Source organism: Cornus florida, unplaced genomic scaffold (genome assembly GCF_030987335.1).
Source record: "Cornus florida cultivar Cherokee Brave unplaced genomic scaffold, ASM3098733v1 CherokeeBrave_3.0.0_Hap2_Chr02, whole genome shotgun sequence".
Taxonomy (NCBI): Eukaryota; Viridiplantae; Streptophyta; class Magnoliopsida; order Cornales; family Cornaceae; genus Cornus; species Cornus florida.
The window spans coordinates 4,935,262-5,058,504 of NW_026775572.1; the positions used below are offsets into that span (position 1 = coordinate 4,935,262).

Sequence of the window (123,243 nt, forward strand, 5' to 3'; positions counted from 1 at the left end):
AAAGAAAATAGGTACCTGTAAAATTTATGCATCTTAACTTTATGAATGCCTTTGTTTTTTTTTTTTTTTCCCTTTTTATTATTATTATTATTTTTTTCCCATTGTTTTATTATTATTTTTTTCCCTTTTATATTGGGAAATGAATAATATTTGATATATAATTTAAGATACATAAAGTTATACTGGTACCATATTTTTTATTTTTAAGGAAAATAGATTGGTTTAATTTTTTTAGATGAAAGAATTAAGCATCTTAATTTAAAAATAAAAAAGAAAAGGAAAAGAAGTAATAACAAGATATCATTTATTTGAAATATATGTATTGGATCAAAATATCATTTTTGACGTCTACATTTTTAAGAAGTTGTGACATTTATAAAGTAAAAAAAAAAAAAAAAAAGTGAACAATATAAAGTTTTTTTTTGTTACTTTTTTTAATTTATTTTTATGCATAAATTGTTCATAAAGGTAGATTGGTCCAATTTATTAAATTATAAAGTTAGAAAAGTCTTCTAAACGGTCAAATGGTAACTTGGTCAATTTCTCATGTAAAGGGGTGTCTTTATCCATTTTTGAACCTTCAGGGGGTGTGCTTGTCCAAAAAACAGGTAAGTTTCATCTGATTATTCTTTTGCTAAACCGTAGGGGGTGTGGCTGTACTTTACCCTATTTTTTAATAATGTTAACTTAGATATGAATTCAAATCATCGAGTACTTCGAGATTCACTTGGGGTGGCTAAAATCACCATACTGGTGGACTCCACTTGTTGTTAGGTTGATCGAGTTATCTTTGATGCACCGCAAAAAAAAGTTATTTAAGTAAATTTTCTCACATAAGTATTGTATTTTATTTTATTTTATTTTTTTTTTCAGGCTAGCTAACTAAGTTAGTATTAAGGTGTGATATGTAATTGTTTTTTTTTTTGGTATAATACACTAACACCCCTTGAGGTTTGCCAAAAAGACATTCAGATGAAAGTTACTTGCTTTTGGGACAATGACACCCCCTTGAAAAAATTTCATCCAAACAAGGCCTTAAATCATTTGAAAAGACAAAATTACCCCTTAATATTAAATTCAAATTTATTGCAAAATACCAGAGCTGTCAAAATGACGCAACTGCCCCTGAATGTTTAACAACCCTAATCTTCTATCCATCGAACATACGTCTGCCCCTCTTTTTCTCTCTTCTAATCTTTCATTTTTTCTTTCGTCTGCCTCTGTCTTTGCTCGAAGATCTGATCCATCCCCAGTCTATAAGGCAAGCTGCGGAGACATCATCGTCTTACGTCGCCGGCTACATGAACGAAGTCCCGACCTCCTGAGGTACCTCCAAAACAACACCTCCTCACCGCTCAGTCAAGGTCCAAGGTCGTCCCGAATGTAGCCGTACCGTCCGATCAACATGATCATGCAAGCGCAACCACCGGAACTAACCGGGCTGTAGTTTCCAGCTAAGCCTTCATAGACCTCGACAAGCCCTAAAACCCTTCGATCTGTAATTCCATATATAGTAGGGATTTTTTTTACTAAATTTTGTTCTTGTTTTCTTTACAAAAAAATATGGTTTTTTTTTTTTTTTTTATGAAAAATTTGTTATTTTTGAGAAATTGTGGCAGAATGAATTTTTTTTTTTTTTTTTTTTTTTTTTTTTTTTTTTTTTTTTTTTTTTTTTTAACAAATGGGGATTATCAATTTTGTAATTTTGAGAAATTGTAGCAGAATGAAGACAAATGATTTTTTTTTTCTTTTTTTTTTTTACCAAAAATTTTGTTATTAATTCATACATGCTATAAGATTTCATGCTATAACTTCTTAGGCCTCGATCAAGGAATAAACATTTTAGTTTTCACACTTTCAATATGGTGTAGATTTTCATCGTCTAGAAGGCAAGTGATAATACCCATTGCAACACTTTCGTTCCAGGACTCAAATTGGCACAAATCATTTTCAATCCATAAAATGAATTAGTCCAATTTTTTTTTTTATTTAGAAAGTTTCCTTTTTTCTTAAAAAACAAAGGTATGGTTCAGAGATGAAAAGGGTAAGTAGTAGAACTGAAAAGAAGACGTAATTCAATATTTAATTAGTCGTAGTGAGGAATACACACAAAATGAGCGAGCTTGTTCATAAGGGGCAGTTTAGTCCAATTTATTAACTTGTAGAGTTAAAAAGGTTAACTACATGGTCAAAGGGCAATTTGGCCATTTTTACATGTCAGTTGGCTTCAAGGGATGCCTTTGTCCACTTTTTAATCTTTAAGGGGTGTCATTGTCCCAAAAAGAGATAACTTTCCTCTGAGTGTCTTTTTGGCAAATCTAAGGGGGTGTTAATGTACTTTACCCTTTTTTTTTTTTTTAATTCAGAGTTACAGTGAGGGTCACTTTTCATTTACCATGCAACTTCTAGCTAAAAAAAAAAAAAAAGAAAGGAAAAGAAATGAAAGAAAATAGGAGAAAACCTTATACTATGCTTGTTTATGAATTATGGAAAGAAAATCTTATGAAGCAATTATTTTTTCAAGAAACTATTTAAGACAATTTTATGCTTTTTTTAAAGCTAAAAAACAATTGAAATTCTCATGTTTCAGAATTTCTTTATTTTATTTCAAAATATCCAATAAATAGATTGAAATTAAAATGACAAACACAAAATAGTAATTCGATAGTCTGTTGCCACTTCACGCACCTTGAAATTCTCATTTTGGGTGAATCTTGATTAGCTTCAGATTAATGAACATAGGATTGGAAAGAGAAAAAAAAAGGCACACAACTAAGAAATTAATTAAGCTAAAACAAACTAGATCAACAGTAGTGGTTGAAGAAGCTATAGCGTTTTGAAGGCCTCTCCAAGAGCTGTATTGGTGATGCTGTAACCCCCAACGACCACCATGTTCAGCCCACTCACATACTTGGACTCATCACTTCCCAAGTACAATGCTGCCTCGGCTACGTCTTCAGCTTCCATCGTCGCCCCTTTCAAGTTTGCCCCCATAGAAATTGCCTCCTCTGTCCTTTTCTAATCCTTCATTAATATGGGTACATTCCTCATTAGTGGCGTGGCAACTATAAATGGAGAGATGCAATTAACTCTTATCCCATACTTCCCTAGCTCAACACATAAGTTCTTGGTGAGTCCAACCACCGCATACTTTGCAGCCATGTAGGCATGTGGAATTTCAGCAATGCTTACAGTACACAAGCTTGAAGTGAACAGAATGTTGTCTTTCTTGGCTGGGATCGTCACTCTTGCCGCGTGTTTGGCCCCCAAGAATGCACTATACACGTTTACATCGAACACCCTATTGAAATCTTGGCGGTCCACAGATAATATTCTTGGATCCATGTTGCCTGAGATGGCTGCATTGTTGTACATTATGTCAAGCTTACCGTGCTTAGCCACAGCCGTGTCAACAGCATTTTGGACATCAATCTCACTGCTAACATCGCAATGGACATAGGAAATGGACTGATCTTCCATGCCAATACCTTTACATACAGAGTGACCAAGCTCATCTTGGATGTCCGCGATGATCACCTTAGCGCCATGTTTGACAAACAGCCGTGTAGTACTCGCGCCAATGCCACTAGCACCACCAGTAATCACAACAACCTTACCTTCCAGCCTGCAATGTCAAAAATTCAACATATTTTCAACTTGTAGCCCATTTATCTCATTTGTGCTACATCAAATTAGAAAATTAACCAAAGTAGGTGACATTGATTTTAGCTTACCTTTTGGCAATTGGAGCAAGCAAGGAAGAGGCTTTTATCATATTGCTTACCCAATTGTTTCAGATGAATGACCCTTCTGGGAATTGTTCTACTTTTATTATGAGGCAACAACAATCACAGACATAAGATAAACAAGGGTAATAATTTCTAAAGGTTAAGCCATACAGCTAGCTGTACTTAAAATGATATTATTATGTGATTCAAAATCAAATGCTTAATTTTTAGTTTTTGTTAATTATTACACACCTACAAAGTTATATATTCTTCTGAAAAGTAATTGCTCATCTACTTATTGCCATACCTTTTGAGTTTAATATAATACCTGCTTATGAAATAAAAAATAAAAAATAATTGCTCGTCTACTCATTGCCATACCTTTTGAGTTTAACACAATACCTGCTTATGAAATAAAAAATAAAAAAATTGCTCTTCTACTCATTGCCAGACCTTTTGAGTTTAATACAATACCTGCTTAGGAAATAAAAAATAAAAAATTGCTCATCTACTCATTGCCATACCTTTAATTATTTTTTTAATGTTTTTCTATCACTATCAGGAGGAATTGACAAGAAACGCTTAAGGATCTGATTTTTGAGAAGAAAAAATAAATAAATAAATAAATAAAATTTGAAAAATGCTAAAGAAAAAAAGTAGACATATTTGTCGTATAATGTTAAAAGCAATGCCCAAATCAAGAACAATATGGTACCCCTGATAACTTATTTTTCAAATGGTGGATAATTTTCAGTATTCAATGTTACTATTTGGCTCACAAAGTGGTCTGAGATCGCTAGCTAATGAATGACTGACCTAAAACGCGGGCGTGCCAAAATCCTGATGGACTCGAATATTTCTTGCCAAACTATTCCTATCAGGTCGGGTCGCTAACCTAATATGATTCAGGCGAAAGTTGGAGAGTAGGAATGACCATCTCCTTAAGATTGCTATTACCTTTAAGAGAGGACTTTAAACATTCAAGATAGATATCAATTAGAAGCAAATTAATTGAACAATAAATATACCTGAATCTACAAACCTTTCTTCATTGAATTTGACTAATTACAATGATGAATGGATTACAAACTCTTGATTGAAATGGAAACTAAAGTATTGAATGCTGAAAGATGAACTAAGTAATAAACTGATAGTGCTAAACTGAACTTGATGAAATAAAAGCTAAGTGCTAAGTGATATGAATGCTAAAGATTTAAACTTTAGAAATGGTGCTGGACCTCTTGCTTTTGTTACTTGAGTAGGTATTTATAGAAGCCCCCACCTGGTGTTGTCCCTTTCAAACCGTTTCTCTAGAAATTAATTGGTTGTAAGTTGAAAATGACTTCTCCTAACCATCTTGCTGAGCTGGTCAGGTTGACTGACTTGAACATCTCTCTATGGGCAGATACAAATGTGTCTGACATAGTATTTTTGACTAAATGGTGCATATTCTTTCACGCTTGATGATTTTGTTCTTCAAGCCATTTTTAGCTCTATGCACCTGTCATGCTTGGCTTGATCTGTACATTGGCTTGGAATCATCTGATTGCTGACAATTCTGACTTTCTTCATCAAATGTAGGTGAGAACCTTCCATTTGTAGTTCTGAATCTCTGGACCTCTGACATGGTCAAGTTGTCTCTTTCTATTTCAAGTTTTCTTTAAGCTTCCAGACCTGATCTGTTGGGTTCTTGAAACATTAGGATTCACAGCCGGTCTTTATTTGAATTATACCAAAGATTCTTCAAGTAACTATGACACGAAGAGGTATTAGATCCATCTTAAACTGAGTTTATCCATCAATTAGGTGTACTCTCGATCATTGGTAGAGACTGTCGACCATGGTTGGTCGACATATTTTCTTAGGTCATAGTGACTGAGACTCTTGACCATGACCATAGAAAATCTTAGGTCATGACGGTTGAGAAACTTTATTCAGTCATAATGATCCATGGACCTCCGTCAGTCTAATGGTCGATGGATTTCCATCAGCCTAGTGATCGATGGACTTCCATCAGCCACACCTCCATCAATCATTAGTGACTGAGATACTCTATGGACCTTCGTCAGCCACACCTCCATCAGTCATTAGTGACCGAGAACTCCATCAACCTAGTGGTCGATGAGACCTCCGTCAGCCTAGTGGTCGATGAGATCTCCGTCAGTCATTAGTGACCGAGATACCTTGGCCATTGTTAGCCATGAGCTCAAAACCTTATCTTAGTCAAGAATTCCATTCTTCTTTAATCTCGACCTTAATTCTAACCACCATGATTAAAAATTAAACTTTCGCCCCACAATTGTGGGCTAATCCATAGTTCAGATATCAGGTTTTTCAACCACGTGGCATGAGTACTTTGGATAATATTTTTGGGTGTTAACAGTTACATAATTCCACAGGGTCACCATCATCCTCCTATGTTTTCGGATTTTTACCACCATCAGTAGCCCTTTTTGGAGGTTTCCGCAATTTGACGTGATCGTTAAAGTGACGATCCTTTTATTAGCTCACTACAAGAGATTTCTGCTATAAAATTATTTTATTTTTATTTTTATTATTTTGAAGCAAAAGGATTTGAGGAAGTCTTCTATCGACCACCATTTTCATCCATACATCATCTCTTTCTTTTCCAATTATCAGAAGTCTTCTTGTTGGGAAACGTGCTAGTTTTAAAAACTTTTCAAGGGATTTTGATTCATAGATCTTGATTTATCACATAGAGACAAGTTTTATGCAAAAATAAAATATGATGTATCATTCAATTAATAGATTGAATACTCACATCAAAGGTCTGAGTAAACCTTTAAATCTTTCCTCTAAAGTGAATGTTCTCACTTATTGTAAATCCCTTAACAAGATGCCTTCTCTTTGGATCTCCTCTTCTTGGTAATTGTTTTGTCTTTAGGAATCACTCATAAGCCTCCATGAATGACCTTGGAAAAACTAGGCTGATGGGAGCCTCTATTAGATGAGAACATTAACCCTAATTTTCTAGAGAGAGAAAATAGATTCCTTTTTCATTCTTCCAAAAATCACCCCTAAAATATACATAGACCATGTATATTTATAGGCAACATAAAGATAAAAAAAAGGAAATAATAAATCATTCTCAATCTCTAATTCACATGTCTCAAATCTAATAGGATTCTAATATCAAGTTGGCCTATGAGTGAGAATCCTTTGGACTTATTATTTTATTGGCTATAATGAATTAATAATTGACCCGGTCTATGGACCCAATTCAATTAATTCATAAATTAATTTCTACTCCAATAAAAGAAATTAATTGAACTCCAATTAAATAATAAATAACCTTTAAGTCAATGTTGCACTTTGACCACTCTATGCACAATTAGTTATCGGATAAATAAAGCCATCAATCCGACTACTTAATTAATATATTTATTTTGGTACCTTTGATTATTTCTGGCTCGATCACAATAAAACATTTGTTTGACAAAAATAATAATTTAGATAAATAAATATATGATAAATCATTTTGTCTAAAAACACACGAAGGCCTTCGAATTTACTTTGTGATCAACCATAATCAATACAAAATAAATACAAGTAGTAATGATGCAAATATTGAAAATATAACCCTCTAATTATTAATTACATAACTACCCAAATTGTCGGTCTAAGGATCTCGAAGTATCCGCCGAACAAATCAAAGTAATTATGAATTAATAAAAGAGTCTATACTTTTCTCATGTTTAAGAGTCAAATGCCATGACAGTGATAGGGAGCAATTGCATACGATGACTCTCGCAATATATCTCAACCTAACACGGATCCAGTTCAAGTCTTAATTAATTATGAGTCCATCCATAATTACCGACTTTGAACTATTTATGATTACTATTTATATATCATGTATAGATTGCCATCACATACATATATATAAATATCTTTTATAATCAAATGGACACTATCAATTCTATAGTGAATCGAAACATAATACATTGAATTCACCAATTATATAAATCATAAATATTTCAGATATGTCAGGAACATATGTCACTATAATCCATATAGGAATTTGCTATGACAGGGCATATAAATCCCAACACTTCTATCATCCTTTGCTGGACGAAAGACGTAATTATAATGCTTTGCCCAAACTCACTCAGATTCCCTTTTAGAATTGACAGGAACTTCTAATTCTTTAATGAGTAATCTCATTCAAGGGGATATTGTCAAAGTAAATTTTAATAATGTTTCTTTTGGATTAAGTGATTCGGAAAGAAAAGAAAAGATAGTGAAAATCCTGTTTGAATAACTTTTAGTGGATAATTGAGAGAGATTTGGAGGGATAGCTATCCTCTAAAAAATAAGAAAATTTGGAGGAAAATGATAGTGGGTAAATAATATTTTCATAATTCCAAAATTACTCTCTTATAACATTTGACTCTTATCTTATAATATTTTATAAAAAAAGTTATGATAGTAATTAAATTTTTATCATTTCATTTCTTTTTCTCCTTTATTTTATCCGAACAAAAATATTATCTTTTTCTTTATTTTCTTTCAAAATTTATCCAAACATAAAATAATGAATAAATGTTATTGATATTATTAATGTTATCATTTCCTTATATAAATATTAAATGATTTTTCAATTAACACTCCACTTGCAGTAGATGCATATATCAAAGTCTAGATCTCTCTCTCTCTCAATTAATCACCAGGAAAAAGAAACTAAACTACCAACAAAAACTAAAGCATCAACTTTTTTTTTTTTTTTTTTTTGCTCTAATTTCATATAATCTACTTACTTACATTAAATTAGTAGCAAGCAAGGAGTGCATAGTTTGGCAATCATGTTTCTTTTGGATTGAGTGATTTGGAAAGAAAAGAAAAGAAAATAAAAATAGTGAAAATTGTGTTTGAATAACTTTTAATGGAAAGAAAAGAAATGATTGAGAGAGATTTAGAAGGATAGTCATCCTCTCAAAAATAAGAAGATTTGGAAGAAAATGATAGTGAGTAAATACAATTTTCATTTTTAATTTGTTTTGTTTTCTTCTGTTGATATTTTAAGATCTTTTGTCTAACTTTTCCTCTGTTCTCTCTCGCACAGCCACTCTGCCCCTTCCACTTTGCTCCCTGCTCCCTTCCATGGGAGAGGGGAGGTGACCTTGCTTGCTTCCCATAGGTTAATAACATCGGCGTGTCATAATAAGTTCGCATGTGGGTGGTTTTTCACGTCGTTTTTTTGTTTTTGTATGCTAGATTTGCTCTTGTTTGGTTTGTTTCAGACTCGACATGGTGAATCTGTTGTTTTCCCTTCATGGCTGCAGTTTTGGAGCTGTTGCCTTGATGATGGCAATGACCTTTGGTCACTCCAATTTGCTGCTCTTCTCCCTTGGTGGTTTCCGTTCTAGAGTAGTGGCTCTTTCTCAATAATTCTGGAGCATGTTCTTCATTTTGTTGCATTGCTTCATGATTTGTATGTCTTTATCTGGTTTGGCTTATGCGTACTGCCTCCTGCTTGGTCTTTGTGCCTTTCAAATGATAAAAAAAAAATACTATTTTCATAATTCCAAAATTACTCTTTTATAACATTTGATTCTTATCTTATAATATTTTATGAAAAGGTTAAGATAGTAATTTAATTTTTATCCTTTCTTTTCATTTTCTCCTCTATTTTATTCAAACAAAAATAGTATCATTGATTCATTTCCTTTATTTTCTTTCATAATTTATCCAAACATAAAATAATAAATAAATATTATTGATATCATTAATGTTATCATTTTATTTCCTTTCTCTCCTGTCGAATGTAGCCTTAAGCAATATAAATATTAAATGAATTTTCAAGTAACACTCCACTTGTAGTTGCATGTATCAAAGTCTAGATCTCTCTCTCAATTAATCACCAGGAAAAAGAAACTAAACTACCAACAAAAACTAAAACATCAACCTTTTTATTTTTGCTCTAATTTCTTATTATAAAGATGAACAGGCAAAAACTCTGATGAGTAAGAACTTTGTGGAAGATACCGAGAGGATGTGAGGTTGCAGGAATTAGAGTGATTAATTTGATCTTCGAATTTGGTAAGCCTTGAAGATTCAAAAGTGAGAAGAGAGTATTTCAATTAGGATTGGTGATTTAGAAAAAATTAGTAAATTGTGTTGTAGTTTTATAGAAACACTCCTAAAAACTCATTCACGGCAAAAGACTTAATAAAAAATAATTTCCACAGCTGTGTTTTGAACCCGGAATCTTTTGGATACAAGAGTTACCATAGTGGTAAATTTGATCCGCATGAATTGCCATATTGCTACAGTGAATTCTATTCACGGCAAAGGACTTAGGCTCCGTTTGTTTGGACGTAAAATATTTTTCAAAAAATATTTTTTATTTTTTGGTGTTTGATTGTCGTAAAATATTTACAAAAAGAAATATTAAAATTTAACAAAAAAATTTATCCATAAATTTTCGGCAAGTTATTTTACACGCCTCGCTCGATGGACTCGACCTCAACCTCGACATAGATCTTTGCCAAACACTGACAAACTAAAAATAAAAAAAATATTTTACCTAAAAAAGAAAAGTATTTTTCAAAAATAATATTTTACGTAATTTCCACGGCTGTGTTTTGAACCTGAATTCTTTTGGATACAAGAGTTACCCTAGTGTTAAATTTGATCCGCATGACTTGACATATTGCTACAGTGAATTCTATTATTAAGTTGGATAAATTTAATTTTATTTAAAATGCTAGGACTATGAGGCAATTTTCAGCCCAAAAAAATGTCAAACTAATATATATATTTAGTAGTACATACTAGTAAATAATCAAGTGTTAATTTTATTTAAAATATTCAGAATGAAATGTCGTGAAAATGATATGAGAACCGTTTTGTTGGGCTTAAAATATGAAAAACGAAAAAATACCCGGAAAGATTTCAAGCCAGCACAAGAATTACCAGGTGCTACAGTGGACTTAAATTAATTTTGCTTAACTTTTCTATTTATAACCATTGGAATTCAACTTTTGGGGAGGTCCACACTGCCCATTAGTGAAATTCCAAGGGTTGAAATCATAAGGCCGATTTCTATTGGGCCAAGAGAATATGAAGCAAATTTTAGCCCCCAAAACATATAAAACACACACACACACACACACACATATATATATTGTCAAAGCAATTTAATTTCTCGTTATTTTACCTTTCTAATTAAGAGTTAACTTCATTTTGTCAACAACTAATCTTTTTCGATTCTTTCAATTTAAAAATTTAATCTTCAGTCTTCATTAAATTAGTAGCAAGCAAGAAGTGCATAGCTTGGTAACCTTCTTAATCACTTATAAAAGTTTAAAGTTGTGAATCAGAAAAATCAAACACCTTAAGGTGTGTTTGGTAGGGGAGAAAAAAAAAAGAAAGTATAGTATTAGCTAAGAGAGAAAAGAAAAAAAAGAAAAAAAGAAAAAAAAAAGGATAATAATAATTTATATTCGTGTTCGGAAAGATAGGGGAGAAAAGAAAAGAATAGATAGTTATTCTTATTTGGATAAGATAGAGGAGAGAAAAGAAAAGAAATGATAGTGACCAATTTACTGTTCTACCCTTTCATAACCACTTCACACATTATCCATTTCCAAAATCTCACATAGAATATTTTGTAATGTTTCCTTCTGTTAGTTCAATGCAATGGGTAAAAACAAAAGTAAAAAAGAAAAAAGAAAAAAATAATGGCTGAAAACAAAATTAGATATGACTCATTCAGGGAAAAAAAAATAAATAAATAGATTGGACCTCTTTTTTTTTTTTTTTTTTTAATGAAATCATTAGTTTAAATCATTATGAAAAGGAAGACAGGGTTAGACCAAGTTATATAATTAGGACATAAATGGAATAACTTTTCCGTATATTAATTTGTGAAAGGTATTTTTGGTATTACTAATTAATCACTTACTCTACCATCATTTCTCTCCCTGTCTTCTCAAATTGGGAGAGAAACCAAATGAGGGATAGGGAGGGATAGCTCTTTTCTCTCCACTTAACTTACTCAAACACACTCCCACCCTATCCTTTCTTATCTTTTCTTTCCCTATCTCTCCAAATCAACCCATCCAAACACACAAAAGTCTTCGGTTTTATGAAAGTATTTGACATTTAACACCATAAAAGTCTTTGGTCAAATGCAATTCATTACTTTACGAATTGAATCGGATCACATTAAGTCTTTCCATGAGTCAGATTGGTTTTACGGATTGATTTTTTTTAAATAGCGCAATATTATTATTTCTAATCATGGCCTCAATAGATGAATTTTTAATCAAGAATGGCTTTGTCAAACTATATAGATTTTTGTGTTCTTTATGCATCAAGTGTTTATTTTTTTGTTAATTATTTATGAAAATATTTGACATTTAACACCATCACATGTTTATTTTTCTTGTCGTATTCGACAATTGTTTCTTGAGTTATACTATGTTCGGTAAGAAGGAAAGTAGAGGGGTAGAAGGAAAATAGGAAAGAATGAACAAATTTCCTTGGTTCGGTGGGATGATATAAGAAAAGAAAGGATAATAGGAAGAATGAGTCATCCTACCTCCTTCGCAAATTTTCATCTGCCCATATTTGGGCGGAAGATAAGGGAGAAACAATTGAGCTTATTACCGAAGTTTTAAATTACTGCATCACCCTTTATAAATATTTAATAAATTCCATAAAAAAGTAAATGATGAGTTTAATGGTAAAAATAACTTAAAAATTTATCTCTTTTTTTTTTATCTTATACCAATCAAATTAAATTGTCAGTTTTTTTTCATTCTCCTATATCTAACTAAACAAAAAAAGGGAAATGCTTAATTTCTTCCTCAAGGATGTTTCAATCATCCTTTCTTCTCTCCTTTCAATTCAAATTTTTTTCCTTCCTACCGAACGGAGTATTAGTTGTTTATTCGATTAATTGATACCCAAATATTAATAGCTCATTGCATGCAATTCTCAACAATCAATTAGGCATACATGCAGTTGGGTGAATCTTGATTAGCTTCGGATTAATGAACATAAGATTGGAAAACACACAACCGAGACGGCAAAAACAAACTGAGTACTCAACATCTGCTTATATTAGAAAAATAAGATTTTGAAAGTAGAATTTGTGAAGAACTACAGCTCAACACTAGTTCAAGAAACTAGGGTTTTTAAGGCTTCTCCAAGAGCTGTATTGGTGGTGCTGTAACCCCCATCGATTATAATGTTCAGCGCACTCGTGTACTTGGACTCGTCACTTCCCAGGTACAATGCTGCCTCAGCTATATCTTCAGCTTCCAACATCGCCCCTTTTAAGTTTACCCCCATAGAAAACACCTCCTTTGCCCTTTACTTATCCTCTAATCTAGGTATTTTCCTCAGCAATGGTGTGGCCACGCAATATGGAGAGATGCAATTAACTCTGATCCCATACTTCCCTAGCTCGACGCATAAGTTCTTGGTAAGTCCAACCACGACGTGCTTTGCAGCCGTGTAGGCATGTGGAGCATCGCCATTGGTTACAGAACATGTGCTTGAAGTGAACAGAATGCTGCCTTTCTTGGCGGGATCATCACTCTTGCCGCGTGTTTGGCGCCCAAGAATGCACCATACACATTTGCATCGAATACTCTATTGAAATCTTCACGATCTAGAGATAGTATTCTTGGATCCATGTTGCCTGTGATGCCTGCATTGTTGAACATTATGTCAAGCTTACCGTGCTTGGCCACAGCCGTGTCAACAGCATTTTGGACATCAGTCTCACTGCTAAAATCACAATGGACATATGAAATGGATTGATCCATGCCAATGTCTTCACATAGAGAGTGACCAAGCTCGTTTTGGATGTCCGCGATGATGACCTTAGTGCCATGTTTAACAAACAGCCTTGCAGCACTCACGCCAATGCCACTAGCACCGCCAGTAATCACTGCAACCTTACCTTCTAGCCTGCAATGTCAAATTCAATATATTTCAACTTGTAGCCCATTTATATCATTTGTGCTACATCAAATAAAAATTAACCCAAGTGCAAGTAGGTGACATTAATGTTAGCTTACCTTTTGGCAATTAGAGTGAACAAGGAAGAGGCTTTCATCATATTACTTAGCCAATTGTTTCAGATGAATGAAAGCCCTCGTGGGAACTGATTTACATTTCATATGCTTGAGCCAAGCAAGCCTATAGCTGTATTTAAAATGGATAATTTACACAAATCTCCCATATGGTTTATCATAATTACAAGGACCTCCCCTCCTGTTTGGGAAATTACTCAGATCTCTCCTACTTTTGAAAATATCCTACACGGACCTCCCTTTCGTTACGGTCAACGCCAATCAACGATGGAAATTGATGACGTCATATACTATTTTTTCTAAAATCCCTAAAATACAATTGTCTAAAATATATTGTTTTTATATTTATCATCTGTGTCCGGCTTTTTCGGGTCAAAATCCAGGCGAGAAACGGACCTCCAGAGGTGGCTCCACCGGGTAGACAAGGTGGTTGTTGCCACGGCTTTTTTCACGGGAAGTAGTGAAATGATTGAACATAGCAGCTCATCTGGGAGATTGCTGATTACGTTGTGGTCATCACAACTTGTTTTTCCCATTATTTTTGCCTTTTCTTTTTTGATCGATCTTCATCAATATATATGCGAGATTTCCATCCTGATTTTTATTTTTTCCCTTTAAGATTACTATCGAAGGTGTGAAAACTTTCCTAGTCAAACCCTAGTTTTGATTTGTTAGGATTTGTTTCCAAAAACCTATCTTCTTTATAAAGAAACCTACCTTTTCACGCCCTAATGTTGCAGTCATACAATCTAAACGGACCAAACCCTATAGTTAAATATATTAAAAGATATATATATATATATATATATATATATATATATATATATATATATATATATAATACACCTTTATAACTAGTTCATCAATGGTGGAATTTTGCCCTCTTTGGGCAAAGTTGTTTTGCTCAGCTCTCATGGATTTCCCGGGAAATTCGGTTCCTCTTCTAGCGAAGGTCGAAAGCTGAGATCTCGTTAATTCGATCCGATCGGGAAGACCCTTGAGAACGAAAGGATTTGAATCAGAACAAAAGGCTCTGGGGACGTTAATGGCGTCAACGATGTCGGGGACCCAACGGTGGAACGTGTCCGTGACAAGGCAGTTGGGGCGGTGGCGAATGAGGAATTGCTTGAGGGGTTCTTGGAGGACGAAGGAGAACATCTCCAGTTTGCTAGATTCTGAGTCCATGGTTGCCTAGAGATAAAGTGAAGATAGAGAGAGAGAAGCGATAACTGACATTCTGTATACTGACAAGCTGATGTCATGCATACTCAATAACTAATGGGGGTATTTTGATAGGTCCGTTAGTGTATTTAACGGTCCGTCACACATAAAGGAGGTCCGTGTAGGATATTTTCAAAAGTGGGGGAGGTCTGAGTAATTTTTCAAACAGAAAGAGAGGTCCCTGTAATTATGACAAATCATATGAGAGGTTTGTGTAAATTACCCTGCAAAATGATACGAGTATTATGTGGGTTCATAAGCAAATATTTTTACTAGTAATTGATAGTCGTCAACTTCTCCCAACACCGCCAACATAGCACATGCCATAACCTACTCACAGGAGGGAATATATATATATATATATATATATATATATATATATATATCTTAAAACCCGGATGATGATGTTCAGCTTTGGCAGTGTAGAGGTCATACTTCACGCCTTTGTTTTAGGTACACAATGACCATGCAAGTCTTCGTTAATTTTTATTGAGAAGGACTAATGCAACTTGCTAGAACTGTTCATGCCATAAGTTCTTGATTAATGTATACAATCTTCAATATGACATCATTGCTTATTTATTTATTTATTTTTGCTATATTTTTGTATCACTGTGGGAGGAATTGACATGGTAAACTAAAGGATCTGAATATTGAGAAAGGAAAAAAAAAAAAAAAAAAAAAAAAGATTAGGAATTCCGTGAAAAGATACGCATATTCGTCACATAATGATCAATACAATGCCCAAATCAAGAACAATATAATATGACTTTTTTTTTTTTTGACAAAACCCTCAATTTCAACCCAATCCAGACTGTATTAGGTAACTTAGGTTTGTGATTTCTCACATCAATCTGGACTATATATAAGCCATATCACTCTGGTCCAAACAAGAATTTAGAATGTAGACAAAATGGTAATTACAATGTGAAGGCAAACTAAAGAGTGGAAGGAGTCAATTGCTGCTGAAAAATTCTCCTGGAGAGCGGAGAGAGAGCTGCTGATTTCTTTAATGAAATTTGAGAACCCATCATGGAAAGTCACGTCTCAGATATGCGGGAATACCGATGTTGATAGAGAGAAATAGTTTTTGATTTTGGATCTTGAACCAGGTCATATGCATATAGTTAAAGAGAGAGTTGAAAAAACTTACACCAAGACCGCATCAAGCAATGTGTTAACTCCATCTATATATATATATATAATAACCCATATGTTGTGAGCTGACTTTTATAATGATTGAAAATGATGTGGATGTGGACTGGTTTTGAGAAATGATGATGAGGGTCGATCATCCAATTCTTGTTGGATTTGCTATTATTTTCTTCATTTGTTGCAAATGCTGAGGTAGGTGAGATTTTGGTGCTCCATGAAAGATTTGAAGCTTCTTATCAGATGGGGATGTATATATATGTGTGTGTGTGTGTGTGTCTGTGTGTTGATTGTGAATTTGTGATTCAATGTGTAACCTCTTTACTCCTAACAAGGCACTGTGTGGTAGCCGGCTACAGTAGTAAAGGTTCTGTTGTTTTGTTTGATTTCAAAATGTAACAGCTAATTTACATGTTACCGAGTGGTAGCCGGCTACAGTTGCAAAGGTTCTGTTGTTTGTTTGACTTCAAAATGTAACAACTAATTTACATGTTACCGATAGTGTTAATGGACTTAGTGTCACGGATTTGAACCTTTCCAAGCTTTCGTGCTGCCTTAGACACTTTCAAGCCTCCTTGAAGCGCTAAGTCAGCCTACCCGAATGTGCTAGCTTAGTGAAGACTAAGGCCAGACAAATGTTTTGCTTACTTGGGTGTATAGGAAGAGGTTAGGCAAGTGAGCAAGAGAGTTTGGGAATGTATAGAACTTGTATTGCTTAAGAGGACAGATTACAACTTAGTTGCTTGGAGAGGAGCAAATGAACTCCCACCTCCTATTTATAGGCCTTTGGCCTTACAAGAACATTTTAGATGTGTACAAATGTGTGGCTTAGATTTAGTGTCTAGAATCCTCCAAAGAAATATCTACACAATTCTAGAATTATGTACAATGTACAAGACAAGTCTAGAGAATTCTAGAGAATTCTATACAACTCTAGACAAGTCCAGAAAAGGTTAGACAACTCCACACTAATCTAGAAAATTCCGAAAAGTTCCATACTTGTGTAGAGAAGTCTAGAAAGCTCTGGTCCATGCAGGCTCCATGTCATCGTCTGCTAGGCGTCTGCGTGGCGCCTGCGTGGCATAGCCCCTTAGTTGCGGGGCGTGACATTCTCCGCCACCTAAGCTCGCGACGCCCTCGTCGCGTCTTCTTGCTTGAACCGCTGGATATGCTCCACGAACTGCCAAAGTGTATCCTCGTGCTCCCAGCTCGCCTCACTATTTGGTAGGTTCTTCCACTTCACTAAATACTTTGTATATTTAGGCACGCCTCTCCTGCTCATTACACGATCCGTAAGGATACAATCAACTTCCTTGTCGAAGGATGTGACAATGGCTGTGGGTGCCCTTTGCGATATGCCCCGAGTAAGGTCTTCCGTGTCTTCATGATAAGGTTTGAGCATGCTGACATGGAAAACTGGATGTATCTTCAACTTGGGTGGAAGCTCCACCATGTAGGAGACCTTGCCCACCCTTTTGACAATGGGGAACGGGCCCTCGTACCTCCTTACTAGCCCCTTATGCACGCTCCGGAAGGATTCAAACTGTTGGGGTAGTAGCTTAGCCATCACCTGGTCTCCCACTATGTACTCCACCCGCCTTCGCTTGGTGTCGACCCACTTTTTCATCTTCTTTGTTGCCTTGTCAAGGTACGCCCTAGCCAAGTCGGACTGCTCGTGCCACCTCTTAGCAAATTTGTAGGCCGCCGGACTTTTACCATCGCAAGTCGAAGCAATGGCGTTGGGTGTCATAGGTTGCCGTCTGGTAATAACCTCAAATGGACTGTGATTGGTAGCCTCACTCCGCTGCAAGTTGTAAGAAAATTGTGCCACCCCAAGGAGTTTGGCCCAATCTTGCTGATTGGCACTTACATAGTGCTGCAAGTATAGCTCCAGGAGAGCATTGATGCGCTCCGTCTGCCCATCTGATTGGGGGTGGAAACTCGTAGAGAAGTTGAGATCCGTCCCCATCTTCTTGAAGAGCCCCGCCCAAAATCTACCCGTGAAACACGGGTCTCTATCACTAACAAGATTCTGCGGAACTCCCCAAAGCTTGACCACATGGTTAACAAATAACTCTGTTGCCCTCTCTACTGTGCAGTTTGCTGGTGCGGGTATGAAGGTGGCATACTTGCTGAACCGATCTACCACCACTATAATGCTCCCACAACCTTCTGACTTGGGCAAGCAAGTGATGAAATCCATAGAGACACTCTCCCATGGTCTTTTTGGAATAGGCAATGGCTCCAGTAGGCCTGCAGGATGCTGTTGCTCAATCTTGTCTTGTTGGCACGCAAGACAAGTCCTCACGTACGTCTCCACATCATCACGCATCTGAGGCCAATAGTAAGAATCTTCTAGGAGTGCTAGTGTGCACCGCATACCTGGGTGACCAGCCCATTTGGTGTCATGGTACTCCCGTATTAGCTCCTTTCGTAAGTTGCCCCACCTGGGCACAAATAGTCGGTCCCTTGTAATGAGAAGTAAATCATCCCTTAGCTAAAAGCGCCGAGTCTTCCCTTCAAGGCTTTTGGCTAAAGGGTCATGCTGCAACCACTTTTTGATCCGCTCCACAAGAGAGTGCTGGGGCCGACTGATAGCTGCAAGCTCAGCCTTGCAACTAAGTGCGTCTACTATAACATTGGCCTTGCCCGACTTGTATTCAAAATGATAAGTGAACTCCGCTAGAAAGTCCTGCCAACGAGCTTGCTTGGGGCTGAGCTTCTTTTGTGTCTGGAAGTAGCTGGTGGCAACATTATCCGTCTTGATTACAAATTGTGCCCCGAGTAAGTAGTGCCTCAAAGTACGTAGGCAATGGATGACTGCTGTCATCTCTTTCTCCTGCACCGTATAGCGCCGCTCGGTGTCATTAAGCTTGCGGCTCTCATAAGCTATGGGGTGTTCTTCCTGCATCAACACGCCCCCAATAGCATGGCACACGGGTGAGGCCAAACGGCATAACCAGAAACTCATAGGAGCCATACCTTGTCACACATGTAGTCTTAGGCTCATCCTCGTCCGCTATCCGCACCTGGTAGTACCCCGAGTGCAAGTCAAGCTTAGTGAAGTAGCGTGTTCCACCAAGCTGATCAAAGAGATCGACAATGAGAGGAATGGGGTACTTGTTTTTGATAGTCGCCTTATTTAGCGCCCGGTAGTCAATGCACATACGCAAGGCCCCGTTCTTCTTCCTCTAGAACAGAACCGGTGCACCATATGGGGCCTTCGAGGGTCGAATATAGCCTGCATCTAACAGCTCCTTGAGTTGCCTCCGCAACTCCTCCAACTCTGGGGGTGCCATCCGGTAGGGCACCAAAGCAGGGGGATTAGAACCTGGTTCCAGCTCAATCTTATGATCCACCTCCCTCCTAGGTGGAAACTTCTTGGGCAACTCCTTAGGCATCACGTCCATGTACTCGTCTAGCACGGCTCGTATCTCCTTAGGCACCTCTTATTGCGGGGAAGGGACTAGCTCATCATCGGGTGTCTCCATCAACGTAGCAAGATAGCTAGTCTCCCCTTTCCTGAAGCCTTTCTTGAACTGCATGACTGACAAGGCTTGGGCTTCCAACTTAGCGCCTCACTCTACTGGCACCATGCATGCTGTGTTGCCTTCCATAATACACATAGTGTTAGCAAAAGGAATGGGGAAAGCTCTCACCTTGTCTAAGAACTCCAACCCAAGGACTAGTTTGAAGTCGTCCATGGGTACCATCGATAGATCTATGTGGCCACCCCACTCGTCAATACATGTTTGGACGCCGTGTGCCATGCCATGTATAGCCTTTGCCGCCGAGTTAACTACCTTTATGGAGCCCCCCTTTTTGCTATACTTGAGGACCAACCTCTTGGCCTCGTCAAGGCTCACAAAGTTGTGGGATGTACCGTGTCCACCAAAGCACGTGTGGGTGTCCCATTGATGTTCGCCTCCATAAACATTAGCCCCTTAGCCGCCGCCTTAGGGACTTCAGTTTTAGCCTTGATGGCAATAAGGATTTGCAGTGAACCCATCTGCGCCTCCTCCTGTTGTTGCTTTTTGTAGCGGCTCGTCATGGCATTGAGGGTCTTCCGCTTTGGGCAATCTCTTACCCAATGTGGTCCATCACATATGAAGCAAGAACCCTTAGGCTTGGGCGCTCCTTACTTGTTCTCCCTTCCCTCTTTGTCACCATGGCCACCACCTGGCTTACGGGATGTGATACCCCCGGATTTCCGAATATGGGTTGGCCAGGCCCACGCCCGATTACCCGAGGATATCAAATCAATTAGCAGTTAACGAATACAGAATACAATTTAGAAAACAGGAATCAATAAATTGCCGAAAAGAAACTAGAATAATAATCCAAAAACCTCAGAATAAAATTTTACTAATAAATAATTATTCTGATACATCCAACTTCTCCATTTCTATTACAACTCGGGAATACATCTAGTGGACCCCTAAAATATTTCACTGAACTCAAAAGATTGGAAATGAAACCCAAGTCTAAAACATGAAATAAAATCCTGGTCATCGGTGGAGTGAATGACTGTATCTGCTCAGCACGATCCAGCTCTAAGTTTGGAACTAACGAATACCTGTAAAAATAAGAGTGGGTCAGGCCCACATGCAAATTCTTCTCTAACTGCAATCCAAACAGTGACCCGATACGCAGATACACCCTAGACATCTCAACAATATCTATATAGTCCGTAATAGATAAATATATATCCACACTACAGGACTCTCACTAAATTATGCTGAGGGTCTCAACCTGAATAGAAGGCAACATGCAATACGCACCTGAGTGGGCATGACTACCTAAGCCTAACAGGGTATATCTTAACTAATATAGCTAGCTACGCATCCTACTGCATATACGCACCCTAACCAACGAGTCTGAGACTCAAGCTCATCTCGTGGTACCATAAAAATATATATAAAATCCATTCATATCCATCCATAGGAAATCCAATAAGTCGTTTAGCTTATTCAGCTACACAGACTTAAATAAGAAATCCAATAAGTCGTTCAGCTTATTCAACTGCACAGACTTAAATATAAGGAGAATTATGTTTTTATAATTCGTACCCTTAATCCAAAATAGGTAGGACTGAGTTATTTTGAATTAGTCTATCCCTAGTATGCCACCGTCCCATTCCGGTGCATACAATCCACAAAATTCATATAATTGATTGAACAGATCATCAATTAAAATCCATAAGGTAGGAATTAACGTTTTGAGCTAAACCATACCTAGTATGTCATCGTCCCATACCGGTGCATACAATCCTCCATATCCATGTAAATTACAATATATAAATAATAAGCAAGTAATTTACAATCCAAAACCAAATATCCCTATCATTGCAGAATAGTTTATATAATGCTACAACAATTACAGTTCAACACCATAATCCAATTAATTGTAGAATAATATATAAGATTCCACAATTAACATCCAACCCATATAAATCACAACACATAATTAACAGTTTAGCAATTTTCAATCCAAAACCATCCCAAATAATTGCAGGAGACTATTTACAGTTTCAGCAATTTAAATCCAAGAGTTAAACCATGTATTTGCAGGAAACGGTTTAAAGGTTCAACAACTAGCATCCAAAGCATGCGTAGATCACATCCAATATATCAATGACTCTATCATGCATTAAGAATAAGTTTTATAATCATATTATAGTCCAGTAAATTGCTAAATTAATTTAAGCAATTTAATCCGTCTTCCATCCGTTAACAGCATAGAAAGTTTACTAAATTTTACACTGTTTGTCCCATTGATTTAAAAATCAACTTAAATCAATTCAAGGTCTTAATCACACCCAAAACTAACTATTTAATCCCTCTGTGAAGTCCCATTAAATTTCTGAAATTTAATCAAGCCATTCAGTTCCTTTCTTCTGTTAATAGCATACACCGTTGTATATTTTTACACTGCTTCATCCTTAATCATAGAGACCTAAACCACACAACAAAAGGTTTAATATTACTTAGAGTTAACCCCTTAAACCCTCTGTGAAGTCCCCACAACCCATTGGAACCATTCAAAAGCCCAAATAGTGCTCACACTATCAAACAGTCGTAGAAAAACAATTCAGCAAAACACTATTCAAAAGAGCCTGCTCTAAAAATTAAAGAGCAGGCTCAATAGAGCCTAGAGCCGGCTCTAAACATCTTAGAGCCGGCTCAATGAGTGTAGGAGCCGGCTCCCACATCCATGGAGCCGGCTCTCACCCCCTTTGAGAGTCTCCAACCCCGTTTCGCTCCGTTTAAGTCCGTCTTCTTCATCTCCGGCCTATTCCTATCACTCTATAGGATTTTAAAGCTGAACTTAGGAGTCTAATTAACACCCAGTAGCATCCCATTAGTTCATTACAATCATTGAAATCAATTACAGGAATTTAAATTTGAACTAAATTTGCTACTGAACCGAAACATACTTAAGGAACTAAACTGAAATTAATTTACAGCCACGGTTCCATTCCAACTCTGTTATTCCTCTAATATAAATGTTTAAAGATTTTAAATCTCATCTGGTATTAAATTTGACCTTCGTTTATTGTTGTCAAACTCAATACCATGTTAAAACAGTGACGACCTTTTTACTCTAAAAACAGAGACGATGCAACCATACATGATACAATTATTACAGATAAGTTTCACGGATAACAGATAACCAACTTAACATATAATAGTCATGCATGGTTAAATTAATGTCCAATTAATCCCTAAAAATTATCTAGGTGCACAGAACACAAGCCAAAGGGAAGGAGAAAGAGAAGAACTTGCCTGTAGTTTTGGTCTCAAAACTGTGTTGTCGTCTTCCTAATTTTCTGCAACCACTGACCATCTTCAAGCCTCCTATGGTTTTGGTTTAAGCCACCACAACTCTCATTTGGCCCTCTCTATTCTCCTCCTAAGTTTTGTTCTATTTTCTCTCGCTCAGTTCTCTCAAAACTTTCTGTATTTTCACTCTGCAGTGAATAGGATTATCAAACCCTAGGGACGTATAAGTTATATATTTATAACTAATTCCCACTCCAAAGTCCATAAAAACCCTAAACTTAAAACCCAATTAATTATGTCAGCAAGCCCATAAAAATACTAAAACCCTAAAAGATAATTCATACACTTAATCTAATTAAACAGTTACGTCCATGCAAGAAAATAATTAATAATACAATTAAAGTAACTACCGCAACCAAAAATACAATTAATTTAAATAAAATATAATTAACCAAATAAGGCAATTCAAATACAAGACTAACAGTTTAAAACAAATAAAACAATTAAACATTTAAGAAACTAGTCACATAAAAATGCAATAAAGATAATTAAAATTCCAATTTTATCCTTTTTTAAAATTACGGATATTACACGAGACCAATCCTTGTGGGGTGCAGCGCCCTTGTCTCCCCCACCTTTGCTGGCATACCGCCCCTTGTCCTTGTCTTTGTCCTTTGGCTTGGACGAGGGTTCCTTCTTGGAACTGAAATCAATAAAGGACTTCGCTTCTGCAATAGCTGTGGCAAGGTCTTGCACGTTGCGCCGCCTCAACTCCGTCTTGGCCCACAACTGCAAACCATCCATGTAGAAGAAAAGAGAGTCCTTGTCGGATAGATCTGGGATCTCAAGAGTCAAGTCAGTGAATTCTTTCACATAATCCCGAATCGACCCAACCTGTTTTAGCCGTCGGAGTCTGCCCCTGGCTTCATCCTCGGCATTCTTCGGATAGAAATGCTTCTTAATTTCTTTTGTGAAATCAGCCCAAGTATCAATAGAGACCGTACCTTTGCCCATATCGCCATACTTCTTCCTCCACCATAGCATGGCATGGTCTGTGAGGAAGTGAGTCGCCTTGCGTATCTTGATGGTCTCATCCGTCATGCCCGTAGCCTCAAAGTATTGCTCCATGCTGAAGAGGAATTTTTCCAACTCCCTCGCTACCCTGTTCCCACCATAGCACTTAGGCTTGGGAATATCAACCCGGGGTGCTACTACCCCCATAGTAGTTATGCCGGACGCCACTGCCCGTTTGCACAATGCCGAATCCGCTCGCATTTCCTCCATTTGCTTGTGGAAAGTGCCAAGCTCCTGATCAACATAGCCACGTAAGGTGGCAAACTCGCCCAACATAAGTTCTCGAAGTGCTCAGAGCTCTTGCCGAAAGTCACCACTTAGGGCATTGAGTGACCCTTTGACAGCATTCTGGACCTCAGTGTCCTCCAACTCCAGCCCATCCATGCGCTGATGAGCATCCTCAAGCTGCTCCAACACGTTGGCCATGGACCCCTCCATGTTTGCCATACGTGCCTCTAAGCCCGCCATGATGTCCTTCGACCTAGCCCTAGTCCTCATTCCGACTAGAGGAAGATTTGCTTCCCTTCCACGTAGCTCCTCCTCTTGGTTTTTAGTCACGTCTGATTGCTCTGCCATAGCTTCCTCTACACAAGGTGTGATGCCTTACGACCTTAGCTCTAATACCAACTGTCACGGACTTGAACCTTTCCAAGCTCTCGTACGGCCTTAGACACTTTCAAGCCCCCTTGAAGCGCTAAATCAGCCTACCCGAGTGTGCTAGCTTAGTGAAGACTAAGGCTAGACAAGTGTTTTGCTTACTTGGGTATGTAGGAAGAGGTTAGGCAAGTGAGCAAGAGAGTTTGAGAATGTATAGAACTTGTATTGCTTAAGAGGAGATATTACAACTTGGTTGCTTGGTGAGGAGCAAATGAACTCCCATCTCCCATTTATAGGCCTTTGGCCTTACAAGAACATTCTAGATGTGTACAAATGTGTGGCCTAGATTTAGTGTCTAGAATCCTCCAAAGAAATATCTACACAATTCTAGAATTATGTACAATGTACAAAACAAGTCTAGAGAATTCTAGAGAATTCTATACAACTCTAGACAAGTCCAGAAAAGGCTAGACAACTCCACACTAATCTAGAGAATTCCGGAAAGTTCCATACTTATGTAGAGAAGTCTAGAAAGCTCCAGTCCATGCAGGCTCCATGTCATCGTCTGCTGGACGTCTGCGTGGCGCTTGCGTGGCGTAGCCTCTTAGTTGCGGGGCGTGACATTAGGCTCATTTGTTTGCCCATACGGGCCTTCTTTTGTTCTGGCCTAAAGGCTAAAGCCCCACCTTTAACAGAACAAAAACAAAAACGTTAATGCCTGGTTCTCTAATACATATATCTCTCTCATTTTGTGGGTGAGCTACTAAACCTAATTGAAGTTGTAAAATTTAACTTCCATTCGGTATGGTTTTTTTTTTTGTAGCATGCACTATAACAAATACTATTATGACAAACGCAATAAACTCAAGTTGAACCAAGAATTACGACAAAAATTAAACACGCTACACAAAGAACACAAGGATTTATGTGTGGTTCAGTAACAGCCTACGTCCATGGTTGGGATTCGGCGAAAGTTTTCACTATGTGTAAAATCGGAGATTACAAGTTTTCAGCCCCTTACTCTATTTTTGTACAAATATCAGAGTCTCTCTTGTCCACCACTCCAAACTCTAAGTGCTCTTATATATTGGGTTACAAGAGAAAATATATTTTATTATACTCAAACAATAAAATTAGAAGTGTTGTTTTATTATTTTCAATTATACTCTGAAAATAAAATAGTCATTTTTTTAAAAAAAAATATTACCAAACATATTTTCTTTCTTTTCTTTTGAAAAATTCAACAGCAGATGTACGTTACCAAACATATTTAATTTTGACCAAAATGACTACACAACTTTTCAAAACATGTCATTTTCACTAAATGAAATCACACTCAAAAATGAAAACCACAACTTTACCAAACAACCCTAAGAAAGCTAAAACAAAGAAAGTACTCAATATTTGCATATAGTAGAGAAAAAAACTGAAGCTAGAAATTGTGAACTGCAGCACAAAACTAGATCAAGAAAATAGCTTTTTGAAGACCTTACCAAGAGCTGTATTGGTGGTGCTGTAACCCCCATCTACCACCATGTTCAGCCCACTCACATACTTGGACTCATCACTTCCTAAGTACAATGCTGCCTCGGCTATATCTTCAGCTTCCAACATCACCCCTTTTAAGTTTACCCCCATAGAAACCACCTCCTTTGCCCTTTTCTTATCCTGCATCAATTCAGGTAAATTCCCCAGCATTCCTGTGGGCACCATAAATGGAGATATGCAGTCAACTCTGATCCCATACTTCCCTAGCTCAATGCATAAGTTCTTGCTGAGTCCAACCACAGCGTGCTTTGCAGCCGTGTAGGCATGTGGAATTTCAGCACTGCTTACAGAACACAAGCTTGAAATGAACAGAATGCTGCCTTTCTTGGCTGGGATCATCACTCTTGCCGCGTGTTTGCGCCCAAGAATGCACCATAGACATTTACATCGAATACCCTGTTGAAATCTTTGCGATCCAGAGATAATATTCTTGGATCCATGTTACCTGAGATACCTGCATTGTTGTACATTATGTCAAGCTTACCGTGCTTGGCCACAGCCGTGTCAACAACATTTTGGACATCAGTCTCACAGCTAACATCACAATGGACATAGGAAATGGATTGATCCATGCCAATGTCTTTACATAGAGAGCGATCAAGCTTATTTTGGATGTCTGCGATGATGACCTTAGCACCATGTTTGACAAACAGCCTTGCAGTACTCTCGCCAATGCCACTGGCACCACCAGTAATCACTGCCACCTTACCTTCCAGCCTGCATTTTCAAATTCAATAAATTTTCATGCATGTTGTGGCCCATTTATCTCATTTAAGCTAGATCAAAGAAAATTAACCAAAGTGCAAATTGGTGACATTAATGTTAGCTTACCTTTTGGCAATTGGAGCGAGCAAGGAAGAGGCTTTCATCATATTAATTCCTTAGCCAATTGTTTCAGATGAATGAAAACCCTTATGCGAACTGATCTACATTTCACATGCTTGAGCCAAACTGCTGTATTTAAAATGATATTCTGTGCTTCATAATCAAATGTTTGTCGTAATTAATAGTCAACTTCTCCAAACACAGCCAACATAGCACATGTCTGAAACTTCTCAAAAAAAAAAAACAAAGAAAAAAAAAAAAAAAGCATCTCTTTAACCATATTCCTTGGATGATGTTGTCCAGCTTTGGCAGTGTAGAGTTCATTCTTCACGCCTTTGTTTTAGATACACCTTGCAAGTCTGTCTTTGTTAATTTTTAATTTTTTATTGAGAAGGACTGCTGCAACTTGCAAGAACTGGTCATATTATAAGTTCTTGTGTCACGCCCCGAATCCCATGACTCGGGTCGCAAACAAAGACAAAAAAAGTAAATAAATAAAAAAAATTAATTAAATGAAGAAAATCGGTATCATTCACCACATAAATAATAATAATAATAATAATTTTTAAAAAAAATAATATTTAAAGGTTGGCAAAACGGTGGGGATTAATTCTACGGGAAAAAATTAATAGTAAATGAAAACACATGGTCAACAATTTCAGCAACCTGGGGCAATACAGTGTAGATGCCATAATGCAATTGTCAATCTTTGAGTAACAAATAATCTATATGCATGGGCCACCACATGGTGATATTAATGATCCTGATATCAGTGTACACACACACACACACACACACACATATATATATATATGTTAACAAGTATTAAACAGCCACCTAATATAAGTCATTACATGCATACAAACAATCATCATGTGCTTACAAATAACGAAAGCAAGAATGGTGGTCCCAGTTAGTGGCTTATATAAATACGTGCATTGGGTGAACCACAACTCATAAATTAGATAGTGATTTCAATAAAAATGTGAACACAGGAAGATATTAATTTACAATAAAATTTCCAAATTAAATCATATTACTAGTATGTAATTAGGTTCCAATACATGCACTTATTATAGTTCATCAACATGGTTTCTAAACAATATATATGACCCAAATAAAAGTTACAGTCTCCATGGCCTCGTTACAATAAGAAATAATGTTAAAGGGTTATATGAATAAAGATAAGGGAGGAAATTTCATAAGAAATCCAAAAGATAGAGGGATGAACTCCTAAGTCATTTCCCTAATCCGAAAGAATATTACAGGCATGTCATCAATTATAATATCCAAAATACACCATGTGTCAAAATATAAGTCCAAAAGTAAGCTACACAATGGATGTCACAATTATCACAAGTAGCTTAAAAATATTGTCAAGATCCCAATCAAGCTAGGGATGAGGAACCCTTATTGGGCAATGCCTTTTCCTGAAAAATATAAGAATCAACGAGGTGAGCAACGAATTGCTCCGTAGGAATATCTTATGAATATAAACTAGATTTCTCAAAATTTTACAAACATTGCATGGCCATATAATACAAAGAACATGCTCTCTAATGTCTATTCTCAAGGGAAACTTAAATAGGATGATCCTAGTTCAGCATAAACAATATTAATTCATTCATCAAGACAAGCATAAATGATATAGTGCAATGTAAATAAATCCACAAGTTGCAATAACACATAAATGCCAATTTGAAAATAAAGGTCGAAATCAATTAATGGGATAACTCGTAACACACCCACACTCCCGGTCACATAACCATGCTATGCATCTAAATAAAAATAGTCGTTTTCGGATTACTAGTCCGCCGGAAACTAACCGATTGACCAATATAAAGTGGGGAAACTCATGTTTTACCCGCGAGCGCCAAACTCTCGCATTCTCAAAGTAACAACCCCTGAGTATCTCCCAAAATCAACACACAAGTCCACAAAATAATCCATATACCATGATATGCCCAAATTGCACTTCACATGCGCACATAAATTATACTAATCACACAATCCATGTCCTATAGTCCAAATCACTATAATGACATACTCTTTGATGCAATGTCAACAAATTGGGTATTTTAAAGTCATGTGATTTCATATTGTTATCATATCAAATTTCAAGTATGTAAAAGTTTAATATCATTATAGAAATGTACATAGTAATTGTACACACTAAAATCTAACACTTTAATAAACATCAATAATATCAAAAATGGAACAAATAATATGTTACACATGAAAATTAACATTAAAACTCAATAAAACATTATGTACATGCAATTAAATCATTTTATAAGTTCTCTAATCCAACCGCCACACACAAGTGTATGCATAACTCACACAATGGTCATAAAATTCCAAGAACTCCTAGGTTATAAGCACAATACACCTCTACCTCAAGCTAGGAGCAAACCCTAGCTACTCTAAAGGAAAAATGTGCTCCAAATCCGAAATTGATTAAGGGGTACATGGTTTTGTTCCTCTCGTAGTCCTCGTCAACTTCCCTTCTATGGCAAGCTCAAAACCTCAAAGGTTGGAGGTGAAATGGTGGAGAAATGGTTGAAGAAAAATGAAAAAGAAAAGAATGGGAGAGAGACGAGAGAGTGTCGGTGGAATGGGAGAAATGAGAGGATTTTGGCCTATATTACACTTTCTCTCTCTATACACACACACATACATATCACACATATTCTCATCCACACATATCTCATCCACTAGTCAACCTAGGCCCCACAACATAACAAAATGCAATTAAAAATATATAAATATAAAAGGGAAGGAATATATATATATATATACACACACACACTTGGTTCTCACATCTTGATTAATACAATCTGAAATATGACACCATTGTTTATTTATTTATTTTTGCTATATTTTTCTATCACTGCGGGGAGGATTTGACATGGTGAATTCAAGGATCTGAATATTGAGAAAATAATAAAAATAAATTAAAATTAGAAATTGCATGAAAAGATTTACATACTCTTCACATAATGATCAAAGCAATGCCCAAATTAATAACAATATATTACCCCTTGGTAACTTATTTTCAAATGGTGGTTTTCACTTTTCAATGTTACATAATTTCACAGGGTCACCATCATCCTATGTGTTCTGTTTTTTTTTACCTTTGGAGGTTTCCACAACTTGACATGATCATTAAAACAAGGGGATTTAACATTCAAATAATAATTAAAAAAAGATAAAGAAAGGAATTGAATCAACCAGAATGGAGCTAAAATAACAAATATTTTCAAACAACTTTTGTAGTTCTTCACATAAAGCTTAGCAAAATGGAGCTAAAATAATGAATATTTTCAACCAAATTTTGCAGTTCTTCACATAAAGCTTAGCAAAATGGATTGTATCATAAAAATGGCTACCTTCTTTGGCTCTCCATCATTTCCCTCACCCAATTTACAGGATCTCACCATGTTAGTAGCTTGGAATATGTCAATTGGCAGCCTATCAAAACAAATTTACAAAATAAATTCTGGTTCACCTCTAGATCAATTAGCTAGTAATTTATATACTACATAATATAAATTTTCAGAATTCAGAAATGAGGATTGAAAATATAGAATCAATTGCAATTCAACACACATTGAAATTAAGGCTCGTTCCATATGAGAGCAGTTACCTTTAAATCTCATACAAATTGAAGGATGACTTGAGAAATACATGCAAACATAGCCATTTCAATCGCAAACACTTGAGAAAAGTGCAGAGGAGACTAGGCCTTCAATCCCTGCATTTATTAGAAAACCATTACAAAGTTCTTAAGTCTTGAACTTCAATAAAACATGGGTTCATGAAACCATTTTTTTCAAGGCTTCTCCCAGAGCAATATTGGTTGTGCTGTAACCCCCATCGAGCACAAGGTTTATCCCGCTCACATACTTGGAGTCGTCGCCTCCCAGGTACAATACCGCCTCTGCTACATCACTTGCCTCTGATACTGCCTCTTTTAAGTTTGCAATTTGAGAAACAAACTCATCCACCCTTTGCTTATCAGTGAAGCCCATTGCATTCACTAGCATTGGGGTGGCCACTCCAAAAGGAGAAATGCAATTGACTCTTATCCCACACTTCCCTAATTCGACACATAAGTTTTTGGTTAGTCCAACCACAGCATGCTTGGCTGCTGAGTACGCATGTGGCACATCTCCATAAGTCACTGAAGCTACACTTGAAGTGAAGACAATGCTGCCTTTCTTTTCTGGAATCATCACTCTGGCAGCATGTTTGGCTCCCAAGAATGCACCAAAGACATTAACATCGAATACCCTTTTGAAGTCCTCATAGTTGGTTGCTTGGATTCTTGGATCTGTATTTCCTGTGATGCCAGCATTGCTGAACATTATATCGAGCTTGCCATGCTTTGTAACAGCAGTGTCCACGGCATTTTGGACATGAGAATCACTTGTAACATCACAATGGACATAAGAAATAGCATCTTCACAGCCAATGTCTTTGCATAAGGAGTGACCAAGGTCATCCTGGATATCTGCAATGACAACCTGAGCACCATGTTGCACAAACAGCCTCGCTGTGCTCTCCCCGATACCACTGGCACCACCAGTTATCAAAGCCACCTTGCCTTCTAGCCTGCAAAATTACATGATCATACAAACTTTTAGTTTAATTATGGCCTATTTCTCTTAGGAAATTGAACATTCGTCGCTTACCTTTTGGCAATGGGAGCTAACAAGGATGAGGCTCTCATTATTTTCAGCTTATTTTTTTAGGTGAATGAAATTCATGGTTGAAACCCACATTTAACCAGTTATCAAAAGAAATTTAAGAACAAGAAAATTATATACAAATGCTAAGCCTAACTGTTTGAGTTGACTTTGGTGACACAGAGAGACAATGCAAAATCATTTTTATATGTCGCGTGTTCAATTTTGGTGACACAGACCTTGAATTCAGATGCAATTTCCAAGTCCGTTGATTTTTTTCTGAAGGGGCTACTCTTTCTCCATGTTTCTTTCCTTTAAAGAGTTTGCACCAGAAGGTCCACAACATAGTATTGTTATATCACCAAAAATGGGTTAGACATACTCGAAGATCTCATTGTTGAAAATTTTAAAAAGGGGCGAAAAAGACATGATAATTTTAAGAAATAAGAACGATTTGACATGTACAATATGATACTGATATATGTGATGCCAAATGAAAATATTCTTTCCTAGCTAGAGCTGAAAATTAGAAACAAGAATGATTTGACATGTACAATATGATAACTGATACATGTGACGCCAAATGAAAATATACATCTTAATACCATTCGTTCAAGTTGAATTTTGGAGTAGAATAGTCATATTCGAGGCTGATTTGGACCCTCGATCTCTACTAAAGTTAATTTTTATTTTTTTACATATGCCATGTTCATCCATACATCATCTTTTATTTTTCAATTATCAGAAGTCTTCTATCATCATTTGCTCAACGAAATATGTTATTATAATGCTTTGTCCAAACTCAGCTAGATTCCTTTTCAGAATTGGCTGGAACTTCTATTTCTTTAATGAGGAATCATTTAAGGGGATAGAGACGAAATAAATTTTAATAATGTCTTAAATGTTATACATGAACCTAATAGATTCACAACCATCCTTCAATCAAGATAAACTAAAGCATTTAGGAAAAAAAACTAAAGCAATATAACTATTGAATGTTATTTTTTAATTAACACTCCACTTGTAGATACATGTATCAAAGTCTAGATCTCTCTCTCTCCATTAATCAGCAGAGTTTTTCTCTTTGATTATGTTAACCAAAGTTTAAAGAACCCTCTGCATTTGGAAAGCTTTAGAAATGAAGAAACTAACTACCCACAAAAACGAAAGCATCAACTTTTTTGCTCTAATTTCATGTAATCGAGCTACTTACATTATTTAGTAGCAAGCAAGTAGTGCATAGCTTGGCAACCTTCTTAATCACTGAAAAAAGTTGTGAATCAGAAAAACCAAACACCATATAGTTCATTTTGTCAGACCATCTCGCGAATCTTTAAAGCCAATTCACAAACCATTTTGACACTCGACTTTCTTCATTTGCCTATTGCACCTCTACGAAATGAATAGCAATAAAATTCATTTAAAAAAAAAAAATGGAAAAGCAAAAAGTAGAGTGTGTTAAAATTTAATTGCACATGCTGTCATTGATTTCTCATGAACATATATAAGTCTACAAATTAATTGCACCATCAAATGCATTCTCAACGAAGAAATGGAACCAAACTTAAAATCTCAGCCATAGAAGCCTATTCACCATTGTCATTAGTTTTGCAACTTTTGCTCTATATGAAGGGCGAAATGCAAAAATACACCCCTTAGGTTCACTTCTGTGTTTTTTTTTTGTTCCTCGAAAGGCCAGAGTGTAAGGCTCCCATTTTGTGCACATAACACCCCTATTATCCTATAGTTCATTTTGTGTATATAAATCCTTCTTGTTTTCAAAATATTGCAAACAAGGGTTTGCCGTCAGTGAACTGTTATCACAGTTAGACAGTCATGTATGTATATATGTATTCTATATATATATATACTCTTTCACTCTCTCTCTATCTATATAAATATAGAGCAGTGATAAAGAAACCAAAAGTTTTTATCGAAATAAACAATAATTTTATTACCTAACTCCTCATCATCGATCTTTTCTTTCCCAATTTTTCCTTTTTCTCTCTCTTCCTCTTTGTTTATCCTCCTCTCTGTGTCTGGTTCTTCACCAATTCTTCTTATACATCCCCTTTCTTGATATATACATATCCAAAGTATCCTAGAGGCAAGATCCAAAATTCTTTATCACCGCTCCTTTTTCAAGATCACTACTTTTCTCTATTCATAAATCTTCCAAGAATAAATCTTTCCAATTCCAGATGAAAAATACAAAGATTTTTTTTTTTTTTTTTGAGTAAGTAAATATCCACAAAAAAAAAAAAAAAACTAGGGAAGAGAAACGCTGAATCTTCTCAAAGTTTCTGTTTGATTTTTATGATACAAAATTTGAAGAGAAACAACAGTTGCAATTTTTATTTTCTTTTTCTTTTTCTTTTACTTTTTTGTTGTGTTTTGGTTTTGTGCTTCTGTATTTGCAAAACATGAAGAAATTTAATTTTTTTTTTTAATTTTATCTTCAATTTTGCGGAATCAAAAAGAGAGACAAAACCAAAATCAAAGATAAAATTGAATACAAAAGAAAAATCAAGAATTAGGGAAAGAGAGGAAAGAGAAGGGAACAGGTAAGAGTTATGTTTTAAAAAAATAATCTGACATGTTAAGTTCAAATAGTTGTTAACTTCAAATAGTTGTTTGGTTAGGTTATCTTATCATTTTCCATAAATATATAATATATATCTCCTACCTCCGGCCCACAACATTGTCTTCAACCTAACAAATAAATCCACCATAAACCGTTTCAAGCCCTTTCACCAATTCCTCAAATCCCTTCATCACAATACCTTAAAACACTTATCCACTCAACAAAAACCTATGTAGACAATGTTCGTACCATGGCGTCTAATTTTAGGGTTCAGTATTAGTGTCAACTTAGGATACAAGACAATATCATCCACAAAAAAGGCTACAAATTGACATTTTTAAAAGGCATTAAAATTACCAAGTACATGCAGCACAGTGAATCAAAGAAAAGAGAGAAACCGAAATGAACATTTGACCCATGTGAACAGAACAGATCAGAACATGAGCACCAAACTTTACCAAATACGAATGTAATTGAATTGACCCCCCAGTATTCGGTATATATACAACCGTTAAAAATGGAATTCATGAACAAAATTAAGAAAATCATACTACCTTCCAATACCTCTCCTAAACAGCGCCATCGCCTTCCAATCCGTGTTGGTTTTAGTTGGTAGACGGTAGATTCAACAGCAAGCTTTGAGTTATAGCTCTCATAAGCGGTCTTGATATGTTTAGTATAAAATGCTAGTAATTTCGAAGGTTACCAACTATGTACTAATAATATTATTTAATTTAAAAACCTATAGATGTGTGATCCAAATTGGAGTTTGATTTTTTTATATATATAAATAAACTCTAAAAAAGTAATAAAAGACGCCACCAAACAATTAATGATAACCTAAACTTTTTTCTTCTAGGATAAGAGATGAAAAAAAATGAATTCAGACTCATGTTTTTAAAAAGGTCAAGTCTATTAAAATTTAAATAAAATGTAACATGGTCTCTTACCCATAAGAAGACAAGTATTGGTTAATTCTAATGAAATGAGAACTGAATTGCCCAAACTGGCCAAACTTCACTAATCAACTCATTGATGATCCAATTAGTGGATGGATTATGATTCATAAATGCCCTGTCACTGTTCTGTAACTACTACATGCTATTCCTGAAATTCAATCATGAAGCTGATAAATATGATTCAGAGACCTCAACTTGATACCATAGTTGAGGAAATGAAGTTCCGAGCCCAACTCATTGAATATTCATTCCAGCGTTACAGAGATATTTATATATAGACACACACACACTGTGCAGAACAATCACTATTTTGAGCTATCACGCCCTCAATTCCACGACTCGGTCTCGAAGAAATAAAAATAAAAATAAATGAAAAATAATAATAATAATAGATAGTTAAATAAATAATTAATTAGTTAAATTCACTTGAGTAAATAAATAATTAATTGAAGAAAACCGGTGTCATTCACCACATAAATAATAATAATAATAGTTTCATAAAATAAATAATAGCATGATTAATTAACCATTTATATTAAACTATCCAAATGAACCCACATGTACACAACTTAAACAATAATTGTTCAATCCCACTATATAAGTCATGGCCACCATGGCCTCATTACAATTCATAAGGTGAGAAATAATGTTAAGGGATTACATGAGTAAAGATAAGAGAGGAAATTCCATAAGAACTCCAAAAGATAGATGGGTGAGTTCCAACGTCATTTCCCTCCTCCAAAAGAATATTACAAACATGTCATCAAATATAATATCCAAAATACACCATGTGTCAAAATATAAGTCCAAAAGTAAACTACACTATGGATGTCATAATTATCACAAGTAGCTCAAAAATGTTGTCAAGATCCCAATCAAGCTAGGAATGAGGAACCTCCTCTTAGGCAATGCCCTTTCTTGAAAAATATAAGAATCAATGGGGTGAGCAACGAATTGCTCCGTATGAATGTCTCATGAATATAAACTAGGTTTCTCAAAATTCTACAAACATTACATGGTCATACAATACAAGGAACATGTTTCCTAATGTCTAGTCTCAAGGGGAACCTAAATAGGATCATCCTAGTCTAGCATAAATAATATTAATTCATTCATCAAGACAAACATAAATAATATAATGTAATGTACATAAATTCACAAGTTGCAATAACACATAAATGCCAACTTGAAAATAAAAGTCGAAATCAATTAACGGGATAACTCGGAACACACCCACACTCCCGGTTACATAGCCATGCTATGTGCCTAAATAAAAATAGTCATTTTCGGATTATTAGTCCGCAGGAAACTAACCGATTGGCCAATATAAAGTGGGGAAACTCATGTTTCACCCGCGAGCGCCGAACCCTCGCATTCTCAAAGTAATAACCCCCGAGTATCTTCCAAAATCAACAAACAAGTTCACAAAATAATCCATATTCCATGATATGCCCAAATTGCACTTCACATGCGCACATAAATTATACTAATCACACAATCCATGTCCTATGGTCCAAATCACTATAATGACCTACTCTTTAATACAATGTCAACAAATTGGGTATTTTAAAGTTATTTAAATTCATGTTATCATTATATCAAATTTCAAGTGCGTAAAAGTGTAACATCATCATAGATATATACATCTTCAAAATTAACCTTCACAAAATAACAAATACATGATAATTCCATAAATAAACACAACATATAAGGCACTTTAATTACAAGAAATTGTACACATTAAGATCTAGGACTTTAATTAACATCCATAATATCAACAATGGAACAAATAACATATTACACATGAAAATTGATATAAAAACTCAATAAAATATTATGGACATGCAATTAAATCATTATATAAGCTCTCTAATTAAACCCACACACACAAGTGTATGCATAACTCACAAAATGGTCATAAAATTCCAAGAACTCCTAGGTTATAAGCACAATACACCCCTACCTCAAGCTAGGAGCAAACCCTAGCTACTCCAAAAGAAAAATGTGCTCCAAATCCAAAATTGATTAAGGGGCTTTGTTCCTCTCGTAGTCCCCGTCAACTTCCCTTCTATGCAAGCTCAAAATCTCAAAGGTTGGAGGTGAAATGGTGGAGAAATGGTTGAAGTAACATGAAAAATAAAAGAATGGGAGAGAGAAGAGAGAGTGTCGGTGGAGTGAGAGAAATGAGAGGATTTTTGATATATCTTACACTTTATCTCTCTATACACACACATATACATGTCACACACATTCTCATCCACACATATCTCACCCACTAGTCAACTTAGGCCCCACAACATACCAAAATACAATTAAAAACAAATATAAAAGGAAAATAAAAATAAAAATAAACTTGGTCATCACACGAGCAATGTACAGATCTACAGAGATCATGAGAGAATCAATTGCCCCTTTGGAGCCTTTGTAAACCCGTCCCATGGTTACCCAATTGCATTTAGGCAATGGCATGTATATACCTTTCAAAAATAAAAAGATAATAAATACCATATACATGAAAGCTCTTATGCAGTTCAAAACAACGGACTTTTCAACGAATCAAAAGTCAATTAGGAAAATTACACCTTATTACTTTATCAGATCTAACTATAGTTAATTTACCATAATTAGCTAATATCTTTATTCAATCTCTCCTTAATCTCTCTCATCGTCCTTGCCTCAATTACTACCGCTATATCCACACCATCACAGCCACCATCTTCACCACTACAGTCACAACACAACTACCATATGCATTCTCCAAAATCGGATCCACGTTACCATCTCTCTCTCTCTCTCTTCTTTTTACACTCTGATTTTTTATTTTTTGCTCTCTTTATTTTTGCTTTTTGATTCCCTAGTTTGATGGGTATGCACTCAAGTGGTACTTAAAATGTGCAACTTTAGGTTGGTTCGAGTCTCCAATGACATTATTGCCTTCTATGGTTGAGAATTAAGATATATATATGTATGTATGTATGTATGTATGTATCAATACATACAACTTTATATCTACTGCCTTTCCAATTGCATAACCAACAAAGAAACCTAAAACAGAAAGTCTTAATTCTCAACCATAGAAGGCAATAATGTCATTGGAGACTCAAACCAACCTAAAGTTGCACATTTTAAGTATCACTTGAGTGCTTACCCATCAAATTAAGGAATCAAAAGCAAAAATAAAATTTCAACCATCCAAACCATAACATATACATAGGATAGCATCCAATTTGGCTCAATGCATCATCAAATTTTTAAGTACCAAACTGAAAGACTGATTGGTTGTGCTATAACCGCCGTCCACCACAAGGTTAAGTCCGCTAACATACTTCGCCTCATCGCTGCCCAAGTACAAGGCGGCCTCCGCCACATCCTCCGCGGTCGGCACCACCCCTTTTAAGTTGGCCGAAGCGCAAACCAATCCCTCCACCATGCCCTTCTCCATCCCCATTGCATTTCTGAGCAATGGGGTAGCAACAGCACAAGGAGATATGCAATTAACCCTTATCCCATACTGTCCCAACTCCACACACAAGTTCTTGGTCAGCCCAACTATCGCGTGCTTCGACACCGTGTAGGCGTGAGGCGACTCACCGGCATTGACCGAAGCAATACTAGCAGTAAAGAGAATGACACCTTTTTGAGCCGGGATCATGACTCTAGCGGCGTGTTTGGCACCCAAGAATGCACCAAACACGTTGACGTCGAAAACCCTTTTGAAGTTCTCATTATCCGCCCCAAGAATTGTTTGATCCAAGTTGCCCGTTATACCAGCATTGTTGAACATGATGTCGAGTTTGCCATACTTGGACATTGTAGTATCAACCACATTTTTGACATCAGAGTCACTGGTGACATCACAATGTACATAGGTAACACTATGTTTGGAGCCAAGCTCTTCACAAAGTGCCTGGCCTAGACTATCCTGAACATCCGCAATGACCACCTTGGCACCATGGCGGACAAACAACCTCACAGTGCTTTCGCCAAAACCACTTGCTCCGCCGGTGATTATGACCACCTTGTCCTCTAACCTGCAATATATACATACATATGTAGGATTATTGATGCAAGTACATAGTTAGATATGGGAAATTAAGAGAGAGAATTTGGACAAGTTGAGGGGACAATGAGCATACCTTTTAGCAATAGGAGCAAGAGATTGACTACAGTTTAGAGAGTGACACTTCATATTCAAGTTGTTAATATGAAAGCAAATGAATGGGAGGACTAAAACGGCCAGTACTGATAACTACTACATGTTATGTGAAGGCATTTTATAGGTAGCAAAACATAGGAGAAATATTTACACATGTTCTAGAAGATACATTAAGAAAACCCAGCTGTACGTAGCTGTCTGCCACCAAACTCCCAAATTTAATTCTTTTGAAAAATGAAAAATGATACCGACTATATAACCGACTTGTGGGAATTAGTGATTATGATAAGTAATTAGAAAACAAATTTTGTTATTTTTAAAAACATACAAAAATTCTTTTCAGACTATATTTATTGGAGTAATTATAAAAACCAATTCATTTTTGAAGCAAAACTCAATTCTTTTTGGTGTGTGTGTGTAATTGGGTTGTCATGTTAGTTTTGTCACAGGGATGTTACATTGCAAGGTCTAAATAAAGTCTATATTACAATTATGGTAAGTTATGTAGAAATAAAAGCCAGCATGTTGCTCGCTCCAACTGCTTGCTTCACAGATTTCTTCAAATAAATACACTGGATGAAAGCAACTTGCCCATGTGTGTGGGTGTGTGATGCGAAGTGCAAGTTGTCCCTACACTGCGTGACTAATAAATTCACCATTGAATTTTGGAGTTGGACTTAACAAAACACTTTGTGTTTTCAAACCAAAACAAATGGAGGCAAGCGCCGCGTTCTCCCAGTTGTTCTTCATGCTTGTGGGAGCCAATGTACCATTAAATTTTGAAGTTGGACTTAACAAATCACTTTTGTTTTCAACCCAAGAAAAAATTGGAGGCAAGCTTCGTATTCTTCAGTGTTTGAGCCAAAAAAATTTTTTTTTTTTTTTTTTTTTCAATAATTTCTAATAATTTTATTTTAATAAAAAATTAAAATCAAAAGGAGTAAAATAATCGGAATACATTGTTTGAAAATTTGTGTGCTAACTTTGATAAATATTTGATTGCATATGGAATGGATGCCTTAGTGATACAATAATTTATATCAGATGAAAAGAATTATTTGTAGAAGTTATAGCCTTAGGTGTTATTTGATAAAATTCAAAATTAAGTATTGAAATTTCAAGTGCTGAATTTTAAGTGTTAAAATTTGAAGTGTTTGAATGTATTAATCTAAAAATTTGTTTGATATTGTATTAATTTTTAGAGCTAAATTCATTAAGATTGTTTAATAAATACAAAAGTTGAAATCTAAATGTTATATATATTAATACATTTTTGCCTCGAATGTCTTCTACATATTATATAATACATATATAAATTAATAAATTTTATTTAAAAAGTATATTAATTTAACAATGAATATTAATATCAAAACTAATCATAAAAATTTTAAAATCAAAATACAAAATAAATAACTTATGAAAATGAAATATTTATGAAAACAACCAATTAAAGCTTATAATTATCCCTATATGAAATAGAAGTGGCAAGCGAATAACTACTCAATTAAAGCTTAAAATTATCCATATATAAAGAATCAGTTGCAGTAGATCGAGTCACAAACTAAGGGGGTTTGCGGGCCATGCCTTCCATCAATCATTGGGCCCATTTTTTAAAAACTGAATTTGATCCACCCTCTACGAAAGTCTCTGGCTCATTTAAATGGGGCACATGTGCCCTGCCCTGCCCATTCTGGTAAAAATTAACTCTCACACACGCACTACACGTTTTTATTCCTTCACAAAGATGCTTAGACTCTGATCTGCTCATATGTAAACAGTAAACTCCCTTACAGTTCAGCATTGTGAATTTACAAATACGCCCTTAAATTTGTGACATTCATCCAACGAGGTATGAAGGTTGGTCAATCAATAAAAAGGACAGAAGACCACATCCCTTAAAATTACTCGTCATTTCATCCGTTTTCTCCCTACTGCAATGAAAATCTCTCGCATATACACCACAAATTAAATTTATTTATTTATTTTTATTTTTATTAGCAAGAAACATAAACACGACTTTCAGAGACATGAATAGTTACAGTTAGAGGCACAAAATATCAATATTATCCTAAATCAAAATCATTAATATGTACTCACAATTTTATCATACAATTTCTTTTGGCTACTTATATTAGAGCTCCAACAAAGCGCTATACTCTTCTTGTCTTTTAAAATAAAATTACAAAAAAAAAATCCTCAAACTCATAATACAAAGCTTACATTCTAAATACCATAATCATTCTTTCCTATTATGGTTTGGAGTTCTTCCTCAATTTTAATTCCTTATTTACTCTCACTTAAGTTTCTTAATTTCTCACTCACATTTTTTGTGTACTACAAATCACTGACCCATACGGATGAATTTTACCATATACCAAGTTTATCACATTACATAAATAAATAAAATAAAATAAAATAAAATAAAATTTCGTACCGTCACAAACGCAACACTACTACTAACTTCGAAGTTTGATTGATTCTGTATATTACTTTTATTTTATTTTTATTTATTATTATTTTTGGTCATGAAAGAAGTATGAGAAGAGATAGGGAAGTTGGAAACCAATGCAACGCCAAACCAGTACATGGGAAGACGGGGAACGAGAGACCAATTCGTGAATCAGGACAAAAAGGGCAGAGCACACCCCAAACCAACCACCAGTTAAATGGGATACGAGAAATTGTCATACAAAAAATATGACAATGTGTTATAAGAGCATTTTGCATATCAAAGTTATATTTTAAGAGGAGTTACAGTATCAAAATGTTATATTTTAACAATTCTGTTTTAATGGTACATTTCATTCAAAATGTTATTTTTTGATACGATAACCATTCTTTTTCAACTACTATTCCCAACTATTATTGTCAAATCCCCGTATTACAACAAAACACAATAAATTTCGATTCAGTTAAACAATTATCAACAGACACCAAATTTTGAAGAAGCTGATGTAATCTTTCTAGATTAAAAACAGAGTGATAAACAATAAGAGTTATAATTTATAAGCAATAAACAATATTGAGAAAAATTCAAACACATGCAAAGCTAAACGGAAAATAGATTAGCTATTGTAGATCTCAATGTGTGTCTGTGAAAGAGAGAGAGAGAGAGAGAGAGACGCACTTGGAACCGCTAAACTTGGAGCCGATGCACTTGGAACTAGTGATGTGAGCGGCAAGGAAAGGGAGAGAGAATGACAACGAAAGGGAGAGAGAGAATGTAACGAAATGGAGAGAGATGAGATAGGATTGAGCGGAAATGGCACCATTATAGAAATAAAGAACTTGGCAAAAAAAAATTGACAGACACTATATTTGATAATACATTTGAGAATCTCAAAACAATGAGAGCCCATTGGAGAGTCTAATTTTTATTCGACTCCTATATTTTGAGTTTGAGAACCCATTTGAAAGGACATCAGAGATGCTACGAGGCATCTACTTTATGGCAATCCTATTTATGGATTAAAGATTAAACACCTTCTCTTATCAAAAAAACATTGTTAAATAATTTTCAAGCCCGCACCCTTGAGGGCTGATTAAAGCCGGGAGCACACTGATGGGAATACCAAGTAGTCCCACCCCGTATCTCATCTTCCATTACTGTGCTACCCTGTTCTGTTACGACTTCGCTCATTCTATGCTTCCAGCAGCTTTTCCAAGTAAATCGTTTTTTCAAGTCAATAAGAGTTCTTCGAGCTCCCTTCCTTGTTCGTCAATGAATTGCTACGGAATAGACTGTCTTGCCCCTCTGGTCGAAGATGGAGGTAAAGGGGTACAGTAAGTGGTCACCCAATTTTGGGGCATGGAATAAAAAAATAAAAAAGTTGATAAAGAAGAACAAAGGAAGAACATTCATAATTAATTTATTCTCAAATTGTGCTCTAGTTGCATGTGCTACCATTGTGGTCCTTTTTCTCAATCCGTCAATTATTGTGAAATCCAACGTAATAATTTGGGGGAGTAAAGAAAATATCATTAATGTTGTATCAAGTACCAGTAAATTCACAAATAATACCTCAATAGGGGCATAATATAGCCTGATTGAGAAGTGAAGGATGTGAGAATAAAGATAAAAATTACAATTCATCAGGACTCCCCTAACATTAATAAAGTAGGGTAATAATGGCAATTAAAAATGTAAGAATTAATGACTTTAGGTATTGGGATTTTTTTGTAATTTTATTTATAAAAAAAAAAAAAAAAAAAAAAAGCACTAGAGAATATTGGTAGAGCGCCAATAGCAGCCTTTCTTTTTTTCCATTTTATTGAAATTATTTTACAGTATAAATGCTTATGAGTTATGGTTTGTCCATTATTCATTGAATTTTGTAGGCAGTGTAAAAGTATTTGTTATTTGCCAAAAAAAATTTTTTTTTTTTTTTTTCTTTTTGGGTAAGTTAATGTATTCAATAAAAAGGAGAGAAATTGTACACAAATGGGTTAGAAGGCGGATCCAGAAATTGCCAATAGTTAATAAATGTATTTTTGAACTGGTCTAAAATTGATAATAGTTCTATCAATAGAATTTTGTTTGGGGTGGGTTCAAGCCCACCAAAGCCCATCCTTGAAACTGCCCTCCTAGAGCCCAAACCAAATAAACAGACAAAAACATTTGAATATATCTCCTTTGAAGGGCACCCAATTCCAATTCCAAGCCGTTTATCTCCTTTGAATATGAATATACTTATCAGCTACACGTACTCTTTCAAGGAAACATTTGAATTCACTTTGAGGATCCAACCTCGTAATCAACTTTTCCGATCAATCATATGATTCTTCGGATAAATATTTTTATTTATATTTTTAACTGTATTACAGCGAAAAGTAACCATGTGAATATATATGTGACTATATATCCTTATTCCTTCAAGCATACACTAATAATACAATAAGTTATACAACATAGCAACATACAAAAAATGGAGATTTTAATTTAGAACCTTATCTCAGCATTAATAGCCCAACAAGCTTCAAAAACCATCCTCCATCTTACAGCTCTAAAAATTTGAAGAGGCCTTATAGTCCCCACAGACACACACAAACATTTTAGATTCGTGAAATTCAGATGTCTAAAAATTTAGACTTATGCCAATAAACCATGGGATGGATCAAGCATCTGGTGGATACTGAAACATGTTAAATGACGAATTATAAATGCTAAAACCTCCATCGATGAAGAGGTTGTGACCACTCACATATTTAGCCTCATCACTTGCTAGATAAAGGGCTGCATTAGCCACATCTTCTGCCTTCAGATGCACGCCCTTGAGGTTGGCAAGCGCACTCATTGCATTCTCAAGATCCTCATCACCAAGGCCGACAAATTTGGTAGCCAAAGGCGTTGCAAGCGCGTAGGGTGATAAGCAATTAACCCTAATCCCAAATTGTCCCAGCTCAATTGCCAAGTTCTTTGTAAGGCCTAGTATTGCGTGTTTTGAGCAACAATAAGCGTGTGACGCTGCACCACCAACATTTGAGCTTATGCTAGAAGTTGAAATTATGGTGCCACTTCTGGCCGGTACCATAACCCGAGCTGCATGTTTCATGCCCAGGAAAACACCGGTGACATTGACACTAAGCACGCGCTCGAAGTCCTCCTTCGTGTTGTCTATGACACGGGCCTTGTTCGGGTCTGATATTCCGGCATTGTTGAACATGATGTCCAGTTTTCCATAGGTATCAACTGCTGCGTCTACAGCATTTTTGATATCCTCCTCATTAGTAACATCACAGTGGATGTAGGTACAATTTGATGGGCCTAGGGCCTCGCGGACCGAGTGGCCCAGTTCGTCTTGGATATCGGCTATCACAACTTTGGCTCCATGCTCTGTGAACACTTTTGCCGTGCATTTGCCAATGCCGCTGGCTCCTCCGGTAATCAGTGCCACCTTGCCCTCTAGCCTATACATATTAACATGGAGAGACAAGGGTGTTAGATTGATAATTCAAAATTTTATACTTTAAGGCCCCGTATGTTTCGAAGTAAACTATTCTTTTTAGAAAATATATATTTTGTTTTAGGAAAAATATATAGCTATTTGGCAAAGGTCTATATCGAGGTTGAGATGGAGTCCATCGAGCGGGACATGTAAAATAACTTGCCAAAAATTGACGAATAAGTTATTTTTATTAAATTTTAATATTTTTTTTCTTCGTAAATATTTTACGACAACCAAACACCAGAAAATAAAAAATAATTTTTTGAAAAATATTTTACGTCCAAACAAACGGAAACATAATTATGTGTGCTTTTGATAAAACTGTGAAAATTAAGTATTGAAAATTTTAAAAATTAAATTTTAAGTATTAAAGTTTTTAAGTGATAATTAAATATAAATAAAAAAATTCAGTGTTCAACATTCAATAATAAGTAATAATGTCTCTATTACTTAAAATTTTAACTCATTTTAATTAATATATTCAAACATAACTCTGAATTGAGTAATCCATAAAGATAATTAAGTCCTATTAAATTTCAACGGGATAAAGAAATTCTACTTTTAAAATTTATTTCCGATAAAGGTCTATAAAAATTAAAATACCTCTTTTAGCCTTCTTCATTCATCACTGTAACTCATACATTTTCCTTGCATTGATAAACACTCCGTGGTGTTTTAATTGTTTACAAGGCATAGGAAAGCTGCTTCATCAAATTTAGGACCCTTTTATGAAATTGTCGAGCTCAAACTAGTACCGGTGGTAAACGACATGCAAAACCATCCAAATTTCAAAAAATTCATCTATTTTGGTCCACTACATTTATCTATTTTGCTTCAATTAAAGTAGGATTTCTCAATTTTTCCTTGGTTAGTTATGTGATTCAGATGCTAAATTGGTAATTATTATTTTCATTCTTAGATGCAACAAAAAAATCAGTTGAATCAATATTACAACACATTCAATTTTTTAGATTTATGTTCACAAATACTAATCGCCCTTTTGCATAATTTTTTGTTTGTTTGTTTGTTTTTATTGAAATCATGCTATTATTATGTTTGCAAGACAACCTTCATATATACATACATTTTTTTTCTTCGTTTTCTTTTTGTGTGTGTGGCTGATTCTAGGGGTGTCCAAATTTGTTTATGTTAGAAAGATTAAAGGATAATAATATGAAAGAGGATTCTAGCTTTTCTGTGCTTTAGTTTTTGTTTTATGATATTAGCAGGAGAAAATATATATATATATATATATATATATTGAATCTGAGGGTAAAAGTAAATAAAAAAAAAAATTCATTACTACTTTAGTAAAAATTTTATAAGACTTGTTTGTCTTCAAATTGTAAAAATAGAACTAAGTTATAATTTATTCAATTTTAAGATGGTGGACTTAAGGATAAGCCGTCCAATATTAAACAAGTCCAACAAGTAAGACCAGTAGCAAAAAGATCCAACAGGCCTGTGAGGCTCCTACTTTCCGAAGAAAGATTAAGGGTTCGAACCTCAGTGGAGACAGTGTGTGTGAGTCCCAATTAGAAAGAAAAAATAATAATAATAATAAATAAATTTGCTAATTGCAATCCTTACAAGAACCGAATTAGCCACCGCTGAGTCTTCCGCGGACTGACTGAACTATTGAAAATTTATATATATAAATAATAAAAATTATTTTATGATCTTATACATTACGTTTTTATAAAATAATATTGCAATGTAATTATTGATACTTGATAGATTGGGTTATACTTTCCAATTTTGTGGTCTAATTGAGAGTATAGTTTTATAACGTTGGATTGTGATTTTCCAACTTATTTGGTATGGTTTAATTTTAACCATTAATATCTAAATTTTCATGATAGGAAGGGAGGCTTAGGTATGCTTGTTTATAGAGAAGTCGTCCTCATGTTAGTGTTATATATAAGGGTTTTAAAAACCTTATTCAGACTTATCGTATCGACAACTCTCAGAATGAGATAAAACACTCTAATTTTTCAGATCTCTTAAAGGGTACTAAGGAATTCTAAAAGGATCTAAAGTTTAATCTTTTAATCAAGTATGATATCAAAAATTTCTCTTTAATTCATAATTAATTTTGATATCTACATATTATTTATTTGATTAAAACTTAATAACTGGTATCCGAGCCAAGATAGGGTCTGTAAAAATCAAAAATTGTAAAGATTAATTTATGATCTACTATGGAAATATTTGAAATCCCACTGATTGCCTAAATTTTTTTTTTTCTTTACTCTGTCTTTGTGTCCTAAGATGTAAGGCTGAAAATTGTGTGTGTTTGTACTTGATTTATATATATATATATATATATATATATATATATATATAAGCATATAAGGTTTTGTTTAAAAATGATATCATATAATCAGCACGCCGAACGAGAAAGAAAAGAAAAAAGGATTTAAGCATGACACAGTTTGTTATGTAATTGAAATCAGTATTAATTCTTCTTCATAAATGGGATTTGATTGAATATTTAATTAATTTTTAAATTATTTCATGGGAGGTAATAATTTTATGTATTGTATATTAATTGTTCACTGACCAGTTGATAGTAATCTCATCAGCATGGTGACGAAATTGCATAATCCCATGTGTGGTATAAATATAATTTTATTGGTACATGATAAGAATAATGTCACAAGTAATATAGGTTTGTGTATTCGCGTGTATATATATATATGGCTAATACACTCTGTTCGGAATAAAAAATTTCATTTCATATTTTATATTTTGAATTCACTGTCAATGTAAGTTCAAAGGGATGGAATGATATCATATCCTTTGAGAGATGTAAGGTTCAAAAGTTGTAATAATAATTATTGAATATTTGGGAGACTGTATATAAAATTGAGATGATTTGGTTTTGATATCATATTCTTGGGTTCATTATTTATGCCTCACTTGTGGAACCATTGAATAAATTATTTTTTAAGTTTATTTGATGTACATGGATGGTTATAAATAGTTATTTATTTATTTTTCAGTTAAATTTAATCCATGTTGATATGTTGTTCAAGAATTTGATTTGTATATGATTCTTGAATGAAATATTCTATTATGCATTAATATGAGAAATTGATCTTGAATTACGTGTATCAAAATGGAATGATTTGATTGTCCGGTGTATATTTTGTATGAATAAACTATTTGATGCAATATATACATGCACGAGTGACCTTTTTGGTTTAATGTAAAGTTACGCAGCAGTCGAGCCGTGTTCTATGTCCAATAATTTTATTGAGTAATTCATAATACTTGTTCAATTTTAAATTAAAAAACTTATAGGGGATTGCGTGCTATAAGTAAGTATTATTGATTTGATTAATTTAAAGATTCAAGTTTAATTGTTTAATTTTAGGTTGAAAAACTTATGGGACTTGTGTGTCATAAGTAAACAGTATTAACCTAATTGATTTAAAGATTCAATTACTTTAAATTGTTTATCGGATATATAATATATATGCATCAAGTTTTTTGTTATTTTATTTTAATTAAAGTATATAAAGAATTGAGATTTTAAATCTTGATTGATGTACATGTTATTATTATATTGTTCATTGTAATTTCTTAAGATGTATGAGGAGGCTTTATTTTATTTGTATTAAAGCCATTTATATTACAGTGAAATTAATCAAGTGTTCCATAATATTTGGGTTTAGTTTATGTGCATTATAAAGAAATTGTTGAACTTAATAAATGGAACTTTTGCAATTTAGGTTCTACCTTGGGGTTTAGGAAGACTGGTAATGTGACCGTTTCAAAGGTGGTAGCCAAAGTGGGTGATGCCTGCCAAAAGGTGACACGCTCACGGAGGTTATTATTTTTGGAATTTTAAAATATTAGTCTTATTGAGGTCTCACAGACTCACAGTGCACTTACCTACATGAGGGCATTAGTTCTGCCAAAAGGTGATCAATGTCTTAGTGTGGGATAAGTGAGTAGAATATTTGAGAGTACTTGAATAATATCTAAATAACCCTCTTGCCAAAAAATAGTGAAAGTGTTTAATAATAATTCAAATATAATCAAATAGGTCTATGTGCGATTTTATCACAGGTTTGGGGTAAAGTAAAATTTAAATTTCTGCCAAAAGGTGATTTTTTTATGGCATTTTATCTGTTCCCGCAGGGTGGACGATTTTTTCACACATAGTAAAACACCCTGAGAAATTCGGTTTAAAACTCCAAGCACGAATTAAAGTAATACTCCCTAAAACTGTAATATATTATTTTATATGTTGTTTATGTGGCGTTAATCAATATAATATTTATTCAGGTTACAGACGTTTCCGCAATTTAAAGATAGCTCATAGGGATTGAATCATTGAATGGTTAAAATTATATTACCTATAAGACAGTGTTTTGATATTATATTGGGTTTCTTGGATCTGTTTTTGTTTTTTTTTTTTCCTAAAGTGTGTTGCAATCCATAGTATCATTTTTATAAAACTTAAAGTGCATGGATCAAGTGGGAGATTGTTGGAAATTTTTATATATAAAATAATAAAAATTATTTTATGATCCTATACACTACATTTTCTAAAATAGGATTGCAATGTGATTATTGATACTTGATATATCGGGTTGTACTTTCTAATTTGGTGGTCTAATTGGGAGTATAGTTTTATAATGTTGGATTGTGGTTTTTCAACTTATTTGGTATGATTTAATTCTAACCATTAATATCTAAATTTCCATGATAGGAAGGGAGACTTAGGTATGTTTGTTTGTAAAGAAGTCCTCTCCCATATTGTTGTTATATAAGGGTTTTAAAACCCTTATTCAGACCTATCGTATCGACAACTCTCAAAAGGGGGTAAATCGCTCTAATTTTTTAGATATCTTAAAGGGCATTAAGGAATTCTCAAAGGTATTTAAAATTTAATTTTCTAATCAGGTATGATATCAAAAACCTCTCTTTAATTCATAATTAATTTTGATAGAGAAATGATACATCTGCCGACTTATTCGTCCGAGTTATCCTCCGAATCCTAGGTAGCCAGGCCAAGTCAGCAACAAAAAAACTCTGTTCTCTTTCTCTCTCTTTCATTCCCTCCCCACGATTCCCCTCTGTTTCTACCATCGCTGGCTTTCTCCACCGGTACAGGGAGATAGAGCATGAGAAAGAGATCAAATTCTAATCATCATCCAACCAAGAATTTCATCTCTGAGTTGCTTGGAGGCACCGCCGGAAAACTTCGCCGCATCAAATAACCGTTCCCGATGACAACATCGCACAACAAATCCGACCCAATTTTGCCTGATCCGAAGCTTTACAAACCAAGACCACAACGTCGATCCCAAGTGATCTCCTTTTCCTTTGTCATCGACTTCACGGGCCAAGCCGTCGCCAGATCGGAGCTCCATCTAGAAGAAGTTGATGGAGACTGATGATGGCCCGATCGAGTTCCTCCACCTTCTGCTCACTGCCATCGCCACCGCCGGGCTATTCGCTGCCGTCGCCTGGCCGAACCAGCCCGTCGCCCACCCGAGCCCATCCTCACCACCGTCCAAGCTGTCCATCTGAGCCGCCATAAGCTCGCCACTCCACGGCCGAGCCACCCCTCCTCGAGCGTGGCGGCTTACCCCCAAAAACTGAACCACTCGCCGGCGATCAACCCCAAACTGGTTTTTCCGGCGAAGAGCTCTCACCGATCTCACGCACTCTTCGACTTGGTTCTTCCGAGTTTGAGACCGTCACAGCCAGACCATCTCCACCTCAGCGTGCATAAGCTGCAGTTGCCAAAGCTGGATCTGTCTCGCCGGCCACCGAACCATTCCGCCTAGCTTGAGAGGGGAATTGTGGAGAGAGAAAGAGCTGTGATTTTTTTGTATCGCCGGCGAAGCATCCCGCCTGGCTTGAGATGAGAGCTTGAGAGGGGAATCGTGGAGAGAGAAAGGGCTGTGATTTTTTTTGTTTGACGTGGCCTGGCCACCTAGGATTCGGAGGATAAATCGGAGGATTAGGTTGGCAAATGTATCATTTTTCATTTTGATATCTACATGTTATTTATTTGATTAAAACCCAACATGAGCCACCCTGTTATACAATATGACGGGTTGGGTATTTACGACATTTATTTGCCTGTTATTGTGTGTGCTTAATGTGCAACATGTTGTGAGTTGTGACTTAATTCTATTTAACATCAACATTAAAACAAACTAAATCCAAAAAAAAACAAAAAACACTTAAAGTTGATTTCATATTTCTTTGACCCAAAGGAAAAACCTTAAAGCATTAGATAGAAAAATAAATAAATAAATAAAAATAAAAATTACTCAATATATGTGTGTGCCTGTGTCTATCCTATAATCGTGTTGAAACAAAAAGAAGCACCATATATATATATATACCCAGCTAGGATTCTCTTACATATAATAACACATAATTACTTAAATAAATAAATAAAAAACAATCGGAGAAAGACAAGTGATTTCTAAGTATCATATAACACATATTTAATTAAATAAAGCGAAATTAATCAGAGAAAGAGAAGTGATTTCTAAGTATCATTAGAGGCTTAAATTGGTAAGTTCTACTAACCTCCTTGCGACTCCAGAGAGAACTGAAGTGCCTGCCATTTGCTCAGAGAGAGAGAGAGAGAGGGGTAGGATTGGGATGCAGAGCCCGTGACCACACAGACTTCATCGGCCAAGACTGTCTATTTATTTAAACCTCAGTGGGGACAATAATCAATTTTAAATATATCGACCTCCTACATTCTTGTTCCCCTCATTGGACTGTTACCGTTGGATTGCCTTTATCATATTATAAAATATAATCAATTTTAAACATCAATACGTTTTTAAACTTACTAGTGAATTATTTTATTTTTTGTTTTTCAGAAAGAAACAAAACAAACTTATACCACCAAGAGTAAAAGGCAGAAAGGCATCAATTTTTTTAGATCCGTGGATTCCTATTTAATAAACTGATTTTCATCTAGCAATTTTGTTTAGTAGAAGGTAAATTTAAGTACCCTCTCATTTCAAGGCCTTCCATGAGCAAATAATCAATTTATAAAAGTGAAAGGCCAAGAACAATTCCTTTTTGATCAAAAAACCAATAACCATATATAAGGTGCAAGTTTAACTAGTTTTGTTAATTAGGCATCTATATATATATATATATATATATATATATACATATATTTGTATGGTCTAACTTATTAAGGACTTGTTTTGTTACGTTTTCTGATAATAATTATTTGTTTTCAAATAAATAAAAATTAAAATATTATACAAAAGCTTGTTTGATTGACTGTTTCTAAAAATTATTTTTTAAAAATTCAATTAAAAAAATACTTATTTTCAAGATAACTAACATTTTTTCTAAAAATAATCTTCAATTTTTTATAATTTTTGTGAACTTTATTTTTTAAGTGACAAATTAAACAATTTCTAAAATGATCAAATAATTTTTATTTTTATTTTTGATGAGTTGTGTATTTTGATTTAATTGGTAAGTGACCAACGCATGTGCAAGTCAAATTCCCTTTCAAAAAGTTGTTTCTAGACAAGTTCTATGAAAAATGATAAACACAATACAACATATAACAAACTCTTCTGAAATTGAATTGCATAACACAATTCTTGATAGGATAAAGTACCCAAAAAAAAATCATTATATACCGAACGTGTAAATACTTTAATACATTTTTCAAATTGATCAAATAATAATAATTTGTCAAATTGAAGAATAAAACACCTAAAAATGTCTTTAAGACAAAATAAAAATAAAAATAAAAACAAATAAATTGTGTAAAACACCCTATACGGTTACATATAACACCATATAATATCAGTTGTGTAAATGTGCATCTAAGTCCAACACATTTGAAAATTTGGTACAATTGACCACTTCCTGGCTTAACAATCTGAAATGTTAAATGCCCAAAATGCCCTTTTCTTGTTCCCAAAGTGTCCTTCCCCTCATTATATACAAACATAAAATGGTGAGGTGGGCCGCAAATGGTGGTGTAAGGAGGAAGAAGAGGGTAGGTGTGTCGAGGAGGAAGGTCCATGTATTTTTTTTCATAACAAGGTTATTTTAGTTATTTAAATAGTTCCGTTAATGGCAGCGGGACGGAATTGACCTATTTGAACCAAATCATTAATGGAGGTAGTGTTTATACACCAACAGGAATATCATGCGCACTATATATGTGCCCGGTGAAAAAATCAACCCAGTACAAATATTCGCTCCATTTGATCTGGTCCATATATGCCTCCCTATTTTGAACCAAATTATTTTATTTTTTCCTACATTTTTTATATAGGAGTTTTTATTTTTTCACTTTATCCTTCTTGAATATTGAGAATAGTAAAACATAAAAAAATAATAATAATAAAAATAAAGTCAAAAAAATATGTTTAATTTTTTACAACTCTTTTTTGTCGGTAATTACTAATTTTTTTTTTTTTTTTTTTTTTACAACTTTGATAAAATAAAAACTATTTTTGAAAATTCAACAACACATATTACTTTATGAGAAACTACACTCCAACGAAAATGTTTAAAGCAACAATGACTGGGAGGTCTTTTTTTCATCATCCAAAGGGTCGCATCCACACTCTTCTCACTCAGCACACAAGCGTGGATTGCGACTATATGAGAGCAAAAACTGCATAAACTTTTAGATCGTTAATTTAGCAATTTTTAGAAAGGAATAGAAAATAAGATATATATATATAGGATAGACACAATAGGTCAGCATTTGTCATTCATTGTTGCCTTCTAAGTTTAGGTTAACTAAACGACGAATGTTGAAATCTAAGAGAACCCTTATATATTTAACAACGACAAAATTAATGAAAATGATAGAAAACAAATATATTTACATGAAACAGAAACATTGGATTAGACCAAATATTGGATTCAGCAAACCAAACTATTAGAATTCATATAACGATAATATATATATATAAAATATCGTTCAACCTTACCAACTTACATGTGGTACTTTTTTTGTTTTTTAATCCTTTTATACTGCTAATAGTAAGAATAATATGATTTCTCCTACTCAATTCCACACACGAATATGATCTTGTTAATCCGGCACGAATCTTCAACTTATTTTTATGGTTTAACTATAAAAATCAAATCCTAAAGCTCTTTCCAAATGTCATAACAAAAAATTCACCTGTTTTGAAAAATTGTTCTGCCTCATAAGAGAAGTAGGATTGCAAATAAATTGAGTTATTCATAAATGGTTTAGACTTCACTCGTTTAAGAATCAACTCATACTGGTTTATAAACAAATAAACCGAGCTCAAATTTGATTTTTAGGTCGTTTTATAAACGGACCAATCTTAAATAATATTAAGTTGGCTCGTATACCTTCAATAGGATAAATTTGTGTAAGACTTATAAACACATCATAAACATAAGCTCATAAACGAGTTCATAATCATAAACTCGTGTAGATTTATATCAGTTCGTGAAAAAACCAAAATAGTCTTGGGTACAAATCCAAATTGATAATAGTAGTTAACATATAAAAAAACGAGGGCCATGAACCTAAGGAAAAAGGACAAATGAGAATCGTAATTTGGAGACGGAATTTCCAAATGGGAATCAAAGGCAATGTCTGTGTGCCCCACGTAATCCGTATAATTTATTCTACGATGATACACCCAAGAACGTGTAAACCAAGCTATAGCTTGGATTTAAGTGCCCGTGCTCCGCCTTCCTCAGAAAAGTAAGTTCTGTAAACGAATAACAATAATATAAAAACAACTTCAATGTTGATGGCCGGCTCATTATTAATTGTTTTAATTGAAAATTTAGTATAAAATGCCTAGAATGCTTGCTTTAATTACCTAAATATTTTTTTAATAAAACTCCGTATATAATATATAGAAATAATTTTTTCTTAGGTGAATACAAAATTAATCCATACCATGCATTGTAATCGTTGGACGTAATTGTTATATTATTTTGGTAACTATATTTTTAATATTTAATGGTTATTATGTATGGTGCAGATGAATTTCTTACCCACCAATAAAAAAAAGACAAAGACGGAGGCAATTAAGGACTGGGGGTACGTGCCCCCTAGATTTTCTCCCTCTCTTATATTATATATATATTTTATAATAATATATATATTTTTTATGAAAATATGGAAAGTATCCTTATGAATTTTCTCATTCTTCATAGAATTATATATGTGTTTCGTATTTTTTTCTCCAAAATTATTTCCTCTCTTGAAATTTTTTTCTGACTCTGTCCCTGGAAAGAGATCATTATTCTTTCGAATTTAAGCATAACTGACAGCAAGATTGTTGATACATCACTTGAGCACAACACAAGACTTAATCTACATGATGGTGAATCTCTTCGAGATGGTACATTGTATCGATAGCTGGTTGGTAGTCTGGTTTATCTAACTATCACCCGTCCAGACATCTCCCATGCCGTCCACATAGTTAGTCAGTTCATGGCTGCTTCTAGATTTACTCATTTTGCTACAGTTCTTCGCACATTTCACTATATTAAAGGTACTATGTTTTATGGGCTTTACTTTTCTTCTTAGTCGTCACTTGTTCTTAAGATGTCGACTGGGTAGGAGATCCTACAAATTGTCGTTCCACCACAGGCTATTGTGATTCACTTATCTCTTGACGCAATAAGAAACAAACCGTGGTTGCTCAATCTAGCACAGAAGTTGAATACAGGGCAGTTGTTGTTATTACGTCTAAGCTTATGTGGTTACGTTGGTTCCTTCAGGACATGTGAGTTTTTTCATCCATTATCACTCCTATCTATTGTGATAATAGAAGTGCAATTCAAATTGTGCGCAATGATGTTTTTCACGACTGTACCAAACATGTTGAGATCGTTTGCCATTTTGTTCATCATCATCTTCTTCAGAAGACCTTACAGTTACGATCCATTACTTCCCATGATCAAATAATAGATGTCTTCACCAAATCGCTTCCACCAGGCTGTTTCAAAGATCTTGCTTCAAAATTCAATATGACTTTATATAACCCGGCTTAAATTTGAAGGGGCTGTTAAAATATATTGTATAGGATTACCATATATATAATTACCATATATATATAAAGTTCAGTTGTTCATCACACATAATCCCTCCTATACAAACTTTTCTTATATATCATCTCAGAATACAGAGTTATAATCTCTCTTTTATTTATAACATTCAGAAAGAAACAAAACAAACTTATACCACCAAGAGTAAAAGGCATAGAAGGCATCAATTTTTTTAGATCCGTGGATACCTATTTAATAAATTGATTTTCATCAAGCAATTTTGTTTTGTAGAAGGTAAATTAAGTTTCGTCTCATTTGAAAAGTCTTTCATGAGCAAACAGGTCCCCCCCCCCCCCCCCCGGTGGCCGGATTTTCTTCCCCTCTTATATTTTATACATACTTTTATTATAATATATATGTTTTTCATAAAAATATAGAAAGTGTCCCGCCTGAATTTTCTCTTTCCCTTATAATATTCTATATATATATATTTTTCCCTCTTAAATTGTTTCCGTAATCCTTATATTTGATATCTATAATTAGTTTAATCCAAAAAATATCACTCTTTCTCTTTCTCTCTCTATATATATACACTCATAAACATTAATTTATATGCATGGACATTATATTATATATATATTAGGGTGAACTACATTAAACCTCCATTTTCTATCTGTGTTTTTCACTAAACCCCCATTTTCTATTTTTTTTGTCAATAAACCCCCCTCAACTATTCGAGAGGGGGTGATTTAACTAACAGAAGTTAGCTAAAAGGGAACTGTTTGGACATTTAGTTTCTCATATATTTTTTAGAGAAAAATGTCCTTATACCTATTTTAATATACCCTCACATATATATCTACTCCATTATCACTCTTAGCCGCATATCTTCCACCATTGCAACAACACGTACTCTTCCATCATTATAATATAATATATAATTTGTATCATAATATAATGGTATATATAATATGTAACATTAAATATTATTTATAATATATTTTCATTTCCATCCATCCTTCAGATCAGTATAAATTTAGGTTTTTTTTTAAAAATTTATCTGCTATATATATATATATATATATATATATATTTGAGAATTATATTGTGCATTCATTTATTTGGTTTTTATTGATTTTCATTTTATATAGATTTATTAAAGGGACACTACTAGAAATAATGCCTAATCTTTTTCCTTTTTTATATTAATATTTATGCCTACATGTTTTCTTCTTCTTCTTTTTATTTTTTATATTTCAATATCATTTTTTTCTATAAAAAAAAAATAAATAAATAAAATAAAAAAACTCCTTCCATGTGACTAATGTGAACTTGTCAGTCTAATAAAATGTTAAAATAAAAAAAAATAATAGAAGTGCTAATTTCTGTGAATGATGTCGTTTAGGTTATTTAATAAATAAAAAAATAAGAAGCAAAGTAGATTTTTAAATAGGCTTTAATAGGTATTTAAGTCAATTTATATTTGAGTTCTCTTTCAACTAACTTCCATTAGTTAAATCACCCCCCTTGAATAGTTAAGGGGGGTTTTTTGAAAAAAAAAAATAGAAAATGAGAGTTTAGTAAAAAACACAAATAGAAAAGGAGAGTTTGATGTAGTTCACCCTATATATTATGGTGTACAAAATTACAATGTGCCCCTCCTAAACAAATTTTCTGGCTCCGTCCCTGTAAGCAAATAATGAATTTATAAAAGTGGAAGGCTAAGAACCATTCCTTTGATCAAACAACCAATAACCAAGTGTTTCATATATAAGGTGCAAGTTAAACTAGTTTTGTTAATTAGGCATATATATATATATATATATATATATATATTTGTCTGGTCTAACTTATTAAGGACTTGTTTGGTTCTGTTTTCTGATAATAATTTTTTATTTTCAGATAAATAAAAATTAGAACATTATACAAAAGCTTGTTTGATTGACTGTTTCTAAAAATTATTTTTTAAAAACACAGTTAAAGAAATACTTATTTTCAAGATAACTAACATTTCTCTACAAAAAAAACTTCAATTTTTTAAATTTTTGTGAACTTTATTTTTTAAGTGACAAATTAAACAATTTCTAACCTTGTATACAATTTTTTTTTTTTAATTTTTGATGAGGTGTGTATTTTGATTTAATCGGTGAGTGACCATTTCAACGCATGTGTGAGTCAAATACCCTTTCATTTTGTCTATTAGTTGGGAGACGAAAAAAAAAAAAAAAACAGAGGCACTCTTCCAAAAAATAATAGTAGTACGTAACATATAGTAAAAAACGAGAGCTATGAACCTATGAAAAAAAGAAAAAAAAAACAAAAGAAAAAAGGAAGAGAGTTGTAATTTGGAGACGGAATTTCGAAATGGGAGTCAAAGGCAATGGTTGTGGGCCACGTAATCCGTATATTAATTCAACAATGATACACCCAAGAATGAGTCTCTGTGTAAAAACAAAATCTGCAGAATTTAGTTGACAAAACTTGTGGTTTATATTAGTATCTGGTTGATAACGGTCATTGCATGGTGATATACACGTGATATGATCTTAAATTGTGAAAGACGCAAAGATTGGTATGTTTAACAGATCAAATCGCTTTCATATTAATTAATATGCAATAGAGAAATTGATCATTACATCTGAGAGTTTCATCCACAGATTGAAGCATTGGGCACAAGCAGGCCCAACATGCATTAACTCGTATATGGATTCAAATATATCCATGAATTGATCAGCTTAAATAGAATATAGCTTGGATTTAAGTGCCTGTGCTCTACCTTCCTAAAAGTAAGTACTCTAAACAATAACAATAATATAAAAACAACTTTAAAGTTGATGGCCCGCTCATTATTATTAATTGTTTTAATTGAAAATTTAGTATAAAATGCCTAGAATGCTTGCTTTAATTACCTAAATATTTTTTAATAATACTCCGTATATAATATACAGAAATAAAATTTTCTTAGGTGTGTAAGAAATTTATTCACACCGTGCATTGTAATCGTTAGACGTGATTTCTATGTTATTTTGGTAACTATATTTTTAATATTTAATGATTATTATGTATGGTGCGGATCAATTTTTTACTCATCGATGAAAAAGTGATCATTACTCTTTCTGTGCGTGTCACTCTTTGCGTTTGTGTGTGTCTGGTCAACTTTACAAATACCTGTGACAAATTTTTTTTTACCGGGAAAAATTGAAGCAATTTGTATAGGTAAAAAAAATAAATAAATGTATGTGAATTGGGCTATAGAGCCAAAAAACCCAGGCAGCCCAACAAGGGCAAACAAAAGAACTAAGACAAGGTTAAGCTAAAACCCAGTTAGCCCAACTACAAGGTAGCATTTATACCTTTCATTTATGTAGTACAAGTTATTTATTTGTCTACCATTTTTCTGTTGGTAGTTGAAGTAGATATCTTTTTCTATCTTGATGTTGAAACTAAATTGCAATTATATTTCATTAATTTCTATTTAATTGGCAACAGGAATAAATTAAATTTGAAATTAATTGCTCCAATTAATTCCATCAATTCTTTTTACCAAATACCTGATATTTGCTCTAGTGGAAAAAAAATTAGGTTTTAATGTAGAAAGAGAATGCAAAAGTTATTGAAGATAACAAAAAGAAATTTGAAGAATAAGAAGGAAAATAAATAAATAATTAAAGATATTTTTAGAAATAGATAATTTTATAGGGAATAAATTAAAAATTTTATGAGGGTATTTAATAAATATTTACAAATTATACCCATAAAATAAAATAAATTTAGTGGATTGAAGGGCGCACTGGCAGAGGAGCCATTTTATTAATTTTAGGAGGAGCATTTTATCAATTCCTACAAATTTATGTTTAAATAAAAAAAAAACTTCTTGTGGACCAATAGGGACCAGTGCACCCAGGAACATGCTGGCTCCGCTCTATATATATATATATGTATATAGTATAGTATTTATGTGCACAAGAGATGTAATATTTGGGTCTAATTATTTGACACATCACTTTTGATTTGTCATCTTTATTAGGAAGTGAATGATTCATATCTTTTTATTAATTTACATGCATGACTAATTAAAATTTGTGGATCAAACAAATCAGTTGAAGTAATGGACCTAAAATTAAATTTTATTTCCATAAATATCATTGGTTAAATTATACGGTTATACCTGTCATGATGATTGATCGAATAGTGCTTTCTCAATTTTTATTCTTGTACGTACTAATTTGAGTATTAATTCGCAACCAAACAAACATCACATATGAACCTGAGATCTAGATGAAGTGAAAAATAAAAGTAAAGGGTTTACTGATCAGAGGAGTTAGAAAATGACCTAAGTTGGTCCCCACAGGTGACACAAATCACTCATAGTGGCCAAACAATGAACATGGGGCCATATGCATAAAACAGAAAGAGCTGAAGAACCCTAGGTGTCTCCCACTATTATTTTAAATCTGTCTTGGTTTTTGCTCCTTTTCAACTCAACCTTTTGTAAGATTGGTCAATTTTCCATGATGAGTTATATAATATACTCTTCATAAAATGTGACATTAATTTACTAATTAAGTTAAAAGTTCTATTAATTAATCCAGCATTATTGAGTTTAAAAAATATCAAATTTTGGACATGAATCCATATGCTTCGCAAAATCAATGAGATAATAAATATTGAAAATCGAAATTTCAATTGGTTTTTGTTACTGTGACAATTAATTGAAGTAAACGGGGATCAGAAAATTCTATTCTTATTCGTTACGAATAAAAATCTAATAATATTTATTAGAGTCACACAAAAAATCAGGAATTATTTGTTAATGAAGTTGATGGGACAGCATTCTAATAATCAATAGATATTTATTAACTTTTTTGTAATCCACCTAGCTTCCAGCCAAAGGGTCAACAAGGCAACAACGAAAATTTCCAACTTTAGCTAACAACCCAGCCCCCTCTCTGGCTCATTCTATGGAAGTCGTAGATTTCGAGAGATTCCCATCTCTCACATATATGGACAAAGTAGAAGAATAGTGACTCTGCCTCGATCTCTCACTTTTCATCTTCTATGCTCTGCTCTGCTCTGCACAGAACCCATTCATGAAGATGATGATGCCTATTAGATTCATTTTCCTGTGGTATATACTCTTCTTTCCCTTCCTTTCCTCCCTCTCATTTGCAAAATTCACTCCTAGATTCCCTTATTCCTTCATTAGGCCACAACAACAACAACAACAACAACAACTTCTTTCTCAGCTTTCCGCCGAAAACCAGCTCTACAAAACCAAATACTTCACCCAAATTCTTGATCACTTCAATTTTCAGCCACAGAGCTACCAGACGTTTCAGCAGAGATATTTGATCAATGACACGTACTGGGGCGGTGCTAAAACAAACGCTCCAATCTTCGTTTACACCGGAAACGAAGGAGACATTGAATGGTTCACTCAAAACACTGGCTTCATGTTCGAGCAAGCCCCTACTTTCAAGGCTCTTCTAGTTTTCATTGAGGTAGTATATACCTTAAATTTTATAACAAGGTTTATTTTTCTTGTCATTTTCCATCCCATAAATAATATGCCTTGAAACCAAATGGCCAATAATATTGCAGCATAGGTTCTATGGAAAATCCATTCCTTTTGGGGGTGACAAAGATATAGCTTACAAGAATGCAAGTACACTAGGATATCTGAGTTCTACGCAGGCATTGGCCGATTACGCCACACTGATCATTGATCTGAAGAAGAATTTGTCAGCAACTGACTCCCCCGTTGTGGTGTTTGGAGGTTCCTATGGAGGAAGTACGATTTCTATTTCTTTTTAATTTCATTAATTACTCTATTCTAAATTTAATTTTATTTTACTCATGGTTGGTGGTCATTTAAAATATGTATATATATATATATATAATAACTGGTCATTTAATTTAAATGGTTGGTTTTTGGTAGGAAATTTATGAAAAACAAATGCAGTAAGTGAATTTTTTTAATGTACTGTGCAGTGCTGGCCGCATGGTTTAGGTTGAAGTACCCTCATGTTACCATTGGAGCCTTGGCATCTTCTTCACCAATCCTCAATTTCGAGAACATTACATCTCCATATAGCTTCAACAACATCATCACTCAAGACTTTAGAGTCTCTCTCTTAAACTCTCTCTCTCTCTATTTATATATATACACACACACATAAATACATACATATTTTCAGTGCACTTTTTTCTTTATTTTTTCAACCTATAAAGACATTAGAGATGAGGTTTAGGATAAGGTTACACATATGGACAGAATTGTATACGCAATGATATATATAGTTTCTTTATGATTGTCCAGCTAGCTTTTAGAGATAAATAATTATTAATTTAACAATATTTGAGAAATGATTCCAAACTACATCTAATATAAATAGATTCAAGCACGTGCACTTCACTTTAATGCATAGTTACAGTATTACTAAAAATAATATAGTACATATTAAAACCGGGCATTTAATTATTATATTATTGTTTCCTTGCAAAAAAAAAAAAAAAAAAAACAAACAGAGTGAGAGTGAGAATTGTTATAAAGTGATCAAAGGGTCATGGCAACAAATTGAAGACACTGAGAATCAACCAGGAGGGTTTGAGGTACTCCGAAAATCATTTAGAATATGCAAGTAAGAACTTAACTCGCACTTATCGTTGCTAATCTTGCAAATTTAAATTTAATTTATCAGGAATCATTTGATATTAATGTTTATTTTTTATTTATTCACAGAAATAAAATTGATGCTGGATATCTAGCGGGTTGGCTTGGCACAGCATATACTTATACGGCGATGACGGATTATCCAACTCCTTCCAATTTTCTCAATCCCTTGCCAGCTTTTCCAATCAAACAAGTATTGTTTTTTGATTTTTTTTTGTGGTTGTCTTGGTTATTAAAATAATTCAAATACTATCATAGCCTCATAGGCTAATATTTTACATTTAGTAGCAATTGATTATTCTATTATAGAGAATAATTTATCAAAGGTTTGCCATTATTTATCTCAATAACAGAGCTTGTAAATTAATTTTCACCCTTCCTTTCTTTGATGGCTGTTTTAAGTCAACTGTATACATTGAGAGAGAGAAATGTTTACTTTTAACTTAATTGTTTTTATTTTTTTTCTAAATGCCTTAAATTCAAAAATTATTGTTTTCACTCTTTGTCCTTAAATATTATATCAGTTTAAGCTATGCAAGCATGAAAACTAATAATAATAATAATAATAATAAAAAGCTTTGAAGTTTTGACATATTTTGTAAATTGTGCAGATGTGCAAGGCAATTGACGATCCAATAACGGGAAATGACACATTCGCAAAGTTGTACGGTGCTGCCAACATATACTACAACACCACTGGTAATGCTACATGTTTTGATCTGTACGATAATTCGGATCCTCACGGCCTTAACGAATGGCAATGGCAGGTATGTACACAATATTCCTTGCTTTGTGTTAAATATATTCCAATATTCCTCTCTTTTTCTCTAATTTTTTTTTTTTTTTTTAAATTCAGGTGACTTATGTGCAAATTAACTTCAAAAATAAAGTAAAAAAGTTTAGCAAATGAAAAAACTTTCGCTATCACATTTTGAAAATTGAGAGATACTTTGGGCCATTTTCTAAAGTTATACATGTATATCACTTTCTTTTTTACTCACATTTCTTTTTCTTTTTTTGGTCCATTGACTTATGTGCAATTAACTTAAAAAATAAAGTAAAAAGTTAGCAAATGAAAAATCTTTCGCCGTCACATTTGGAAAATTGAGAGATACTTTGGGCCATTTTCTAAAATTATACATGTATGTCGGTGTTGGACTATGACGCCGGAAAAAAACCGACAAAAAGAAAAAGAAAAGTGAATAAAAAAATAAACATTCCATTCTATCTAAACACACACATCTTAGTGGTGCATTGGGCCAGCCCAAACTCTCAACCGAGATCTAGGTCCTCAGCTTTTGGGTCGAGTCGACCCCCCCAAATATATATACTCTTTTTGTCACAAAATAAATATCTATTTTTTTCTATTAATATTTTAAAATAGATGTATCATTTACAAAGTCAAAATAATATATGTGTATATATATATATATATTAATATTAATATTACTAACTTAATATTTTTTCATTAAACTTATATCCTTGTGACTCATTATGGATAATTTGATAATTGGTTTTAAAAAAATGATAATACTAAATCTTTACTAGTGAAGATTTATAACATACTGACTATTAATGTGGACCGATAATAAATGAACATACTATCTTTAATTACTAAATAAAAAATATTAAAACTCATTGAGAATTTTAGATAAATCACCTACCCCTTCCACTTCCCTGGCTTTTCACCAATGAAGAGCGGCATGTGGTGTAATTAAGAAGAGCATGTGCACAAAAGTATGGTCATTTAATTTGGATGATTATAAAATCATATCATTTCTTCTTATAATATCCTAATACATACTATATTATAAGAAATTAATCCTTTTTTCCACAGATTCAACTAAGCCCGGTTGCATGGAGTACCCTATTTTGTTATCCTCATCACTTAATTAACTAACGCCCTCTCGTCGAAAATAATATATCATTACTTTCTCTTTTTTTTTTTCTTTTTTTTTTTTTTCTTTTTTTGGTTCTTTTTAGTATCGAATCAACGGTTTGAATTTGGAATTAAAAGAAATTTAGTTCAAAATTTATGCTAAATTTCTTCCAATCCCAAATTTAAAGTGTTAATTCGGTACTCCCAAACACAATATTAAAATATATAGAGTAGAAATATTTAGGACTTATATGTTTGATTTGTAAATTTAGGGGAAAAAAAAAAAAAGAAAATGTAATTGTCCATATATATATATATATATATATATATATATATATAGGAATGACAACCGCATGTATTTTACGATAGACTATGAATGTTGTAATAGTGTTGATTAATCATTGTGGACCGAAAAAGTGAAAGAATTTTGAGATATATAACGTGATAGGAAGATTTGAAATGATGTAACAAACAATTTAATAGTATAGGTTATAAAATTAATTGGTGTAATATTATTGATTTGGAATTGTGGCAGGCTTGTACGGAGATGATAATGCCAACAGAAGGTAGCAACGAAGAGAGTATATTTCCAGCCTCGGAATGGAACTATAATGATCGAGCCCGGTATTGCAAAGCAGCCTACAACATTGAGCCCAGGCCCAACTGGATTACTACCGAGTTCGGTGGTCATGTGAGCAATCTATATAATGAATATATGAGACTGACCCGACCCGACCCTATTTAATTTGTGCGGCAATGATAATGCATGTATGACTTTAACTTTCAAAATTGGTCTGCATGTTTGGGGCAGGATATTGGGACCGTTCTAAAAAGGTTTGGCAGCAATATTATCTTCTTCAATGGTTTGAGAGACCCTTGGAGTGGTGGAGGGTAGGATTGACTCTCTCTCTCTCTCTCTCTCTCTCTCTCTCTCTCTCTCTCTCTCTATATATATATATATATATGTATATATCACAACTTCTTCTTGATTTATGGCAGGGTGCTAAAGAATATATCCAAAAGCATAGTGGCCATAGTTTCAAAAGAAGGTCAGCACACTAAATTATCTTTCAAATTTAAACTAGATGAAATAGAGCACAGCCAGGTTAATGCAGTGAATATACAAGACTTGGAACACAACCGATCAAGTCCCTCGACCATCCTATAAATTTTATTGGAAGCGCAAAATTGATATTTTGGAATTGAAATTGAAAAGAAAAAAAAAAATAAAAAAATCAGTTTAAATTTTGAACTAAATTTTTATTTTTTATTTCCAAATTCAAAAGGGTCGATCCAGTGCTTCAAAAAATAGCAAAAACTTATTTTCTATTGTATCATCTATTGTATGTTTTATGGTCATGTGCTAAGTGTTGTTTTCTCAACAGGGGCTCACCATGTAGACCTCAGGTTCTCAACAAGTGAAGATCCAGAGTGGCTTCGTGAAGTAAGGAGAAGTGAAGTCAATATTATAAAAAAGTGGCTCTCCCAATATTACCACAGCTTGTTCCATCCTTCTCACTAGAGTTATACACACTATTCTACTACCCTATCTGTCCTCCAAGTTGTTAACATTATTTGGCTTCGTTAGCCACAAAATAAAATCAATGGCTCTCTCTTACTTTCGCTTGATAAATAATTTTTTTTTTTTTTTTTTCGTAAAGGAGGGTCTTCTTTCAATACCTACAATTATCTGCAAACTATGAAAATTTATACATAACCAAAGAGCCATAATTTTCTATTCGAAAACCTAACTCCGAACAAGAGAGGGCAGCCTATTGAGCCCAAGTCAATGAAAACAATTTCGCATCGGGGTATACATAATAAAAAAGTCATGATTTTCTATTAGAAAACCCAACTTGGAACAAGAAAGTGTAGTCGATTGAGGCTAAGGTGCTATTTAATAAAACTGAAAATTTCAAGTACTTAATTTTAAGCGCTGAACGTATTAATTTGAAAACTTGTTTGATAACGTTTTAATTTTAAACATTGAACTCATTAAGATTGTTTATTATATATAAAAACTGAAATTTGAAAATTGTACATATTATAATTTTACCCTCAATATCTAATACTCATAATAATTTTATATTTATAATACAAAAATATTAATAAAACAACCATATGCACTCCATGAAATATATCAATTTAACAATGAATATTAATGTCAAATCTAATTACAAAAAAATATAAATTCAAACTTAAATACTTAATATTATCCAAGCAGTACTCATTAAAAATGTGAATGTCTCAAAAATGTTACATTAAACTAAACATATAAAATTTTAAACTCGAGAATTAAACAAGTCATTTGCAATTTGGTTACGCAAATTAACCATAAACACTTGATCGGATTGCCTTTCTGAGGTGTGAATTTTAGAGGATGTCAAATTTTCAGTAATATGAGGTGGAGTCTCAAATTGCAAATCCTCAATCTCATACTGTTCAAAAAGTTCATTCGTGATGATAATTCTTCGAAGGTAATTGTGAATAGTCGCACAAGCAACAACAATATTTCTCTGCACTTCAAATGTATAAGGTGTCATCCTTTTCAAGATTGAAAAACAGCCTTTTAATACTCCAAATGCTCGTTCAATCACATTCCTTAGCTTGGCATGTGCATGGTTACCTACAATATAGTACACCATTTCCCTTGGAAATCACAATTTATAATTGGCGGAATTAATATATATACATATATTTGCAAGTAGTTATAGGTCTAATTATGTAATTTGGAATATTTATGGAATAGATTATACTTTATTTTTTATCACAGAAAGCAAAATAATTTTAGATATCAAAGCACGCCAACAGGCATTAATAATAAGATTATGAGCCCATTTCATCAAAAAGTGTGGCTGCTTTGGGCCAATTTATTGTTGGCAAGGAAATTGATCTGGGACATATTCACTTCGACACTGAACTTACTCCGGTCCAATAGCCTGGCCTGGCTAGGCCCATGTTTATTGTACTAAATTTTACATCATTACTTTTTTTTACAAAAAATAATAATTTTTTGTTTAATTACGTATCTCCCGGTTCCTACTAAGGTCACTTTCATTAAGCTGCATTGTTTAGAAAATCCTTAACAATAATTAAATGAAAACTGTGACTTCAAAAGCGCATGGGGTGTAAATAGTTATGTTGACTCACACACACACACACACTTGTATGATAGTGTAATGAAACTTCCAAACAGCCATTTCAAATGAAATTAGTCGTGTTCCAACTTTTGAAAACTTTATGAGCTACCTAGTCAAGACTAGGTGACTTTTCAAAGCTATTTTAAGCAGAGAAAATAGATGATTTAATAGGAGCTATGTCTGAATAATAAGAGGAGTGGGAAAAAGGGGACCAACAATGAGATGGGCTCATCTTTAGCCTTGTTCCCCTTCAAAGTTAGGCAAAGAATGGGACAGGTCTCCACATTATTTTCAACTTGCCAAAACCCGCTTTGTCATTATCACTAGTATCAAAGTCCAAAGTTGTAGAAATTATACACTTTGTATACATATATATATATACAATTGACTTTAATGTTTAAACACTCTTCTTCAGCATATGAAAATCAATTTCATCTATTAGTAGTACAACACCACTACTAGTTCAATAATTGAAAAGAAGTTCTCATAAATGTAACTTAACCTTGATATGGTAAAAAATGATCGACCAAGAATGGTGTTGACCGACTCTTCAAATGGTGCTCCTACACTGCTCTCAAGGTAGCATTTGAATTTAACCTTTATTGTATTTTTTTTTTTCTTATTTTATCTACCAATTACTAATAACCCAAAGGCTTAAATACACGATCATTATTGTTACTTATTTATTTATTTATATATCATCACATGGATGTCATGTAACTCTTTGAGAATCATGTCATTTTACTGTCACGTGTTGCCACCAAAGTCATAAATACTCGAAGTACGCTCATGACTCTTCCCATCCCTAAATGAGCTTACGAGCAAGCGTATCATCACATGATTGTCGTGTAACTCCTTGAGAATCATGTCATTCCACTGTCACGTGTTGTTACCAGAATCATAAATATTTGAAGTAGGTTCAATGCCTATCCCTGTCTCTAAAGGGGATTAGGAGTGAATGCATCATCACATGGTTATCGTGTAACTCCTTAAGAATCGTGTCATTCTCCTATCACGTGTTGGTACTAGAATCATAAATATTTGAAGTCGGTTCATAGCTGGCTCCTATCTCTAAAAGGGCTTATGAATGAGTATCTTCACATGACTATCGTGTAACTCCTTGAGAAACATGTCATTTTCCTGTCACGTGTTGCCACTAGAGTCATAAATACTCAAATTAGGCTCATGGTTCGGTCCTTATCTCTTGAGCGACTAACGAGCAAACGCATCATCACATGACTGTAGTGAACTTCTTGAGACTCATGTCATTCTCCTGTCAAGTGTTGCTACTAGAATCATAAATACTCAAAGTAGGTTCAATGCTCATCACTATCTATTAAAGACTTATGTGGGAACAGAGTGCGTACAAGTTACACCTCTTTTCAAAAATAAGAGCGAAATTCAAAAAAGAGACGTTATCTAATTTGCTATCAAGGAGGAAATGGTGAATATCATTATTATTCATGTTTTAATTTTGACCAACTTTATTATGAGAATTAATCAAAAAAAAATAATAATAATAATATAGAAAAAAAAAGTCTAATGTGAGAATTTTCTTTGTATCTAACTGCCACTGCAAGAAATAGCTGAGTTTCCATGTATTTTTCCCCCTTTAACCCTAGCACTTGGGGTATGATGTCAAGGGACCACTCTAATAGATGGTCCACACAATAATCCTATGGTTGAAACTTGATAGTCCCCACGTGTGAGCAACCCAATTGCATCAACACATGCAGATTTTCACAAAGATAAAAAGGGCAGTAAGGGAATTGCAGGACAACAGTGACCAGGAAGGAAAATGAAAAAAATAAAAGTTTGAGGTATAGTGTGGGGCTGGCCATTGATCTGGTGGATCCTACCTGATGAGTCCAAGCACGCCTTCTGATAGATTGAATTCATTTCAAGATCCATTTAGAGCCAGGCCGACAGCCAGAAAAAGAGGAGACGTGGCTTCTTCTGTATAGTTTTAGCTTATAATTATTTAATTGAAATATATATACATGTATGTATATATCTATATAATGTATGTGAAGCACCTTAGCTTTTGATGAGTTGTTGCTTGTCATATATATATATATATGAATTAATGCCTTGGGAACTTGATGTTTTGGCCATTTTGATTTTTAATTGGTTTCAGTGGCAGTTAGCAAGCAAGTATAGTTGCATTTAGTGTGTGACGCTATGGTGCTAGGGTGGTCCTTGTTTGAAATCTGTATTTAGCATATACGACCTAGAGAGGAGTGAGAAGAATAAATGGTATATACCTATTAATATATAGTTTGTTAGGTTACAATTTTTATTTTTTTTTGGATGTCTATCATTTCTCACCATTATTATAAGTCAAGTGATACCCATAAGGATTCTCAACCTTTTATTCAGGGATTCAAGTCCCAATATATTGCTTAAATGAATGAAGAAACTCTTTCCCTTCAATTATTAGATTGGATTTGATGAATTATGTAAAAATATTGAGATACTGTTATTTAATTTATTTAAATTTAGACACAACGTGTAATGTGTTAAAAGTCACTGCAGTACATGATTTGTAGTATTGGTTACGATCACAGTGTAACGAATTTGAACAAAGTCAGATGAACTGATCGATACGAGTCGCATATCAAACTAAAAAAAAATTGCCTATAAAACTCTCTAAATTTAACTAGATTGCTCAAGCTGAAAAAAAGCTAGTAAGGCTTATCATACATCAATCATGTTAACGGTGAGGTGAAGTCAACAATTTACATAATGTTTTAATTTGTTTTATTCACTGCCTACTTATCCGAATATATATCGCCATCTAATTAAATACAAATCTCCTGAAAATAATCTTGAGGGGAGGTTGAGTGGTCATTGAGGTCCAAAATGAGTTGTAAATTCAACCCACCTAACTTAAGAGTCCAACATAACGGCTCTATCAATGTCTTGATTATGATTATATGGACTGTATGGTGCATGTTAAGACATGTACACCTATTTAGGTCCCCCATTGTATGATTGGATACCCTAATAAATAATTGAATGAAAATTAAATTAATAAAAAAAAATTCTTTCTTTAGAGGGTTGAAAGCTTACAGGAAAGAATATTTTGGTAATATGAAGGAGTAAAAAAAAATCGAACAAAATTTTTTACTCGTGACTCGTGATTAATGAGATTAATTCGATTAATGTAATTGTTGTATCGTAGAAGATTTATATTCTCTAATAATAGTGAAAAATTAAAGTCACCATCGGCAGGTGATTGGAAACTAATAAAGCCGTGTGATACCTTCTCAACTTAAAATGGATATTTTTGGTATTTTGTTTCTCATTGAACAGTTTTTAACACATGTTAAATAAAGGCTTTGTACCTATAAGTTCTGTAAGTAAGATATTCATTTAATTTACATTGAAAGTTCAAACTTGCCAGTTGCCATAGATGTTTGATACTTTATATGATTATAACAAAAAGTTGCTTCAATAATATACAACAGCTTTTCGGAGAGGTGTCATAAGCATAAATAATTATTTTATTTTGGTTAATGAAAAATTTCAGCTTGAATAGCTAAACACAAGAAAAATGGTGTAAGAACAAAAATTCTAACAAATTTCTTACTAAGTCTAATCCCAAGGTGGTCATATGTTGGTTTGCCAATATATATATATATATATATATATGTTTTTTTTTTTCTTTTAAATATATCTTAGACAAATAATCATTAAAGCCAGCATTTCCTCTTTTTCGATGATCAATTTCTTTATAAAAAAAAAGCGTATAGATTCCTTGGGTGTCTATTGATCGGATCATTATAAATATTATCAGATGCCATGTTACTGGAATTGATTATAGTTTTAAATTCTTAATTTATTAATTATAGTATACAAATATTATTTATTTGTGATGATGACAGTCACATAATACAGATGCGTATCAACCTTTGGATTGTGGTACATTGTTCTTGGTCTTCTGGTACATGTTTGGACAGTAATATTGCTACATTGAAATGATACAATTTGAAGCAGTATCGAGTCATAAAATACTATTCCTGATACTTCAATTTCTAGCATCCATCATCTAGGAAATATTTATTATTCTAGATTCCATACATCACATACATGATACATTTAAGTATGTAGATATATATATATACATTGTAACAAGCAAGCTATCTCCATTGAGAGAGGGTCTTACAGATTGATCATTGAAACCAGGTGGGTTTCACTTGGGAATTGAAGAACTCCAGATATGGAAACTATTATTATTTTTTAAAAATTATTACAGTGTGGCATCTTTATCACAAATTGATGAGGTTGTCTTGTTGCAATCAGAGGTGATCTCATGTGACACAAAATGTTATGTTGTTTTCTAACACATTAAATCATTTACACAATATAATACATGAGTTATATTGATGTGATATAAAGTTGGTACATAATCGATCTAAGATCATGGTTATATAAATAATGTGAAGTTGTTACAATAACATCTTGTACTATGAGAGAGGATCCGTGTCCTATCTTGTTGCTCTGCCATTCAAAATAAATAAATTATTCATATTTTTAAATGGGAGGAACCCTCCACGAATTACATGGTAGATTCCTCACCAACCCCTTGTTTGCGTGTGTTAAAGAAAGCTAGCTCTGTATACACCGAACATCTTTCAAGAGAAAATTTCATGTTTGGATTCTAAGAAAAATATATTTGCAGATAGAAATACATATAGTGGGCGAGTGGAGACGAAATTGAAGTCAATGTTCAATGGAACTCAAATCCAAGATATAGTTATATATATATATATATATATACCTTTACTAGCTAATTAATTAATTAAGTTACTAAACGTCTTTCACACCATCGTTTAGTAACAGAACACTGTATAATTATATGAAAGTGGATGTTATTAAAATACCATCAACACTAAGAAAAATAATTTGCTATTGATGGTCAAACATTTTTTATCACACACTTTTGCTGTTTGTTTGTAATATAAATTTTTATATGCATGTATCTGATAGTGTCTGCTAGTTATCGAGAGCTTAGGCCTAGTCCAATCAACCCATGAGTGAGACGAATTAATACATAGCTGGTGACAAATATATATGTATGATATATATGTGTGTGTGTGTGTAAATGAGCGTGGAAAGGTGACACAAACATATTGTTGGTATTAGACATATATATTTATGATACGGCCCAACAACCTCTATAATGTGTTGCCAAAATGTACTTAAAATAACAAATCGGCCAACCTTTTGTAGGGAAGAAAAGGGTGCCTGAATCCACCTGGAAATTGAGGTGGGTTTTTGTCTCAAACTTAAAACAAAAGTCAGAGATCGATATAAGTAAGCATATAACAGAAAATATTAAAATGTGGGATACGATATGAGGATGGATGATCATCTAGCTAGCTAGCTATTGCAATTAATTCTAGAGAGAGAAAGTGAGATTGGAGTGTGAGGAGAGGATTCATACACGAATGCAAGAGAGAAAAACAAGGGGTGTCCTATTGGACAGCTCTTTATCTCGTCCATCCCTCAGCTTATTGGAAAGGAAAGGGATCTCTGGATATTTTTTCTACACCCAATTGTTTTCTTTTGCTCCTCTGTAATATTACACTAGGAATGGCCAAACAACAATAATGCTGTCATGCACGTGACATAAATTACTGTTCCTGTGCTTATAATACTATTTCCAGTCCTAAATTCACCACAATTTTAACCACTTCCCTTTTTTTAAATCCCATTTGTTTACCTTTACACCCACTTGATTGTGTGTGATGTTTGTATGGACTACCGTGCTAGATTGCATACGTATGTATTTAATTAAGGTGTGGACTCTCAATAAAGTTATCGATTCTCGACAAGTATAATACAGTTTTTCTTAAATAAATTTTACACCCATACATGATTTTTGTTACGGTGATTCCCACACTCTACAAATGTAATTATTTTTAGTTACGGTGAATCTCACTGTACAAATGTAATTATTTTTAGTTACGGTGAATCTCACTGTACAAATGTAATTATTTCAACGAGTGTAACACAGTAAGTCTTCGTATATATTTTAAACAGTAACTTCAATTCAGAAATAATCCCATGTGCGCCATCAGTAAACATATATGAAAAACAAGGGTTGGGACAACCGTTGGATGGTGTTGGAGGGTCATTATGTCAGGATGGCCCCACCACTTGATTAATTTGCCCACATAGTAACATGGTATGTCTCTAACAGAAGTAATATTCACCTTTATAATCTCATGAATTCCATCTCATGTTAATTAATTATTCACACACATTACATATAATCTGCAAAATTCAGTGCCCCAAATTTTCATTTCTTCCGCTATAACATTAAGGAATGTTAAATCTAATAACTTTTTGACTGTCTATACACGCAATTTATTTAATGCAATGTAATATAATATCTCTCATATAATAAATCTGTCTCTTCCAACACTTTTCATTCACTTGTAATATATATTAATTGATTCACGGGTAATGTCTATATATATATATATATAGACACACATATAAGAAGAGTAGATGTAGTAGTTACTGTATGGGTTCATGGCAATGGGTTATTAAACCAAAATTGCACATATATCTGATATCACGCAAAAACCTTAAAAGTAGTCTTGTACTTGCACTCCTCTCTCATTGTCACTTCTTGCTAGCTACATAAATAGTTCCCACGTTCTGCATCAACACCATAATCATCACGCCTCTCCGTCCCCACACTCCAATCCCCTTCACTAATTTCCCATTCCCACAGTTTTCTACATCAACATTCAAATCATCACTACTCTCACACACATACATATATTTCACATCTCTCTCTATCTCTTTCTCTCTCTAAATATGTCCATAAATCACTTCTCTTCGGACCTTCCAGAAGCTCACTGGTGGACACAACACCAACCCATCATACACCCAAATCCCATAACCCCATCCTCTAAACACACACCCAATTTCATCTCTCACTGCTATCCCAATACTCAGTTTTGGCCTAATTCTCACCACCACAACCGACTCACCGCCACCGACAACTCCACCGCCACTGCCACGGCCACCATGTTTTGTGCACAAAACACCGCTTCACAATTCAACTTAAACCAAGAAGACAATGAAGAACTCGACGACCAACTCAATCATGTCGACAGATATGAAAACCTCTCCCAACAGGAACAAGAAGTGCGAGAGCCTATGTTCGAGAAGTCGCTGACGCCGAGCGATGTTGGAAAGCTGAACCGACTCGTCATACCGAAACAACACGCCGAGAAATACTTCCCACTCGGTGGCGGTGACTCGGGCGAGAAAGGATTGTTGCTGAGTTTCGACGACGAGTCAGGCAAGTGCTGGAGGTTTCGCTATTCTTATTGGAACAGCAGCCAAAGCTACGTGTTGACAAAGGGTTGGAGTCGTTTCGTTAAAGAAAAGCGGCTCGACGCCGGCGACGTCGTTGTGTTCGAGCGCCACCGCTCCGACGACGACCGACTCTTTATTGGGTGGAGGCGGCGGTGCACTGCTGTCGCCGCCACGGGGCAAGATAACGCGGTGGCTCAGCCGAGTGCGGTGGCTTCTAATAGTGGTGGGTGGACCCAGGTGTACTATTCTGCGCATCCTTATCCTTCGCACCCTCATGGGCCTCCTATACCATACCAACCTGACTGTCTTCATGCAGGTATCATTTTTTTTCCACACTACATTACATCAACCCTATCTTGTTTTTATTTTCTTCTATTTATTATTATATGCCTGTAAATACGCACATAACATGTATGTATATAATATACGCACATAAAGTGCGTGCGAAACACCTTCCAATTACTTGGGAGCTATGTTTATGTATGTTTTATGAATTAGAAATATGCATATTGAATGTGTTTGTGTATATATATATACATGTAAGGCTAGTCCATCATCATGTTCCAATTTGACACAGGAGTATGAAGCTCAACACGAGACATATCTTTTTACTGTCTCTACTTAAAATTAAGCTCACATAAAATTTGACATTTTGTTACACATATATTTAGTTTGCACAACATTTTTAACAACGCAAAAATAAATAAACAAAAATTAGCAGTACTATGTGTTGTGTTGTGTGTGTTTTTATAGAAAAGATATTGATAATTTGTGCGTTGAATGTATTATTACAGGGTCAATTGTGCAGAATCAAACTACGCCGAGTGGGAACTCCAAGACAGTGAGGCTGTTTGGGGTGAATCTGCCGTGCCAGTTGGATGATGAGTCCGAGCCACCTACTCCTGATAGTTCTTCTGTGTCTAGCCAGGTTCAAGCCATCTATCAATATTACCCAGAAACTCATCCTTCACACCAAGTATGCCAAATATTTTAATATTACCTTCTAAAAAGTCCAATTTAGCTTGTCGAATTTTCCATTAATTTGTGTGATGAAATAATAAATGTCTAATTTACTCGTGTTGTAGTTGAATGTTGCATTAAAAACAACGAAGTGGTTAAGAGGAGGAATATTTAGATAATACATGATTGTATAACTATTTTTAACATGCGAATTTACCATTTATAACCTAAAAAAAATGAGGTTATTAGTATAATTATTGTTATGTGCACATACCACATTCAACCCACCCTCCACATCAAATTTTTTACGTTCTGCACCACACAATTTTCCATGACTGATAAACGTTAGAGTAGGACACAAATAGAGAGGATGTCAGCTTGACACTATACTATACTGCTTACATGCTAAGTCGTGTGGCTAAGTCAGTTTCCATGTATTATATCAGTATTATTTTGAAACTGTTCTTATATCAGTATTATTTTGAATTTGCCTTCTTTATACGCTAAGTCGTATATTTTAGTATTATATTCTAAAGACGTGGCTAATTCAATTTCCACGTGTCATATCTGTATTATTTTAAAACTGCTCTCACATGCTAAGTTGTATATTTTAGTATTATATTCTAAAGACGTGGCTAGTTCAATTTTCACGTGTCATAACTATATTATTTTAAAACTGCTCTCACATGCTAAGTTGTATTAATTCAGTTTCCATGTGTTATATCAGTATTATTTTTAAATTGCTCTCATATGCTAAGTCGTATATTTTAGTATTACATTCTAAAAACATGGCTAATCCAATTTTCACGTGTTATATCAATATTATTTTGAAATTGCTCTCACATACTAAGTCGTATATTTTTAGTACTGCTTTCTAAAGACATGACTAATCTAATTTCCACATGTTCTATCAGTACTATTTTGAAACTGTGCTCACATGCTAACTCATGTACATTTTAATATTACCTTCTACAGAAGTGACTAATCCAATATCCATCTAGAGTACTACCTTCTATTGAAGTGACTAATCCAATTTCCACTCAACACTATTATTTTGAAATTGCTCTTTACATGCTACATCGAATATTTCAGTATTACCTTCTAAAATCAGTATTATTTTGAAACTGCTCTTTAAACAGGTTGAAGCTTAAAAATACTTTCGAAACTGACCTCTTGAAATATCATAGTCTTTTTTTAGAAAGACAAAAACGATTTTAGTAAAGTTATGGCTTTCTATAAAAGACATAAACATCTCAATAAAGTAGTCTTTTTTTCTAAAAAGACATATTTATTAAGAAAAGTTGTGTGTGATTAGGCCTATTACAACTTTCAAAGAGATGTGTTACCAACCATTGTAAATAGGATTTAAAAAAGAAAATAACTTGCCAATAAAGATGTTACTATTTACATACCTAAATTTATATAGGCGTAAATAGGAACATAGAAGTGTTCTTAAAACATCTACTTCTTGGGGGCTTGTGCTCACAAAAACTATTATCTCAATATTCCAAAAGAATTAAGTATAAGATTTAGTACAAAGAATAGACGGACATGGGCTAGGTACATTCTCTCTCTTGCTGCTTCTTTATAATCAAACTATTGACAAATTTGACTCCTGATCTTTCCTTTGTCATTGTTAAGAACTATATAATATGCATACACAAGTGGGTTTAATTTAAAAAAAAAAAATTTCTTGGGCAAGTGTAATGATTTTGATATTTAGTGAGGTCAAGAATGAAGATAGATAGATACATGATGTTTCATCTACCTAACACAACCAATTGTTTACAGTTCTGGTAGTGTTCAGATATATACCGTAACTAGTTTCACCTGATGGTGGTCATGATATTGATGCTTATATATATTACATATATATAATATTTCATGGTTACTCCTCAATAATTATGTTGTATTGTTGCAACAGGATACCAATTTCTCGAGTGATGTCAACCAGATGAATTATCGCTGAGGATAAGATCTCTGGATGTAACGTCCAGATTGACCTATTGGGCCACTTGGCATATCAAAAAAAAAATAAAAAAATAAATAAAAAAGGGAAAATCCCAGATTTTCAGGCAACTTTCTCTCACTAGAAAAAAAGAAAAAAAAAAGATGGATTCACCACCAAAGTCAGGAAGGGAGGAAGAAGCAAAAGGAAATGGAGGTGAAAGAGACTTGAGGATGGGTAGGGGAGTGGGTGGCCCCACAAAAGATAGGGCTGACGTAATCCAGGCCCAAATGGGGGAATATGGGTCGTTGCAATCAGGAATCTATATATATATATTGCTACTGTTGTGATTCTGCCTGAAGATTTTTCATAGGGCTTCATCATTCGCCATATAGATCACAAAAATAAGTTAGTAGAGGGGAGGTGATGTGGTGGGCAAGTGGGTGGGTGGGTGGACTTGTTAAGTTGATAAGATGGGTGACAACCCCCAAGTAGTAGTACTAGCCCACTCCTCTTTCTCCATCACCTATGTAACTGCTATCTAATGTTTTGTTCATCTGTTGTTGTTTTGAAATTTTCAAAAGCTATATTTAATGAATAGTATGTTCAATTATGCTATACCTATATTTTTGTTGCTAATTTGATGTCAGGTCAGTAGTCTCTCACACCCACACCCACAAACTCTTTATTGAAATATAGGATATATGAATATATGTATTGATTTATGCAAGTGATGATGATGAAATTATTGTCAATCAACATTCAAATGTATGTACGAGAATAGGATATGACAAAATTGATTTTATATTAACTATAAATCATTCAAGTAATGTCTACGTAATAATAATTATTATTATTTTTAGATTTTAGTTTTTATAATCTCATTGTAAAAAATTTTACAACCATGTGTGGATTAATTGTGGTCCCTTGGAATCATGGGTCACGTTATCATTTTGAAATTTAGCACCTCCAAAAGAGGGACAACCAGAAATTCTGAAAAGCAGCATTCTAAGACCAAAGAATATGGAAAAGGAGGAGGGAAAGAAGATTACATAGAGAGATTACATAGAAGATCACATAAAGGATGTAAATCATGTGAGATGCTTTGAAAAGTACGAGGAGGAAATATACAATGTTACTCTCAGGGAGTCTACATTGGAACAACATTAGACCTGTGTTGTTGTCTTGCCCCAAAATAATAATAACAATAATATATAAATTAATTAATTAATTTATTTTAAAATAAATAGAGTGGAAAATGGTACCAAATAAATCTTAATGCACACCAATTTTAGGTCAATTGCAGTTCATCACCATACTGCCTGCTCTCAATTGATGACTGGCCATTATATAACTGTTGACCTAAGCCCCTGTCCTTGGCAGGTGCTTTAAACTGCTGTTAGTGTTTTCTTTCGCACCTATTTAATGTTAACATAAAAGGGACTATAAAGAGTTGAGAGTTTTTACACAAGGTGACCTTCATAATGTCTTATCAATGCTAGTTATCAAGGGCTTTGTGGCCTAATGATATCTCCTCTACCTCCCAAGGTGGATAGTGAGGATTCGAGTCTCCAAAGGAGTAAAGTAGATGTGTGTAGTGTGTGTGAATTTCTTGCCAATGATTAAATATATATATATATATATATATATATATATATATATATATATATATATATATATATATATATCAGTGCTAGTTGGGATGCAACAATTGCCTGAAGTAACATGATAAAGAATCCAAGGGTACCCTAAGTGCCCTACGACCACGAAATTTCGTTAATATAGCGAAACAAGAAAGAAACATAGATGGAGATGCACAGTCAACCTGTTATAATGAATATGGAATATCAAATGGGATATTAGAACAGTGCAAGGGCATATAAAGGATTTTAACTTGTGCCTTCCAACCTCCAAAATGTTACATTTTGTAAGCTTTCATTATATAATGAGAATACTCATCCATAGTGGTTTTCTAAAATTTTCATAAAGGTTTCTCTAAAAAAATAAAAAATAAATAAACCTTAGTTTTCCTGAAAAGCAAAAGCAAGTTTTTTCGTACTTCAAAAATAGTTTCTGGTGAGAATGGTTTTTGTTAAAAAAAAAACATTTCAAAAAGTTCTATACACCTATAAAAGACCCTCTGATTAATATGAAGTCAGATATGATTGTTGTTAAATACAGGAATATCTGGTGAATTACAAATTTGGACTTGACCAATCCTTTCACCTATGAAGCATAACTAACCACCTTCCTATATTTGTTAAAATATACGCATTCTCTTTATTCACTCAAGTCAAATCAACTAAGACTTGGTTGGCTAAATAACATTCAAACTTTAGCCTATAATGGCATCCGAACTAGGCCTCAAGCTAGCAAACCAATCTAGCAGGGAAGCAGTCCTGATCATTAGGTCATTCAGGAATTTACAACTACTTGAGCACACCGAGTATGGTTTCTGACAACTGCCAGTAACACTTAAGCAAATGTGTATTAACAAAAAAAAAAGGAGAATTTTACAACTACCTCGTGAATTATCTGGGTCAACAGGCTTTTTATTTGCAGTTAAATGTTGAATACGAGAATTCGGAGATTTTGATACACTGAGCAGTTGAATAAAGAAAGTAAAGATGGATGAAATGAAAGGATGCATTACCTGTGTGAGTAGTCAAATATAATGTCATCATGTGCTTATCCGGGTCCATAGAGATTGAGACAAGATAGATACCCATTGACCTCTGCTGGCAATGGCGTCCAATTACAGTGGGTGTGCAAGTGGGAGGGTCCCCAGATATGTCATCTTATCATATGCCTTAAGGTAGTGACTGATTATTGGACTGAAGGGACTCCTCCATTATGTGTTTGCACTGCAAAAATAATTCAATTATTCATGCGTTAGTACAGTATAAACAAATGAAAACCATGTGAGTACATGTTGCTCCCACTTTGCTTTTCGTCTCATCAGGATTCTTGCCTTTTAGGCTTTTCGGAAAACCTCATTTTCACCTCCTCTTGTACCTGGCAAAGAAAGAAAATAATACTTTGTCATCATTGAAATGAAAACAAAAGTTAGAAAAAGAGAACCTTAAATTCCATTGAAATAACAAATAATTGACAATGATACGAAAAGATATTAAATTTTGGAAACAAGATAGATATGCAAAAGATTATATAGCAAAACAGCCATAAGAAATACCTGCCTCTCCTTTGGAAACAGGTCCATCACATAGCAGAGACTAATAAAAAGAGTTACTGGAGACGATGAATCTTGATGCCTTTTTAATCACCGATATGCTAAAGATACTAGTTATTGGGCATCAAGACAAATCTAGGTATCATGCACTTGATGATAAAGCAAATACCCATATGCTTGAAAAGACCTGAACCAAAACCAAGTCATGAGGCAGCAGCCAATGTTGCAGCTCCACCAACAATTACCTAATAGAGCAACCCACACACAGGTCCCTCAATAACAGAAATCATTCTTCAAGTAGTTAATCTCACAATAATTTCACTCTTGGGGCCGCTTATACAAGCTTTGTTAAGAGTGGGACGCCACAGCTCTTACAGCGACTTGTTAACCAAAAGTAAGAGCCAGCTCCTCATGTATGTGCCTAAGTACTCTATTTAGATCTTCATATAATGCAAGTCTTTTTCAAGCATCATCGCCACCTCACCTTTTATCTCATGTATATGTAGACAAAAACCCCACTTTCAATCTGAACTTTAATCAAACTTCTCATCTGATTTCAATTTCAAACTCCCCATGACCAAGCATTCCAAGATGTTTAACAGCCACACACGTCTTTCTTTGACATTATCAATGTATATTCAACGCCCTGTTCAATCTCAACTTCAATCTAACTCCCTGTTCAATCTCAACTTCAAACTCCCCTTCCTCCAATGAAAGCGCCTTTCCTTGTGTTTCCAAGACTGCGCCACGCATATTTTCCTTTAAGAAGATAGCAGAAACACCCTACGGTCTTTCCGTTTCAAACAGATGTTCTACTGCAGAAAACCAATCCAGACACCTAATGATCCTGTAGCAAAGAGACAAATGCCCAAAATGGGAACAGCAGTAACAAAGTGCCTTCTACTCTAATTTTTCAGCTCATTATTAGTACAAGCAAATAACATGAAATACAGTTCTTGCATCAGTATAAGCGTATATTGGTGGGTTTTCTCATATCATATTAGTATTGTATAAAACAACCACAAGTTATAAACAGCCTTCTTTCTGTTTCAAATTAGTCTCCCCTTTCACCCACCTTCTCACCCAACCGCAATATATTTGGGTGTGAGCGCGCATATATATAAAGGAAGGTCAATGCTCCCACCCTTCTATCAGTTCATTAGAGGAACAGCAGAAGAGAGAGAAGGGAGAGGGGGAGAGGGGGGATGGGGAATCAAAACTCACTCTCTCAAAAACCAAGTCTGAGCCTCCTTGCTTACACATGGTAGCAGTCTTCAGGCTTTATTCAAAATGCTATTCATCCAATCAGATACCCCAGACATCATAGTTTTAAATCATCAATTTCATAACCAAGATAATATGTTGCTTGTTTTAATTTTTTCTGAAGATTTCTTTTTCGCAAGAAAAAACATATACATCACAAGTATGAATCAATAAGAGATACAAGAGTCATATAATATGGTAAGCACAGACCAGTACAAGGAATGGATGAGAGAATTTAAACAAAACGAGAGAGAGATGGAATTAAATATACAAAGCTTATCCTCATAAATCTGTAACATTCAGGTTTATGTTTAACAAACATATATCCGTCAAAAGGGATGGATTTTGAAGGTCCCAAAAATTGCCACTCATTAAAAAGATCAACTCAATTTTTGGTGGTATCCTCTTCCGGCGGAGTCATGATGTCTAGAATCTTCCTTCTCCATGATTTGTTGTTTACCTTCTTGATTCCAATCTAAGAAACTTCAAAGTGCATCTATATATGCATAAGCTCTTGCAATCATGAAATCATGAAACAGGCCTAAGCTCTTGGATATGGTACTTCGGCACGTATAAAAAACAGGTAAAAGAAGTGTTTACGAATGTTCTGGCATAAAAATCCAGGAAGATGCTTCCTCTTGTCATTTTCCACTTTGACAACAGCCTATTGCTATACCCACAAAAAATTAAACCAGTTCAATAGCTTTAAATGTACATATAATCCAACAAGAATTTTTTCTAGAAGGAAGTAGACAAAGTGTGACCAATAAAATAAATGTTTCAAATGACACAGATTCTGAAGTCTAGTTAAATCTCTGTTGTTGGGAAGGAAGATGGAACGGAAATGTTCAACAACAGAACCTACAAGTATTCAATTAGTAACACTAATTTCTTGAACTTCGTTAAGCAATCAATATCGTTCATTTCATCAACGAGCCAAAGAGTTTGTCAACCATTTCAGTAACTTTTCCTCTATTTCACTTTCTTATGTCACACCACAAAAAATTACCTCTAATAGTTGTTAAAATGTTGTACTGACACAACCAGGGGCGGAGCCAGGATTTGGCAATTTGTTTTAAAAAAATAAAAAATCACAGATGAGAATGGCGAAGACGACAACAGAAGCAATTTTGATTTTCAAAAAACGTAAAATGTTAGAAATAATAAGAGGGCCTTATATGCTAATGCTCCAAGCAAATTTTCAGAAAATATCAGGATCTAAAAAATCTATTGGCAAGGGAAAAAAAGGTAGAATTTGAAGAAATCAAAATATGATTTTTACTATAAATAAGTCTCTAAAAACAAAATGACTTAGAACTGACTAGCAAAAGAAACTGTTAGTGATAAGTAACGAATTTGACTCTAAACAGTATAGCAGAAACATATGAACCATTGTGAAAGTAAATCTAACTAAATAATCACAAAGACACAAACCGATTAAAGTCATTACAAGCTAACAAAGATTGATCTTCTACATCTAAAGATAAGTCACAAAAATCAAAATTTAACAAGATAATTTTTTAAGATCTCTCAACGGATTAACATCTGAAATTCAAATAAAAGCAGGAAACAATATAATTGAAACAGCAAAACGAAGATCAAAGAACTCAAAGCAAAATGAGAGATCAAACAAACTGAAGTGGGAAACTTGATTTAGAAAAAAACTAAAAAAAAAAAAATGGACAACAAAAAAGTGAAAGAAGCCTCAATTGGGAAAAAAAATTGAGAGGGGGCCTCAAAACGATAGAAAGTATTAATATATATTAATTGATGTTAAATGAGAGAAAGTATTACTAATAGATAGATAGATTATATATATATATATATATATATATATATAACTATTACTATTTTTTTGTTTGAGGCCCATTAAAGAAAAATTTCTGGGGGGTCCAACTGGCCAAGTATGCACTTACCTATACTTCTTTTTGTTTTTAGCCTATACTAAAAAAAAAAAAATTCAAAACTTTTGGGGGGGCCATGGCCCCCCTCCCTCCGCCCCTGGGCACGACATTTTAAAGTGAGGGATGTGGTCGATGTTCTGTTTTTCTTATCACAGTGTTCCTTTCTCAATTGTGAATCATTCTAATTATTTTTGCCTTACCCAAAAAAACAAAAAACAAAAGGCCATAAAAACTGATGTGTAGACTGTGTAGTTACCCTAAATTCAGAAAAACCTGGATATTCTTTGATTGTAATCCCACTAAAATTGAGAGAACATATAGTGCTAGGACTCACAAAAGGGAGGGTGTGGATTGAACTGATTTCGTTTTGGTTAAAACGTCTGGTAAACCCATTAAAAAGATCCCAACAAATTAAATGGGTCCACTGCTCAGATCAACATTAATCAAATAAATCCGGATATAAAGCTGCACATGTATTGCATGTATCACGGTAAAATATACAAGCTTCAACAAAATGAAAGGAAAAGTAAAGACGATATATTTCAAGTTCAAACAGTTTTTTTCTTTTCTATCTTCTTTATCTATTTATTTACTTGAAGTATCATAAGAAAAATACCTCTTGGGAATCCAAAAAATGATAAGAAAAACAGGAACATAAATTAAAATTATTTTTCTACCCATTAAATACACAATATCGTCCCAATACTTTTTGCCAGATTGCTTACCTAACAATATTCTTTTTTTCCCCTTTTTGGAGAGAAATTTTCTATCTAAACAAAAAGAGAGGGAAAAATAAAAAAAAAAATTAAAAAAATTAAAAAAAAAAAACAATCTTTAAATCTTTTCCTATAATGTTGTAGAATTCACATCAGAACAGGACCGTCCGACAACTACCACATTGCCTATTATTTTTTCTCAACACCGGCAATTCACTGACCGTCCGACACCTACTCAATAAACGAAATACAAAATACGAATCGTAATCCATTAATAGTTATACTTAATACCACCAACACCGAAGCAAACAAAGATGGAATAGAACATGTATAATAATATATATAGATAAACACTTCAGCATTCATACCAGATCGACACAAATCTTCCGTTGCAGACTATTCTTACCCCAATTTCAATTTCAATTTCAATTTCTGAAGGAAGAACATCAACCCTAGGCTACGTTTGTTTGGTAAGCCAACGGCTTGTAGCCGTTAAATGCCTCTTAAAAAAATACCTATATAAAATTCCTAAATTATAATAAATTGGGTACAGTGCCAAAAAAAAGGCCAAACTAGTGTTCTTTTGTAAATAACCTTTCCCGAACTAAAAATTGCATTCCTTAATTACTAATTCATTATAATTAAGGACAAATTTATCACAAAAAATTATTTTACTCTTTCTTATTAAAATTATTAGTTCTTGTTAAATTATTTTTTATTATAATTTCTTTTATTCAAAAATTAATTATACTATTTACCTTAATTTTATAATTATTATCAATTTATCATAAAAATGGAAAATAAGAAATAAATTAGTAGCTACCATTTTTTAAAATGATTAACTTATTATAATAAAACTTATTATACTCACTTTTTAAAAATATTAGTGTAAAAAAATAACTTCTTTTTGATACAATATTCAAGCAAAATTAATAAATTACGTAAATAAAAAATATCTTCTTTTTTATGCAATATTAATAAATTACGTAAATAAAAAATTTCTTATTTTTTATGCAATATATTCATTCAAAATTAAGCAATTACTTAAATTATTTCCAACTTTTCTACTTAATATTTTTATTTAAATAATTAACTTCAAAATTAAAGGCAAAATTATTCAAATTTAATGGAGAATATTTCATCAAATTAGTATAAATTGTTTTCATAATTTATTTCAACAAGAAAAATAGATCAAGTGTAATTCAATAAAAAAATAGTACTACGGTTATTTAAATAAAAAATAGACAAGGCAATAGGGCATTTTGCAACTAAATGTCATAGTTCAGGAGGTTTTATGAAGGAAAAAAAAATACTTCAAGGAGTTATTTGCAAATTTAAACATAATTTAGTGGGGCTTTGCACTTTACCCTAATAATTTTTCAAATTACCTCCGGTAAACATGCAAATCTTTAATAATTTTTATGCAACTAATTTAAAAGGATAGTTTACATTTTCAAATAGTCCCGGTGCTATAGTCTTTTATTTCTCACCTTGACATGAAAGAGGGGGTGTGGCAAGGTGAAAAAAAAATAGTTAAAATTTATATTTTAGTACATGGATTGATTATCAATCCAAAATATTTTTATGATTTAATCCGCATAGGTGGTTTAAAAGATAAAGGATTTTTCGTAAGGGGTCTTTTGAAAAGAACAGTAAATTCAAATTTCTTAGGTTTAATTTCACAAGGTACCAAGACACTCGAGTTTAAATGATATAGTCTTAAATTTAGTCCCACAAAATGCTAAAACACCCAAATTAAAATGATATAATATGATTGGTGAGTGATTGCACACTTTTCAAAGTTTGCAAACCATTGATGTTGATTGAACACTTTTAGGGGCCGTTTGGCATGCGTTTTGTTTTTGGCTAAAACAGAAATAATGTTTTTGTTGTAGGAATGTTTTGGAAAAAATTCGGAATTACGTTTGGGAACGATACTTTGCTGTGGAAATGTCGAGAACAAAAACGTGTAAAACATGTTTGGTCACACAAATATATATATATATATATATATATATATATATATATATATATATATATATATATATATATATATATATATAGTTTTTGGTGTTTAATTTTTGCAATAAACTATTTACATGTTAGCAGTTGCAGAGAGAGGGGGGGCAAGCTTGAGAGTTGAGAGACGGCGGGCCGAACTGGAACAGTGGGCGTTGGAAACTGAAAGATATGGGTTTTGATTTTTGCAGACAGATAGATAAAACTGAAATATATGGGTTTTAAACTTCTGATTTTTGTAGATTTTGTAGTTTGCAGTTGCAGAAAGAGAGAAGGGGCAAGTTCAGGTCTGAGAACGAGAATAGAGATGGAGGCATTATTTATAGGTAATAATATGTTTTGATTCTTGCAGACAGATAGATAAACTAAAATAAATGGGTTTTGAACTTCTGATTCTTGTAGATTTTGTAGTTTGCAGTTGCAAAGACGGAGAGAGGGCAAGTTCAAAATAGAGAACGGTGTTGTATTTGATAGGTGTTGTATATGTGTCAAGTTTGAATCCAGCAAATCCAGCTTCAATAGGTGTTGTATTTGATAAAATCCAACAAATTAAGGGCCTAACTTGGATCAGTGGTGATGAATTTTTTTAAAAACTCCCTTGAATAGCAAAGAGAGTATCGGGAGAGGAGAGAGAAAATTTGCCCAAAATGACCTAAAATGTTTATATACCTGAAGAAAGTGTGTTTTAAGTTGGACCGGCTGTTTCCTCCACTACAGTGAATTTTATGGACAAACATTGCTAAAACAAGATAAAACACTATTTTGATGTTTCAAGCGTTGGGCCTCTTTATTGAAATGTTTTACAACTGTGCAAAACAAAACATAAGCAATCAAACATGTTTTGGGCTTCTTTTGGGCTACTGTAGTGGGCCTGAAACAAAAACAACAAAAACAGAGTAGATGCCAAACAGCCCCTTAAGAGTTTGCAAAATAAAGTAACTAACCATATTTTATGATTCAAAATTTTTTATAATTAACACTAAATTTAATTAGTTTTTATTATTTTTCTAGTTAAACTTGTCAAATTTAGTAAAAACAACTAAACGTTTAACATCATCCGGTAAAGTGTGTGTGTGTGTATATATATAGAGTAAAAAACCAATTTATTATGATTTTGTTAATTGCCTTTTTTTAAATAAAAAAAAAAAAAGAAAAAAAGAAAAAAGAAGAAGAATTAGAATGATTTATTGAGGTTTGCGACTTATTGCTAACTCCTCTCATTTCAAACATTATTTACATGTCAATATACAAGTTTGCACCTATTCATTTATTTATCTTTGTTGATTGTATATCAGACCGTTGACCCTTCCCTTAAAAGCCATGAAAATTGGCAAAATTCTTGTCACACACACTCAGACGCACTATTCTGTTTATGCTGTTATACTTGTTTACCCACAACCCATGCAACAATAATCTTTTATGTGGCAAGTGAAAGCCACACCACAATGTTGCCCACAACCCATGCAATAATAATCTTTTATGTTGTTATAGTTGTTTGCCCACAACCCATGCAATTATCAGGAGCATGGAAAAAGGGGGTATATGTGCATATACAGACTACACAAAACTAGAAACCGAGCCCCTGAATCATTTTATTTCTGATGTTATTACACAAAAAGTACTAACAAAAAAGCAAAGTTCTTAAAACATCTTACAACCCACTTTAGGAAAGATGGTCACCCTTCAAGCCATCACGTCACGAGCCAGGCACTCCGGTGGCTTCTCCACACGACTGCATTCACTTGTGCCCACCTGGCATACCAGACACATACTCAGCTACCATTAGAGGGATTCATAGTCAGGTTAAGATGAAAGCAGAAGAGAATTTGCTCGATTGTGAGGAAAAGGAACTGGTGTGATGCCTCAGACTAATTCCTCAGCGTTTTCGTTCTGGATCATCTCGCTACTTTCCAATTCTTTCACCTTTTCAAACTGCCTCGAGATCTAACCTTTCTGGTCCGTAGGTGGAAGAGAACATCGGATAAGCACTTGGGCACAATCCAAAATTTTAAACAAGAAAACTCGGACGAAATACGCACCAGTGCTGGTACATATCTTTGAATTGCAGCCAACATGGCCGCATGCCCTATTGCAGTAACCTGCAAGACGGAAATTACAGCTCAGACCCTTAGATTATATTGAGTGGACTGTTTCCTCTAGTCATGTAAATGCCTAAATGATTATTATGTAAATGAAATAGAGCATGTGTGGAAGAAACATATTTTAGTCCGGGTAAAGAAGTTGATGAACATCTATCTGAAAAGAGTTGGATGAATGGCTTTATTTTGTTCAAATAACAATACCCTAAACCAGCCAAACCGGCAATGGGCCCGTGAGGTTCGTCTCGCTTAGCTTCAGTTTATACAAGGTGGGTGCCATAACCACTTCCATTCCTCAGATCACTCTGCCCACATACAGATCATTTTTGTTATTCTATGCATCTGAATAGTTTCTCTACATGTGAACATATAAATGATGATATGGATGTACTAGTGATAAAGAAGGTAAAGCGGGCGTAACAAAAAGCAATTCACATGTTGACAAAAACAAGTGATAAAATATAAAGTTATAAGATTCACATCCCCCCCCCCCCCCCCCCCCCCCCCCCCCCTCTCTCTCTCTCACACACACACACACACACACACACACACCACAACCCAAAACAAATAAATAAATAAATAATAAAGAAGAAAGAAAGCAAGCATGGGCAACTCGGCTGGTAAGGCCTTTTGGGGTACACTCCTGGACGTTGGTTCGAGTCTCGTCAAAGGTAAGGCCTAGACTTAAATGTTGCACGTAATTTGGGCACAATTGCATGCATTTGAAGTCTGTAAACCCAAGTGGCCAACGGGTGGGTTGATTATTCATTACATATATATATATATATATATATAAAGAAGAAGAAAAGTTACCCCCCTTCTCATGATGCACAATAATGTACAAATTTGGCACAAATTCACCAAGTTCCCCAAAAATATTGAAGTTATAAGATTGTTTGAACTCACAGGAAGGAGCATAAGAAAACCAATAGGAACTACAGATGCTAAATCAGTTAAAGTTCTTTGGAGAGCTTTCTTTTCTTTCTCTGTCAATTCATCCCCTACTAGGATCCTTCTAAGCAATCCCAGAGCTGCAGCAACATCAACGGCTAGAAGCTGAGTCCCTTGCCAAACATCCTGCTCATTGACAACAAGATGAGCATCAATTAGATGTTGGTAGTCAAGGAAAAGAAATAAACAAGATTCTTAATTAAAGACATCAACTGCAAACAGCATAGGAAGGCCAAGGAAAAGAAAGACTATTTACACAGGTGGTTGAATCAGACAATGATTTCAGACACTACATAACAGATAACAGTATTAAATTAACATTCACCAATATCCTACATATATGGACTTCGTATTAACCATATCCATGGATGGTTTGCACTTGTGCATCCACGCAGTGACATATTTGTGGATAGTTTTTAAGGCGTGCACGTATTTAATGAGGTTAACATACCTACTATAGTAGTTCATGGACTGAGTTATTCATGGACAGCTCAATCTCGGGTTAAGAAGAGCTTAGTTTGTGAGTATTTGCTAAGTAAACCACCTGAGCTCAAACAACATTTTTGAGCTTGCCAAGTAAATGATTATCACTCAACTCATTAGGCTCATGAACATGACTGTTCGGGAACAAGCTCGTTAAAACTTGTTCACAAGACTTGTTTATCTGTTTAAGTTTATAACAATTTTTTCTTCTTAAAAATCTTGATCTCAACCACAAATTCAAGCTAACTCAAGCTCGAGTATGAGCTTGAACTCAAAGCTCGTGATTGGCTAAACAAGCCAACCTCAAGCTTGGCAAGCAATGTCCGGATCGAGCTTGAACACTCATATCTCGGTTCAACCCAAAATTTGAATAGCTGTTTGAGTGGTTGAGCCAAGTTCAAGCAGTCAAATAATCTGCTCGGCTCCATTGCAGCCCTATGACTGTTACAAAAAGCAACACATAAAAATAAGTGATAAAAGGAGAGAAGTAAGTACTCGCAACAAAAAAGACAAGTATAACAATTCCTAAGGAAATCCCACCCTAACAAATAGAAGATCAATAAGGTTGAATGATGTGAAAAGACAAACCAAAATTCCTTGGTTCCTTATTGGCAAAAAGTTTTTATCTTTTTGCATGTCCAGAACAGCAGTACAATATATTGCCTGAACCAAATATCTAATGTAAAAGATGAGAATATCTCTAGTGTTCCGGGGAGATGTTTTAAGTAAGTACCATGAAGCTCAATTCAGATGGGTACTCTGATATAAAAATAAATAAATAAAATAAACAAAATGTATGATATGATGACCAGACAATAGTATATGCTATTTGGACCATATCTCATCCTTTGACTAATGAAGAATGGTAAGAGATCCATACTGTGCTGGTTTCTTTAAGCTTATCAATTGACTTTCCAACAATATTTTCTTTCTTCTGAACCTGGAGCAATCGACTTCCTTGCTTCATCACCATAACCGGCAGAGTCATTTCGCATATTAATTTCATCCTGAAAAGTAAACATGAAAAATCAACTGAACTGTACTACTTGAATAAAAACCTGAGTGATAAGTAAGAAGGCAACTTCATGAAGATGATTCATAGATCAGAAAAGTAGCCAAATTCACATCTACGGCCGTAGCCTATTTTACAAGGCCGAATGATTATGAATCAAGAATGTATTAGCTTAAACGCTCCATGTCTCAGAAAAGTACCTAATTCATGCAAAATATGCCCAATTTTATAAGGAAATAAAGATGGGAAAAAAAGGACAATACAAAGTGCTGATCCTGTTGCGAAAATTAACAGAAAGAGAAACCAGAACATGCAGATTTACATGGTTACATTCACAGAGTTGCAGGGATTGCACTATGATGAAGAGCCAAAAAGAAATTACATAGTTCAAAATGATAATAACCGATCCCGCTATACTGTTACAGAATTAGTACCAAAATAACCACCAAAAAATTCGGGCTCCACACTTCCACTCAAACCCCACATATGCTCTTATTTTAATTTTTAACAAAGTGTGCGTGCGCACAATCAATGTCAAATAATGATGGACGCTACAATCAATGTATAATAATGCATGTCCACCAATAAGCTTTTGGTTTTCCAACAGTTGATACCTGATATTGTTTTAACCAAAGCATGCTTCCTCGTATGGTTCTTGATACAAGAACTGTTACCAGTAGTTTTTCCAGTTTTCTTCAATTTCCCATTGTATATTATTCAAAACTTGGAGTTGTATATTCCTCAGAAATAATGCAACATAAGTTGGATACAACATGTGCTTCAGGAAACTCCCGAATTAAAATGACAATAGCACCACCAGTAGGGCCATTGCTCAGGCTTACCTGGCCGTTTCAGCAACTACAAGATCAACATGGAACAACTTTTAGAAGTTCTCACAATTAATAACACTCCATCACAAGTGTCAAATTTTTGAGAACCAAACGTGGCTCTGAGGAGTTTAAAGAAAGTCGTGCCTTGAACACTTGAAAAATGTTACTGGTTGAGGCAAAACTCTAGATGTCTGTTCTGCCAGATTGCTTTGCTTTCATTCACACCAAGTTGCTATCCTTTCAAAAGCTAAAAAGGCCAGAGATATTCTACTTATCAGTAACAAAAAAATAAAAATAAAAATAAAAATTGGTTTCTAATTAAGCCTAAGGCATCAACCTTGTTGATTGCAATAAAAGCATCTTTGCTTCTACCGTCCACCGTCTTCCTACCATGGTCTACAATCACCTGCTATATTTGTATAGAAGTTTGGCCAACACTCCAGGACCTAAATAACCAGTAGACAGTCCAAACAATGGGAACTTTCTTTGCAGCTGGAGCATTAGAGCTGAATTTCCCAGAAGAAAAGAGCTAATTTTTTGAGAACCAAAAGTGGCTCGGAGGAGTTTAAAGAAAGTTGTGCCTTGAACACTTGAAAAATATTACTGGTTGAGGCAAAACTCTAGATGTCTGTTCTGCCAGATTGCTTTGCTTTCATTCACACCAAGTTGCTATCCTTTCAAAAGCTAAAAAGGCCAGAGATATTCTACTTATCAGTAACCAAAAAATAAAAATAAAAATTGGTTTCTAATTAAGCGTAAGGCATCAACCTTGTTGATTACAATAAAAGCATCTTTGCTTCTACTGTCCACCATCTTCCTACCATGGTCTACTAAGAAGCACGGACACGGATACGGCCCATACAGGACACGGATACGACACGACACCGACACGGCGACACGGCAAATCCAAAAAAATTAGGACACGGACACGGCGAATAGTGTATATATATATATATATATATATATATATATATATATATATATGATGTAGTACTTTACAAATTACCAAGTGTAACTATTTTTCATCAACCTCACAATGAAAAAAAAACACAAATCATAACTCATAACTAATAAACTATAAAAGAACAATGTTGCAGAGTTATAAAACCAAATAAAAAACAAGACATTAGAATAATAACTAGTATCATCTAATCATCATTACAACTTTACTCCAAATACAAAAGCATAGACAAAAAGGACTATTAACATTCATGACTGTTTAACATTCAGGACTTTACTGTTAGCACTTAACATTCACAAAAACCTAAAGGCTAGTCCCCAAAAAAGATACAAAAACCAAGTCAGTGTACTATAATCTATTCACATCCATCATTTGACCTAGGACTTTTACCATTTACAATACCAAAAGGGTAGTACAAAACAAAAAAAAAAGAACATATCAGCATTCCAAAAAAAAAAAAATTCCAAAAGTGTCCGTGCCATATCCGCGGAGTTTCTGTGCCGTGTCCGAAAATTAAAAAAAAAATAAAAAATTTCAGGTACGTTTTTTGGCGTGTTCGACGCGTATTCGTGTCCAACACGTGTCGGACACGGATTCTTCGCCCATTTTGGAGTGTCCGTGCTTCCTAGATGGTCTACAATCACCTACTATATTTGTATAGAAGTTTGGCCAACACTCCAGGACCTAAATAACCAGTAGACAATCCAAACAATGGGAACTTTCTTTGCAGCTGGAGCATTAGAGCTGAATTTCCCAGAAGAAAAGAGTTCATTTGTGTTAAAATTTGGATGCGGAAATAAGAAATGCAAATAGGAAAAGGGAAGAGAGAAAGATGGAGAGCACAGGCATATACATGGTTCAGGACTAAGGCCTACATCCATGGACAAAGAGCCAGTAAGGGTTACATTTTTATTATTCAGATTTATGTTTTGTTTCAATACAAAGAGCCTATATATAGGCATGGTAAAGATAAGAAAGTATGGAAGGTGTACAATAGTCAAAGGAGGCACTGTGATTGATGAATGATTTTGTTCCACCGTTATATAGAAATATTTATATATTTCAACACTCCACCTCAAGTTGGAGTATGAATATCATGAATGCCCAACTGGCCAAAAAAAAAAAAGCCTCGAAAGATGATGAGAAGGTGTCCGGAACAAAGCCAGGAAATTAACTAGATCTTACTAGGAAAAATGACCAGATCTTGCCAGGGAAAATGGCAAGAACTCGCCGGGAAAAATGGCCGGAACTACGCTGAGGAAAATGGCCGGAACTAAGTAGGGAAATGGCCGAAATAATGCCAAGAAATGGCTGGAACAATGCCAGGAAATGGTTGGAACAATGACGGGAAATGGCCGGAACAATGCCGGGAAATGGTCGGAACAACGCCGGGAAATGGTCGGAACAACGCCGGGAAAAGGCTAGAATTACGCCGAGAAATGGCTGGAATAATGCCGAGAAATGGCCGGAAGTAGGCCGGGAAATAGCTGGAACTCACCGGGAAATGGAATTTGAAGAGTGAAGACATAGAGAATATGCTCCATGATAATAATACCAAAACTCCCCTTCAAATTATAGATGGGATTACAAGAACATCTAGGCTCTGATACCATGTTAAAATTTGGATGCGAATAGGAAAAGGGAAGAGAGAAAGATTGAGAACGCAGACATATACATGGTTTGGCACTAAGGCCTACGTCCATGGACAAAGAACTAAGGGTAACATTTTTATTATTCAGATTTATGTTTTGTTTTAGAACAAAGAGCCTATATATAGGCATGGTTGTAAAATTTTTACAATGAGATAATAAAAAATAAATCTAAAAATAATAATTATGTAGACATTGCTTGAATAATTTATAGTTATATAAAATTATTTTGTCATATCCTTTTCTCGTGCACACATTTGGGTGGGACTGATCTGGCATCAAATTAGCAACAAAAATATAGGTGTAACATAATTGAAGCTACATAGGTGATGGAAAAAGAGGAATGGGCTAGTACTACTACTTGGGGGCGGGGGTTGTCACCCATCTTATCAACTTAACAAGTCCACCCACCCACTTGCCCACCGCATCCTATACTATCTATATGGTGAATGATGAGGCCTGTGAAAAAATCTTCAAGCATAATAACAACATTAGCAATATATATATATAACCCATATTCCCCCATTTGGGTCTGGATTACGTCAACCCTATCTTTTGGACGTAATCCAGGCCCAAATGGGAGAATATGGGTAGTTGCAATCAGGATATATATTGCTACTGTTGTGATTCTGTCTAAAAGATTATTTCATGGGGACTCATCATTCACAAAATAAGTTAGTAGAGGATGTGGTGGGCAAGTGGGTGGGTGGACTTGTTAAGTTGATAAGATGGGTGACAACCCCGCCCCCAAGTAGTAGTACTAGCCCACTCCTCATTCTCCATCACGTATGTAGCTGCTATCTAATGTATTTTGTTCATCTTCTGTTGTTTTGAATTTTGCAAAAGGTATATTTAATGAATAGTATGTTCAATTATGTTACACCTATATTTTTGTTGCTAATTTGATGCCAGATCAGTCCTTCACACCCACACAAACTCTTTATTGAAATATAGGATATATGAATATATGTATTGATTTAAGCAAGTGATGATGATAAAATTATTGTCATCAACATTCAAATGTGTGCATGAGAAAAGGATATGACAAAATAATTTTATATAACTATAAATTATTCAAGTAATGTCTACATAATTATTTTTATTATTTTTAGATTTTATTTTTTATTATCTCATTGTAAAAATTTTACAACCATGTGTGGATTAATTGTGGTCCCATGGAATCAGGGTCACATTATCATTTTGAAATTTAACACCTTCAGAAGAGGGACAACCAGAAATTCTTAAAAGCAGCATTCACAGACCAAAGAATATGGAAAAGGAGGAAAGAAGATTATATAAAGAGATTACATAGAAGATTACATAAAGGATGTGAATCATGTGAGATGCTGTGAATAGTACAAGGTGGAAATATACAATGTTACTCTCAGGGAGTCTACATTGGAACAACATTAGACATGTGTTGTTTGTCTTGCCCCAAAATAATAATACTCCCTTCGTCCCATAATAGTTGTCCATCTTTCCTTTTTGGGTTGTCCCAAACTACTTGTCCACTTACCAAATTTAAACAACATATTTCACATCTTTCCATAGAAGACCCCTAAAATTTTAAAAAATTTCAAACTTGATTATATATATATATAAACTTGAAAGGGTAGCTTTGAAATTTTTGAGGGCGACAATGCAATAATTACATGTCCCCTTAAAAAGTTCTACCCCCCATAAGGGACATCTAATATGGGACGGAGGGAATAATAATAATAATAATAATAATAATAATATAAATTAATTAATTTAAAAAAATAAATAGAGTGGAAAATGGTACCAAATAAAGCTTAATGCACACCAATTTTAGGTCAATGGCAGTTCATCACCATACCGCCTGCTCTCAATTGATGACTGGCCATTATACCATAACTGTTGACCTAAGCCCCTGTTCTTGGCAGGTGCTTTAAACTGCTGTTAGTGTTTTCTTTTGCACCTTTTTAATGTTAACATAAAAGGGACTATAAAGAGTAGAGAGAGTCTTTACACAAGGTGACCTTCATAATGTCTTATCAGTGCTAGTTGGGATACAACAATTGCCGGAACTAACATGATAAAGAATCCATGGGTACCCTAAGTGCCCTATGACCACGAAATTTCGTTAATATAGCAAAACAAGAAAGAAACATAGATGGAGATGAACAGTTAACATGTAATAATGAATATGGAAAATCAAATGGGATATAAGAACAATGCAAGGGCATATAAAGGATTTTAACTTGTGCCTTCCAACCTCCAAAATGTTACATTTTGTAAGCTATCATCATATAATGAGAATACTCATCCATACTGGTTTTCTAAAATTTTCATAAAGGTTTCTCTAAAAAAAAAAAAAACCTTGGTTTTCCTGAAAAGCAAAAGCAAGTTTTTTCGTACTTCAAAAATAGTTTCTGGTGAGAATTTTTTTGTTAAAAAAAAATATTTCAAAAAGTTCAACACACCTATAAAAGACCCTCTGATTGCTATGAAGTCAGTTATTACGATTGTCATCAAATACAGGAATATCAGGTGAATTACAAATTTGGACTTGACCAATCCTTTTTGTTAAAATATATGCACTCTCTATATTTGAAGCATAACTAACCACCTTCCTATATTTGTTAAAATATATGCACTCTCTTTATTCACTCGAGTCAAATCAACAAAGACTTGGTTGGCTAAATAACATTCAAACTTTAGCCTATAACGGCATCCGAACTAGGCCTCAAGCTAGCAAACCAATCTAGCAGGGAAGCAGTCCAGATCATTAGGTCATTCAGGAATTTACAACTACCTGAGCACACCGAGTATGGTTTCTTAACTGCCGTAACACTTGAGCAAATGTATATTAACAAAAACGGAGATTTTTACAACTACCTGATGAATTAACTTAGTACTCTGCACAAAGTAAGGGCAACATGCTTTTTATTTGCAGTTAAATGTTGAATACAAGAATTCGGAGATTTTTATACAATGAGCAGTTGAATAAAGAAAGTAAAGATGGATGAGACGAAAGGATGCATTACCTGTGTGAGTAGTCAAATATAATGTCACCATGTGCTTATCTGAGTCCATAGAGATTGAGACAAGATAGATACCCATTGACCTCTGCTGGCAATGGCGTCCAATTACAGTGGGTGTGCAAGTGGGAGGGTCCCCAATATATCATCTTATCATATGCCTTATGGTAGTGACTGATTATTGGACTGAAGGGACTCCTCCATTTATGTGTTTGCACTGAAAAAATAATTCAATTATTCATGCCTTAGTACAGTATAAACAAATGAAAACCATGTGAGTATATGTTGCTCCCACTTTGCTTTTCGTCACATCAGGATTCTTGCCTTCTAGGCTTTTCGGAAAACCTCATTTTCACCTCCTCTTGTACCTGGCAAAGAAAGAAAATAATACTATTTCGTTATTAAAATGTCATTAAAATGAAAACAAAAGTTATAAAAAGAGAACCTTAAATTCCATTGAAATAACAAATAATTGACAATGATACGAAAAGATAATAAATTTTGGAAAGAAGATAGATATGCAAAAGATTATATAGCAACACAGCCGTAAGAAATACCTGCCTCTCCTTTGGAAACAGGTCCATCACATAGCAGATACTAATAAAAAGAGTTACTGGAGACAATGAATCTTGATACCCTTTTAATCACCGATATGCTAAAGATACTAGTTATTGGGCATCAAGACGAATCTTGGTATCATGAACTTGATGATAAAGCAAATACCCATGTGGTTGAAAAGACCTGAACCAAGTCATGAGCCTTTTGCTGCCTCAAAATGCAATGCAATGATTACCTCGAAATACAATGCAAAACAAGAATTACAGACCTTGATTAGTTGATTTAGAAAAAAATTTAAAACAAAACCCATACATACAAGTTAGCAGTTGCAGAGAGAGAGGGCCGAGGGGGGCAAGCTTGAGAGTCGAGAGACAGCGGGCCAGCGGCTGAAGCTTGCGAACAGCGAACCCGAACTGGAACAGCGGGCGATGGAAACTGAAAGATATGGGTTTTGATTTTTTGAACAATATTAAATGATATGCCGATATGGGTTTTGATATAGGTAATACGTTTTGAACTTTTGGCTCTTGCAGAGAGATAGATAAACTGAAATATATGGGTTTTGAATTTCTGATTCTTGTGGATTTTATAGTTGCAGAGAGAGGACAAGTTCAGAGTTGAGAACGAGAATAGAGATGGAGGCGATTGGGGAGGCCGAAATGATTTGCCCTCAGAAAAAAAAAAAAAAAAAAAAATTCTGGTGTCCCATCATCCATGGGCCTATAAATTTTGAGGCTCATAGTTGAGGAGTTTTATGCACAAAAAAATGTTTCAAGATAGTTTAAAAAGAAAGGGTACTATAGTTATTTAATAAAAAATAGTCAAGGAAATAGAAGCAATTTTGCTACTAAAGTGACTAATCATATTTTATGATTCAAATTTTTTAATAATTAACTCTACATTAGATAGTTTTTGTTATCTTTTCTACTCAAACTTGTCAAATTTAGTATAAACAACTAGACGTGTAGGATCATCCGGTAAATACCAATTTATTATGATTTTGTTATTTGCCTTTTTTTTCTTTTAAAAAGAAAAAGATAAAAGAAGAAGAATTAGAATGATTTATTAGGGTTTCTGACTTATTGCTATCTCCTCTCCTTTCAAACATTATCTACATGTCCATGTACCAAGTCTCCACCTATTCATTTATTTATCTTTTTTGATTTGACCCTTCCCTTAAAAGCCATGGAAATTGGCAAAATTCTTGTCTCACAGACTCAGACGCACTATTATGTTTATTCATGCTGTTCTACTTGTTTGCCCACAACACATGCAATAATAATCTTTTATGTAGCAAGTGAAAGCCAGCCAGCCACCCTACAATGTTGCTAGTAAACACACCTCAGGGTTATATCATCATATTGAACAAGGAGCATGGAAAAAGGGCGTATATGTGACACTAATACAGCTACATATACAGACTACACAAAACTGGAAACTGAGCCACTGAATCTCTTTATTTCTGATGTTATTACACGAAGTACTAACAAAAAAGCAGAGTTATTAAAACATCTTACAACCCACTTTAGGAAAGATGGTCACCCTTCAAGCCATCACGAGCCAGGCACTCCGGTGCCTTCTCCACACGACTGCATTCACTGGTGCCCACCTGGCATACCAAGACACATACTCGGCTACCATTAGAGGGATTCATAGTCAGGTTAAGATGAAAGCAGAAGAGAATTTGGTCGATTGTGAGGAAAAGGAACTGGTGTGATGCCTCTCAGACTTTCGTTCGGGATCATCTCGCTACTTTCCAATTCTTTCACCTTTTCAAGCTGCCTCAAGAGATCCAACCTTTCTGGTCCGTAGATGGAAGGTATCTGCCAGAGCACTTGGGCACAATTCAAAATTTTAAACAAGAGAACTAGGGGATGAAATCCGCACCAGTGCTGGTACATATCTTTGAATTGCAGCCAACATGGCCGCATGCCCAATTGCAGTAACCTGCAAGACGGAAATTACAGCTCAGGCCCTTAGCTTTTATTGAGTGGACCAAGAAAAATTAAAACTTGGAGAGAATGTGTCCTATACTCATGTAAATGCCTAAATGATTATTATGTAAATGAAATAGAGTATGTGTGGAAGAAACATATTTTAGTCTGGGTAAAGAAGTTGATGAACATCTATCTAAAAAGAGTTGGATGAATGGATTTATTTTGTTCAAATAACAATACCCTAAACCAGCCAAACCGGCAACGGGCCCGTGAGGTTCATCTCGCTTAGCTTTAGTTTAGACAAGGTGGGTGCCATAACCACTTCTATTCCTCAGATCACTCTGCCCACATACAGCTCATTTTTGTTATTCTGTGCATCTGAATAGTATCTCTACATGTGAACATATAAATGATGTTATGGATGTACGAGTGATAAAGGTGGTAAAGCGGGGGTAACAAAAAGTAATTCACATGTTGACAAAAACAAGTGATAAAATATAAAGTTATAAGATTCACAAAGGGGAAAAGTGACCCCCCACCCAACCCAAGACAAACAAATAAATAAATAAATAAATAATAAAGAAAAATAAGAAAGAAGAAAGAAAAACCGCATGGGCAACTCGGCTGGTAAGGCCTTTTGGGGTACTCCTCTAAGGTCGTTGGTTCGAGTCTCGTCGAAGGTAAGGCCTTGACTTAAATGATGCACGAAATTTGGGCGTGATTGCATGCATTTGAAGTTTGTAAACCCAAGTGGCCAACGGGTGGGTTGATTATTCGTTACAATATATATAATGAAGAAGAAGAAAAGTTACCCCCATCTCATGATGCACAATAACGATGTTTCCCAAAAATATTGAAGTTATAAGATTGTTTGAACTCACAGGAAGGAGCATAAGAAAATCAATAGGAACGACAGATGCTAAATCAGTTAAAGTTCTTTGGAGAGCTTTTTTTTCTCTCTGTCAATTCATCCCCTACTAGGATCCTTCTAAGCAATCCCAGAGTTGCAGCAACATCAACGGCTAGAAGCTGAGTTCCTTGCCAAACATCCTGCTCATTGACAACAAGATTCTTTACGTGGAAACTATTAGCCATGTCTTTGAAGGGTAATACTAAAAATATACGACTTAGCATGTGAGAGCAGTTTCAAAATAATACTGATATAACACGTGAAAACTGGATTAGCCGTATCTTTAGAATGTAATACTAAATATACGACTTAGCATGTGAGAGCAGTTTAAAAATAATACTGATAGAACACGTGGAAACTAAATTAATACGACTTAGCATGTGAGAGCAAGTTTCATAATACTGATATGACACGTGGAAACTGAATTAGCCAAGTCTTTAGAATATAATACTAAAATGTACAACTTAGCATGTAAAGAAGGCAATTTTAAAATAATACTGATATAAGAACAGTTTCAAAATAATACTGATATAAGACGTGGAAACTAAATTAGCCACACGACTTAGCATGCAAGGAGCAGCATAGTGTCAAGCTGACACCCTCTCTATCTGTGTCTTACTCTAACGTTTATCGTCATGGAAAATTGTTTCACATGAATGTGACGTGTGGGGCAGAACACGTGTGGTAGTTTCAGAGTAATATTGATAGAACACGTAGAAAATTTGATGTGGATGGCTGAATGTGGGATGTACACATAACAATAATTATACCCATCCTCTCTGGATAAGCCCAAATAACCTCATTTTTTTAGGTTATAAATGGTAAATTCGCATGTTAAAAAAGTTATACAATCATGTATTATCTAAATATTCCTCCTCTTAACCATTTCTTTTTTAATGCAACATTCAACTACAACACGAGCAAATCAGACATTTATTATTTCATCCCACAAATTAGTGAAAAATTCGACTAGCTAAATTGGACCTTTTAGAAGGTAATACTAAAATATTTGGCTTACTTGGTGTGAAGGATGTGTTTCTGGGTAATATTGATTGATGGGTTGAACCTGGCTAGACACAAAAGAACTATCAGGGGTAGGTGGCTCGGACTCATCATCTAGCTAACACAGCAGATTCACCCCAAACAGCCTCACTGTCTTGGAGTTCCCACTCGGAGTAGTTTGATTCTTCACAATTGACCATGTAATAATACATATATTCAACACACAAATTATCAATATCTTTTCTATAAAAACACACACAACACATAGTAGTGCTAATTTTTATTTATTTATATGTCGTTAAAAATGTTGTGCAAGCTAAATATATGTGTAACAAAATGTCAAATTTCATGTGAGAGCTTAATTTTAAGTAGAGACAGCAAAAAGCTATGTCTCGAGTTGAGCTTCATAGTCTTGTGTCAAATTGGGAACATGATGATGGACTAGGCTTACATGTATATATATACACAAAGACATTCAATATACATATATATATATTTTTCTAATTCATAAACATAGCTCCTCCGCACGCACTTTATGTGCGTATATTATATACATACATGTTTATATGTGCATATTTACAGGTATACAATAATAAATAGAAGAAAATAAAAACAAGATATGGTTGATGTAACGTAGTGTGGGAAAAAAATGATACCTGCATTAAGACAGTCAAATTTGGTATGGTATAGGAGGCCCATGAGGTTGCGAACGATAAGGATGTGCAGAATAGTAGACCTGGGTCCACCCACCACTATTAGAAGCCACCGGTTGAGCCACTGCGTTATCTTGCCCCATTGCGGCTTCGTCTCTCACTGCTTTCCCAATACTCAGTTTTGGCCTAATTCTCACCATCAACTCAATCATGGTGAGAATTAGGCCAAAACTGAGTATTGGGAAAGCAATGATGGTGAGAATTAGGCCAAAACTGAGTATTGGGAAAGCAGTGAGAGACGAAGCCACCACGGGGCAAGATAACGCGGTGGCTCAGCCGAGTGCGATGGCTTTTAATAGTGGTGAGGTGAGAGTTACGCCAAAACTGAGTATTGGGAAAGCAGTGAAAGATGAAGCTGCCACGGGGCAAGATAACGCGGTGGCTCAGCTGAGTGCGGTGGCTTCTATTAGTGGTGGGTGGACCCAGGTGTGCCATTCTGCGCATCCTTATCATTCGCACCCTCATGGGCCTCTCATACCATACCAACCTAACTGTCTTCATGCAGGTATCATTTTTTTTCCGCGCTACATTACATCAACCCTATCTTGTCATTGTATACCTGTAAATACGCACATATAAACATGTATGTATATAGTATACGCACATAAAGTGTGTGCAGAACATCTTCCAATTACTTGGGAGCTATGTTTATGTATGTTTTATGAATTAGAAATATATATATATATATACGTGTATATTGAATGTGTTTGTATATATATATATACATGTAAGGCTAGTCCATCATCATGTTCCCAATTTGACACAAGACTATGAAGCTCAACTCGAGCCATATCTTTTTGCTATCTCTACTTAAAATGAAGATCTCACATGAAATTTCACATTTTGTTACACATATATTTAGCTTGCACAACATTTTTAACAACAAATAAATAAATAAATAAATAGAAATTAGCACCACTATGTGTTGTGTGCGTTTTTATAGAAAAGATATTGATAATTTGTGTGTTGAATGTATGTATTATTACAGGGTCAATTGTGCAAAATTAAACTACTCCGAGTGGGAAGTCCAAGACAGTGAGGCTGTTTGGGGTGAATCTACCGTGCCAGCTGGATGATGAGTCCGAGCCACCAACCCCTTATAGTTCATCTGTGTCTAGCCAGGCTCAACCCATCTATCAATATTACCCAAAAACACATCCTTCACACTAAGTAAGCCAAATATTTTAGTATTACCTTCTAAAAAGTCCAATTTAGCTAGTCGAATTTTCCACTAATTTGTGTGATGAAATAATAATGTTTGATTTGCTCATGTTATAGTTGAACGTTGCAATTAAAAAAAAAAAAAAAAGTGGTTAAGAGGAGGAATATTTAGATAATACATGATTGTATAACTTTTTTTAACATGGGAATTTACCATTTAACCTTTAAAAAAATGAGGTTATTTGGGGTTATCCAGAGAGGATGGGTATAAGTATTGTTCTGTGTACATCCCACATTCAGCCCTCCACATCAAATTTTCCACACATTCTATCAATATTACTCTCAAAGTACCTCACGTGTTCTGCACCACACGTCACATTCATGTGAAACAATTTTCCATGACAATAAACGTTAGAGTAAGACACAGATAGAGAGGGTGTCAGCTTGACAACATACTGCTCCTTGCATGCTAAGTCGTGTGGCTAATTCAGTTTCAACGTCTTATATCAGTATAATTTTGAAACTGTTCTTATATCAGTATTATTTTGAAATTGTCTTCTTTACATACTAAGTCATACATTTTAGTATTATATTCTAAAGAAGTGGCTAATTCAGTTTCCATGTGTCATATCAGTATTATTTTGAAACTACTCTCACATGCTAAGTCGTATTAATTCAGTTTCCACGTGTTATATCAGTATTATTTTTAAATTGGCCTCACATGCAAGTCGTATAAATTAGTATTACATTCTAAAGAAACGGCTAATCCAGTTTCCACGTGTTATATCGGTATTATTTTGAAACTGCTCTCACATGCTGAGTCGTATATTTTTAGTATTACCATCTAAAGACGTGGCTAATCTAGTTTCCACTTGTTATATCAGTATTATTTTGAACTTGGCAATAAAGATGTTTCTATTTACATACCTAAATTTATATAGGTGTAAATAGGACATAGAAGCATTCTTAAAACATCCACTTCTTCATGGGGCCCACCAATAGTTTTCAGGCAACTTTCTCTCACTAGAAAAAAGACAAAGATGGATTCACCAAAGTCCGGAAGGGAGGAAGAAGCAAAAGGAAATGGAGGTGAAAGAGACTAAGGATGGGGTAGGAGAGTGGGTGGCCCCACAAAAGATAAGGCTGACGTATTGGAGGCCCAAATGGGGGAATATGGGTCTTTGCAATCAGGAATATATATATATATATATATTGCTACTGTAGTGATTCTGCTTGAAGATTTTTCATAGGACCTCATCATTCACCGTATAGATCACAAAAATAAGCTAGTAGGGGTAGGCAAGTGGGTGGGTGGATTTGTTAAGTTGATAAGATGGGTGACAACCTCCCCCAAGTAGTAGTACTAGCCCACTCCTCTTTCTCCATCACCTATGTAGCTGCTATCTAATGTCTTTGTTTTTTTGTTTTGAATTTTGCAAAAGGTATATTTAATTAATAGTATGTTAAATTATGTTACACCTATAATTTTGTAGCTAATTTGATGCCAGGTCAGTAGTCCCTCCCACCCACGCCCACACACACTCTTTATTGAAATATAGGATATGAATATATGTACTGATTTATGCAAGTGATGATGATGAAAAGGGAGGAGGAAAGAAGATTACATAAAGAGATTACATAGAAGATTACATAAAGGATGTGAATCATGTGGGATGCTTTGAATAGTACAAGGAGGAAATATACAATGTTGCTCTCAGGGAGTCTACATTGGAACAACATTAGACCTGTGTTGTTTGTCTTGCCCCAAAATAATAATAATAATAATAATAAAATATATAAATCAATTAATTAATTTTAAAAATAAATAGAGTGGAAAATGGTACCAAATAAAGCTTAATGCACACCAATTTTAGGTCAATTGCAGTTCATCACCATACTGCCTGCTCTCAATTGATGACCGGCCATTATATAACTGTTGACCTAAGCCCCTGTCCTTGGCAGGTGCTTTAAACTGCTGTTAGTGTTTTCTTTTCCACCTTTTTAATGTTAACATAAAAGGGACTATAAAGAGTAGAGAGAGTCTTTACACAAGGTGACCTTCATAATGTCTAATCAACAATTGTTGGAATGCAACAATTGCCGGAACTAACATGATAAACAATCCAAGGGTACCCTAAGTGCCCTACGACCACGAAATTTCGTTAATATAGCGAAACAAGAAAGAAACATAGATGGAGATGCACAGTTAACATGTTATAATGAATACGGAATATCAAATGGGAGATTAGAACAGTGCAAGGGCACATAAAGGATTTTAACTTGTGCCTTCCAACCTCCAAAATGTTACATTTTGTAAGCTTTCATAATATAATGAGAATACTCATCCATGCTGGTCTTCTAAAATTTTCATAAAGGTTTCTCTATTTTTTTTAAAAAACTTGGTTTTCCTGAAAAGCAAAAAAATAGTTTCTGGTGAGAATGGTTTTTGTTAAAAAAACATTTCAAAAAGTTCTATACACATATAAAAGACCCTCTGATTGTTATGAAGTCAGATATTACGATTGTCGTCAGATACAGGAATATAAGGTGAATTACAAATTTGGACTTGACCAATCCTTTCACCTATGAAGCATAACTAACCACCTTCCTATATTTGTTAAAATATATGCACTCACTTTATTCACTCAAGTGAAATCAACTAAGACTTGGTTGGCTAAATAACATTCAAACTTTAGCCTATAATGGCATCCGAACTAGGCCTCAAGCTAGCAAACCAATCAAGCAGGGAAGCAGTCCTGATCATTAGGTCATTCAGGAATTTACAACTACCTGAGCACACCGAGTATGGCTTCTGACAACTGCCAGTAACACTTAAGCAAATGTAGATAAACAAAAATGGAGATTTTTACAACTACCTCATGAATTAACTTAGCACTCTGCAGATAGTAAGGGTGACAGGCTTTTTATTTGAAGTTTGTTAGAATGTTATATATATATAAGTGTTGGGTCATTATGTAATTACAGAAAGTTGATAGGGCCCTTGTGTTATTAAGTAAGACTTGTAATCATTATATAAGCCTGCATAGGCTTATTAGGTCTGTTATGCTGAATATACAAGATACAATCTCTCTCTCTCTCATATGATTATGAACATGGCATCAGAGCGCTGCGATCATGGGTGTGAGAGTCTGTAATTGGGTTGTTATTGTATGAGATCGGCATCGCGATTGTGGTGTTGGTGGTCTTGGAAGTTCCTTGTTTGTCGTCAGATCTGAAGATCGTTCACCGTCATTGTCAGATCTACAGCCTCGATCGTCGTCTTCAGCTTGTTTACCGTCGTCATCAGCTTGGTTGTTGTCGTATTTGCCTTGTTCATCGTCACCAGCAGCTCCTCTTTGTTCTTCAGCGATCTCGCCGACATCGATAGTCTCGATTTGCAAAGGTGAGGTTCATTTTTTTGATTCGCCGACATCGACAGTCTCGGTTTGCAATCGCTGCTTATTGATTCGGCCGTTGATTGTGAGTGGGTTGCCGTCGTCTCCGCTGTGTTGTTCACCGGCGTCTGTGAAGGTGTGAAGAAGAAGACTAAACCTGGGATAGCTCAGATTCGACCCAGTTGACCAGATCCGGCCCGTTTGACCAAATCCGGACCAGTTGACCAGACCCGGCCCGTTTGACCAGACCCGGCCCGTTTGATCAGGTCCGGCCCGTTTTCCAGGTTCGGCCAGAATACAGATTCTGCTATTTTTTTTTTTTCTTTCTTCTCTGTTTTGCTGGATTCAACATGGCATCCAGTTCAGATTTGCTTTCTCCCATGAATAGTCTTCATTCTCCCACGACTTCAGTTAAACACAATGGGAAGAATTACATTCTGTGGGCTAAATCTGTTGCCATTTTTCTCAAAGGCAGAGGTCTTGGTACTCATCTGACTAAAGAGAAACTCAAGGCAACTGATGTTTCTTTTGATGCATGGGAAAAGGAAGATGCGCAGATCTTCTCTATGATGATAAACAGCATTGAACCCCAAATTAGTTCAACATTACTTTATTTGGACACTGCCAAGAAGATATGGGACAGATTGCAGAAATTGTATTTTGGGACAGGTAATATCACTCGTGTCTATGAACTCTGTAAGCAGTACTTCAATCTTGAACAAGGTACTCAAGGTATAGAAGAGTATTATTCCAAAGTTATGGGAGTCTGTGAAGAGCTGAATATGTATCAGCCCATTACTGCTGATGTTCGCAGTATGCAACAATAGCGTGCGAACTTTAATATTGTCCGTTTTCTTACTGGTTTATCATCAGCATATGAGCCTTTTCGTGCACAGATTATGGGCAGTCCAACACTTCCCTCTCTTGCTGAGGTGTTTTCTCACCTTCAGCGTGCTACACTAGCAAGTGATACATCAAATTTGAATGCTGGACAGAGTAGTGAGCGTTCAACATTGGTAGTTTCAAAGGGTGAACATAATGCTTACCGTGGAGGTCGTGGGGTACGCTCCACACGTGGTGGTCGTGATTCACGAGGAGGACGTGGCCGTGGCAGGGAATTAAGAAAATGTACTCATTGTGGTCTTTCTAATCATACTGTGAACTTCTATTGGGACCTTCATGGGAAACCATCTAGTTATGCAAATCAAGTTTCCTCTTCTCCGAATGATGTTGCTTCTGGATCTCACAGCGTGGCTGAATCAGATACGGTCCCTGTTCCACGGGATGAGTATACTCAGTTTTTGTCTTATAAGCAAGCATCTAATTCATCTTCCACAACTACCTTTGCCCAGTCAGGAACTGCACACACATGTCTATTGTCTTCCACTCGCAGTCCTTGGATTATAGACACTGGAGCATCTGATCATATGAACGGATGTTCTTCTCTTCTATCTGATTTTCATTCTGTACCTCCTTCTCAAGGAGTTACTCTTGCTAATGGTTCATCCACTCAGGTTTCAGGTTTGGGGACGACTCAACTTAGTGATTCATTGTCTCTCTCGTCCGTTTTACATGTTCCGCAGTTTCCCTTTAATTTAATGTCTATCAGTAAGCTTACTAAATCTCTCCACTGCTCTGTTACATTTGATCCTACTTCTTGTGTGTTTCGGGATCTCAAGACAAAGAAGAAGATTGGTACGGGACATGAAGCTGGTGGCTTATATTATTTTGATTTCGAACCTTATCCTGTGGCTCTTCAGTCTTCTCTGTCTCCATTCCAGTGGAACTGTCGACTTGGTCACCCGTCACTTCAAGTTTTGAAGCGTCAAGTTCCTAGTCTTAGTCATTTGAAATTCTTGTCATGTGAAGTTTGTCAACTTAGTAAGCACCATTGCGTGTCTTTCAAGTCTAGGGTTAATAATCGTGTCTCTAGTCCTTTTCATATGGTTCATTCAGATGTATGGGGTCCAATAAAACATTCTTCAATCAAATAATTTCATTATTTTGTGACATTTGTGGATGATTATTCTCGCCTAACTTGGTTGTTTCTAATAAAAGATCGTTCTAAGTTGTTTTTAATTTTTGAAAAATTTCGCAAAGAAATCAAAAATCAGTTTGGATGTCCAATTCGTATTCTACGTTCTGATAATGCTAAGGAATATTCTTCAACTCCATTTGATACATATCTTAGTGATAAAGGAATTATTCATCAAAATTCATGTGTTTATACTCCTCAACAAAATGGAGTTGCAGAACGTAAGAATCGACATCTCTTAGAAGTAACTCGTGCTCTTTTGTTTCATATGCGTATGCCTAAACGGTTTTGGGGTGATGCTGTTCTTACTGCCTGTCATCTTATTAACCGTGTGCCGTCATCTGTATTAGATGGCAAATCTCCACATTCTATTTTATTTCCTGATTCGTATTCTACGTTCTGATAATGCTAAGGAATATTCTTCAACTCCATTTGATACATATCTTAGTGATAAAGGAATTATTCATCAAAATTCATGTGTTTATACTCCTCAACAAAATGGAGTTGCAGAACGTAAGAATCAACATCTCTTAGAAGTAACTCGTGCTCTTTTGTTTCATATGCGTATGCCTAAACGGTTTTGGGGTGATGCTGTTCTTACTGCCTGTCATCTTATTAACCGTGTGTCGTCATCTGTATTAGATGGCAAATCTCCACATTCTATTTTATTTCCTGATTCTCCCTTGTTTTCTCTTCCTCCTAGGGTTTTTGGATGTGTATGTTATGTCCACAATCTTGGTCCTGGTTTTGACAAACTAGACCCACGTGCCACAAAGTGTGTATTTCTTGGCTACTCTCGTTTTCATAAAGGTTATCGCTGCTATAGTCCTGTTTCTCAACGGTACTTTATTAGCGCGGATGTCACATTTTGTGAATCCATCCCATATTTTTCAGATACTGATTCACTTCTTGATATCACTCTTGAGTCATCTCTTTCTGCAGTTCCTCTTGCCTCACTTTCTCTTCAACCTCGATCTCTGGTTCCTTCGCCTGCCCCGTTACAGGTGTACACTCGAAGGCCAAAGCCATCTGTTGTCGTGCCTCCTCCATCGTCTTCAGAGTCTTTGGATCCTACACCTTCCACTGTGTCTGACTCCTTGCCTATTGCACTTCGTAAAGATCATCGCTCATGTGTTACTAAACATCCCATTGCTCAGTATGTCTCTTATAATTCCTTATTGCCATCTTTCTCATGTTTTTCCTCTAAGTTGTCTACAACATTTGTTCTTAAGACTGTGCAGGATGCTTTGTCTGATTCGGGCTAGAGGAAAGCAATGCAAGATGAAATGGATGCTTTGCATAAGAATGGCACGTGGAATCTTGTTCCATTACCTCCGGGTGCTAAACTTGTTGGTTGTCGCTGGGTATATACTGTGAAGTATCTTCCAGATGGGTCTGTTGAGCGTCTAAAAGCACGTCTTGTTGCCAAAGGTTATACCCAGACTTATGGTATTGACTATGATCAGACATTTGCCCCCGTTGCTAAGATTTCTTCTATTCGTGTTTTGATTTCTCTTGCTGCTAATCGACATTGGCCTCTGTTTCAGTTAGACATTAAAAATGTTTTTTTGCATGGTGACTTAGCAGAAGAGGTTTATATAGAGCAACCACCTGGGTTTGTTGCTCAGGGGGAGTATCTTCACACTGTTTGTCGCCTTAAAAAGGCCCTGTATGGATTGAAACAATCTCCGCGGGCTTGGTTTGGGAAATTCTCTAAGGTGGCATTAAAATTTGGTCTTAACAGATGTCAGCCCGACCATTCAGTGTTTCACCAGCGCACTAAAGCTGGCTTCATATTTCTTGTGGTGTATGTAGATGATATTGTGATCACAGGTGATGATTCTGAAGGCATTGCTAAGTTGAAGTTGTTTCTGCAATATCGATTCCACACTAAAGACTTGGGTAAACTTAGGTATTTCTTGGGTATTGAAGTTGCTAGATCCAAGAAGGGTAAAAGTTTATCCCAACGGAAATATGTGTTGGACTTATTAGAAGAAATAGGTATGTTGGGTGGTCGTCCAGTTGATGCTCCTATGGATTCAAATACAAAACTTGTGTCTGATGAAGGTGATCTATTTAATGACCCGGGCAGATTTCGTCGCCTTGTTGGGAAATTAATTTATCTCACTATCACTCGACCAGACATTTCATATGCAGTTAGTGTTGTAAGTCAGTTTATGGGAGTCCCTAGAATGCCACATTGGATTGTTGTTCTTCGGATTATCCGATATCTCAAGCAAGCTCCAGGTTTATGGTTACTATATAAATCAAATGGTCATCTCAGGGTGAAAGGTTTTACAGATACTAACTGGGCTGGTTCTCCTTCAGATAGGAGATCTACTACAGGATACTGCACATTTGTAGGAGGAAATCTCGTTACATAGCGAAGTAAAAAGCAAACGGTGGTAGCTCGATCTAGTGCTGAAGCTGAGTATAGGGCAATGGCTCATACCACTAGTGAGTTGACATGGATACAACATTTTCTAAAAGAACTTGGGTTGACAGTTGCAGCTCCTACCCCATTGTTCTGTGATAATCAAGCAGCAGTTCACATTGCATCAAATCCTGTGTTTCATGAGAGGACCAAACATATTGAAGTTGATTGTCACTTCATTCAAGAAAAACTATTAAGTGGGAGCATCTCTACTCCATTTGTGAAGCCTGAAGATCAATTAGCTGATATGTTTACCAAAGCATTGGATCATAACCGGTTAAGAACTATCTGTTCCAAGCTGGGATTATATATTCTCCAGCTTGAGGGGGAGTGTTAGAATGTTATATACATATGTGTTGGGTCATTATGTAATTACAGAAAGTTGATAGGGCCCTTGTGTTATTAAGTAAGACTTGTAATCATTATATAAGCCTGCATAGGCTTATTAGGTCTGTTATGTTGAATATACAAGATACAATCTCTCTCTCTCTCATATGATTATGAACACAGTTAAATGTTGAATACAAGAATTCAGAGATTTTAATACAATGAGCAGTTGAATAAAGAAAGTAAAGATGGATAAAACAAAAGGATGCATTACCTGTGTGAGTAGTCAAATATAATGTCATGTGCTTATCTGGGTCCATGGAGATTGAGACAAGATAGATACCCATTGACCTCTGCTGGCAATGGCGTCCAATTACAGTGGGTGTGCAAGTGGGAGGGTCCCCAGATATATCATCTTATCATATGCCTTAAGGTAGTGACTGATTATTGGACTGAAGGGACTCCTCCATTATGTGTTTGCACTGCAAAAATAATTCAATTATTCATGTGCTAGTACAGTAATAGTATAAACAAATGAAAACCATGTGAGTATATGTTGCTCCCACTTTGCTTTTCTTCTCATCAGGATTCTTGCCTTTTAGGCTTTTCGGAAAACCTCATTTTCACCTCCTCTTATACCTGGCAAAGAAAGAAAATAATACTTTGTCGTTATTAAAATGAAAACAAAAGTTATAAAAAGAGAACCTTAAATTCCATTGAAATAACAAATAATTGACAATGATACGAAAAGATATTAAATTTTGGAAACAATAAAGATATGCAAAAGATTATATAGCAACACAACCATAAGAAATACCCGCCTCACCTTTGGAAACAGGTCCATCACATAGCAGAGACTAATAAAAAGAGTTATTGGAGACAATGAATCTTGATGTCTTTTTAATCACCTATATGCTAAAGATACTAGTTATTGGGCATCAAGACAAATCTTGGTATCAAACACTTGATGATAAAGCAAATACCCATGTGGTTGAAAAGACCTGAACCAAAACCAAGTCATGAGGCAGCAGCCAATGTTGCAGCCCCACCAACAATTACCTAATAGAACAACCCCACACACAGGTCCCTCAATAACAGAAATCATTCTTCAAGTAGTAAATCTCACAATAATTTCACTCTTGGGGCCGTCTATACAAGCTTTGTTAAGAGTGGCCACAGCTCTTACAGCAACTTGCTAACCAAAAGTAAGAGCCAGCTCCTCATGTATGTGCCCAAGTACTCTATTTAGATCTTCATATAATGCAAGTCTTTTTCAAGCATCATCACCACCTCACCTTTTATCTCATGTATATATGTACACAAAAACCCCACTTTCAATCTGAACTTTAATCAAACTTCTCATCTGATTTCAATTTCAAACTCCCCATGACCGCGCATTCCAAGATGTTTAACAGCCACACACGTCTTTCTTTGACATTATCAATGTATATTCAATGCCCTGTTCAATCTCAACTTCAATCGAACTCCCTGTTCAATTTCAACTTCAAACTCCAATTCTTCCAATGAAAGCGCCTTTCCTCGTGTTCCAAGACTGCACCACGCATATTTTTCTTTAAGCAGATAGCAGAAACACCCTATTTCAAACAGATGAACCAATCCAGACACCTAATGATCCTATAGCAAAGAAACAGATGCCCAAAATGGGAACAGCAGTAACAAAATGCCTTCTACTCTAATTGTTTAGCTCATTATTAGTACAAGCAAATAATATGAAATCTAGTTCTCGCATCAGTATAAGCGTATATTGGTGGGTTTTCTCGTATCACATTAGTATTGTATAAAACAACCACAAGTTATAAACAGCCATCTTTGTGTTTCAAAATAGTCACCCCCTTCACCCACCTTCTCACCCAACCGCAATATATTTGGATGTGCGCGCGCATATATAAAAAGGAAGGTCAATGCTCCCGCCCTTCTATCAGTTCATTAGAGGAACAGCAGAAGAGAGAAAAGGGAGAGGGGGAGAGGGGAGATGGGGAATCAAAACTCACTCTCTCAAAAACCAAGTCTGAGCCTCCTTGCTTACACATGGTAACAGTCTTCAGGCTTTACTCAAATGCTATTCATCCAATCAGATACCACAGACATCATAGTTTTAAATCATCAATTTCATGACCAAGATAATGAGTTGCTTGTTTTAATTTTTTCTGAAGATTTCTTTTTCGCAAGAAATAACATATACATCACAAGTATGAATCAATAAGAGATACAAGAATCATATAATATGGTAAGCACAAACCAATACAAGGAATGGTGAGAGAATTTAAACAAAAAGAGAGAGATGGAATTAAATTGATGCAGCAGCGGGTAGGGGCGATTCGAAATCAAAATTCAAGTAGAATAAGAAAGAGATTGAGAAAGAAAGGGAATAAAAATAGAGGGAAAGAAATCAGAAGAGGAGAAGAATTTAGAAGAGAGAAGAATTCAGAGGGAGAATAAATCACAGATAATCTCAAATTCAATATCAACAATAATCATAAAAAGCTGCCCTTCACAATGTCTAAACCAACATATAAATAGGCATCGAAGAAAAACCCTAATCAACCTATTACCATAAATAAAACCCTAAATTGCTGAAATTTCCCATAATAATAATAAATAAACAAAAATCCCTAATTCTATCTTTCTTTCCCACGTCTCCAATAGTAGGTGTGGGCCATGTGGTCTTCAAGCTCTCAGGTCAGGCCCGGTTCTCCGTCATTCTCTCCCAGTTGAGAAGAACTCTCCTCCGGAGAGTAAATGCAAATGTATATCTTCAAAAAGTAAGAGTCAATATAATAAAGTTGTTTTGCTACAATCCATGTAAAATCTGAAGCTTGAAGGTAATCATGGACATCCCAAATACGATCAATCCAATCCATATACTGCAGTTGAGAAGACGGAAGTGCCGGTGCTGATGTTGAGAAAGATGGAATGACACTGCAGGAACACATGCCAACAAAATAAGAGGCTCAAAGGTGCCTCGGTTAGGTAACAGATACTCCACATCAAAAATTTAACTAGTACTCATATCCATAGACCAGTCAAAGAAATATGCATTAAGTCTTGATTTTTGAATGATGTGGAAAAAGTCTATCAATTTTGCATTTTTCATCTGGAAGGAGTTTTTATAACAAGGTTGAGGTAGTGCACAAATTATAGCATAATCTCCTTCATTAAATTCATGATTCCTATGATGAGCATACGCAATGAGTTCATGATTCTTTTTACTTAAGACAATTTCTTGTCGCATATCGGCATAAAAATCATGAACAAGCTGAACGAAGGAATCAACAAACTCAAGTAAATACATACATGGAGGTGGATGACAATAATCAATGGACTGGCATGGTAAAGAACTGTAGATAATCTCCAAAGAACAACTACCAGTACTTTGATTAGTCACACTTGTATAAACATAATCCATGATAGGTAAAAACAAGTCCCAAGTGTCTAGGTGCATGCTAACAATAAAACTAACCATCTTTCCTAGACCTTGATTCACAACCTCAATTTTTGTATCATTCAAAGGACAAGATGCAAAAGGAAACTTCAAATTTGTTCCTAAGAATGTCCAAAGTGTCTTCCAGAAATTACTATTGTACTTGACACCCTTGTTTGACACAATGGAGGTGGATGACTCATGAAATTTAATCTCTTCAAGACAATCTTGAGTGACCTTATTTTGTGCAAATTCATCATTTGGTTGACTCAGTTCAACATGTTCCCAAGGATGCGTGAGATTATGTGCGACAATAGACGAATGCGTTCCTGGGGCTAAGGCAATAGTGTTTTGTAGATACTCATGTGTGGCAATTTAGTTGGGTGTTCCTCAATTACCTCATTTTCTTCTTTTGCCAACACTGGAGAGATGTGACTATATTCAAAATTCTCTTTTTCAGATTCATCTTGACAAAAATAAGCGACCATCTCAGCAAAATCAATTGACAAGAGGGCCATGGACTGTAGAGCTTTTGAAAGACAAGACTTAAGAATTGTAGCACAATTGTTCAAAACTTTTTCTCCTAACTTGTAAGATTCAGGTGAAATAGTCTGATTTTTCTTTCTAACACTAGCTAGAAGAGGACAAAGTAGCTCTACTGAGAAATGGTCGCTTTCCTCCAATACAAGAGTCATAATTTGCTCCACATATCTAAAGATATTGTCCAAATGATGATCCTTTATTTCCTTTAAAAAGTACCAAAACATCTGAACAATTAACTCTTCACATTCCAAATCTAACATTATCAAACATGACTTGACACTTGCAAATGTGTTGAGGATTTTGACCCTTTTACCATGAGATGGACTAGATGTATCAAATAGATTTTCAAAAGATGATACAATCACGTGAAATACTTCTACCATTTGATCATCATTATAGGGAAAATCTGGTGCTGTAATCCTTGTTAACTCACTAAGGCATGAGGCTACTGCAACTCTAACGTCACAATCTGAATGCTTTAAAAACTCTTTAGCAATTAAAGCCTTCATTATTGGAGAGAGTGCAGCTTGTATTGAAGCACATGGGGTTGACTTTGCAAAGCAAGTGATCAGTTTTGGTAAGCAACCAAAGGAGCTCATTGATTGAGGATGGAGGTTGAAAAAACATATTTCCAATTTTCGAAAGTTGTTGTTCCAAATTTATTTTCAAGGTTATTTTTGTTTCCCTTTCATCTTCACACCAAACATTTTTATTTTCGCGTGATAGAAAGCTTGGCCTACGCTCAACGCTCTTAGTCTTGATTGGCAAACACAACCATTGGGGACATAACACGACGTTCTCTTTTAACATCGTTATGCCTTAATAGAATGGTGCAGACATAAGAAGTTTTGAGAATAATGCCGAAATAGGACTCAAATTGAATTAAGTAAACTAAATTATAAACTAGAACAATGCACACAACTAAGAAATCTGAATGCAAATGAAATTAATTATGCTAGAAGTCATGCACTTGTGTGGGTGTTTAGGTGTAAAAATAAAGTGGAAACAATGAAAAGAAATTTTTTTTTTTTTAAATGTGCGACTGAGGCAATTCAAAGGGGTTCAAAATTTGGATGGGTTCAGTTAGGACCTTTTTGCAAATTTCTATACTAATCAAATGGATAAAAGTACTAATAACAAATTTTAATTGAAGTATATGTACCTTTTCTGAAGTCCAATGTAGATCCCAATTGAATGCTCCCAGTGTTGAAGATTATCCCAAAATAGCTGCTGGAACTGGTGTAGGAATTCTGTATTTCTTCTGAACTGGGCTAACTTGGGCCTGAAAACTCAATCTGCAACTTCCTTAAATGGGCTGGATCTGACTATTTTAAATTTGAGTTTGGTCAAATCTGGTTTATAAGGAAACAAAATATATCCTTTCCAAACCCAAATCTGAACTTTCCAAACCAGACGGGATAATCCAAAGTTGACTTTCCAAAATCAGTAGCGCTAAAATTTTGGTGAGGAATGCAAAGATTGCAATAACCCAAAGTTGACTTTCCAAAATCAGTCACGCAGATTGCAATAATCCAAAGTTGATTTTCCAGAATCGAGAAGAGGATGCTGAAATTTCGGTGAACAATTGCAAAGATTTGGGACACGTTGACAAATTAGTGTGAACGAAGATCGAGGAAGATGACAACTAGGGTTTGTGTGGTTTTGGTGATGGTGAAGCAGTGGTGATTTGGTTCTGGATTTTGCAACAGAGGCAGTGGCTGTAAATTTTGTTAGGGTGTCAGTTGGTTTGTATTGGTGGCGGCTGGGGCTTAGGATCTTCAGATGGCCGAAAAGTAATAAATAGATTGGATTGCTAATTGATGCAGCGGCTGTGGTTTTCAGATGGATGAACTGTAGATTGGTTTGATTGCTGTGAACACTTTGAATCTTTTTCTCTGATACCAATTGATGCAGCAGCGGGTAGGGGCGATTCGAAATCAGAATTCAAGTAGAATAAGAAAGAGATTGAGAGAGAAAGGGAATAAGAATAGAGGGAAAGAAATCAGAAGAGAAGAAGAATTTAGAAGAGAGAAGAATTCAAAGGGAGAATAAATCACAGATAATCTCAAATTCAATATCAATAATAATCATAAAAAGCTGCCCTTCACAATGTCTAAACCAACATATAAATACGCATCGAAGAAAAACCCTAATCAACCTATTACCATAAATAAAACCCTAAATTGCTGAAATATCCCATAATAATAATAAATAAACAAAAATCCCTAATTCTATCTTTCTTTCCCACGTCTCCAATAGTAGGTGTGGGCCATGTGGTCTTCAAGCTCTCGGGTCAGGCCCGGTTCTCCATCATAAATATACAAAAGCTTATCCCCATAAATCTGTAACATTCAGGTTTATGTTTAACAAACATATATCTGTCAAAAGGGATGGATTTTGAAGGTCCCAAAAATTGCCACTCATTTAAAAGATCAACTCAATTTTTCGTGGTATCCTCTTCCGGCGGAGTCATGATATCTAGAATCTTCCTTCTCCGTGATTTGTTGTATACCTCCTTGATTCCAATCTAAGAAACTTCAGAGTGCATCTATATATGCATAAGCTCTTGCAACCATGAAATCATGAAACAGGCCTAAGCTCTTGGATATGGTACTTCGGCATGTATAAAAAACAGGTAAAAGAAGTGTTTACGAATGTTCTGGCATAAAAATCCAGGAAGATGCTTCCTCTCGTCATTTCCACTGTGATAACAGCCTATTGCTATACCCACAAAAAATTAAACCAGTTCAATAGCTTTAAATGTACATATAATCCAACAAGAATTTCTTCTAAAAGGAAGTAGACAAAGTAAGTGTGACCAATAAAATAAATGTTTCAAATGACACAGATTCTGAAGTCTAGTTAAATCTCTGTTGTTGGGAAGGAAGATGGAACAGAAATGTTCAACAACAGAACCTACAAGTATTAAATTAGTAACAATGATTTCTTGAACTTCGTTAAGCAATCAATATCATTCATTTTGTCAACCAGCCAAAGAGTGTGTCAACCATTGAATTTTCCCCTATTTCACTTTCTTATGTCTCACCACAAAAAATTACCTCTAATAGTTGTTAATTAAACGTACAACAGCTTTGGTATATACGGTTAATTTACTCCTGCCAAATGTAAAATAGAACAAAGACACAATGTTTAAAGTTGTATTCTATCAGAAAATGCTCTGCCAAAATACAAGCAGAAGGCAATGTTCCATTAGATCATTATTAAAGCCAATGTTCCATTAAAATGTTGTATTGGCAAAACCAGGGGCGGAGCCAGGATTGTATGGTTGGGGGGGGGGGGGGGGGGGGGGGGGGGGGGTTGTTGGGGGGTGTGTTCTGCAACATTACCATCTGATATAAGACTATTTAAGCCAAAAATATTTTACCATTTAATTATATTCATACAAAAATATATCTAGCCAAACCTTTAAAAATTTGTTTAAAAATAAAATAAAAAATCACAGATGAGAATGACGAAGACGACAACAAAAGCAATTTCGATTTTCAAAAAACGTAAAATGTTAGAAATAATAAGAGGGCCTTATATGCTAACGCTCCAAGCAAATTTTCAGAAAATATCACGATCTGAAAAATCTATTGGCAAGGGAAAAAAAGTAGACTTTGAAGAAATCAAAACATGATTTTTACTATAAATAAGTCTCTAAAAACAAAATGACTTAGAACCGACCAGCAAAAGAAATTGTTAGAGTGATAAGTAACGAATTTGACTCTAAACAGTATAGCAGAAACATATGAACCATTGTGAAAGTAAATCTAACTAAATAATCACAAAGACACAAACCGATTAAAGTTATTACAAGCAAACAAAGATTGATCTTCTGCATCTAAAGATAAGTCACAAAAATCAAAATCACGGATTAACATCTGAAATTCACATAAAAGCAGCAAACAATATAATTGAAACTGCAAAACGAAGATCAAAAAACTCAAAACAAAATGAGAGATCGAACAAACTGAAGTGGGAAACTTGCTTTAGAAAAAAACTAAAAAAAAAAAAAAAAAAAAAATGGACAACAAAAAAGTGCAAGAAGCCTCAATTGGGAAAAAAAAAAATTTGAGAGGGGGCCTCAAAACAATAGAAAGTATTAATCAATCTATCTATTAGTAGTACTTTATCTCGTTTAACATCAATTAATTTTATATATATATAAATACATAACTATTATTTTTTTTGTTAGACGCCCATTAAAGAAAAATTTCTGGGGGGCCAACTGGCCAAGTATGCACTTACCTATACCTTTTTTGTTTTTAGCCTATACTAAAAAAAATATTCAAAAATTTTGGCCCCCTCCCTCCGCCCCTGGGCACAACATTTTAAAGTGAGGGATGTGGTCGTTTTTTCTTATCAAAGTGTTCCTTTCTCAATTGTGAATCATTCTAATTATTTTTTGCTTACCCAAAAAAAAACAAAAAAACAAAAAGCAAAAAAACTAATGTGTAGTTACTCCAAGTTCAGAAAAACCTGGATATTCTTTGATTGTAATACACTAAAATTGACAGAACATATAGTGCTAGGACTCACAAAAGGGAGGGTGTGGATTGAACTGATTTCGTTTTGGTTAAAACGTCTGGTAAACCCATTAAAAAGATCTCAATAAATTAAATGGGTCCACTGCTCAGATCAACATTAATCAAATAAATCCGGATTTAAAGCTGCACATGTATTGCATGTATCACGGTAAAATATACAAGCTTCAACAAAATGAAAGGAAAAGTAAAGACGACATATTTCATGTTCAAACAATTTTTTCTTTTCTTTTCTTTTCTATCTTCTTTATCTATTTATTTATTTGAAGTATCATAAGAAAAATACCTCTTGGGAATCCAAAAAATGATAAGAAAAACAGGAACATAAATTAAAATTATTTTTGTACCCATTAAATACACAATATCGTCCCAATACTTTTTGCTAGATTGCTTACCTAACAAAATTCTTTTTTTCCCCTTTTTGGAGAGAAATTTTCTATCTAAACAAAAAGAGAGGAAAAAAAAAAAAAAAAAAAACCTTAATCTTTAAATCTTTTCCTATAATGTTGTAGAATTCACATCAGGACCGTCCGACAACTACTACTTTTCCTATAATCTTTAAATCTTTGACCTTTTCTTCCTTAACTATCTCCACCACGGCTACCCGAATCTGGACTGAACGCAGTAATCGGAAACATAAATATCGGAGATGCTTTCAGATGGCGCTCCTAAAGTAATTCGAAGATATGGTTCGACAGATATTACTTACCAGACATGTGAAGGACTGAACAGACGCTTGCAACTGGATTGGGACCTTCCTTCTAGCTTCATACGCCCACCACCGGAGCCAGATTGAGAGATCGGAGGGATGGCACCAACTCGCCGCCCCTCGATTGCTCACCGGAATGTCTCTGATCAATGTTGTATGTTCTGTCTTGAGGTAGGGCATCATTCTTGTTTTGACTCCAATGCTTGGTCTCCCTGACTGTTTTTGTTTGGGTTTTACCCGCTTCTACATTTCTTTTTCTTAAATCTATACAACGAGTTTAATTTAAAAAAAAAAAAAAAGCCAACGGCTTGTAGCCGTTAAATGCCTCTTAAAAATAACGTATATAAAATTCCTAAATTATAATAAATTAGGCAAATAACCCTTGAACTAAAAATTGACCCCGTGGACAAATCCATCACAAAAGATTACTTTACCCTTTTCTTATTAAAATTATCATTTCTTATTAAAATATTTTTTATTATAATTTCTCTTATTAAAAAATTAATTATACCATTTACATTAATTTTATAATTATTATCAATTTATCATAAAAATAAAAAATAATAAATAGATTAGTAGCTACCATTTTCTAAAATTATTAACTCATTATAATAAAACTTATTATAGTTACTTTAAAAAAAAAAAAAAAAAAATTAGTGTAAAAAAATAACTTCTTTTTTATACAATATTCATGCAAAATTAATATCTTGAGTAAATAAAAATTATTATGATGTGAAAACAGGTTTGAATGATCTTATTGTACAATTAAAGCAGTGTTTAAGATGTTTGTAAATTTCATCGCTGGAAATCCTCACGAGACTACAACTCGTCCATACGTATATTTAGAGATTCGAATATGCAATATTCAATGCTTATCAAAACACTCTTCGCAAAAAATCAAATTGGATTCCAATCCACCGTGCAAATTAGAGGATGATATACTGACAATGAAGATTGTTTTCATGAAATAGGATTATAGGCATGTTATGTGTGACTTTAAATAAATTATGTCAAAAGATGATGGACCATGCCACACCCTTAAATCATATCTCCTCATCTTGCAGTGTTTTTAACAAGCTTATGTTAGTAATTGGTCCTATACGATTGCATCTGAGTAATCTTGCTTGGATGTTCATAAGACCACACATGTCAGTGTGTATCG

The 123,243-nt window shown here is 34.6% G+C and overlaps 6 protein-coding genes and 3 pseudogenes across 12 annotated transcripts; 2 read left to right on the top strand and 7 right to left on the bottom strand.

Annotated features, from left to right (window-relative positions):
* Positions 1–2,826: 2,826 nt before the first annotated feature.
* LOC132285048 (short chain aldehyde dehydrogenase 1-like) lies at positions 2,827–3,775 on the bottom strand (annotated as a pseudogene).
* Positions 3,776–12,728: 8,953 nt separating this feature from the next.
* On the bottom strand, positions 12,729–14,983 carry LOC132289583 (secoisolariciresinol dehydrogenase-like; annotated as a pseudogene).
* A 5,524-nt stretch (positions 14,984–20,507) lies between these two features.
* LOC132293249 (short chain aldehyde dehydrogenase 1-like) lies at positions 20,508–30,784 on the bottom strand (annotated as a pseudogene).
* On the bottom strand, positions 30,559–32,892 carry LOC132293247 (short chain aldehyde dehydrogenase 1-like). The gene is made up of 2 exons (XM_059790628.1): positions 31,925–32,892; positions 30,559–31,611 (listed from the first exon to the last, which is right to left on the bottom strand). The coding sequence occupies exons 1-2, from the start codon at positions 32,029–32,031 to the stop codon at positions 30,813–30,815; spliced, it is 906 nt and encodes a 301-aa protein (XP_059646611.1). The 5' UTR covers positions 32,032–32,892; the 3' UTR covers positions 30,559–30,812.
* A 4,672-nt stretch (positions 32,893–37,564) lies between these two features.
* LOC132293248 (short chain aldehyde dehydrogenase 1-like) lies at positions 37,565–39,469 on the bottom strand. The gene is made up of 2 exons (XM_059790629.1): positions 39,365–39,469; positions 37,565–39,259 (listed from the first exon to the last, which is right to left on the bottom strand). Exons 1-2 carry the CDS (start codon positions 39,415–39,417, stop codon positions 38,461–38,463), a joined length of 852 nt encoding a protein of 283 aa, XP_059646612.1. The 5' UTR covers positions 39,418–39,469; the 3' UTR covers positions 37,565–38,460.
* Positions 39,470–44,301: 4,832 nt separating this feature from the next.
* Positions 44,302–52,013, bottom strand: LOC132293251 (secoisolariciresinol dehydrogenase-like). Its single transcript, XM_059790630.1, has 2 exons — positions 51,894–52,013; positions 44,302–45,291 (listed from the first exon to the last, which is right to left on the bottom strand). The coding sequence occupies exons 1-2, from the start codon at positions 51,929–51,931 to the stop codon at positions 44,499–44,501; spliced, it is 831 nt and encodes a 276-aa protein (XP_059646613.1). The 5' UTR covers positions 51,932–52,013; the 3' UTR covers positions 44,302–44,498.
* Positions 52,014–61,229: 9,216 nt separating this feature from the next.
* On the top strand, positions 61,230–66,553 carry LOC132293252 (uncharacterized). Its single transcript, XM_059790631.1, has 10 exons — positions 61,230–61,849; positions 61,950–62,139; positions 62,340–62,473; positions 62,877–62,989; positions 63,091–63,214; positions 63,633–63,788; positions 65,436–65,591; positions 65,712–65,791; positions 65,900–65,949; positions 66,286–66,553. Exons 1-10 carry the CDS (start codon positions 61,439–61,441, stop codon positions 66,420–66,422), a joined length of 1,551 nt encoding a protein of 516 aa, XP_059646614.1. The 5' UTR covers positions 61,230–61,438; the 3' UTR covers positions 66,423–66,553.
* Positions 66,554–74,675: 8,122 nt separating this feature from the next.
* Positions 74,676–78,907, top strand: LOC132293253 (B3 domain-containing protein At2g36080-like). 2 transcript variants are annotated; one of them, XM_059790634.1, is made up of 3 exons: positions 74,676–75,697; positions 76,176–76,309; positions 78,266–78,907. In XM_059790634.1, the coding sequence occupies exons 1-3, from the start codon at positions 74,875–74,877 to the stop codon at positions 78,308–78,310; spliced, it is 1,002 nt and encodes a 333-aa protein (XP_059646617.1). In that variant the 5' UTR covers positions 74,676–74,874; the 3' UTR covers positions 78,311–78,907. The 2 variants fall into 2 exon arrangements, with proteins under 2 accessions (XP_059646617.1, XP_059646615.1); XM_059790632.1 differs by having other exon boundaries at positions 74,687–75,697; positions 76,176–76,357.
* A 10,042-nt stretch (positions 78,908–88,949) lies between these two features.
* Positions 88,950–99,698, bottom strand: LOC132293254 (uncharacterized). Of its 6 annotated transcripts, XR_009477805.1 has the most exons (7): positions 98,926–99,698; positions 98,375–98,736; positions 91,795–91,921; positions 90,387–90,557; positions 89,685–89,785; positions 89,421–89,480; positions 88,950–89,334 (listed from the first exon to the last, which is right to left on the bottom strand). XR_009477805.1 is itself a non-coding variant. In XM_059790638.1 (6 exons), exons 4-6 carry the CDS (start codon positions 91,918–91,920, stop codon positions 89,301–89,303), a joined length of 477 nt encoding a protein of 158 aa, XP_059646621.1. In that variant the 5' UTR covers position 91,921; positions 98,375–98,585; positions 98,664–98,736; positions 99,243–99,692; the 3' UTR covers positions 88,950–89,300. The 6 variants fall into 6 exon arrangements, 5 of the variants coding, with proteins under 5 accessions (XP_059646621.1, XP_059646620.1, XP_059646622.1 ...); XM_059790638.1 differs by lacking the exon at positions 89,685–89,785 and having other exon boundaries at positions 88,950–89,480; positions 98,375–98,585; positions 98,664–98,736; positions 99,243–99,692; XM_059790637.1 differs by lacking the exon at positions 89,685–89,785 and having other exon boundaries at positions 88,950–89,480; positions 98,375–98,585; positions 98,664–98,736; positions 98,926–99,692.
* Positions 99,699–123,243: the final 23,545 nt, after the last annotated feature.

Coding starts and splice junctions, on each gene's coding strand:
- LOC132293247 (XM_059790628.1), bottom strand. CDS start 32,031: ATGTTGTGGACCTTCTGGTGCAAACTCTTTAAAGGAAAGAAACATGGA. Junction 31,612..31,924: donor AAATTGCATCTGAATTCAAG/GTCTGTGTCACC, acceptor GTAATTTTGCAG/GCTAGAAGGCAAGGTGGCTT.
- LOC132293248 (XM_059790629.1), bottom strand. CDS start 39,417: ATGAAGTGTCACTCTCTAAACTGTAGTCAATCTCTTGCTCCTATTGCT. Junction 39,260..39,364: donor CTTGCTCCTATTGCTAAAAG/GTATGCTCATTG, acceptor TATATATTGCAG/GTTAGAGGACAAGGTGGTCA.
- LOC132293251 (XM_059790630.1), bottom strand. CDS start 51,931: ATGGCAGGCACTTCAGTTCTCTCTGGAGTCGCAAGGAG. Junction 45,292..51,893: donor CTCTCTGGAGTCGCAAGGAG/GTTAGTAGAACT, acceptor TAATATGTATAG/GCTAGAGGGCAAGGTGGCAC.
- LOC132293252 (XM_059790631.1), top strand. CDS start 61,439: ATGAAGATGATGATGCCTATTAGATTCATTTTCCTGTGGTATATACTC. Junction 63,215..63,632: donor CAGCTTTTCCAATCAAACAA/GTATTGTTTTTT, acceptor TAAATTGTGCAG/ATGTGCAAGGCAATTGACGA. Junction 65,592..65,711: donor CTACCGAGTTCGGTGGTCAT/GTGAGCAATCTA, acceptor TGTTTGGGGCAG/GATATTGGGACCGTTCTAAA.
- LOC132293253 (XM_059790632.1), top strand. CDS start 74,875: ATGTCCATAAATCACTTCTCTTCGGACCTTCCAGAAGCTCACTGGTGG. Junction 75,698..76,175: donor ACCTGACTGTCTTCATGCAG/GTATCATTTTTT, acceptor GTATTATTACAG/GGTCAATTGTGCAGAATCAA. Junction 76,358..78,265: donor AAACTCATCCTTCACACCAA/GTATGCCAAATA, acceptor TTGTTGCAACAG/GATACCAATTTCTCGAGTGA.
- LOC132293254 (XM_059790638.1), bottom strand. CDS start 91,920: ATGAAATTAATATGCGAAATGACTCTGCCGGTTATGGTGATGAAGCAA. Junction 90,558..91,794: donor AGCTTAAAGAAACCAGCACA/GTATGGATCTCT, acceptor GTCAATGAGCAG/GATGTTTGGCAAGGGACTCA. Junction 89,481..90,386: donor GTTTTCTTATGCTCCTTCCT/GTGAGTTCAAAC, acceptor TCCGTCTTGCAG/GTTACTGCAATAGGGCATGC.